Genomic DNA, 144,179 nt, shown 5'->3' on the forward strand with positions numbered 1-144,179 from the left:
GTCATTTCTAGATCTATAAAGCATAGATACAATTCCCTGTTCCACTCATAACACTTCTCCATTATTTGCCGTAAGCTAAAGATCTTGTCCTGACAACCTCTAAGAGGCCTAAACCCACACTGACTTTCATCCAATTGGTCCTCAACTAATACTCGCACTTTCTTTTCAACAATACCTCAGAAGTTTTTACCCACAACGCTGGTTAAAGAGATACCTCTCTAGTTGTTACAATCTTTTCTGTTTCCATGTTTAAAAATTGGTGTGATTACTGCTTTTGTCCAGTCTGATGGAACCTGTCCCGACTCCCAGGCCATTTCAATTATCCTGTGTAGCCATTTAAGACCTGACATTCCACTGTATTTGATGAGTTCCGACTTAATTTCATCCACCCCAGCAGCTTTATTGCACTGAAATCTATTGACCATTTTCTCCACTTCCTTAAATGTGATCCTATTTCAATCATCGTTCCTACCCCATTCTACCTCGAAATCTGAAACATTACTGATCGTATTTTCACCTACATTGAGCAACTCTTCAAAATATTCCCTCTACCTGCCCAAGGCATCCACAGGATTCACCAGCAGTTTTCCTGACCTGTCCAAAATACTTGTCATTTCCTTCTTACCTCCCTTTCGAAGACTGCTAATTACACTCCAGAATGGTTTTCCAGCAGCTTGACCCATAGTCTCCAACCTGTTTCCAAAGTCTTCCCAAGATTTCTTCTTGGATGCTGGAATTATCTGTTTGGCTTTGTTTCTTTCTTCAACATAACTTTCTCTGTCTACCTGAGTTCTAGTATGTAGCCATTTTTGATACGTCTTCTTTTTCCTTTTACAGGCTGCCTTGACTGTGTCATTCCACCAAGCTGTTTGCTTCAGCCTACTTTTACACACTGCTGTTCCAAGACATTCTTTAGCCACTTCCAGTACTGTGTCGCTGTACCTTGTCCATTCCTTTTCCAATGACTGTAATTGACTACATTCAACTAACTGGTACCTTTCTGAGATCGCTGTTATGTACTTGTGCCTCATTTCATTATCCTGAAGTTTCTCCACTTTTATCCTCCTACATATGGACCTGACCTCCTGCACTTTCGGTCTCACAATCTCAATTTCACTGCAGATTAAATAATGATCAGTGTCAGCAAAGAATCCCCTGAATACACGTGTGTCCCTCACAGCCTTCCTGAATTCCTGATCTGTTATTATATAGTCAATGACAGATCTGGTTCCCCTGCCTTCCCAAGCATACCGGTGAATGTTCTTATGTTTAAAAAAGGAGTTTGTGATTACTAAGCCCATAGTGGCACAGAAATCCAAGAGTTGTTTCCCGTTCCTGTTGGCCTCCATATCCTCTCCAAATTTATCCATAACCTTTTCATACCCTTCTATTCGATTTCCAATCTTGCTCTTCCTGCTTTGACTCCTGACAGGTAGTCTTTGAATTCTCCCGCTTCCTCTTCTTTCTCACCCCTTACCCGAATGTCACTAACAGCTAAAACGTCCAACCCCATCTTACTTGCAGCCTCTGCCAGCTCTACCTTCTTCCCAGAGTAGCCCCCATTTATATTAATAGCTCTCCATTTCATTACCATTTGTTTGCTAAGTCATATCTTAGGAGTTCCTGGTTTGTCAGTTAGAGGTGGGACTCCATCACCTCCAAAGGTCTGAGGCATTTTGCTCTGATTGTTGACAGCATCATATTTAAAGCACCATGGAAGCAGTTTGCTAGCCGTACTTGCCCCGAGTCCCATTGGGTTTTACCCCTAACGGTTGAGGAACTAACTGGTGGATTTGGTAGTCTTTGCCGTATGGGCACAAAGGTGACCACGATTCAGAATATGTCCGAGATGCCCAGCCTTCTTCCAAAGCAACTGGTATCCCGACTGTCAGGATCACTTACTTGGCCACTCATACGTTGCCCGTGGTTCATGAACTAGGACATGTCTACAGGAACCCACACCATGAACCACGCAAAGACTGTTACTGTGAAGAAATAAATTTCGGTTAAAAATTTCTTAATGTTCATGAGTTTTAAAAGTTAATTTTCTAGTAACTGAAACACAACTGTTTCTTGGAATTTATAAAGTGTTTCGTTTATAACATAGAATAAATAAATACAAACTTGGGAGTGATCTTGTAATAACGTTACATAGGTAATAGCAGTTAACATCTCTACCTAAAAACTATACTCTCTGTAATTTATATGAGTCATTTGTAAGACTGAGAGAATCCTTTCCTCTAGCAACTGAAGAATTCATAGCAGTAATATTCACTCTTTCAAAACCACTGTAACTGGGGACTGGTTTAATGGAAAAGGTATAGGGCACCTTCTTATCACTAAAGGCAGAATTCGCTCCTGGAAGAAGAAAAAAATCTGATGTGAGCAACAGCTTGGAAAATATCAGAGGCTTGATACCCCAGTATAACTTATACAAAATACACTGACTGTGATAAACATTTCTTAATCTTATAATCATTACAGACTTTTTTTTAAAAAAAAAAAAGAAGAAAGAAGGAGATGCACATTGATATAAAGAACCCCTGGAAAAGTTGCCCTTCCAGTGGGCAGGCCTGCTTGATATTTTGCAAAGGTATATCATCTCACTGTGCACACTCATTTCAGAGTTAATAGATTTTAGGATTAAAACATTGATTAAGAGAAGGAGGTGATTTGAGGATTAGAACAATGATTAAGAGAAGGGAGTAGATGGAAAACTAAGTAGATGGATGTGAATTTTTATTAAAGTGAGGTTGGTGAAAACCACATCATGAACTAAGCCTGGGATCACAAGATATTTGAATTTTGATTGAGCGTAATTGTCAAAATTGACGGTAGATGGCAGCAGCAATGCAAAGCCATTATAGCGCAGGAGGAAGAATGCGAGCACAAAAAGCGAATGTCCTCTTGGTAAGAGTTCGGAGTGTGGCGCTGAAGTCTGGAGGACTGTCCTAAGAATAGTAGTAGGGCTAAAAATAAAGATATGGCATAATTTGTAGGGGCTGACACACTCTCAGCTACGACATGGTGCAACAGTCCAAGGAGGAGCAGAATGGAAAAGAAACATAAGTAGTGGGACAAGGGGGGTGTCACCCCACTCCATTGTTGCCAAATTTATTCAAGATGACGGCGATGACGTCATCCAAGATGGCGGCATTTGGACTTGGCAACAGTGCATGACGTCGTCCAATATGGCGGATTTTGGTGGGAAAATAGGTCGATTGTACTACATCCACTAACCTAACCTCCAGGAATAATGGCGGGAAGTTTGAACTTTGGCGGGAAAATAGACCAATTGTGTGATGTCCACTAACCTAAGCCTCCAGATGAAAAAATGGCTGGAAGCTTGAATTCCAACAGGATAATGCATGCAAAGACCGTACTTATCTTTATTATTATTGATTATCGTTTATTAACATTCATTATCATTTATTATTATTTATTATCATTTATTATTATTTATTATTATTGACCTGGCTCCACTAGAAAATTCCCTCCAAATTCAAATTCCAACACAATTCTGGCTGCAAAATCTTACTTTTCTTTATGATTATTCATTATTATTCATTATCATTTATTAACATTCATTAGCCGGCCGCGGTGGTCTAGCGGTTCTAGGCGCGCAGTCCGGAACCGCGCGACTACTACGGTCGCAGGTTCGAATCCTGCCTCGGGCATGGATGTGTGTGATGTCCTTAGGTTAGTTAGGTTTAAGTAGTTCTAAGTTCTAGGGGACTGATGACCACAGTAGTTAAGTCCCATAGTGCTCAGAGCCATTTGAACCATTAACATTCATTATCATTCATTGTCATTTATTATCATTCATTATCATTTTTTATTATTATTATAGGCATACCTCCACTAGAAAATTGCACCAAATTCAAATTCCAACACGATAATGTCTCGAAAACTGAACTTCTATTTATTATTATCATTTATTATTTATTCAAGATGTCTGATTTTCTCGGTGAGAAAACCATTTTCCCTACATCCATAACAAAAATCTATCACAAATTCAAATCTCAACACCATAATTGATCAGACGTATGAACTTTGTCCATCATTTATCTTTTTTTACTGGTAGCCTATCATAATCACGTCAAATAATAAACTGCACTTATAGTAACGTAAGTCACGTCCTTTGATTTTGCAGGGGGGAAGGGACTGAAGACTTTATTTCAAGCAGTACGGTCATCACTTGTTCTCCAACACAGTCAGCACATACATCTTTGATATCGCAGTGCAGTCGCCACAACGTCCGCGCTCCAACTGAATTAGTTTCAATCCTCGCCACCCCCTGGACAACGCGCGGAGACACTGCCGACGCCTGTCACTTGAAGTGGCCTGCCACTCGCACTGGACTGCCGGTACGCTGGGTGCGAGCCCAGTGATCGCTCCCATGTCGTAAACATGTTGTCGCTGGACACGCTGGAACTTGCCGAGTTTGACGTCACAGCCGTCCCTTGTCTGCTCACCACTCGTATTCGTCGCCTCCGCACGTTTCCCGCCAAAATTGTTTGTGTCGGAGCTGAATCAAACAACGGTCGGCTGTTCCCTGCCACACTTCTGGCGCCAAAGTTGTTTTCCTGGGGACGTGAAAACCTGTCTATGCCGACCGCTCACTGTCCACCATGTGTCCTTGTGCGAGCGAGAACGCAGTGCTACACTTTTGGCGTCAACGTTGCTCAACAGTGGAATCTGCTACGACTATATAACAGCACGTTTGGTCCGCACTAGAACGCTCGCTAATTGACTCTCTCTCGCACGCGCATAACTATTATACAATCGCTGCGCCGCCGCCCCGCTTATGTCACACACCCTCCATACACGCGACGGACATAGTCTTCTGTAAATACCTAAGTACTTAATTGCATTTCGTTTTTAATCATATTAAATAATTCAATTTACAATTTCATATACGTATGCAAAGGTGTTCAACTACCTAATTTCAACTACTTTTCAAGGGCTAGACAGCCACCTCTCCCTAGGAACCAGCGCCGAGTTTGAATTCTGGAAGTAAAGAAAGGTCACTTTCGCTTTCTCTATCAACCTAACAAAATTGTTAGAAAGAAAGGGCACTTGTACTAACCTCAGCCACCCGACCGCCACTTCCTCCTAGGAACCAGTGCCAAGTTTGAAATCTGCCAATAAACAAAGCTCACTTGCGCTCCCACCACCAACCTAAGAAAATTGTTGCAAATGAAGCTCATCACCACTAAACTAAGCCACCAGCACTCAATCTCTTCCTACACGTTTTGAGTAAAAGGACTCACCCTGCACTAGGACCATGGATGGAGGAACCAATTTACTTTATTTAGGAATGGAGTGTATGTATCACACCCCCCATACAGACCTGCAAAACAGTGCTACATAACTCATTTATAATGCTCTAGACACACGCTTGCTAATTGTAAACAGTTAAAAATAACTCATAGCGCAGCCTACGGACATGCGAACCGCTCGTAAATAATGCAAAACATTTATGTCCAAATAGCCAAACAACTCATAATTTTCGGAAATAATTTCAGTCCATAGGCTGATGGAAGGTGGAAAGAGTGTACTTTATTTATTAGGGACATATCTTTCTGAAACTTTTGCATCTCATAGGTTTCGATATGTAAGCCTGACATAGGCAGTTTCTGAACTCAGTAGTGCACTTCACGTGGGAACACAACCACACCCACCAAGATATTCGTTCCAATCCAGACCTCTAACTCCTCTACAGATAAATTTGTCCAGTTATTTGTTGACTCACTCACAGTCTGACCAGATTGCAGTTTTTTCCGCAAAAACCACTCAGACTGCGCCGTGCTGCTCGGGGAAGTAAGGGAGGGCTGCACTCTATTTATTTGGAGCCCTTTTATTTAGTCGTGGAGTATATTTGTCACAAAACACCTGCACTGATTCAACTGTGGTCATCTGACACAGGCCACAAACACTTTAACAACTCCTAATTTCACCATAAAATAGCAAACATGTCTTAAATAATGCAGTACACAATATCAGCACACGAGCTCTGTACTCTTAAACTCTCCAAATAAAGCACCACACAGTGCACAAACATGCTCGCAAAATAGTGCAATAGATGGGCCCAAACACCCCCAGCTGCCAAACCGACCAAAAGTCTCTGCTCGGCCTCCCTCAAACATGACCTCAACATACTCGCATTCGCACCTAACACTGGAGAAACTGATATCACCTATGCGCCTCTCCAAGGCAGGCCGCGCACGCACGCTAGCGGTCGCCGGGGAAGGGGGTTCCAGAGTCTCCAGCCAAGTTCAGCTTCCAAGCGCTCGTGACAGCTGACCAGAAAGGGCGCTCTCCTCTGACACATGTGAAAGCTGCATTGTTCTTCTCATGTATACCGTCGGCGTCTCAGGTCTGGACCTGCCTTCACGTCTATTGTCAGAATAGCTCATAGCTCGTTGACACACACGATTAACACGGCCGGGAAAACATTTACTACTAGCATGCAACCGAGATGGTGACGGAAAACCAATCACTGATCTGCGCTGCAGGCGCGTATAATCATTGAGAACATTCTATTTATTTTTTCGAACAGCTTATTTAACTATACAGTATAACTATCACGATATCACAAAACACGCATCCCGATGGGACCGGGTCCTGGGAGCCTTCCGCGAGCCATGCACCTCAGTTAGGCTTCGGCTTGCCGGTACAGGCAATTTATCCCATAGTCCCGCGCCCGGGTTCGATTCCCGGCGGGGTCAGGGATTTTCTCTGCCTCGTGATGACTGGGTGTTTTGTGATGTCCTTAGGCTAGTTAGGTTTAAGTAGTTCTAAGTTCTAGGGGACTGATGACCATAGCTGTTAAGTCCCATAGTGCTCAGAGCCATTTTTTATCCCATAGTACGTTATACTTCAGGGGCTGCGCAGTTATTTTCTCTTGATGTAAACCGATTTACTTTTTGTGAGAAGCGCTAAAAATGCTAAATACGATTAATTTATGACGTAAGAGAAATCAACAATGTTTCATGCTGTAGAAAGATTTATTAGGTAAACTATGGGTCAGGCAACTCTTAGTACGCAATTTTAAATTATGAGGTCTATGTAGAAAAATCAACATCGGACGACACAGATGGATACTCTGAAATTAGATGGGTTATTCTGAGGACAAAGGCAAGTTTTCATTAACACCCAGCTATAATAACCTCTTTGGGTAAAGATATAATAGTAGATGAGTCGTTGCGAGTGTGAGTGGCATACTGAGTTACAGTCAACAATACAGTAATCTATTACAAAACAGTAAGTCGATTATTTTGGCCTTTTTTTTTCAAGAAATGAGGGGTCACAAATTTGTGTTTTGCTTCATAATTCTCGATTATATTTACAAGAAATATCACATTGTCTTGCTTCGTAAATAGCTACTTTAATTTCGTGATATTTTGACGTTTCGTGTGAAATTCGCAGCAAATGTCTTCTTTCAAGAGGTACCTTCTTGTTATCATTTCTGTCCGTATTCCTGCTCTAAGGATAAGAATATAAAATAAAATCTGTAAACTTTTTTTATACCACTCGTAAAAGTTTTTAAACTAGCAACACTCGTTTACAGTGTCTTTGTATTAATATCATACAAATAGTGACATTTTTTATCTTTCTTTTTGCAAGCACAAGTAGTTTATTCCACTTGCGAAATCTGAAGCTTCGTAGCCATGGCTAGCACAAGGAAAACAAGACTGGCAACTACCACTTACATGATTGATACTCATCGAGTAATGCTGCCGCCAGAGCTCCCAGCACCGTGTGATGTTCTTAGATGTGCTCATGAGAGAGCAGAGTGGAGACAACGTCAGAAATTACCCAGCAGCGACTCTTACAACGGGTATTTATCCAAAAGTGCTTGAAAAGTGCGGGCTACGAAGCAGTTGTTTGGTGGTGCCAATTTCAAATTCGAGGCCATACTCCTGAAGTAGGTAGAAGAAAACTGGAAAAAGGCCAAAAATGTGTCATTTGCAATAGGAAAACTGGAAGTGAAAGACGCTTTCATAGCAACGTTAAACAAGCTCTTTGACATACTCGGCTGCAAGTATGAGATTAAGTTATTTCCCGACTTTGATGGCCCATCTCCAGGTGGTGCTGACTGCAAACTTGTAGTCCATATCTCCTGTTCTTGTTCTAAGGATATGAAGATTCCTATCACAGAACTAGTGTTTATTGAAGGTCGAAGAGAGAAGGCTGGATCCTTTGGACAGCATCAGATTGGGTTACCAGACCCATATGAGCACATAAGTAAAATTAAAAAGTAGAAGAGGCAAGATGTTGAAATAAGAATTTCTGAATACAAGTAGAAAAGGAAGGAGGAGTTAACATTACAACCAAATGAAATTCTTTTCTTCAAAGAAAATAAAGGGACAACTGATTTAAAGATGAAGATTCTGAAGATCCTTTGGAGATACCATGTATACCTTCTACTTCAAATATAAGTCATTATAATAGATTTCGATTGCGCAGTGTTGCATTGCGAAATATTAGGTTGGTGTCGGTCTACGTGCTACAGCTGCCTTTACAACAGCTGCATATTTGATGCACGCCAAGATTCCACTAAAGATCTGTTAAAAGCTGCTAAAGAAAATGGAAATGAGCGTATGGCATTATGGGCCGGGAGTCCCCCATTCAGGGAGGTTCGGCCGCCGAGGGCAAGTACTTATTGCATTCAGCGCCGCGTTGGGCTACTTGCTCGTCGGAGATGGGGATGAAATGATGATGAGGATAACACCACAACACGTAGCCCCTGAGTGGAGAAAATCTCCTGCCCCAGCCGGGAATCGAACCAGGGCCTCTTGGCGTGGCATTCCGCCGCGCTGACCACTCAGCTAATGCGGACGGACATAAGTAGCTTATTCAAGTCATCAGTTTCCAAGCTTTGTGAAAGAGTACCATTACACTGTTTGCGGTGACCCAGGCAGAACGTACCTTTGCCATTTTAGTCCAGAGAAACACTGAAGTAATCTGCTTAAGTTATTGCTAACTATCTTATGTATTTTTAAAGAAAAACATCACCGATAAAAGTTTACCGGCTATTGATGGTGACTCAGCGAATTTTAACGCTGGTTGAGAAGGAAGAGTCATACACTGGGTTGAGACAAAGCTGAGCACTAGACTCATGTGGTTGGTGTGTGCTCTTCACATTAATGAGCTGCCTTTGAGCCACTTGGACAAACAGCTAGACGGAAAAACTATGTCTAATAAAAAGTGGAGAGGTAAGATTGGTAACATGCTTGACGGTGCAATACAACGTGAAATGAGTGCCTCATTTGTCAGAATATCCTTTCCCGATTCTTTAGTTCCATTGGGTGACGCTTTGTTCTTATGGTTACAGGATAACTCAGGCTATAAGGATAGGTGCACTTCCAACTGATCTGGCATTATCATAAATTAGTCCTGTAAGCCACTCTCGGTGATTAACAACTGCAAATAGTATTTGTCGCAAATGGTTTGAAAATATGACCTTAAGGGCAAAACTTGGAAACTTTTCAACAGCTTGTGGAACACATTATAGGCGTTTCAGAATGTTCAAATGTGTGTGAAACTTATGGGACTTAACTACTATGGTCATCAGTCCCTAAGCTTACACACTACTTAACCTAAATTATCCTAAGGACAAACACAAACACCCATGCCCGAGGGAGGACTCGAACCTCCGCCTGGACCAGCTGTACAGTCCATGACTGAAGCGTCTTAGACCGCTAGGCTAATCCCACGCGCCCATAGGCGTTTACTATCCCTACTGGTTTACAACCAAATCGAAATTCTCTAGGGTGGAAGCAACACGTCATAATTATTTATCAACTGAAGCTCCTAAAGTCGCAGAAGAAGGCAATGCCAGACATTGTTTTGCCAACAATCCAACGTTCGTCATGCTTGACACTTAATGAAATGGGCTTCTGGCAATTTTATGCTCGGCAGACCAAGAAGGAAGCAATGCAATGGTTCAGAAGATAACTAGACTGAGCAACGAAGATCATGATACACTAGGAGACCTGTATGCTCGGCCTAGGAAAATACTTGCAGTAAATAGAACTGTAACTATACTTTTGAAACTGATAGACTGGTCACAAAAAAGTATATGAACCTCCCCTTACTTGTGAACTCAAAATATCAGAAATACGAAAGACTGTTCAAGCGTCAGTGCTAGATTCAAAGTGACCATCTTAAGGAACTGTCCTTCGGGAGATTATGAAACAAATAACAGGGGCTTCTGGCAAAGTGTATACAGATGAGAGACGGGAAGGATATATTAGAGACAATCAAGCAATCAGAAGAATGGTGTCTATGAGTGAATTAAGAGAAATTTGATGAATTTTGTCGGTTGAAGCTTTTGACATTTTTTGCAACGTGTTTTAATGTCTGATGATATGGACAGAATAAAATGAAAACTGTTTGACTTTATATCAATTTATGCCCTTTTGTTGGAAACATCAATAAGCATTATAATCAAGCGCAAATTTATCAACCTAAATGTTTATCAATGAAGAAAATCAAAAGGCAGTTTTTGGGTCTCCTCATTCACAGAAATCACGAAATTTTATTGTTTCCCTCTAAAATGCCACGCGATAATACAATAACAGCATTCTTATCATTGAAATGAAGCTAAGCCAGCAGTAATAGCTGTGACATACGACTACATACTCACGTTCTGAGTTGGCAGTAACGAAACTGGGAAAATAAATGTGAAAATGGCATACGACAGGAAAATTTTAAGAAGGAACAGCTATCCCTTGCTTCTCTTTTCTAGAGATTTATATCATTGCACACATCCTGAGTTCCACGTGCCAACGAAATATGTGAATTCAGACTGGACTGCACATACCCATGAGATTGTTTGGTGTTCTAATATCAGCTAAAGTTATTCAGCATTGGTCCCAAAATTCTAACAATGGCGGACTAATAAATTCATCATTAATGTGGAGCGGATCAAGATAACCTAAATTCTGGGCCAAAGTGAGATGATTTCCAGACAAAAGTGATTAACTGAGAATGTTTTTAAAATGGGATTAAGATAGGTTAAAGTTCAATGAAGACAGCGAGAGTACCACAAGATCCGATGAGTACGACACTTATTAAATCGTAAAATGTTGTTAAATATGTGCTATATTGTCAATGTTACCATCGTTCTTATAAACTGTTACAAATAAAAGTTCAGGTGCACATGACAAAATTTGAAGCTAAGTCTGTTGGCGTGGGACTCTCGCAGTCAAAAGGCTACATTTTGACTACGACATGTACTCGTGTCCGATAGTATTATATTCTGACAGAATGTAACTTTTGCAGTGTTACTTGAAAATGGCCCTAAGGCCGAAATTGCAATCGTAATAATAAATATTTCATACAGTCAATGGCGACTATGATGTCCTTTAAGAAATTCAGAAGAACCTTCAGCTAGCCACTCATATTGCACAAGTAGAACACCAACGCTTTAAATCACGAAAACCTTGATAGCGCAGAGCAAATAATCTTGTTGGAGCCTCTTTCAGTAAGAACCATTCGTGTAAAATCTAGTTGCATCAGCCATCAGTAGTCAACAAACATCATAGCAATACAAGGATTTGATCTGTCTAGAAGTGAATGAAGGATCATGAACCGGATTCGAGTTGGACAAGACAGATGTAGTTACATAATGCCCAAGTGGGTATGAGCTAGTTCGCCAAATCTTGACTACGGTGGCACCTTTCAGTCGGTCTACCATTTCGTTATGGGCTGTCCTCTTTGGCACTGGAGATAGATTTGGCTCGAATGAGGGCTACTTGTAGCTAGCATTTACTACGCATCACTTGCCACATGGAGCTGTCTGTATAACATGATTCAACAGTCGCCATCCGCTATGTGATAATGAAAAGCATTAGCGCAAGCGACAAGAAGTCTGCCTGCCAAAGTTTTGATTTTCTCTCAGGCCAGTAAGTATTATAACACAAGAAACGCAACCCTGCCCTAATAACTAGAACATATTCTAACATTTATATATTATGTAAACCATGAACTCCAAAAACAAGCTAAATTTTACTATGGTTATCTGTTACAGAACGGCACAATCCATGATACTGCACGTTCACTGTTCTTTTCCGCACATGTGTTGATATGAAATTTCTTGTTACTTTTGCTGTCAGGAAACACTTCTGAAGTTTGTTCTCCTGCTTAAGCTCGAATTACTAAACCATCGTAAAATTTACGATTGTGGTAGGGCATTATATAGGACATTTTGTACTTCATTTGGTATGTAACATACCATTGGAGGTCTAAAATTGTACCAGTAATTAACCAATGCATAACTTATACATTAGGTCAACCTATGGGATATAGGTTCCGCCTTTTTGCAAACACACTGTTTTTTCTGTTTACCCAAACATGTTTTAGCACCTCTGTGCCATCATCAGTGAGTTTATGTTTATTGGAAACGATAAGAAGTGAGCATATTCTTGGTTGTAACTGTTCGAACAAAGTGAAGCCTAAAGAAACTTTTTGTTCGTTTTGCTTCTTACCGTGATTTTACATTACATGGTTTGTAGGACCAGCTGATGGTGCCCTGTATTCAAAGCTTGCCATCTGCAAACCAAACGATGTACATTTGAATTTCATCGGCGAGTGAGCACATTTCTTGATTTAAAAAAAAAAAGAAAAAAAAAGAAAAAAAAAAGTGATGTGACACTCCAACATCACTTTTCTTTAAATCAAGGAATGTGTTAACTCGCCGATGAAATTAACATTTACATCGTTTGGTTTGCAGATGACAAGCTATGAATACAGGGCACTATAGAGCTGGTCCTACAAAACCTCATAATTTAAAATCAAGGTAAGAACCAAAACTAACAAAAAGTTTCTTTACACCTCACTTTATTAGATAAGTTACAACCTCAAATATGTTGACTTTTTACAGTTTTCAACCAACAAAAACCCACTGATAATGGCACAAAGGCGCTGAAAAACGTATGGGTAAAAAGAAAAAAAACAGTGTGTTTACAAAAAGGATGAACCTGTTGTTGTTGTCTTCAGTCGTGAGACTGGTTTGATGCAGCTCTCCATGCTACTCTATCCTGTGCAAGCTTCTTCATCTCCCAGGACCTACTGCAAACTACATCCTTCTGAATCTGCTTAGTGTACTCATCTCTCGGTCTCCCTCTACGATTTTTACCCTCCACGCTGCCCTCCAATGCTAAATTTGTGATCCCTTGATGCCTCAAAACATGTCCTACCAACCGATCCCTTCTTCTAGTCAAGTTGTGCCACAAACTTCTCTTCTCCTCAATCCTATTCAATACCTCCTCATTAGTTACGTGATCTATCCACCTTATCTTCAGTATTCTTCTGTAGCACCACATTTCGAAAGCTTCTATTCTCTTCTTGTCCAAACTAGTTATCGTCCATGTTTCACTTCCATACATGGCTACACTCCAAACAAATACTTTCAGAAACGACTTCCTGATACATAAATCTACATACGATGTTAACAAATTTCTCTTCTTCAGAAACGCTTTCCTTGCCATTGCCAGTCTACATTTTATATCTTCTCTACTTCGACCATCATCAGTTATTTTACTTCCTAAATAGCAAAATTCCTTTACTACTTTAAGTGTCTCATTTCCTAATCTAATTCCCTCAGCATCACCCGATTTAATTTGACTATATTCCATTATCCTCGTTTTGCTTTTGTTAATGTTCATCTTATATCCTCCTTTCAAGACACTGTCCATTCCGTTCAACTGCTCTTCCAAGTCCTTTGCCGTCTCTGACAGAATTACAATGTCATCGGCGAACCTCAAAGTTTTTACTTCGTCTCCATGAATTTTAATACCTACTCCAAATTTTTCTTTTGTTTCCTTTACTGCTTGCTCAATATACAGATTGAATAACATCGGGGAGAGGCTACAACCCTGTCTCACTCCTTTCCCAAACACTGCTTCCCTTTCATGCCCCTCGACTCTTATGACTGCCATCTGGTTTCTGTACAAATTATAAATAGCCTTTCGCTCCCTGTATTTTACCCCTGCCACCTTTAGAATTCGAAAGAGAGTATTCCAGTCAACATTGTCAAAAGCTTTCTCTAAGTCTACAAATGCTAGAAACGTAGGTTTGCCTTTTCTTAGCTTTCTTCTAAGATAAGTCGTAAGGTCAGTATTGCCTCACGTGTTCCAACATTTCGACGGAATCCAAACTGATCCTCCCCGAGGTCTGCATCTACCAGTTTTTCCATTCGTCTGTAAAGAATTCGCGTTAGTATTTTGCAGCCGTGGCTTATTAAACTGATAGTTCGGTAATTTTCACATCTGTCAGCACCTGCTTTCTTTGGGATTGGAATTATTATATTCTTCTTGAAGTCTGCGGGTATTTCGCCTGTCTCATATATCTTGCTCACCAGCTGGTAGAGTTTTGTCAGGACTGGTTGTCCCAAGGCCGTCAGTAGTTCTAATGGAATGTTGTCTACTCCGGGGGCCTTGTTTCGACTCAGGTCTTTCAGTGCTCTGTCAAACTCTTCACGCAGTATCGTATCTCCTATTTAATCTTCATCTACATCCTCTTCCATTTCCATAATATTGTCCTCAAGTACATCGCCCTTGTATAAACCTTCTATATACTCCTTCCACCTTTCTGCCTTCCCTTCTTTGCTTAGAACTGGGCTGCCATCTGAGCTCTTGATATTCATGCACGTGGTTCTCTTCTCTCCAAAGGTCTCTTTAATTTTCCTGTAGGCAGTATCTATCTTACCCCTAGTGAGATAAGCTTCTACATCCTTACATTTGTCCTCTAGCCATCCCTGTTTAGCCACTTTGCACTTCCTGTCGATCTCATTTTTGAGACGTTTGTATTCCTTTTTGCCTGCTTCATTTACTGCATTTTTATATTTTCTCCTTTCATCAATTAAATTCAATATTTCTTCTGTTACCCAAGGATTTCTAGCAGCCCTCGTCTTTGTACCTACTTTATCCTCTGCTGCCTTCACTACTACATCCCTCAGAGCTACCCATTCTTCTTCTACTGTATTTCTTTTCCCTATTCCTGTCAATTGTTCCCTTATGCTCTCCCTGAAACTCTGTACAACCTCTGGTTCTTTCAGTTTATCCAGGTCCCATCTCCTTAATTTCCCACATTTTATATCCTATTAATTAACTGCAAACTTGGATAGGAAGGAAAAGAGGTGCAGATCCAAAGATGAATATTAGGACTTCCTCTGCATAAATTTGGAGTAGTACAATTTACGATGATTCAGTAGCAATGCAACACTTTGCCCCCTTCAGTGTACTAGGGTTAATATCCACCCATAGGACATTTGCATCTTCCGAGGTGATAAGAGCCGTGTTAAGGGTACTGCAACCACACGTTCCTGCTTTGATGGATACTCACGCACCCTTTCGTACCTCGATGGGCCCGCTGAATCACGCGAGCTCAGTCTCACGTAAAGCGACTGGGGCTATCTGGAACATAGGCTGACACGCAGCAGTCAACATCGCCGCAATTTTGTAGCTACACCGAATCTAATGAACCAATGAATGACATCAGCTGGATATGAGAGACTTGAAGAAGCTTGTGGACTTTCTTCCTCGCCGCATTGGAGTCATTATCTAGACTGGAGAAGACGTTGTACGGAAATAGCGAGATGTCTCCTTCGGGTGACTAATTGTTTGTCCGATATGCTTATTACAAACCTGAGGACACAGAATAAGGAAAAATGTCATTAAAGATTTAAATTGCCAGCTGTAAGACAATTCGTATAGATCTCAGTTCTAATTACACTGCCATATCAGGTGCTTACGAGGGGCCTAACTTTTGCACCTCAAATTGCTTTCGACCCGTTAAAGACACTTGCAAACAGCATTGCGTTCTATCAATTTAATTAATATCGAAGATACAGTCATCAAAAACTATGCTATTTTTTTGGCGGCAGAAAAGCAGATCTCGATAGAGAAATTCATGTCTAACTCTTTTCGCAATCTAATAACAAGTCACTGAGTAAAAACGAGTATAGCGGTTTTTGTGCTGCTGTTGCGGCCGTTGAATGGCCCGCCACCCGGATGGAAACGCACCGCCGAGGCAATAGGCTGGTGATGTTTACGTTACTCTTAGGGAAACCTGTGTCACCGAGACAGCAGATGCGTCGCCGAATGTGTGTTGCGCCTCGGAGTAGTTAACTGTAGTGCGGTGGAACCAGTGTCTATGTAGACCAGGTTTTCATTCATAATGTATAAAATTTTCTACCAAGTACCGACTGAACAGCCAAACAGTGTAATTAAATGTGCCAACACAGCACAAATCCGTCATTTACAAAATGTGTATAAACAAAAGGGGAAGCTGGTCAACCTATATGTTTCAACATTCAAGAAGAATGTCATTACACTGAAATAATCCCTCTTTTTTACTATAAAATTTAATATTAACATTTTTCATCTCTGGGAATGGATATACTCTATAGATGCACTAATTTAAAATCTTTGATCCATAAAAATTTCACAGTAACACATACTTTGCAGCAGATGATAGCGTAACTGGTTTTGTGAAATAAATAGTAAAAACCGTAGAAAATTACATCAGTGTTGTGTGTATTTATTCTTTCATAATAGGTTAGGTTTATTACGAAGAATGCTGCGATTCATTTACATTGTATCTCTTGCAAAATATCCACAGAGTCCAGTCGTAGGTAATACATAAACCATTTTCGGGAGTACATTGCTATTTATTAATCAAGAATTGCAGTACCACGACGTGTGGCAGCTCACAGTAAAACAATAAGAAACGCAAAGCTAATAGAAAAAGAAAGCTCGCAAACAACACTTTATAAGACTTTCACAAACTGTTGCGCCAAAATGACTCTGCAATTAAGAAAGTATTATCAGAATGCGTTGTAAGTTCACTTTAAACGTCTGGCTCCTATTGATTCCATCAGTTGACGGAACTGTACAGGGAGTTTCACAATGTTTTGACGATTTCAGATTTGAATAACGAGCACTAAAAAATAAGATACAGCGTCGGTGCCGCCGTCTGTCAGTCGTGTGAAGTGCTAAGGTTCCATACACATGTCAGTAATCATGTCGTACTCGCTATAGCGAATATGCTGTGCGCGTGCAAAGTGCCTTTCATAAACACTTCAAGATTCAGGGTGATCTCCAATTCCTGCTCGTGTAACAATAGTGAACTGAGTAATAAACTTCAGTGCAACTGCTACTGCATCGAATAGAAAGTCAACCGGCTCTCTGAAAACAGTCCAGACTCCCGAGAACATCGAACGTGTGGGTAAGGGTTTACAGGCAAGTAATCATCCTTCATTACGAAAACTTGGTTCCAACAAGACAGTGCGACATGCCACTTCAACAAGACCTTTAAAGTTCTCCGTCAAGCCTACACTAACCGGGTAATTTCCAAACACCCTTGTGTCGAGTTGTCGCCTCGCGCGCCTGTTTTAACCGTGCCAGGATTTTCCCTGTGAGATTATTTGAAGGCGAGAGTATACTCTCACCAACCGAGAAGCTTTCAACAGTTAAAAGATCGAATTCACAATGAAATTTCCAGAATTTGTTCAAATGGCTCTGATCACTATGGGACTTAAATTCTGAGGTCATCAGTCCCCTACAACTTAGAACTACTTAAACCTAACTAACCTAAGGACATCACACACATCCATGCCCGAGGCAGGATTCGGACCTGCGACCTTAGCAGTCGCGCGGTTCCAGACTGTAGCGGCTACAAACGCTCGGCCACTCCGGCCGGCTTTCCAGAATTCCTCAACCAGTTACGAAAGATGTGGTCAAAAATTGAATGAAACGCCTCGAGTATTGTGTAGCCGACAATGGTCGCCATTTGTCCGATGCAACATTTCGTAAGTAAACTTGAATAAATGTTGGACCTTGCGAAAATATTCGACTTTGTTTCGCGATAAGATTGTTTATTATGCAAATATGATATGTCCAAAACATTGTGAACCCTGTACTAGCCTTGCTCTTTACCTCATCAGGAAGAGAAGGGTAAACTGGGAAAAACGGAAATGATCGTATGGCGTCACCGGAGTTCCCAGTCGGGAAGTACGGCCGCCAAGAGAAAGTCTTATTGAGTGCGACGTCACATTGGGCGACTTGCGCGTCAACAATGGGGATGAAATGATGCTGAGAACAGAACACCCAGTCCCTGAGGGGAATCGAACCCGGGCACCCGTGCGTGGCTTTCCAACGCGCTGTCCATTCAGCTAATGGGGTAGACAGGGTAAACTGGCAGGGTTAGTAGAAGAGAAGCTAAGAGTGGAGAAACTCTCGTGGTTCCTGGTGTCAGAGGAGCGCCATTTCTAGGTTGAAAATTTTTGGCAGTCATCAGAAATTTTCTTTCCATCCAATTAATATATCTCTGTTTGTGTGAAATGTCAGCTACATTTATTGCAGCAGAATATTCGAAGACTGAAGATTAAAATTAACGAACTACTTATTTGCTTTGACAGAGTCGTCAAATGCAGTTAACATAATCTGCTTCTCTGAACATCCAGTGATCAGTGGTATAGATACGTTTAGTGTTACTTGATTTACGTTAACACCTCAGTTCTGGAGAGCAGAAATAATGAGTGGAGCAGACACCACCTTCATCAGGAATTATCATACATTTACGAAAATAGACATTCATACATTTTAGTTAGGACACGATGTGCAATAGAAACAGAATTTTATAGTAAATCCTTTATAGTAATAAGTGTATGCCCAACAACTATAGGTTATTTTACAGTGCTCATAAATCGCCTTCAATCTCTATTGGCCTATTTAACTGAAAAAAAAGAAATACTTGTTTCTGGTGATTTCAATATAGATTTTCTTGAAAGTCTTCCAGTTAATGATTTACTGCAGTAGGTAACATTATCTTTCAACTTAATTCCTTCTGTCTCCTTTCCAACTAGGGTAGCTAATTAGTCAAAACTAGCTGCTTTTCTTTGTGTTCTCTTTCTTTGGTCGAAATCATAATTGGTGAGTAACTATTTGTAGTTTCAAATACGTTGTATATTTAATAACATGTTCGATGACAAACATTAGATATCACAAGTGATAAATAGTTGCTTTTCTTAGTTTATCAATATAATAACCGATTTTAGTTTCAAGCCATTGTTGGAGTATTTACTTGTGATTTATATAACGGTGCGAAGCGCGGCATGTTGCAACACGGTTTTGAAACTTACTCCACTCTTGGTTAGGTCGAATTTTTATGACTGTTGTGTAATGTAATGATTGTCTTCTACTTGTTCTTGTATTTGACGTTTACTCAGCCTAAATTTGTACTTTCAGGTAAAGAAAATGCGTCATTACAAACGCAAAACAGAAAAACGTGTGACACCTTTAGACGTGATGCAGAGAGCAGCCACTTTCGTTCTGGAAAATGGAGGTAATGGCGATTATACTATTAGCAAAACTGAAAAACTCGATTCATCAAAAAGAAAAAGGAAACAGACGTAAACGTTACTTGTGGGTACTTTAAACTTATGAAAGTGTTTTCAGACAGTCAGAAAAAAATACTCACGGATTATAGCGTGAAGTCCAGCGAATATGTTCGGGTTGACCCAACAGGAAGTACGAAAACTGGGTTATCTTTGTGCAAAATGCTTTAACTTAAAAATGCCATCATCTTGGACACGAAAGGAAATAGCTGGGGCCGATTGGCTTTCAGTATTTTTGGAGAGGATCAATGATCTTTCCATTGGACAAGCTGAAAGAACAGGTCTGGCAAGAATGACAGCATTTAATAGAAAAAATGTTGGGGAGTTTTTTCAATAGTTAGGAGATGTTTATTCTAGGCACCCTCATCCCCCTTCCAGAAATTGGAGCATGGATGAAGCAGGCGGAGCTACAGTGTTGAATACAAACAGGATAGTTGTGCACGAAGGTGTGAAGCAAGTTGGAAACTTGAGCTCTGCTGAATGGGGAGAATTGGTGACAGTAGCAGATGCTGTATGTGCACAAGGGACTTTCATTCCACCCATGATTATTTTTCCAAGAAAAAATTTTAAAGATCATTTTATCCATGACAGGCCTACTGAATGCATCAGTGCTGCTACAGGTTCTGGATGGACGGTGGAGCAATCTTTTCTAACATTTCTAAACAATTTTGTTAGGCAAACCAGACCAACAAAAGAAGGTCCTGTTCTACTACTGCTGGACAACCATTCTTCCCATCTCAGTGTAGAATCTTAATAAATGTAAGAACAGTGGTGGAGTGCTTCTATCATTTCCTCCCCACTGTTCTCACAAATTACAACCCTTTGATGTAAACTTTTATGGTACTTTCAAGAGGATGTGCCCCAGGGGAATCGATGCCTGGTTTAAAGCAAATCCAGGAAAGACACTAACAATTTGTGATTTTCATTCCACTACAAACAAAGGATTTCTCACCACTTTCACTCCAGCTAACATCACTTCAGGATTCTCAGCAACAGGTATATTTCCATTTGACCCAAACAAATTCTAAGAAAGTGATACTTCTGCATCTTTTGGGACCGATAGGCCAGTTCCAGAAACAAAACTTTCAGATCATCTGGCTAACTCCGAGACAGTGATGAATGGTGTAAATTCTGTTCCAGGTATTCCAGCATAGAAACATTTTCCCCTTCGCCCTTTCCCTAAAGCTGGACGAAGAAAAGAAAGCAACCGTGAAAGAAAGTAGAGAAAGTGTGCTATCTTAACAGACACACCCGAAAAACAGGCTATAGGAATAAAGGGAGGAGAAAAATCACAAGATGTCATCGAAGAATGGAAAGAGAAACAACTAGCAGCAAAAGAAAATTGCAATTTCATCCATTTTCCGAAGAGGAAGAAGAAGAAAATTATTTTTCGAGCTGTGGTCATGTTCATAGAAATGGAGAGGAATGGCTACAGTGTACTAAATGCAAATTACGGTCTCACTGGTCATGTGCGAATAATGATCCATTCTACGTGTGTGCACACTGTGGGCACTTTTAAGACACTTCTGTCATGTAAGATATTTCAAACTGAGTAGGCTCTTTTCAGTAAAATTTTGGTATGTTGCAATGTGTACCATTGGTAGAGGAACTTGAAAGACATGTAAACCTTTTCTCCATACTTTATCATAACCATTCTAGTGGTCTAAGGACATTTTATATGTGGTCTCTATGGGTAAAAGTATGAAGTTTCCTACTACCGTTTTCAAATTTTAACAGATTATAATGGAACATAATAAAAATTGATAAGTGTTTTTTGTTGCAACGTGCCCCTATATCACCTATAGTCTGAATAGTGCGGATATCTGGAAAGAAATTAATAAACTTTAGTCATTTCATTCAAATCTACACCCATACTCTGCAAATGACAGTGAACTGAGACGGAGGGGTACTTCATATCGTACCACATATTCGTATTTCTTCAAATTCTATTTGAAAATGAAGTCAAGGAAGACTGACTGGCCTATGCGCACTGTAATTAGAATAGAGAACCGGCTTCGCAGTTCCTACAGGAGCAACTGGTAGTGGAATGAAGTATATTTCTAGACTATCCATTTAATGCTGGTTGCGAAACTTTTACACGTATGTTTTCGCGAAATATTTGACATCTATTTTCAAGAGTCTACCAGGCCGCAGATTTCAGTGTTTTCTTGAGGCTCTCCAGTGCGCCAAACAAACCTGTGACAATTCATTATCTCCTTCGTGTACACTGTATATCCCCTATCAGTCCCACTGGTTACGGGTCACAGGCATTTTAAAGTAATATACTACGAAACTTTGTGTCATAGTTTTCAAATTACATTTGGTATAAATCGATAATTGTTATCGAATACTGAAGTTATTGTATTATCTGATAGAACATGTTAACATCACAATATTCCGAAATTGTTTAACATATCTAAAATAATGTATTTTCAGGTGGATTTATTAATTTAAGAAACGGTCAATGTTGGAAATTGTGCTCACGAATCACCCAGCATTGTAAGGCCCATATTACCGCTATCAAAGACCTCTGGGAAATCTTTTACAAAAGCTAGGGCCACGGTGATCAAAACATTCCAATAACGCAGCAAAATTTTAGTAAAACGTCTTTATACAACATATTTGAGACAGTTCTTTCGGATCCGATAGAACAGATACCATATTCACATAGATAAGACTTACCGGTCAATGATCTTCTTCAGTGCGGATGCACTCACATTGCACTCTTATGGGAATCGGTAGATTGACTGCCGCGAGGAATGACTATAGTGGGCAGGGACACTACAAATGTAGTGTGTGGACAGTACGTTGGAATGTGGGTCTCACGGGGAGCGTGCCACAGATAAGTCCCTGCTGTCGCACTGTCCTCTGTGTCCTCGATGGCCCAGTTCTGCTTCGAGCTCAGAGAGGGAAGGTTTTTGTTCACTTCACTTGCCGCAGCGTCGCTTGTGTGTTTTCCTCTTTAGTACTGTTCTGTCTTCCGAGTGCCTCCGCTCCGCCTTTACTGTCTGTTTGTGTTCGTCTACTTGCTGCGGCGTCGGCCGCTCCGCTGTGACTACCATGGTTTCCACGAGTATTTCACGAACAGGTACTGTGAGCTTTACTTTCGATAAAACGATGCAGCACGTGCAACCCAGATCTCTAGAATGCACGATTGGCTTGTCGATAAAATTCATGTGAACTCTGATCAGGTCCACACCGCTTATTTTGATGCCGACGAGTACGTGTTTTACGTGAAATTTATGGATCCCCTTCACGTTGAAAGATTACTGTCGCGACATGGTTCTCAAATCTCGTTCAAGCATCGTGATAATTCCGTTACTGTGGTGTCATTCGGAGATGCTGAAACCAAATATACCAATGTTCGAGTGTTCAATCTCCCGCCGGAAGTTGGTGACAATTTTCTAAAGGAAATGTTGACTTCATATGGTAGCGTGAAAAACGTCCGTCATGAACGGTGGTCTACTCAACAGATTACAGTGTTATAGTGGAATTCGTTCCGTGGGAATGCATGTCAAACGCAATATTCCATCACATTTACAAGTGTGTGGTTACTGCGAACGTGTCATGTATAGTAGTCCAGAGGGAACCTGCTTCCTATGTAATTAAAGTTGACAAATGGTTCAAATGGCTCTGAGCACTATGGGACTTAACATTTGAGGTCATCAGTTCCATAGAACTTAGAACTACTTAAACCTAACTAACCTAAGGACATCACACACATCCATGCCCAAGGTAGGATTCGAACCTGCGACCGTAGTGGTCGCGCGGTTCCAGACTGAAGCGCCTAGAACAGCTCGGCCACAACGGCCGGCGAAAGTGTACACATTCGGTCTAATTGTCCGCGGCGGGTTTTTGTATTAAAGGCGTCATTAGTGCAGTGTCGCAAATTGACGGTTGCTGATCTTGTTCCTTCCACTCCCGTTGTCAGCCCTACTTCTGCTTCGGATTATAATGAACAAACAGTCAATTCTGATAATCGTGTCAATGAATTTTCGTCTTTACCTCCGCGACAGGTTCAGAATCCTATTGGCCCCAGGAGAGAACTTAGAAAGCCGACAAACAATCGACGTCGCACTCAGGATGGTGATGGTGAGGATCTGGTTGTGCCTTCTGCGTCAACGTCCTCCGCATCGATTGCGTCCCCTGCTCCTCTCGATGCTACGATACCTCCCACCTGTAGTACGGTAAGTGGCGAAGAAGTTGTCTTCAGCATCCCCCATGCTCGTTAAGTGGCTCCTTAGAGCTGCCTGTGTGTGAAGAGAGAGCGGAGTCCCCCCCCCCCCCCTCCCCCACCCCTTGTCTTTGTGTCCTCCGTTACATTCTGAGACGATGCAATGTCCTGTTCGTCTTCAGCCGACGACAGTTTCCCAGCATTTCCTGCCTTTCAGCCTGTCGAAGTTTACAAAATTATTGTGGGATCGCCTACTCAAAAGTCCCCGGGTCTAGATGGACTTCCAAAGGAATTTTATGTGCGCGTTTGGCCGTTGTTGGGCGCTACCTTTACCTCTCTTTTGAACGAAGTGTTACAGGGTAGAGTAGTGACGCCCTCGTTCAAAGTTGGAAAAATTGTTTTAATCCCAAAACGCACTAAACCGGCAGCCCCTGATCACTTTCGCCCACTTACTTTGTTAATCTTTGATTATAAGACTGAAGCGAGGGCAGTTAATAGTAGGTTGTCGGCTGTGATGGATACGATTGTTACAAAACATTAAAGCTGTGTACCTGGTCGTACCGTTATTACCCCTATAGTCGAGTGTCGTTACGTGATTTCGGTTGCTGCTGTAACATCCGTCCGTTGTGCCTTTGCTTTCCTAGGCTTCGATAAGGCATTGGAGGCAGTTGGTTTGACTGTTGAGACACTACGGGTGCTCTCTAATCTGTTTACGGATATTTCGGCTTCGGTCGTTGTTAATGGCCAACTGACGCCCCCAATAAATATCCGTAGGGGAGTGCCTCGAGGAAACCCGCTGTCAATGATTTTGTTTGTGTTGTCTCTGGAGCCCATATTTCGGATGCCAGCATCCCAGGTGACATGTTGGACGCCTTCCGGCGGGACTATATCTGTTTGAGCATATGCGGATGAGGTGATGCTTCTACTTCGCAATCCTGCTGAGATACCTCGACTGAAGGCTTTCATCGATGATTTTTGTCGGAGTTCAGGCGCAAAACTTAATGAAGGTAAATGTAAGCTTCTTCCCTTGGGAGGTTTTGACGACGCGGTTGTTCCAAGGGGTACTGCAGTGCATCGGCATACGTCTCTCGGTATCATCATTGATCGCTGTCCACTCAAAATGGCGAAGGTCAGTTGGAAGTCTGTTACGGAAAAAATTCAGCGAGTGATATTAGAGCATGAAAGGCGTTCTCTTACTCTGCTCCAGAAAGTCCAAATACTGGATACATATGTCTTATGCAACGCTTATTACGTGGCCCAAGTTTATCCGCTTCCCTCGATGAAGGCGAAGAAACTGCAACAATTATCTGGTCGTTTCTTATGCAAAAGTCATGTCTTTCTCTTACAGTATGAGGTGATCAGGAAATCTTGCTCCTTTTGGGGCGTGAACCTGACTGATATACGAAGTAAGTCGCAGATGCTGTATGTACGTCGTACTATTTTGACGACGATTCAAGAAACTCACACATTCACGTCTCATTGACGACGATTCAAGAAACTCACACATTCACGTCTCATTTATTTCTCTATGTCCGTCCAGCTAGTCCAGTATTGATGTCTGTAGCATAAATTATAAGTTAAAATACATTCGTGACTTCTATCTTGTGGTGAGCTATTTCGGGGCTGACATCTTATGGAGATCTGTCCTCACCATGAAATTGCTACAGACACGTGTGGAAGAAGTTCCTTGCCCGAGCCTCGTTGCAAAAGACTTGCCGCAAACAACCTGATCAAAAGTTTGGTTCAATATCAGTCTTCCGATTTTGACGATGTGGTATAAGGTAATAAATAACTTGATTTCAACGAACGAGCGACTTTTCCGTATTGGGCTCAGTCACACGGATTTATGTAGTCGTTGTACGTCTTCAGATACGATACGACATTGCTCTACTTGTGGAGGTCATATGGCAACTGGTCTTGGATCAGGTCACAACTGGCCTTCCTTACTCTATCTTCTGAGGCTGCATACACTACGCACGTCATATCGCCCCCAGATTCTTCTTTCTTTCCACGATCGAAAACCCACACCGTTATGTGGTTGCTGGGACACTTCGTTTTTTATGTTGTAGACGGCAAGGGGGACGATCACATGAACTTCATGCAGTGTGATCACGGCCTATTGGACATGCTTGCGAATGCCTCGATATTGAGATCTCTTCGCCAACATGTTGAATCTTGTTCTCCGTCGGCAAGGGGTTGGTTAATTTAATTTAATTTATTCTGATGATGTGTGTTTTTCTTTGTTACGTATGTTCCCATCTGATCTTCTTCGGTTTGTCTAGTCCTGGTTTCCCTGTTCGTTTTATTTTGTGTTTTGAATCCGCGTCGCTCCATTTCTATTGCCAAATGTGTATCGATGAAGTATAGATACACGTGAGCGTATACACTCCTTTCACTCAACTTGGAATTTTTCTTAGTTTGCATATTTCCAATGTAATATTGTTTAGTTATCCTTCTACTTTTAGATTCACTTACGAACTATAAAAATATATAAAAAACATAACATCAAAAAATTAATAAAAAATCATAGAAAAATAATTGTTGGTACATATCCTGTGAGCTTGGTGTGGTTTGTCGGCTACGTTCCCTTTTTTTCTTTTATTTATTATTCTGTTATCACAATTAATTTTTCTCCCTTTTGCAGCCTTAAAAAAAAGCAAAATATGGCTCACTGATATTGTCTGCCATGTAAGCACGAGATCCTGGGTTCGGGTACCGGTTGGGGCACACATTTTCAACTGCCCCCGAAGATATTTATCAAGGCCTGTCAGCAGCTAAAGGTCTGGTTTTCATTGTAATTTCGCAGTAGAATTTTGTTCAGTGATGACTTCCGTTTCGAACAGAACCTCGTTCACCAGCGAAAACGGGTGTGGATACGGCCCAGACAGCAGTGAGATTCCAGACTGACTGTAGCAACGTCTACCATGACGAGATGTATCCATCTTTTTCAGTGACTCGAGCCTGTTCCTGCATCTAGTCTAAGTCTTTATCCTGTGACGCCCGGCGAAGAGGAGTCGCATCTGTGGCGGTGACTTCATCTCATAGCAATAAGGTGGTTGCGGATGGTATGGCTGCTTACCAGTCGTGGAAGGCCATCATTCCATTCTATCCATTCGCGAGTGATTGCCTCCTCTATGGTCCTTCTGTCAGCTGCTGAAATCCACTATAATCGTCGCCAACAAGCAGCTAACTTTGACGACAGCATTTTCCAGTTCCTCCATGGTACGCGGAAAATCCAGATACGAAACGACATCGGGAATGTAGTGTTCCGTACGTTGGGTACCCACCATCTGGCTACAAACCAATGCAAAAGATGTCGCAAGTGTTCCCCTTAATTCACTTACATTGAAAGGTGTCAGACAAATCCAACACCTTCCATGAAAACCCTGGCATGATAAGCAAATCCAGTAGTCTGTCACATAGCTCCGAATAAATCGTGACATTAAATTAACCAAAGCAATACGAGTAACGAGTGAGCAAATTGTATACCACAGACTAACACAAGAATGTCTAAATGCATGTCATACCTTACCACCGTGAGACAGACGCAGTTCCGAGGGGAGAAACGAGAACAGAAGCTCAGAGCAGAACCGTGTTAAGCTAGAAAGCCCTACGATAAGGGACGTACTGGACACCCACGTCGCCAGCTAACCACTAGGACAACCCCAGCTGCAACTTTAGCGTGAGATTTTTTCGCGTCTTTGTTATGTCAAGGACCACCCCCCAGCCCATGTTAAATGATAGAGCCCTGCAGAAGAACAGTATGTTGTTGTTGTTGTTGTTGTTGTTGTGGTCTTCAGTCCTGAGACTGGTTTGATGCAGCTCTCCATGCTACTCTATCCTGTCCAAGCTTCTTCATCTCCCAGTACCTACCGCAACCTACATCCTTCTGAATCTGCTTAGTGTAGTCATCTCTTAGTCTCCCTCTACGATTTTTACCCTCCACGCTACCCTCCAATACTAAATTGGTACTCCCTTGATGCCTCAGAACATGTCCTACCAACCGATCCCTTCTCCTGGTCAAGATGTGCCACAAACTTCTCTTCTCCCCAATCCTATTCAATACTTCCTCATTAGTTATGTGATCTACCCATCTAATCTTCAGCATTCTTCTGTAGCACCACATTTCGAAAGCTTCTATTCTCTTCTTGTCCAAACTAGTTATCGTCCATGTTTCACTTCCATACATGGCTACACTCCATAGAAATACTTTCAGAAATGACTTCCTGACACTTAACCTATACTCAATGTTATCAAATTTCTCTTCTTGAGAAAGGCTTTCCTTGCCATTGCCAGTCTACATTTTATATCCTCTCTACTTTGACCATCATCAGTTATTTTGCTCCCCAAATAGGAAAACTCCTTTACCACTTTAAGTGTCTCATTTCCTAATCTAATTCCCTCAGGATCACTCGACTTAATTCGACTACATTCCATTAGCCTCGTTTTGCTTTTGTTGATGTTCATCATATATCCTCCTTTCAATACACTATCCATTCCATTCAAATGCTCTTCCAAGTCCATTGCTGTCTCTGACAGAATTACGATCTCATCGGCGAACCTCAGTTTTTATTTCTTCTCCACGGATTTTAATACCTAATCCGAATTTTTCTTTTGTTTCCTTCACTGTTTGCTCAATATACAGATTGAATAACATCGGGGAGAGACTACAACCCTGTCTCACTCCCTTCCCAACCACTGCTTCCCTTTCATGACCCTCGACTCTTATAACTGCCATCTGGTTTCTGTACAAATTGTAAATAGCCTTCCGCTCCCTGTATTTTACCCCTGCCACTTTCAGAATTTGAAAGAGAGTATTCATGTCAACATTGTCAAAAGCTTTTTCCAAGTCTACAAATGCTAGAAACGTAGATTTGTCCTTCCTTAATCTAGCTTCTAAGATAAGTCGTAGGGTCAGTATTGCCTCACGTGTTCCAACATTTCTACGGAATCCAAACAGATCTTCCCCGAGGCCGGCTTCTACTAGTTTTTCCATTCGTCTGTAAAGAATTCGCGTTTGTATTTTGCAGCTGTGGCTTATTAAACTGATAGTTCGGTAATTTTCACATCTGTCAACACCTGATTTCTTTGGGATTGGAATTATTACACTCCTGGAAATTGAAATAAGAACACCGTGAATTCATTGTCCCAGGAAGGGGAAACTTTATTGACACATTCCTGGGGTCAGATACATCACATGATCACACTGACAGAACCACAGGCACATAGACACAGGCAACAGAGCATGCACAATGTCGGCACTAGTACAGTGTATATCCACCTTTCGCAGCAATGCAGGCTGCTATTCTCCCATGAAGACGATCGTGGAGATGCTGGATGTAGTCCTGTGGAACGGCTTGCCATGCCATTTCCACCTGGCGCCTCAGTTGGACCAGCGTTCGTGCTGGACGTGCAGACCGCGTGAGACGACGCTTCATCCAGTCCCAAACATGCTCAATGGGGGACAGATCCGGAGATCTTGCTGGCCAGCGTAGTTGACTTACACCTTCTAGAGCACGTTGGGTGGCACGGGATACATGCGGACGTGCATTGTCCTGTTGTAACACCAAGTTCCCTTGCCGGTCTAGGAATGGTAGAACGATGGGTTCGATGACGGTTCGGATGTACCGTGCACTATTCAGTGTCCCCTCGACGATCACCAGAGGTGTACGGCCAGTGTAGGAGATCGCTCCCCACACCATGATGCCGGGTGTTGGCCCTGTGTGCCTCGGTCGTATGCAGTCCTGATTGTGACGCTCACCTGCACGGCGCCAAACACGCATACGACCATCAGTGGCACCAAGGCAGAAGCGACTCTCATCGCTGAAGACGACACGTCTCCATTCGTCCCTCCATTCACGCCTGTCGCGACACCACTGGAGGCGGGCTGCACGATGTTGGGGCGTGAGCGGAAGACGGCCTAACGGTGTGCGGGACCGTAGCCCAGCTTCATGGAGACGGTTGCGAATGGTCCTCGCCGATACCCCAGGAGCAACAGTGTCCCTAATTTTCTGGGAAGTGGCGGTGCGGTCCCCTACGGCACTGCGTAGGATCCTACGGTCTTGGCGTGCATCCGTGCGTCGCTGCGGTCCGGTCCCAGGTCGACGGGCACGTGCACCTTCCGCCGACCACTGGCGACAACATCGATGTACTGTGGAGACCTCAAGCCCCACGTGTTGAGCAATTCGGCGATACGTCCACCCGGCCTCCCGCATGCCCACTATACGCCCTCGCTCAAAGTCCGTCAACTGCACATACGGTTCACGTCCACGCTGTCGCGGCATGCTATCGGTGTTAAAGACTGCGATGGAGCTCCGTATGCCACGGCAAACTGGCTGACACTGACGGCGGCGGTGCACAAATGCTGCGCAGCTAGCGCCATTCGACGGCCAACACCGCGGTTCCTGGTGTGTCCGCTGTGCCGTGCGTGTGATCATTGCTTGTACAGCCCTCTCGCAGTGTCCCGAGCAAGTATGGTGGGTCTGACACACCGGTGTCAATGTGTTCTTTTTTCCATTTCCACGAGTGTATATTCTTCTTGAAGTCTAAGGGTATTTCGCCTGCCTCATACATCTTTCTCACCCCATGGTAGAGTTTTGTCAGGACTGGCTCTACCAAGGCCGTCAGTAGTTCCAATGGAATGTTGTCTACTCCGGGGGCCTTGTTTCGACTCAGGTCCTTCAGTGCTCTTTCAAACTCTTCACGCAGTATCGTATCTCCCATTTCATCTTCATCTACATCCTCTTCCATTTCCATAATATTGTCCTCAAGTACATCGCCCTTGAATAAACCTTCTATATACTCCTTCCACCTTTCTGCTTTCCCTTCTTTGCTTAGAACTGGGTTTCCATCTGAGCTCTTGATGTTCATACAAGTGGTTCTCTTATCTCCAAAGGTCTCTCTAATTTTCCTGTAGGCAGTATCTATCTTACCCCTAGTGAGATAAGCCTCTACATCCTCTAGCCATCCCTGCCATTTTGCACTTTTTGTCGATCCCATTTTTGTGACGTCTGTATTCCTTTTTGTCGGCTTCATTTAAAGCATTTTTATATTTTCTCCTTTCATCAATTAAATTCACTATTTCTTCTGTTACCCAAGGATTTCTACTAGCCCTCGTCTTTTTACCTACTTGGTCCTGTGCTGCCTTCACTACTTCATCCCTCAAAGCTACCCATTCTTCTTCTACTGTATTTCTTTCCCCCATTCCTGTCAATTGTTCCCTTATGCTCTCCCTGAAACTCTGTACAACCTCTGGTTCTTTCAGTTTATCCAGGTCCCATCTCCTTAAATTCCCACCTTTTTGCAGTTTCTTCAGTTTTAATCTACAGGTCATAACCAATAGATTGTGGTCAGAGCCCACATCTGCCCCTGGAAATGTCTTACAATTTAAAACCTGGTTCCTAAATCTCTGTCGTACCATTATATAATCCATCTGAAACCTGTCTATATCTCCAGGCTTCTTCCATGTATACAGCCTTCTTTTATGATTTTTGAACCAAGTGTTAGCTACGATTAAGTTGTGCTCTGTGGAAAATTCTACCAGGCGGCTTCCTCTTTCATTTCTTTGCACCAGTCCATATTTACCTACTATGTTTCCTTTTCTCCCTTTTCCTACTACGGAATTCCAGTCACCCATGACTATTAAATTTTCGTCACCCTTCACTATCTGAATAATTTATTTTATTTGATCATACATTTCTTCAATTTCTTCGTCATCTGCAGAGCTAGTTGGCATATGAACTTGTACTACTGTAGTAGGTGTGGGCTTCGTGTCTATCTTGGCCACAATAATGCGGTCACTATGCTGTTGGTAGTAGCTTACCCGCACTCCTATTTTTTTATTCATTATTAAACCTACTCCTGCATTACCCCTATTTGATTTTGTATTTATAACCCTATATTCACCTGACCAAAAGTCTTGTTCCTCCTGCCACTGAACTTCACTAATTCCCACTATATCTAATTTTAACCTATCCATTTCCATTCTTAAATTTTCTAACCTACCTGCCCTATTAAGGGACCTGACATTCTACGCCCTGATCCGTAGAACGCCAATTTTCTTTCTCCTGATAACGATATCCTCTTGAGTAGTCCCCGCCCGGAGATCTGAATAGCGGACCATTTTACCTCTGGAATATTTTACCCAGGAGGACGCCATCATCATTTAACCATACAGTAAAGCTGCATGCCCTCGGGAAAAAATACGGCCGTAGTTTCCCCTTGCATTCAGCCGTTCGCAGTACGAGCACAGCAAGGCCGTTTTGGTTAGTGTTACAAGGCCAGATCAGTCAATCATTCAGACTGTTGTCCCTGCAACTACTGAAAAGGCTGCTGCCCCTCTTCAGGAACCACACGTTTGTCTGGCCTCTCAACAGATATTCCTCCGTTGTGGTTGCACCTACGGTACTGCTATCTGTATCGCTGAGGCACGCAAGCCTCCCCACCAACGGCAATGTCCATGGTTCATGGGGGGAGGAAGAACAGTATAGATCTTACGATAACGCTAAAAGGACCACACCAGCTGCAAGTTTTAGCGTGAGACTTTTTCGAGTCTCTGTTACATTGCAAACTTTAAAAACATTGCCCCACCACGAAAAGTATAACGTTTCTCATTGGATAGACAGAATTTTTGTAAGCGGAGCTTAAGGTTAACATTGAGACCCTGATTGGTCAGATGAAAATACAGCCAGATAGTTTTTTTTTTTAAACCAACTTCGGTAAATTGTAGTAAGGAGAAGTTAGGAGGTAGTTGCTTCAGAGACAGCGAGGTGAGCGGAGCTGTGCTGCCCGCCGCCCCCTGACGAACACCGACAAGGTAATGAACGCACGCGATGCCGCATAACAGCGCATAAAGTTTTAGTCAGAACTGCAGAAGTCTCATCTGTTACATCCCCTTTTGGCGTAATACTAGTGTCGATCGTCAATTAAATCTCATAGTGTTCACATTTGCCACTTGAAGTAAAAATCTGAAACGCGATAATTTTTCTGTTATATAGTTATTGAGAAGCCACATCAGGCACTATAATTTACGACAAGTTAGATAAGTAATTAAAGATAATTGAGGGTCACTGTAGACCATTTTGATAGTTTTCTCTTTTGTGAAACTTAATTTAAACCTAGATTATAGATGTGATATGGCATAGGTCATCCTTCGATCCATTGTAGAACTTGGAAACCCATTCAGGGAATATTCGTTCACATTTTTGTTGAACGCAGTTGGTTTTTACCATCCTGTATTAAGACATTTCCTTTTATCAATAGTGCAATTTATAAACGATGTTTTGTGAGTAGAATAAAATTTCCAATGGTAAACTTAACTGCTGTTTCGACGTTATTTTACCAGCTAACTAAAAATAGGAAAGCCTTGAACCCTTTCCACTAAATTTAGTTAGTATAAAGATTCTTTTACATGGAGTGCAGTGGAGCTGACGCTGAGATCATTATGTATTTGGTTATATCATCGCTAGTCTCACTGAACTCTTCTGAATTCTACATGTCATGTGGGGTCTGGCGTCTCCTTACCAGCAACAGGTCCCAGGTTCAAACTAGGCAATTCCCTAAAAAACACGCTCAGAGCGTCGTTGCGCGAAAGTGGTAGAGAGACACGATATAGAACAAACAGACACCACGCAGAATGTTAGAGAATGTTATGCTGTGGGCCAGAATAATGTATGGCGGCATCCCAGTTTCGTGACAGGTAGATCCAAATATTTTGTTAGCTTGTATTTACTGCAAAGCAGCTGAAATGTAATGTCCCAGACACACGAAGGAGGACATTCTAATTTCTTCCTGGTCGAAACGAAAGGCTTGCGATAACATTTTTTGCGAAAAGTAGGGGACTGATCCACTACCCTTCCTGACATGGACCGTATGCTCTACACGTGAAGAGAATTGGTAAGAAGGCAACAACTACCTGTGACTCTAGAGAAATTAGCACTCTAGATCGTGTCCCATTGGAAGTTCCTAGTTGGAGGTACAGCAAGAACTGCTAGGCAAGCTTTAAGAGGTAAACTGTTTATAACATACCTGTGGTAAAAGAGGATTTTGATATCCTAATTCTTCTATCTGATGCTGTCTCAGAAAAATCAAGGAGTAACTGTAGCAACAGGCACCAGCACACAAACAGATTTGCATGACCCTAAGAAACGACAACAGAACCCGATAGCGCTACTTTCATTTTGTTCAGTAACGAAAGGGCGAAGAGAGGTAGCCACATTCGTACCTGACAAGAACGAGAAGAATCAGTGAGAATCATGTGATACAGTGTGATTCGTCGCCATGCCGTCTGGAAGCAGTAAGATATTACTGGATCTAACAGCATGTCAGATCTGTAGAGAGAAACTAGACACGTTCCGACAATAAACTGTGTGGGCGTGTGTTCCTCATGGACCATAGTAAGGATGGCTCTGAGCACTATGGGACTTAACATCTGAGGTCATCAGTCCCCTAGAACTTAGAACTACTTAAACCAAACTAACCTAAGGACATCACACACATCCATGCCCGAGGCAGGATTCGAACCTGCGACCGTAGCAGTCGCGCGGTTCCGGACTGAGCGCCTAGAACAGCTAGACCACCGCGGTCGGCATAGTAAGGAGAAACAGTAAAGCTACATAATACTAACGCTGCTTCAACTGTTCTTTGAGAGTCAGCGACTCTGACATTGGTATATGTAATCTTAGCAGTAGTTCTAGTATTTGTGTTAGTGTCAGTAACATTGAGTTACAACAATGCGATTGTGGCAGTAGTAACAGGAACTTTTTATGTTGTAATACAGTGGCGTGCAAAACTTACAGACGAAAGTAACTTTCGCATGATGTGTCACTACCAAGTAACACAGTTCGATGAACCTTGGACCATACATAGACAGAACTGATACAGTACAGTGAAACAGATAACTGAAAGAAATACGTACAGGGACGAACAGAAATGACACTTTTATTGAAAGGCAATAATTACACTGATATCACCGCGACTCATAACAGGCATCTGGACATTACGAAAGGCAGTACTTAGTTCTTAACAGCACATGCCATCACCATGAATGGCAATGCACACATTGCTAAGTGCTCCGATGCTGTCCACAAGGCTGAAAAAGGTAACTCACAGAGATATCTGCTAGTCTGGAGTTTGGAGCTCTGGTTCTCAGAATTTCTTATGCAAGGAGGCTCCTCACTGGGGAACTCAAAAAATTAATTACTAAGCGGGGTTTTGGACCACATTCTCTAAAATATTTCAATTTTTAATCACTGGCTGCTCATCATTCCACGAGTGAAGGATTGTTGCCACTCACAGAACGCAGCAGACGCAGGTCCTGTCATTCTGATTCCGTCGATTCTGATAGGCTATCACGAGAGGAGAATGATTCTGTTTCTGACCGTTTCCTTTAAATCTGATTAGACAAAGCTACCTGACTTTTCGTCTTGTAGTAGTGCGCTCATCCACTGTCAAGCGGGCTTAGGTAATTGCACGTCAACGCGTTTTCTCTAATCTCAACGTGGGTCCATTACATCAAAATATCGTCACGCGCTGTTATTACGATCTGCACACTCAATCTGCACTGCAGTCTATTGGGCGGCACGGTAGACTTCAACACGACTTATCGGCACTCCGTATTTTTATAACCACTTTTAATAAAAACAGGCAGTTTGTCACTAGTCAGTACAATTTTTACATTTTGCTTGGGGCCAGCCCATGGCGATGGGGACACCTTCAGCCAGTACAGTATGCCTCATCCCGTTATGCCACCACAACAGCCATTCTACGACTCAACCGACTGACAGCAATATCACGCACTGGGCACAATCGGTACATTACAATTGATTCTTTAACTACTCTTAACCCGTGCGAGTTAAATATGTTTATCTCTGAGTAAGGTTCAAAAATGGCTCTGAGCACTATGGGACTCAACTTCTGAGGTCATTAGTCCCCTAGAACGCAGAACTAGTTTAACCTAACTACACACACATCCATGCCCGAGGCAGGATTCGAACCTGCAACCGTAGCGGTCTCACGGTTCCAGACTGCAACGCCTAGAACCGCACGGCCACTTCGGCCAGCCTCTGAGTAAGGGACATTGGATCCATTACATTCCCATCATAAAAGAGTTCTTTGGAACTACAGCCGAAAAATAAAATAGAAGAGGCGAAGGACTGCAAAACAGCAAATAAAGAACCAGAAAATCAAGAACAAACAATGAAAATTACAATGTATCATGGATTCCCTCTGATTCTGACAGTGAACTGACTCTCCAAATATACAAAAATTCAATACATATTAATGAAAACTGGTCATTAGTTCCACAATTTTTTCTACATTTAATTACAATGAAGATTTCCTTTCAATACTTTGTGTGAGGCGTGAAATACATAACCGTTGCTGGTTACCTTTTTCATAGCACAGCAACAAAAACACTCAATTTTTCAGCTACCGTCAATAGTTTTACGATACTTCCCTTGCATTCAAACAATTTTTCAGTCCTTCAAAATCAATAAGCAAACACTACTCGCAAATTTTCTGTTGTCAGACAGCTCAGTCATTACCTCTGACCTGAAAAGAAATGGAAGGTCGAGAATAGAAACGAGAGCTGTTTTCGATTAATGATGTGCCGCACCGCGTGTAATTTTCGGTGAAATGCGTGGCACTGTGTAGTATCTGACCGTCTCGTACCTCGTTATGCAGATTAATTTTTTTTAAAAAAAAGTCTGTTTCATAATCCGACACTAATAGACATTAAAAATTACGTGTATACGTCCGAAAATCCGCTAAACTTTCCCCTATAGCTTAGCGAAACCTCACCTCTTTATATTTACACGTCCTATATAAATGTGGGATGGCCTGTCATAGCAACTTCTACCTGTATTTCAGTATCATGTAGCGTGTCACTCACCTATGGGACCTTTTTTTTGTAGATATTCAAAAAAAAGTGACCACTGTTCACATGGCACATTAAGGCGTGAATTTACCTTACAACTGTGCAGATGCTCATGCTCCAGCCGCTCAGGTTAAAGGAAGATAAGAGACACGGACTTTCCTTACCACCAGGCGTAGTGAAGCAATGGGGTCTTCAGTCCAATCCTTGAGTTGAGGACAGCACTCCTTTTCATCATGTAATACCAGGCGATTATTTTCTCTGGCTCTTTACGTACAAAACAGTTATAGCAAATTTTACCTTCATGCATCCAATGCATGCTGACTGCGAATAACAGGGAACGTGGAGCTTCATCCAGCAAAATATTCGGTAGCGAAACAAATACTCCTGCGGCTTTCTCTGATTAGCTGAGATAAGGCAACCTTCTCAGGCAGTGACACCTATTCATTACCAGACCATTCAGTTATCGTTTCTTGGAGGAAACAGTCTGCCTATGAGAAAAACACGTAAGTGATATGCTATATAATAACTTTAATTTGCGATAGTTGTTTCGTGTTGAGTCTGTTTCCTTGTCTATTGTTGACGAAGGGGTCCTGATTCTGCTGTAAAGTCACTTAAGAAGTTACGTGCAAAGGCTAAGAAAAAATCGGGAATCCTTTAAAAGGCCAAAGAAAATTAAAATCGTATCTTATTTGCTACTCGTGTAAGTTGTTTGCTTATGTAGATAAGCTGTTTGTTTAAATGGATGCAAAATTGTAAAGTCCCCTTAGGATTTGAGAAGTTTTGCTGTTCGTTGTTAATAATGTCTCTTCCAATTAACGAAGTACACAACCAGTCAGGTGCCGATTTTTATTTATTTTTAGATTCGTTCAGGTTTCGATACCACTAAGGACATCTTCTTCATAAGAACAAAGAGTTACTCGGATCGCAGTACGTGAAACATGTTATTTCCATCACGAGCAGAGGCGCTAAGTGGTATTAGTGTTTTCCTGAACCAGGAGGAACGGTGTTGGGCTTTGTTCTCGCGACCTGTAGATATGCGCCTCGGACCAGTTCACCGAAGCTGACATCATTGTACTCGATGCCAAACTCGGCGCACGTCTTCTGGAACGCAGGGTACAGCTTGTTCAGGATCGTGTGGTCAACTGTAGGGAACAGGTGATGTAAGCCGTGATGCCCGAAGAACGTAAGCCCTAGAATATCCGAGCTGGATATCACAGGCCGGTCTCTTACAGCATCCAGCTGCTGAATACCCCAATCCAGATCAGCCCTGAAGAAGAATAATATGGTGATGAGTAATACCAGAAACAAGACACACATCTATCGTTAAGTAATATCAAAATTTTTAATAGTTAGTTACATTTAATGTTACAAATTGCGCCAAAATATCATTACGCCTGTAAAGGCTGAAGTCGAAATTTTAATTGCCCTCATAAATATATTCCACCAAAGCAAATCACGATAGAACTACCAACTACACTTAGAAAATTTCGTTGATTACCGCTACTAAAACTAATTTGGAAAAGAGATCATTCGTATTCATGTGAAATGCCTTACCAGTTGTAGGAATGAATTTTCGGAGGCGTTGTCGCCATAAATACCGACAGCGTGTAATTGCATGAAATAATGAAGGTGTTAAAACAAAATCATCCTCTGACAGTATTTTGCTTTTGTGTACCGTGAATACAAGAGCGTTTCATAATGCAAATACGTTGATTATTCCTTACGTTACACCTGTTGCATGACGTCCTTCCTCGTATTCCGTTTTCCCAATGACGGTCTTTTCTGTTCAATGACTCCAGATTATCACGACGAGAAATTTGCAGAAAGTCATACCAAATTATTTCATTAATGAATTTCAGTTCCATCTCATTGTAAGTATCCTTTAGAAAATGTTAACATCCCAAAGCGGAATGTCGTTACGCTTATTCACAGTCATTACTCCTACATGACCCTTATCCACTTCTTTCGATATGTTCAAATGGCTCTGAGCACTATGGGACTTAACATCTGAGGTCATCAGTCCCCTAGAACTTAGAACTACTTAAACCAAACTAACCTAAGGACATCACACACATCCATGCCCGAGGCAGGATTCGAACCTGCGACCGTAGCAGTCGCGCGGTTCCGGACTGAGCGCCTAGAACAGCTAGACCACCGCGGTCGGCATAGTAAGGAGAAACAGTAAAGCTACATAATACTAACGCTGCTTCAACTGTTCTTTGAGAGTCAGCGACTCTGACATTGGTATATGTAATCTTAGCAGTAGTTCTAGTATTTGTGTTAGTGTCAGTAACATTGAGTTACAACAATGCGATTGTGGCAGTAGTAACAGGAACTTTTTATGTTGTAATACAGTGGCGTGCAAAACTTACAGACGAAAGTAACTTTCGCATGATGTGTCACTACCAAGTAACACAGTTCGATGAACCTTGGACCATACATAGACAGAACTGATACAGTACAGTGAAACAGATAACTGAAAGAAATACGTACAGGGACGAACAGAAATGACACTTTTATTGAAAGGCAATAATTACACTGATATCACCGCGACTCATAACAGGCATCTGGACATTACGAAAGGCAGTACTTAGTTCTTAACAGCACATGCCATCACCATGAATGGCAATGCACACATTGCTAAGTGCTCCGATGCTGTCCACAAGGCTGAAAAAGGTAACTCACAGAGATATCTGCTAGTCTGGAGTTTGGAGCTCTGGTTCTCAGAATTTCTTATGCAAGGAGGCTCCTCACTGGGGAACTCAAAAAATTAATTACTAAGCGGGGTTTTGGACCACATTCTCTAAAATATTTCAATTTTTAATCACTGGCTGCTCATCATTCCACGAGTGAAGGATTGTTGCCACTCACAGAACGCAGCAGACGCAGGTCCTGTCATTCTGATTCCGTCGATTCTGATAGGCTATCACGAGAGGAGAATGATTCTGTTTCTGACCGTTTCCTTTAAATCTGATTAGACAAAGCTACCTGACTTTTCGTCTTGTAGTAGTGCGCTCATCCACTGTCAAGCGGGCTTAGGTAATTGCACGTCAACGCGTTTTCTCTAATCTCAACGTGGGTCCATTACATCAAAATATCGTCACGCGCTGTTATTACGATCTGCACACTCAATCTGCACTGCAGTCTATTGGGCGGCACGGTAGACTTCAACACGACTTATCGGCACTCCGTATTTTTATAACCACTTTTAATAAAAACAGGCAGTTTGTCACTAGTCAGTACAATTTTTACATTTTGCTTGGGGCCAGCCCATGGCGATGGGGACACCTTCAGCCAGTACAGTATGCCTCATCCCGTTATGCCACCACAACAGCCATTCTACGACTCAACCGACTGACAGCAATATCACGCACTGGGCACAATCGGTACATTACAATTGATTCTTTAACTACTCTTAACCCGTGCGAGTTAAATATGTTTATCTCTGAGTAAGGTTCAAAAATGGCTCTGAGCACTATGGGACTCAACTTCTGAGGTCATTAGTCCCCTAGAACGCAGAACTAGTTTAACCTAACTACACGCACATCCATGCCCGAGGCAGGATTCGAACCTGCAACCGTAGCGGTCTCACGGTTCCAGACTGCAACGCCTAGAACCGCACGGCCACTTCGGCCAGCCTCTGAGTAAGGGACATTGGATCCATTACATTCCCATCATAAAAGAGTTCTTTGGAACTACAGCCGAAAAATAAAATAGAAGAGGCGAAGGACTGCAAAACAGCAAATAAAGAACCAGAAAATCAAGAACAAACAATGAAAATTACAATGTATCATGGATTCCCTCTGATTCTGACAGTGAACTGACTCTCCAAATATACAAAAATTCAATACATATTAATGAAAACTGGTCATTAGTTCCACAATTTTTTCTACATTTAATTACAATGAAGATTTCCTTTCAATACTTTGTGTGAGGCGTGAAATACATAACCGTTGCTGGTTACCTTTTTCATAGCACAGCAACAAAAACACTCAATTTTTCAGCTACCGTCAATAGTTTTACGATACTTCCCTTGCATTCAAACAATTTTTCAGTCCTTCAAAATCAATAAGCAAACACTACTCGCAAATTTTCTGTTGTCAGACAGCTCAGTCATTACCTCTGACCTGAAAAGAAATGGAAGGTCGAGAATAGAAACGAGAGCTGTTTTCGATTAATGATGTGCCGCACCGCGTGTAATTTTCGGTGAAATGCGTGGCACTGTGTAGTATCTGACCGTCTCGTACCTCGTTATGCAGATTAATTTTTTTTAAAAAAAAGTCTGTTTCATAATCCGACACTAATAGACATTAAAAATTACGTGTATACGTCCGAAAATCCGCTAAACTTTCCCCTATAGCTTAGCGAAACCTCACCTCTTTATATTTACACGTCCTATATAAATGTGGGATGGCCTGTCATAGCAACTTCTACCTGTATTTCAGTATCATGTAGCGTGTCACTCACCTATGGGACCTTTTTTTTGTAGATATTCAAAAAAAAGTGACCACTGTTCACATGGCACATTAAGGCGTGAATTTACCTTACAACTGTGCAGATGCTCATGCTCCAGCCGCTCAGGTTAAAGGAAGATAAGAGACACGGACTTTCCTTACCACCAGGCGTAGTGAAGCAATGGGGTCTTCAGTCCAATCCTTGAGTTGAGGACAGCACTCCTTTTCATCATGTAATACCAGGCGATTATTTTCTCTGGCTCTTTACGTACAAAACAGTTATAGCAAATTTTACCTTCATGCATCCAATGCATGCTGACTGCGAATAACAGGGAACGTGGAGCTTCATCCAGCAAAATATTCGGTAGCGAAACAAATACTCCTGCGGCTTTCTCTGATTAGCTGAGATAAGGCAACCTTCTCAGGCAGTGACACCTATTCATTACCAGACCATTCAGTTATCGTTTCTTGGAGGAAACAGTCTGCCTATGAGAAAAACACGTAAGTGATATGCTATATAATAACTTTAATTTGCGATAGTTGTTTCGTGTTGAGTCTGTTTCCTTGTCTATTGTTGACGAAGGGGTCCTGATTCTGCTGTAAAGTCACTTAAGAAGTTACGTGCAAAGGTTAAGAAAAAATCGGGAATCCTTTAAAAGGCCAAAGAAAATTAAAATCGTATCTTATTTGCTACTCGTGTAAGTTGTTTGCTTATGTAGATAAGCTGTTTGTTTAAATGGATGCAAAATTGTAAAGTCCCCTTAGGATTTGAGAAGTTTTGCTGTTCGTTGTTAATAATGTCTCTTCCAATTAACGAAGTACACAACCAGTCAGGTGCCGATTTTTATTTATTTTTAGATTCGTTCAGGTTTCAATACCACTAAGGACATCTTCTTCATAAGAACAAAGAGTTACTCGGATCGCAGTACGTGAAACATGTTATTTCCATCACGAGCAGAGGCGCTAAGTGGTATTAGTGTTTTCCTGAACCAGGAGGAACGGTGTTGGGCTTTGTTCTCGCGACCTGTAGATATGCGCCTCGGACCAGTTCACCGAAGCTGACATCATTGTACTCGATGCCAAACTCGGCGCACGTCTTCTGGAACGCAGGGTACAGCTTGTTCAGGATCGTGTGGTCAACTGTAGGGAACAGGTGATGTAAGCCGTGATGCCCGAAGAACGTAAGCCCTAGAATATCCGAGCTGGATATCACAGGCCGGTCTCTTACAGCATCCAGCTGCTGAATACCCCAATCCAGATCAGCCCTGAAGAAGAATAATATGGTGATGAGTAATACCAGAAACAAGACACACATCTATCGTTAAGTAATATCAAAATTTTTAATAGTTAGTTACATTTAATGTTACAAATTGCGCCAAAATATCATTACGCCTGTAAAGGCTGAAGTCGAAATTTTAATTGCCCTCATAAATATATTCCACCAAAGCAAATCACGATAGAACTACCAACTACACTTAGAAAATTTCGTTGATTACCGCTACTAAAACTAATTTGGAAAAGAGATCATTCGTATTCATGTGAAATGCCTTACCAGTTGTAGGAATGAATTTTCGGAGGCGTTGTCGCCATAAATACCGACAGCGTGTAATTGCATGAAATAATGAAGGTGTTAAAACAAAATCATCCTCTGACAGTATTTTGCTTTTGTGTACCGTGAATACAAGAGCGTTTCATAATGCAAATACGTTGATTATTCCTTACGTTACACCTGTTGCATGACGTCCTTCCTCGTATTCCGTTTTCCCAATGACGGTCTTTTCTGTTCAATGACTCCAGATTATCACGACGAGAAATTTGCAGAAAGTCATACCAAATTATTTCATTAATGAATTTCAGTTCCATCTCATTGTAAGTATCCTTTAGAAAATGTTAACATCCCAAAGCGGAATGTCGTTACGCTTATTCACAGTCATTACTCCTACATGACCCTTATCCACTTCTTTCGATATGTTCAAATGGCTCTGAGCACTATGGGACTTAACATCTGAGGTCATTGGTCCCCTAGAACTTAGAACTACTTAAACCTAACCTTAAACCTAAGGACATCACAAACATCCATGCCCGAGGCAGGATTCGAACCTGCGACCGTAGCGGTCGCGCGTCTCCAGACTGTAGCGCCTAGAACCGCTCGGCCACTCCGGCCGGCTTTCGATATGTATACGAATGTTGAAGCGAATAGTGTCATACAGCTTCAAAATGAAATTCTGCGTTTACGAACTATAATGACAGCACTAAATTATATAATATAGAAATACTAGCGGAGAAACCCGCCGTTGCCCAGGTATTTATATATAGCTGTACGACCACGCCGGTACCCGGCAGCGTGGGTAATGTTTATAACATCGTATCTTCTGAACTATGTTTCTTACAATGATATAATATTGTAGGTTCATTCATCAGCATACTTGGATACTGTGTGCGAAATTTATTGCGAATATAGTTAATAGCAAAGAAGTAATAAATTTAAAAGTTATGCATGATGCCGCAGTTTGTCACGCATATCACTGCTTATGACGTTATGTCTCCTGGACTATATGCCGTACAGTGATATAATGTTGTACAATATCCGGATATTGTCTGCTTCATTTATTGCCAACAGAGTTAGTATCAAAGAAGTAATAAATTTAAACGTCATACACAATGTGGTAGTTCATCATGCATTTCACTGTTTACGACGTCATATCTCTTGAACTATGTGCCGGACAGTGACATTATTTTGCATTTATATTCAGTGCTGTATCTGCATAATGTCTGTAAAATGTGTCGTGAGTAGAGTTAGTAGTAAAGAAGTAATAAATTATAACGTCATGCCTCATGCGGTACTTTTACTGCATGAACAACGGAAAAATAGAAAGGGATAAACAGTTTTCCTTTCATCATTTTCTAGGGGTTGTCATCGAGAAAAAATTTAGTAAATGTTTGAAATAATGTGTTAAGGTCTTTGCAAGGCTCTAAATGCTATCATTCTCAAATACTGGATGAATCAAGTCTGGTAATTCACGCGTCGCAGGCCACGCTTCTTTTACATCCCCACCCCATTGACAAGTAGTGGACCTTACCCCCTCACGGCGATTGTCGCCTGACAGTAATGTGTGTGTGTGTGTGTGTGTGTGTGTGTGTGTGTGTGTGTGTGTGTATTCGAAACACTTGTGCTACGTTTAGTTGGAATCGATCCAGCAGTTTAGGAGGAGATATGGAACACACACACACACACACACACACACACACACACACACACACACACACACATAAACACCATATCCATTTTTATAATATTTACGAATTCATTCAACAGTGCTTTAAGAGTACGCTCTCTTAGGTATATGGAGCTGTCCATTTGTAGGCTACACGGAGTGGTGACAACCAGTCTCAAGTCACACACAAGACGCGAACTAAACTACTCGGACAGCACAGAGGCAGAAATGATTAACTTTTTGTAGTTATCGCTTTCTGGAGACAGTGTACTTTATTTATACACTGACGAGAAAAGAAAAATACGGTCACCTGCTTATTAGCGCGTTGGTTCATCTTTGCAACGCAATAGCTCAGCGATTCTGCGTGGTATGGATTTGACAATAGGCACCGAATGTCTACGCACAGTTCATGAAATTCCCGTAAATTACGGGCCTGTGGTTTGTGAGTACAGAGATAGCGCCTGATTTGGTCCCAGATGTGTCCCATTGGGTTCAGATCAGGTGGTCAAATCATCAATGTAAGTTCTTCAAATCAATGAAGCGCATTGCCATTGCTGTTGGCGAGGACATCAGGCAAGAAGAATCGTCCGCAGTAATGTTCACCTAGTCCACAGCTGTCATGCTGCTTTAGAATACTACCACAAGTCCCACGGAATTCAATGTGATGGTCCTCCCCCACAGACTTGTGCCGGTGGCGCGGTGCATGCTTCGCTCAACCGTTCACCTAGATAATGGCATGTTCGGACACGGCCATTGACCTGTTGTAACAAGAAACTCTACCACTGATCCACGGTCCATTCTCTACGAACAAGCGCCCACTGCAGTCGTAACTAACTGTGTCGTTGGGTTAACATGGGAACACGTAGCGGTCGTCTGCTGCCGAGTCCCATACTAAACAATGTGCGCTGAACGTTGTGCCTCGAAACACTTGGGCCTGCACTAGAATTACACTTTCTCATCTAATCTGCAAAAGATCGCCGCCCATTATGCTTTACACAGCGGACAAGCCTTTGACCTCAATGCTCTGTGATGGCGCGTGGACGCCTAACACCTTGGCACCTGGTCGTGGCTTTAGCGTCCTCCAACCACTTTCCATAGACGCTCACGACAGTCGCAAGAAAACAGCCTACCAGCTTCGCCGTTTCCGAGACGTTCGTTTCAGGCGTCGGGCCGTAACAAACTGCCCTTAAATAGATTTTTCCATTTGTGGCCGGTATCGTCGTTGTAATGGTTCCTCATTCGCCTGTGCTCCGCTTATATATAGTCCGTTAATATTGGAAAATGCACATATTCACGGAATAATGTAGGTAGAGAAGTAAAAATTGACATACACGTATGAGATGACACAGTTGTATTGAAATAAAACACGAGTGCAAAAACCGGCCACCAGATGGCGCTGGACAGCAACACATCAGTGAATTCGCATGAGAATCGAGTATAAAATGAGCTGTAGTGAGAGAGGGAGACAGATATGCCAGCAATCGTGGTATGTTGACTTTACCAGAAGAGGCACTGTTAGTGAAGCTTTACTATCAGAATGAAGAATCTTCCACTGGAACTTTGAGACCCTGTCAACACCGTAAGAAGGCTATTCGAACAGGTAAAAGTTCTGTAACGAGTGTCACTGTGAGGAAAGTGATAGCGAAGTTCGCAGTTACGGTTTGTTTAGACAATCGACCTCGTAGTCTACTGAGGCTCGAACAGTTAAGGAATAAATCGAGACTTTAGCTGTTTCATCTCAGTATGGTGAAATCAGCGCTCATGAAGTTGCACGTCACTCCAGTAGCCCACGCACTAGTATTTGGAGAACACTAACGCGTACCCTCCAGTATTATACGTAAGAAAATCCAGCCTCATCACGATCTCTTAGCCAACGATTCAGCGAGGGGGAGAGCATTTGGGTGTGGGCACTTTAAAAATGGGTAAGATAACAACTGGTTGTCTAAAGTGTTGTGGATCGACCGAAGCCCATTTCACACTCCAAGGGTCTGTCATCATCCATAACAGCAGAATTTGGGCTACCTAAAATCCTGTAACGATCTTGGAACCCCATTGCATGACGATAAAGTCAGTGTTTGATGTGAATTTATCACATCAGTCGTGGTTGGACCGTTTCTCTTCGAGGAACTGTAGGTATCTGCTTCTCAAATTGTCAGCGTCACGGGTGCGAGGTACGCCGGTATGATACAGAATCGCATCACCCGTAGCCTGGCTGATAAACACCTGCTGGAAGGTACGACTTTTATGTCGGATGGCGCTCCACGCCGTACTGGTACACGTGTGAAAAATTTCTTCCCCGTATCTTTTGGTGAGGATCGCATGCTGAGCCCCCATTTCCGTCGTGCTTGGTCTCCCAGATTAGCAGACCTCAATCCGGGTAATTATTATTGGTTGCGGGGTTACCTGAAGTCGCAAGTCTACTGCGATCGTCCGATCTCATTAGGGATGCTAAAGGCCAAGTTCCGACAAAATTTCTCAACCATACTTAGTGATGTGATGTACAGTGCTTTTCACAACAATATCACTCGACTACAGGTGTCGTTGAGGAATGGCGGCCGGTATGTTGAGTATTTGTTATAAAGAACATTGCTTTGTTAATAATTAATCGTTGTGTTAATTATTGTTTTTGTATAATAAGAGGGGCCATCTGTCGACATTTTGTGCAGTTTTTTGTTTCAATAAATCCCTATGTCATTTCAAGCATCTGTGTCAATTTTTACCTCTCTAACTACGTTACTTCGTGAAGTCACCATAGTCGACATAATCGTCCTGAGGGATTCAGAAAATGTTTGGATAATTAAGGTAACTCTCATTTATTGTTCCATCTCAGTTACACACTATTTAGTTTGATTACATGTTTCGATCACTCTCGATAATCTTCGGATCTAAAACAAAGTAAAACTAAATATGTACTAACTAATATTTTCAATAAGTAGAACAGACAAGATAATCCTGCTTCCGTAATTTTACGATCTTCATTTCCCTCACTGTTTACACATCCATTGTTCTGGACCTATACTTCTAATAGTTTAGTTGAACAAATTGTTATACAATTTTATTTTTAGATTTTCAGACCAAGAACTTATGACTTCATATTTTCAAAGCTGCGCCCTTTGGATATCTTTAGATATATATTCAGTTTTCGCTACTTTATTTCCACATTTATAATCTATTGTTTTATCCCTTTTTACAGTTTTACACATCCATTCTGGTATCTTTTTTACATTACTGACCTTTTGCAGTTTTAGTTAAGACCCTGTCTTGTTAAACGCATAGCATCAGCCCTGCCACTATCCCTCCCTCCCCAAATCCCCCCGTCCCTCACCTTCTCAATCCCCCTTCCCTCCATTTCATAATTTCACTGTTTTATGGCATTTACATTTTACATACCCATTATTCTACACTATCAGTCTTTCGACGAGAATTTTCACATAATTATACGTTCTATAGTTATAGCACGATCTTTTTTGTTAAACTCTTGACACCCCCACCACCCACCTACCCCGCTTCCTTTCCGTGCCTCAACCAGTTTCACTCCATTTCACCTTCCCGCTAACTCTAACATATACATGTTCAAATAATTTAAATATTGTCTGCTCCCGTATGGCATTTCTGCTTTCTTAGATCCTCGAGACGAAACACAAAGCAGAGGCACAGTGGCTGCCTTGTGCGGAAGGAGAGTTTTTCCTGCAGATATTTGCGTACTATAAACTACGTATGTTGTGTCTTACTGTAGTTTATATCCTGTCTATTCCTATCACATTTGTTCCTTTGTACTATTTTTATATATTGTATCGCTTCATTTTAATGACGTATGTAGTGTATTATATACACCCCTCTTTTTTCTCATTATTTTTATCTTGTCTCTCTCACATTTATATCTAGACTGTCTTTTATTTTTACACACTATCTATTCTGCATCTCCCCTTGGATTTTAAAATTTTTTTTGTCCTAAGTCCTCTGGCTGGTCTGATGCGGCTCGCCACAAATTTCTCTCCTGTCCCAATCTCTTCATCTCGGAGTAGCGCTTGCAACTTACTTGCTTTTTAATGTATTTATTGGTGGCGTCTGCGATTCGTATTGGTTCATACGTTCGGCGCATACGCCGTCACGCCCTCCCAGACGCTCGGCAGGTAGAACTACACAGGCCATTATTGGCCTCAATGACGCTCCGTTGGCTGCTCGTAGCGTAAGTGGTGTTTGTATTTGTTCTTTATACGGCACTTTGCCTCCCGGCATCTGGCTAGTGGACGTGTGCGGCTTTTAGTCCCTAACACACGAAAGGTTACGAGCTTGATTTTCCGTACTAATTGGTTCGGCCACCATGCACGTATGATTGCTTTTAATTAAGTTACTATGACAGCTTTCTGCTGACTAACTGACTTTTCGTAACTCCTTTTATAGAATTTGTAACTAGCTTTCCCCTCCCGTCTTTACAGTTGTTAGCATTTGAGGATGGAGCTCTACTGCTCTGAAGCCCGCCATGTAGTTACACAAATAAATTCTCATTACAGCTGAAGCGGATTCTTTACTCCTGTGGACCGCTTCTCTGGTTGTGGCTGGTTATATCCTACAACAAGCTCTACTGGAACCTACAAAAAATTTTCCATCAGTATAAAGCGATGCTTGCTGCCAGAGGACTTACCGTGGAGTATCTCCATCGTGGAAGATCACTGGATGGTGATGAGCTGCAGTAAGTCCGATAAAAATGAAAAACAGACTGCCACAAACTGTAATATACGTCCACATGTAAAGAGCTTCCAGCAATGATGCCCCAGCAATGAAGACCATTGACGCAGGTATTATCAGTGGGATAAGGTCTGCTTTCCTCATTTCAGGTTTGCTGCCTCTAAATCTGTCAACCACCCTGAAAAACGATAGCATGTACCGGTGCCTATAGTAGTAGAGTACACTTCATATACAGTAAATATGTAGTTTGCTGCCATGTTCATTGTCATGACTCACCTGGACATACAGGAAAAATGGAAGGTTAAAGCCCCCACGATAGGAGAATAAATCCAACTGACATAACGAGTAAAAAAGTTCTTCTCTTCAAATGGTAAGAATTTGAACCAAGGTTCAAGCATGGATATCTCGAGATCGAGAAGAGTGTTGGTGTACAAATGATGGCTCAGTACGTGAGTGATACGCCAGTCTCTGAAAAACACAGAAGCAGAAGGTAAGATGTATCGATTAAGATATTGGGTTTATTCGACGCACTGGTGGCCCCAGTACCTGGATGACATCATCGAGAAGTCGAAGTAGTACATCCGCAGGTTGTCCTTGAGATGCGTGAAGTTGTGGGCGCAGTTGGTGGTGAAGGTGAGCAGCAGGCCCGCCAACATGGCAACCACGAAACTTTGGGTCCAGGCGGCAACGACGCTCAGCGCAAGCATTGACATCACCAGCGAGTCGGCCAATATCTGAGAAACATGCAGCCGTGTTAGCCTCTGAAAAAACTCGTATTTGCTGTCTAGCAAACAGAGGTGACGAGCCAGTTACTCGGCCACCATTGACCAGACGTTTTCAATTGGTGATAATGTGCTGGCCAGGGCAGCAGTTGAACAATTTCTGTATCCAGAAGGGCCCGTACAGGACCTGCAACATGCGGTTGTGCATTATCCTGCTGAAATGTAGGATTTCGCAGGGATCGAATGAAGGGTAGAGCCACGGGTCGTAACACATCTGAAATGTAACGTCCACAGTTCAAAGTGTCGTCAATGCAACAAGAGGTGACTGAGGCGTGTAACCAATGGCGCCCCATACCATCACGCCGGGTGATACGCCAGTATGGCAATGACGAATATACGCTTCCAATGTGCGTTCACCGCAATGTCGCGAAACACGGATGCGACCATCATGATGCTGTAAACAGAACCTGGATTCATCCGAAAAAATGACGTTTTGCCATTCGTGCACCCGGGTTCGTCGTTGAGTACACCATCGCAGGCGCTCCTGTCTCTGATGCAGCGTCAAGGGTAATCCCAGCCATGGTCTCCGAGCTGACAGTCCATGCTGCTGCATACGTCGTCGAAGTGTTCGTGTAAATGGTTGTTGTCTTTCAAACGTCCTCATCGGTTGACTCAGGGATCGAGAAGTGGCTGCACGACACGTTACAGCCATGCGGATAAGATACCGGTCATCTCGACAGCTAGTGATACGAGGCCGTCGGGATCCAGCACGGCGTTCCGTATTACCCTCTTGAACCCACCGATTCCATATTCTGCTAGCAGTCATTGGATCTCGACCAACGAGAGCAGCAATGTCACGATAAACCGTAATCACGCTAGGCTACAATCCGACCTGTATCAAGGTCGGAAATGTGATGGTGCGCGTTTCTCCTCCTTACACGAGGTATCACAACCACGTTTCACCAGGCAACGCCGGTCAACTGCTGTTTGTGTATGAGAAATCGGTTGGGAGCTTCCCTCGTGTCAGCACGTTGTAGGTGTCGCCACCGGCGCCAACATTGTGTGAATGCTCTGATAAGCTAATCATTTGCATATCACAGCATCGTCTTCCTGTCGGTTAAATTTCGCGCCTGAAGCACGTCATCTTCGTGGTGTAGCAATTTTAATGGCCAGTAGTGTACAAACATCAAAGGAAAAGCTGTAAAGTCATTTATTTCTCCAAAACAAAACGCTTAATTTGGGGCATCTTTACCACTAGCTGTTACATAAGCTTGGCATCGCATTAGCATGCTCTCTGAAGTGGTACTAGAGTGGTGGTTGAGGACTTGCTGCTCGTCGCACCAATATGAGCGAACCAATGATCAAAGCTTGTTACTAGTCAGTATCTATTACATGTTTTTCCTTTAGGTTTTTGCTGTTGCTTCCAGTTGCCTTGTTTCGCCGCAGCTCTGTTCGGCGAGCGGATGTTCCACCTTTTTTCAGATTACTACTGAACTGATACGTCTGTCTGTGTGGCGGGACAGGACGTGAGTTTGGTTTGTGAATAAAACTTTTAAAATTATTGTTGTTGTCCTGGTGGTGGAAGACTCTGCCGCAAGGAGAACTCCTAGCGTTGCCAGAGTACGCCTGACCGTCTGTGACGGCATATTATCAGCGGAGTGAACTTCGGGGAGGCACCTTCGTCCAGACAAAAGATTTTTCATATATTCCGACGACACAGGGATTGCAGCCCAGGGAAGAACGTTCGAGGAGGCAGATATGAAACTGACTGCAGCCCTCGAAGATCTGGCGTAATAGTATGAGAATAACCACCTAAAGCCTAATCCATCCAAAACACTGGTCTGTGCGTTTCGCTTGAGAAATAGACAAGCTAGGAAAACAACTGGAAACAACTTGGAGAGGAAATCAACTACAACACTGGGACACCCCAGCATACCTCGGAGAAAAGCTCGGCCGCACACTTACCTTCATAGGCCATTGCGGTAACATGAAGTTCAAAGTCTGCAGCACAAATAATAATAAGTGCAAGATCATTAACAGCGCTCGGGGGACTCAAGCGAATGTTTTACGTACTTCTGCTCTACCTCTATCTCTAGGCGCGCAGTCCGGAACCGTGCGACTGCTACGGTCGCAGGTTCGAATCCTGCCTCGGGCATGGATGTGTGTGATGTCCTTAGGTTAGTTAGGTTTAATTAGTTCTAAGTTCTAGGGGACTAATGACCACAGCAGTTGAGTCCCATAGTGCTCAGAACCATTTGAACCATCTACCTCTATCTTTCTCTGCGGCAGAATATGCTGCACCAGTTTGGCAGAACTCTATATACACCAGGCATGTTGACACAGCTCTTAATGAGACAGGCAACATTATAACTGGTTGTACGACCAACTTAAGATGGCAAAATCTTCCATCCTATACGGATAGCACACCCGAACAGCAGACACAGAACAGCGACAGAAACTGAGAAGAAGAAACAGAAAATGATTCTAGGCATCCCATGTTTGAAAGCCAAGCATCACATCCTAGGCTCAAGTCGAGAAAAACTTTCTTCCAACAGCTGAAGCCATTACAACGTCACCTTCCTCTCGCCGAACAGAACTGCGGCGAAAAAAGGCAACTGGAAGTAACAGCCAAAACCTAAAAAAGAATGCGCTGCTGGGTTCCAACTACCCTACCACACGTGGAGGGCTGAACAGACTGCGAGCTGGAGTGGTGCGGTGCAGGTAAATCTTGTAGCGGAGGGACTACATTACCGGAGAATTTCTAAAGAGTGAACACTTCTTGACCTGCCCGAAGTTGCCTGAAGCCTGCACTCTGGAGGGCCTGGTTTCAGCGAATGTCCCAGCAATTAAGATTACCGAAATTTAGGATTCAAAATCAATTTAACAAAACCTAATGTACGTAGGTCAGAACTGCTGTGTAGACACTATGCAATGGAATCTACTATTGTCGCTGATAGCACACATTGTTGAAATACCTGCCTTACCTGCAAGCAAATGGACTCGCCCGTCCCACGTCACCGGCGTGCTCACAATCGAGGGAAACACAGTCACTTGTGAGCGAGCGGTCTAACGTAACGGTGTCACTATGTTTTCGAAACAGAAACAACGGAGTTGGATCAATATTGAATGTGCCAGAGGTCGTACAGCACGGCAGTGTCGTAAAGGTGTTCAAAAGGCGTGCAGCGTATCGACATTGCCGTACAGAGCAGTGGCGCTTTGAGCACAAGCCTTCAACGAAGGTCGGCAAACTGTGGCAGACATGCATCAGGCAGGTCGCCCTAGCGTCTCTGAAGAAGAAATGCATGCTGTCGCCGCGTTAATGGACAGTGATCGACGCCACACGATTCGAGAGCTCGCCCACGAAATCGCACTAGCGCATACGACTGTGCTTCGCATCCCGAAGGAACGCCTGGGCATGCGAAAAATTGCATCACGATGGGTTCCGCTGAATTGACGGAAATGCAGAAATGGATGCGTTACGACGCTGCTCGGACGCTAAGAGTGCGAAGGAGAGGCTATCTTACGCCGTATCGTAACACTGGATGAGGCATGGGCCACATCGTAAGAGCCAAAACTGAAACGCGAGTCCAACGAATGGCGTCATTATGGAGTCGCCGCGAAAGTCGAAAGTGCGTAAGAGTTCCAGTATGGTGAAAGTTATGGTGATTCTCGTGACGACTGTGATGGTGTTATCCTAACTCATGACGTTCCTCCACGGCAGACCGTCAATGCACAGTATTACTGTTCGTTTTTGGAGCATCACCTGCGACCAGCTTTGCGTAAGAAGCTGCGACACTTTCTGCGCAACCCACTCCTCATTTTTCACGATAATGCGCGGGCGCATACAGCGCAACCTGTGGCTGCTCTGTTCGGTCGATGGGACTGGGAGGTTCTTTACCGCCCACCATACTCCCCGGACTTAAGTCCTTGTGACTTTGATTTGATTCCGAAGATGGAATTCGCTTCAGAACTGTTCCAGAGATTCGACAAGCAGTAGACCGCTCCATTCGCACCATCAACAGAACAGGCTCTGCTAAGGGTGTACTACGCCTTCCACATCGCTGGCAACGGGTTCTACACAAGGCTGGTGAAGGACGGTAACAGGTGCAAACATGTAACTCTTCTGTATCGGTTGTGAATAAATAGTTAAGTTCCAACCCTCGTATATATTGTGTTGTATTATTTTGAATTTGTAAGTGATACTATTGCACCGTCCTGGACACGAAAATAATAATAATATTTTTTTAATTGGGTGGGCGGGGGAAGGGAGGTAACCCTCGTACGTGACCTAGCGCTGGGTACGCCCAAGCTCTCCAGTACACCCAGAGATATTCTATAGGATTCAGTTCCTATGCCGTGCGGGGAATATCTTCTAGAACTCCGCGATGAGGGACAGAAGACTGCTCGATGCCGACTGCAGCTGTGTCATCCTTTGCCATTTGCCGTCCTTCGGATGCGATATGGAGAGTCAGTGATCAGCACGTTGCTCTCTCTGGCGTTGTCGGCTTGGAGAGGCTCTTTATGATTCAAGTAGCCCCTCAAATGTCATTACGAGGCCGGGTGGACCGCTTTCCAGTCCTAACACGTAGGAAATATCCCCGGCAGTACCAGGAACTGAGCCCGGGTCCACGGCATGGCAGCCAGATGCGCTGGTCACTCAGTTATGGTAGCAGATTGCTGGTTATTTTCATCCTGTGGGAAACTTCTCTACCAGAGTGGAGCGATGCTTGCGGACATTACGCACCGGAAGTGATACAATAAACCAATATCTTACGTAACTTCTTTAGAGTACATAAACTTATGATAACAAGCTCTTCTCAGTCGTGGTTGTACCTATTTACGGATATGTAGTAATGTATGTGATTAATGTTTTCGGATATGTACACAATGTTTTAGCTGTCTGGCGAAGATCAGGCTTGCTTAAGGGGGGACATTCATCAAAAGCACGTGCTTTTTAAAGGGTGCATCAAATCCACAACTTTGAAGATACAGAAGTGCAATTTTGTACCGCACTTCACATGAAATTAACAATTTTCTGTTAAATTCCTTGGATTATATATTTTTCACTTTTGTATGGAAATTAAAAATTTTATTTTCAAAAAATAATATATGTACCTTTTTTCTTTGGAGCTATTCCAGGAATTTCTACGAAATTTTTTCTCTTTACTCTCTCTTCATATAATAAGCTTCTCTCATGAGATTTTTTGAATATATCCAATAGGAGAATTTTAAAACTTTTAATTATAATTCTTTAAGTATAATATATCTCACCTCACACTCAGAATTTCAAAATTTACTCTTGAGACAACATTTATTGTGTTTACAGAGATAAGTGTAAAAAATTTCATAATTCTAGGCTTCACATATTACAGGGAAATGGCACATTAACTTTAAAGAATATAATTTTCAGGATATGCAATTTAAAGTTTTACTTAACGTTTTTCTTGTCTCAAGTCTTCAGAAGGACCCAGATTTTTGCACAGCGTCGTCTTTCCATTCAAGACTTCTCTTCCGGTTTCTTGTTCTTCCCATCTTTCCTTTACTTGGTCTTCAACTAACTTTTCAGCTTCAGCGAGGTGCTGTAAATCTATTTTCCTATCTGACAGCGCATTCTTTCTAATATCTTCATCCTCCCTATGTTCTCATCATTAAATACAAGTACTGCATCATAAGCTGCTATTCTGACAACCGTAGCAGATGAAATGTGATTTAAGGCATAGTTTCCAAATTTCTCTACTGTTGTTGTTGTTGTTGTTGTGGTCTTCAGTCCTGAGACTGGTTTGATGCAGCTCTCTATGCTACTCTATCCTGTGCAAGCTTCTTCATCTCCCAGTACCTACTGCAACCTACATCCTTCTGAATCTGCTTAGTGTATTCATCTCTTGCTCTCCCTCTACGATTTTTACCCTCCACGCTGCTCTCCAATACTAAATTGGTGATCCCTTGATGCCTCAGAACATGTCCTACCAACCGATTCCTTCTTCTGGTCAAGTTGTGCCACAAACTTCTCTTCTCCCCAATCTTATTCAATACTTCCTCATTAGTTATGTGATCTGCCCATCTCATGTTCTACTACGTTTCCTTCTCTCCCTTTTCCTACACTCGAATTCCAGTCACCCATGACTATTAAATTTTCGTCTCCCTTCATTATCTGAATAATTTCTTTTATTTCATCATACATTTCTTCAATTTCTTCGTCATCCGCAGAGCTAGTTTGCATATAAACTTCTACTACTGTAGTAGGTGTGGGCTTCGTATCTATCTTGGCCACAATAATGCGTTCACTATGCTGTTTGTAGTAGCTTACCCGCATTCCTATTTTCCTATTCGTTATTAAACCTACTCCTGCATTACCCCCGTTTGATTTTGTGTTTATAACCCTGTAGTCACCTGACCAGAAGTCTTGTTCCTCCTGCCACCGAACTTCACTAATTCCCACTATATCTAACTTTAACCTATCCATTTCCCTTTTTAAATTTTCTAACCTACCTGCCCGATTAAGTGATCTGACATTCCACGCTCCGATCCGTAGAACGCCAGTTCTCTTTCTCCTGATAATGACATCCTTGTGAGTAGTCCCCGCCCGGATATCCGAATGGGGGACTATTTTACCTCCGGAATATTTTACCCAAGAGGATGCCATCATCATTTAATCATACAGTAAAGCTGCATGCCCTCGGGAAAAATTACGGCTGTAGTTTCCCCTAGCTTTCAGCCGTTCGCACTACCAGCACAGCAAGACCGTTTTGGTTATTGTTACAAGGCCAGATCAGTCAATCATCCAGACTGTTGCCCTTGCAACTACTGAAAAGGCTGCTGCCACTCATCAGGAACCACACGTTTGTCTGGCCTCTCAGCAGATACCCCTCCGTTGTGGTTGTACCTACGGTACGACTATCTGTATCGCTGAGGCACGCAAGCCTTCGCACCAACGGCAAGGTCCATGGTTCATGGGGGGGATTTCTTTACTGGAGTTTATAATTCAAGGTCGATTAATCTAAACCCAGTGTACTGAAATTCTTCGCTGTAGTATTCACTGTTTACTTCACCTACTTTTCGCCCGGAGCTGCTAGAAGTCGAGTTCACATTTTCAGTAGAAGTTTTAATTTTTGACCTAATCTCATTGCTGGTTTGTTGCGGTTTGCCACGTCTTGCACTCACTGATTTCTGCAAACGCAGTTTATCCAGTTTTCTATACAGTCTTTGTGATCGTAGCATTATGGAATGAAAGAATGGAACACATCCGTAAATCTCTGTCAGTAGCACAAGGCAAAACAGGGATTACTTCTTTATAAACAAAGCAGCTGGTTTGTTATTGTTTCCAAGATACGGAACAGAGTGACAGATGATCAGTAAAACCAAAGAGAATAAACCATATCCTTCTAGATGTATCCGTACAAGTTTTCTTGTAAGTAATCCCAGGAAAGTAATTCACCGAGCTAGTATTGAAGTGTTGCTTACAAAAGTGGGCGTGGCAGGAAGATCACGTCACACATTTAATTATTTTTCAACCACTTCGGATGCGATTTCATAATTGAAACTTTGGGAACTTATTGTCCATGAGTTCTACTAATGAATAAAAGAATGAAAACTAACATTTTCGGTCAATTTCATGAACGTCCCCCCCTTAAAATTAGTCGAGTAGGTATCGATATTGTTACACGCTACCGGGTTCTGCTACGAAAATTAGCCTTTCTGTAAGTGTCACAACAAAATATAAAATATAGTCTTATTCTCTCTTTTATATTCATTAAATCAATATAACGTCACTTATGAGAGAAGCTACTTACATTTATTTAATTTACTAACCTGTATTATGTTGAATTTATGACTTGGAATAACATCGATATATTTGAAAAAAAAATTAAATTGTCGCACCTTCGGAAAGATCTTTTACGCCCATAATATTTTCAAAGTATTTTTTCGTGAAAAACATCGGCTAATTTTGATTTGTGTTAAATATTAAAAGCGGAAGTTTAGCCATTCCCAATCTGATTCATAGAAAGTTCTGGGTCCTTCTAGAACAATATGTATCTGATATACACTGTAATCCTGGCGTCAAAGAGGCGTATTTCGTCGTTCCTATTTAGACAGTGTTGAAGTTCAGTTCACGAAACTCTTTGCTAAGAAGCGCATGGAACAATGAAAAACTACGCATAATGTTTTTGTGTGAACTATATGATTTTACCTGGCGTGAAAGTGTTTGTGATTTTATGACTACTGAATTGCAGGAAGTGAAAATAATAAGCTGATATGTATGAATCGACAAACTTTGCTTCAGTCAAATCTGAAACAAAATCCAAGACCAATTTTTACTTTCGTTAAGGTTATCAAGTCAAGATGCCGCCCAGATGTTGATGCCAACCGCAAGATAACTAACCTATTCTTCATTATAAAGTTTTCCTTATGGATTTTCTCTCTCTCTCTCTCTCTCTCTATATATATATATATATATATATATATATATATATATATATATATATATATATATAAATGGTGTTGGTCACTAATATGCAATAAATTTAGACTTCTAATATACAACTATAAACACTAATTGGGAGCGTTATAAAGGAAGATCCTGGAAAGTCTCACCTGTGTACCTCTGGGCGTTAACATCATTATCACGATCAAAGGCGTAGATGTGACTATCTTCTGCTCAACATGAAACATTAAAGCAGCATATGAACATGTACAGACTATGCTGATGTTACATAAAGAAGACATGAAATCCTCACTATAGATGGATAAAACAAAAACTGAAACAAATCTACTCTCAGAGTTTTTGCTATTATGGTCTTCAGTGCAGAGACTGGTTTGAAGCAGCTCTCCATGTTACTCTAACCTGTGCAAGGCTTTTCATTTCTGAGTAACTACTGCAACCTACATCCTTCTGAATCTGCTTAGTGTATTCATCCCTTGGTCTCCCCCTACGATTTTTACCCTCCACGCTGCCCTCCAATACTAAATTGGTGCTCCATTGATGCCTCAGAACGTGTCCTACCAAGCGATCCCTCCTTCTTTTGAAGTTGTGCCACAAAATACCTCTTCTCCCCAATTCCATTCAGTACCTCCTCATTATTTACGTGATGTACCCACCTAATCTTCAGCATTCTTCTGTAGCACCACATTTCGAAAGCTTCTATTCTCTTCTTGTCTAAACTATTTATCGTCCACGTTTCACTTCCATACATGGTTACACTCCATACAAAAACTTTCCAGAAAGACTTCCTCACACTTAAATCTATACTCGATGTTAACAAATTTCTCTTCTTCGGAAACGCTTTCCCTGCCATTGCCAGTCTACATTTTATATCCTCTCTACTTCGACCATCATCAGTTATTTTGCTCCCCAAATAGCAAAACTCCTTTACTACTTTAGCTATCTCATTTCCTAATCTAATTCCGTCAGCATCACCTGATTTAATGCGACTACATTCCATTATCCTCGTTTTGTTTTTGTTGATGTTCATCTTATATCCTCCTTTCAAGACAATGTCCATTCCGTTCAACTGCTCTTCCAGGCCATCGGCAACCCTCAAAGTTTTTGTTTCTTCTCCATGTATTTTAATTCCTACTCGAAATTTTTCTTTTGTTTCCCTTACTGCTTGCCCAATATGTAGACTGAATAACATCGGAGATAGGCTATAACCCTGTCTCACTCCCTTCTCAACCACTGCCTCCCTTTCGTGCCTCTCGATTCTTACAACTGCCATCTGGTTTTTTGTACAACCTTCTTTCATGATTCATAAACCAAGTGTTAGCCATGATTAAGTTATGCTCTGGCAAAATCCGATCAGGCAGCTTCCTCTTTCATTCCTTATCCCATTCCATATTCACCTACTACGTTTCCTTCTCTTCCTTTTCCTACTATCGAATTCCAGTCACCCATGACTATTAAATTTTCGTCTCCCTTCACTATCTGAATAATTTCTTTAATCGCATCATAGATTTCTTCAGTCTCTTCATCATCTGCGGTAAAACTTGTACTACTGTGGTAAGTGTGGGCTTCGTATCTATCTTGAATACAATAATGCGTTCACTTTCTTGTTTGTAGTATCTTACCCGCGCTCCTATTTTTTTATTCATTATTAAACCTCCTCCTACATTTACCCCTATTCGATTTTGTATTTATAACCCAGTACTCACCTGACATTCCACGCTCCGATCCGTAGAACGCCAGTTTTCTTTCTCCTGATAACGACATCCTCTTGAGTAGTCCCCGTCCGGAGATCCGAATGGGGGACTATTTTACCTCCGGAATATTTTACTCCAGAGGATGCCATCATCATTTTAACCATACAGTACAGTTGCATGCCCTCGGGAAAAATTATGGCTGTGTTTTCCCCTTGATTTCAGGCATCCGCAGTACCAGCATAGTAAGGCCATTTTGGTTAATGTTAGAAGGCCAGATCAGTCAGTCATCCAGACTGTTGCCCCTGCAGCTACTGAAAAGGTTGCTGCCCCCCACCCCTTTGTCTGGCCTCTCAACAGATGCCCCTCCGTTGTGGTTGCACCTACGGTACGGCTGTCTGTATCGCTAAGGCACGCAAGCCTCCCCACCAACGGTGATGTCCTGGTTCATTAGGGGGGGGGGGGGGGGGAGACCCTCAAAGACATATGGTGAAACTATATGATCTTTTATTACCCCACCCACCCGTTAGAACAGTGAGGCTTCTGACAGTCACAGGCAACAAAGTACGATCTGAATTTGTCTAGGACAATGTTCAGATGTTGTGTATGCAGGACATCCAGTTTCTCCGTCAATACGGTTTGCTGGTCCGAAAGTGTCCGAGATAGAAGTATCCCCTGTCCAACAGGACTTGCAGGCGCTCCAATCGCGTAATGCCCCCCTTCTTCAGTCTCTCAGCACTGTGGCTAAGGACGTTGTCGCACATGTAAATGAAAGCTGCCACTCCACCGTGGAAGAGTCCAACATATCCCTCCTTAGTTTCGGAAGAATATCATTCTTCTGTGATCGAGCCCTCTTACAAGAAACGCGGTGATGTACTTACAATGATCATTATACCCTCATACAGCATGAATCTACAACCACAGTAATTGACACAAACTGGTACATCTAGGCAAGACCCGCTGGTAACTCCAAGCACGGATCAATCGGAGGACGGTATCGTTGCCCGTTCCCATTGATCCTAATCGCAATCAATTCTGCATTATGGCACATCGGTGGGTGATAAGCATTGGATTGGCGCACACTGCATGCGCTTTCTAGCTCGTAGAAAGGCATCGTGCAGTTTTCACTAGGTGCTTCTGAAAAAATGGGGGCGCCTGAAGAACTAGTTACGTCTGGAGCAGTTTGTACAAAAGTAGCGGATTTGTTCCTTTGCGCCAAATATGTAATTAACTATCCTCTGGTTCTTTCAAACCCTTCACAGCCTCCAGTATACACATGCACAGTTGTTCCTCCAGTAGCAACAACAGCAAACAGAGAAATTTCTCCCCACACATGTTTCTTATTATCAACTATCGAAAAGAAAAATGACTGGGAAACTCCACAGTGATTGATTAATCTACATACAGTATTGATCGCTTTGTGGTCCTGCTAAGTCACTGTGTATGTTGATCAATGTAGTTCGCAACGACTACAATGAAAATTTTCCTCAAATTTTAATTGCTATTTTATGCGTTCTTCCTGATCATTCGTTATCGTTAAAATTTAATTTGTCCAGTTATAGTCAGTGTTTATATTTTGCAGAGTATTTTAAAGTTCAAAAAACTGCGACTATCTCTTGCAAAGTATAGTTAAATGGAAAATAAGATAGAGATTTCACGAAATAATAAAAGAGATAGTAAAAGGCAATAGAGATGGGCTCTTATTTGAGAGCTGCACAACAAACAAAAAGTGATTTTCGTATCCTGATGCATCCAAGTTTTGCTAAACGATCCAATAGAACATGCCCTATCGTACATTTTGTGTCGTAGTTTATTCACACCTTCAAATGTGGTAAAGTTTCGAGTACTAATAACTTCTTCTTTCAAGCGTGTCTAAATAAATAACCCAGATATTCCGATGAGTTGAACATGGAGGCCATAACATTGCACCACATGGATCGTTCCATTTTATTGGAAATATTGTTACTTAAATACTACTTTCTGCATTTTCCAGAATGTCCTGGAAACGCAATCAACACCAAACATGGAGCTAAGAGACATATTGGCTGTTGGCTTCTGTCTCGGGTTCTTCGGCCGAAATTTGTTTGACGATTTTTCTGGTGTTACGCGCGTAGGAGTGACTGGCATCGTCAAAGCTTCACCCTCCATTACTAGTGCTTTTTCTGTGGTGGTTTCTTCGTTATCTAGTATCTGAATTAGAAATGAGAGATCAATTAAAGAAGAAAACTTGACGCAACACCGCAAAGCAATGCTCCAGAAGCGGAAAAATGTTGTTATGTGAATGGTGTGACCCAGCTCGTCACAGTAAGCTCACTAGCAATTGCTGTCACACGATCACATACATAGCTTTGCAACTAATCAAAGAAAAATTTGAAAATCAATGTTTGTACTGTTCTTCAGAGGCAGAATTTAAAATACTGAACACAAGACGGAGACTTCTGATGCAGCTCAGGGAAATATGTTTAGTTGGTTAGTTGGGGGAAGGGGATCAAAAACCGAGGTCATCGCTCCCATCGGGTTAGGGAAGGAAGTCGGCAGTGCCCTTTCAAAGGAACCATCCCAGTATTTGCTTGAACTGATTTGGAGAAATCACGGTAAACCTAAATCAGGATGGTCGAACACGGGTTTGAACCGTCGTCCTCCCGAATACGAGTCCAGTGTAAGTATGTGCCGGTCGGAGTGGCCGTGCGGTTCTAGGCGCTACAGTCTGGAGCCGAGCGACCGCTACAGTCGCAGGATCGAATCCTGCCTCGGGCATGGATGTGTGTGATGTCCTTAGGTTAGTTAGGTTTAATTAGTTCTAAGTTCTAGGCGACTGATGACCTCAGAAGTTAAGTCGCATAGTGCTCAGAGCCATTTGAACCATTTTTGTAAGTATGTTTGGACTGCTGCTGCCTACACTGATGAGCAAACCCACGTCTGATGTGCGCTGGGAACGACATTGTGCACCACAGTATACGCCATATCTCCCATCTTCTTGACAATATTTAAGTTCGTCAACGCTCTATACTCACGCACTATTCATAGATATCAGCATAACCATAAGAAAGAGCAGTATTTTAAAGAAAGAGAGGACGCAGAATATTACCTTGGACGAAGAGAGTTATCGACAGCCGCAGAAGTAACTTTAGGAATGTCCCTCGGGAATATATCGAGATCGTTTCTGTTCATCTTGTCAGATAATGTTAACAGTAACCTCAGTTTTTTTGCAGACGATACAGTTATCTGTATTGGATTACCATCTGAAAAAGCTGCAGAAATATTCAGTCAGATTTTGACAACATTTCCAATTGCCCTAATCCACCATCCCTGAAAGTTTGTAACATCATTACGGAATCGCTCCGTATATTTGTACTGTTCATCAAAAAATAAACAACAGTGTTTCCAAATATTAATCCTTCAATTAATTGGTTTCCACTGTGAGCTTGTTTCCATAATCATATTAATATATGTATCAAAGATTAATGTATACATTTTGGCGCCCACCTTGGGGCAGTTTGCATTTCATTAACTCAAACCTTACCCTGGCAAAATCTTGGGGCGTTTTCCAAGTATGGTCTTGGATTAAATAAGACACTGTGGTTTCGTTATAAATCAATATGGAAATCGCAAAAAACATAACACTGGATATAACAAAATATCTAAAAAAATACCCTGTGGAGAACAGAGTCGATAATACTGTATGGATTACTCCAAAGCAATGCAGCGCAATTTTCTCATGAAACGTTTTGACAAATTAAAACTGTGCGCGAGGCCGGGACACAAACACACAAACTGGGGCCCTTCCGTTTCATGGGCAATGCTTTTACAAGCTGATGTGTCCAGAAAGAAACAGAAAATGATAGTCACAATTTCATTTACGCCAGTACCTCCCTCCTAACGTAGCCACAGGTTTAAATTATTATTACTCATGTACATTTAATTTTTAAATGTTTTATGTGATTCAATTAGACTTTCAACAATCTGAGTTTAAGTTCAGCTTTCCCGAGGTCAAATAGCAAACGAAGACAGCTAACTAACTTTTCTGTTTACGTCAGACATAAAATATGAGTCCGTAAATGTAGAATAAGCAAAAAATAATTTGGCCACTGTGTTTTCTTAATTGGTTGGAGCATGTACCTTGTTACACCTAAATTTATCCACGTTATATGGATTAGGTGACGTTGGTGGCTTTGTTAAGAATTTTATAAACAACGCAATTTGCTACTTTAATTATGTTTAATACCAATATTTCCTTTAGTACGACTCGTTTCGGCAGCATGATGCCATTATCAGATACATCTCGGGTAATAATGCATTATTTTGTCTGATAACATACACCATAAATGTGACATTTCTGTTAGTGTGTGTACGAGTGGAATTAAATACCGAAGTTTTTCTATTTAACAGTTTTATTTGGATCGTATCCCCCTGTAAATTACTTGGCAGAATTTAGCAGCTAATCTCACCTGCACGCTCAGCAACAAAACTATCGTACCTCTGGCGTATGCAGTCATAAAAAAACATATAAATGGTGTCCTATAAAGAACACAACCACTGAGTGCATAATAACATACAAATTTATTGACGAAATTAAGTAATTCACATAATATTGCAGTATATGCCACCTGCGTGGTGTATGAAATATGTTGTAACTCAAAGGTTCTGCAGGCGCACTCTCGTTCTTGCGATGAAATATTCCATAATTTTTCAACATACTTACACCTCTAGTTCTGAAATCAAACTCTGAATTTGACCTTGAGCTCTGGAAGAAGTTGTGGTTTCTTCGCGTGCACAAAAGACTTCAAAAATAATCTACAGAAAGGAATCACAAGGTGTCAAATCATAAGATTTTGGTGGCCAGTTCACGTCATCATTGCGAGAAATCACCCGGCCAGGGAATCTCTCTTATCACAAATCCATTGTTACAATCTACAGGTGAAGCCATCTTGTTGAAGCCAAACTAATTCAGTATTCACTCAGTCCAGTTCAGACCACGAAATGTCTCTCTTGCGGTTGGTTCGCCGACCACTGTTAATGCGCTTCCACCATCATCTTCCCCGCCATGAACCACGGACCTTGCCATTGGTGGGGAGGCTTGCGTGCCTCAGCGATACAGATGGTCGTACCGTAGGTGCAACCACAATGGAGGGGTATCTGTTGAGAGGCCAGACAAACATATGGTTCCTGAAGAGGGGCAGCAGCCTTTTCAGTAGTTGCAGGGGCAACAGTCTGGATGATTGACTGATCTGGCCTTGCAACATTTACCAAAACGGCCTTGCTGTGCTGGTACTGCGAACGGCTGAAAGCAAGGGGAAACTACAGCCGTAATTTTTCCCGAGGATATGCAGCTTTACTGTATGATTAAATGATGATGGCGTCCTCTTGGGTAAAATATTCCGGAGGTAAAATAGTCCCCATTCGGATCTCCGGGCGGGGACTGCTCACAAGGATGTCATTATCAGGAGAAAGAGAACTGGCGTTCTACGGATCGGAGCGTGGAATGTCAGATTCCTTAATCGGGCAGGTAGGTTAGAAAATTTAAAAAGGGAAATGGATAGGTTAAAGTTAGATATAGTGGGAATTAGTGAAGTTCGGTGGCAGCAGGAACAAGACCTCTGGTCAGGTGACTACAGGGTTATAAACACAAAATCAAACGGGGGTAATGCAAGAGTAGGTTTAATAATGAATAGGAAAATAGGAATGCAGGTAAGCTACTACAAACAGCAAAGTGAACGCATTATTGTGGCCAAGATAGATACGAAGCCCACACCTACTACAGTAGTATATATGCCAACTAGCTCTGCAGATAACGAAGAAATTGAAGAAATAGAGATGATGAGATGATGATGAGATAGAAGAAATTATTCAAGTAGTGAAGGGAGACGAAAATTTAATAGTCATGAGTGACTGGAATTCGTCAGTAGGAAAAGGGAGAGAAGGAAACATAGCAGGTGATCATGGATTGGGGCTAAGAAATGAAAGAGGAAGCCGTCTGGTAGAATTTTGCACAGAGCATAACTTAATCATAGCTAACACTTGGTTCAAGAATCATAAAAGAAGGTTGTATACATGGAAGAATCCTGGAGATACTAAAAGGTATCAGATAGATTATATAATGGTAAGACAGATATTGAGGAATCAGGTTTTAAATTGTAGGACATTTCCAGGGGCAGATGTGGATTCTGACCACAGTCTATTGGTTATGACCTGTAGGTTAAAACTGAAGAAACTGCAAAAAGGTGGGAACTAAGGACATGGGATCTGAATAAGCTGAAAGAAACAGAGGTTGTACAGAGTTTCAGGGAGACCATAATGGAACAATTGACAGGAATGGGGGAAAGAAACACAGTCGAAGAAGAATGGGTAGCTCTGAGGGATGAAGTAGTGAAGGCAGCAGAGGATAAAGTAGGTAAAAAGACGAGGGCTGCTAGAAATCCTTGGGTAACAGAAGAAATATTGAATTTAATTGATGAAAAGAGAAAATATAAAAATGCAGTAAATGAAGCAGGCAAAAAGGAATTCAGACGTCTCAAAAATGAGATCGACAGGAAGTGCAAAATGGCTAAGCAGGGATGGGTAGAGGACAAATGTAAGGATTTAGAGGCTTATCTCACTAGGGGTAAGATAGATACTGCCTACAGGAAAATTAAAGAGACCTTTGGAGGGAAGAGAACTACGTGTATGAATATCAAGAGCTCAGATGGAAACCCAGTTCTAAGCAAAGAAGGGAAGGCAGAAAGGTGGAAGGAGTATATAGAAGGTTTATACAAGGGCGATGTACTTGAGGACAATATTATGGAAATGGAAGAGGATGTAGACGAAGACGAAATAGGAGATACGATACTGCATGAAGAGTTTGACAGAGCACTGAAAGACCTGAGTCGAAACAAGGCCCCCGGAGTAGACAACATTTCATTAGAACTACTGATGGCCTTGGGAGAGCCAGTCACGACAAAACTCTACCAGATGTATGAGACAGGCGAAATACCCTCAGACTTCAAGAAGAATATAATAATTCCAATCCCAAAGAAAGCAGGTGCTGACAGATGTGAAAATTACCGAACTATCAGTTTAATAAGTCATACCTGCAAAATGCTAACGCGAATTCTTTACAGACGAATTGAAAAACTGGTAGATGCGGACCTCGAGGAGGATCAGTTTGGATTCCGTCGAAATGTTGGAACACGTGAGGCAATACTGACCTTACGACTTATCTTAGAAGAAAGATTAAGAAAAGGCAAACCTACGTTTCTAGCATTTGTAGACTTAGAGAAAGCTTTTGACAATGTTGACTGGGATACTCTCTTTCAAATTCTAAAGTTGGCAGGGGTAAAATACAGGGAGCGAAAGGCTTTTTTCAATTTGTACAGAAACCAGATGGCAGTCATAAGAGTCGAGGGGCATGAAAGGGAAGCAGTGGTTGGGAAGGGAGTGAGACAGGGTTGTAGCCTCTCCCCGATGTTATTCAATCTGTATATTGAGCAAGAAGTAAAGGAAACAAAAGAAAAATTTGGAGTAGGTATTAAAATTCATGGAGAAGAAGTAAAAACTTTCAGGTTCGCCGATGACATTGTATTTCTGTCAGAGACGGCAAAGGACTTGGAAGAGCAGTTGAACGGAATGGATAGTGTCTTGAAAGGAGGATATAAGATGAACATCAACAAAAGCAAAACGAGGATAATGGAATGTAGTCAAATTAAATCGGGTGATGCTGAGGGAATTAGATTAGGAAATGAGACACTAAAGTAGTAAAGGAGTTTTGCTATTTAGGAAGTAAAATAACTGATGATGGTCGAAGTAGAGAGGATATAAAATGTAGACTGGCAATGGCAAGGAAAGCGTTTCTGAAGAAGAGAAATTTGTTAACATCGAATATAGATTTATGTATCAGGAAGTCCTTTCTGAAAGTATTTGTTTGGAGTGTAGCCATGTATGGAAGTGAAACATGGACGATAACTAGTTTGGACAAGAAGAGAATAGAAGCTTTCGAAATGTGGTGCTACAGAAGAATTCTGAAGATAAGGTGGATAGATCACTTAACTAATGAGGAGGTATTGAATAGGATTGGGGAGAAGAGAAGTTTGTGGCACAACTTGACTAGAAGAAGGGATCGGTTGGTAGGACATGTTTTGAGGCATCAAGGGATCACAAATTTAGCATTGGAGGGCAGCGTGGAGGGTAAAAATCGTAGAGGGAGACCAAGGGATGAATACACTAAGCAGATTCAGAAGGATGTAGTTTGCAGTAGGTACTGGGAGATGAAGAAGCTTGCACATGATAGAGTAGCATGGAGAGCTGCATCAAACCAGTCTCAGGACTGAAGACAACAACAACAACAACAACAACAACAACCATCATCTTTGTACAAGTGCTGCCCAGCTATTTCCTCGGCCCAAATGCCACACCACATAGTCATTTGTTGTGGATTTGATGGCTTCTCCACAATTACTCGGAAGTTTTCTGTGCCGCAAATCCTAAAATTTTGCTTGTTCCCGAGGTCATTCAGCACAGAGTGCGTCTCATCAGTGAACATTATTTTCAATATGACATTGTTGTCCCCTCTTGTTTCGCAAGCACCCAATGGGTAAATGCTCGGCGCTTGAGTTTGAAACTAGCTATCTGCATAAAATTAGTCACCTTCGTGATACGTTTTCACTACAACAGCACGCTGTCCCATCGTGAAGCACTCTATTGCTAACCACAAAGGAAACAGATGAATGCTCAGCGCTCCCAACTTGTGGAGCAAGAATGGCAGGCGTTTCAAAAGTTTCGTTCTTTATGGGACACCCTTTTTAATTAATAGATGCGCACTCGATGGAAGCAGCATGTTACCACAACGCTTCGTACAGAAGTAAATATTGATATTAAATGTGACTGGAATAGCAAATTGTGTTGATTATAAAATATACCTGTTACCTCGATGTACTTTGCGTCCAGTTCAGTGAGGACGGAGTTGTCCGCTAAGTTCATCGTGTCTTACCTTAGAGTACATGGTACCTGTTGATCCGACGAATTTTTCATTGGCTAATGCTTCACGTGCTCGAGCCTTGAGCGTGCGGTAAAACCCGTTCTCCTTAAAAGTGTAGGGTGAGTTTCGTCGTGTCCTCGCCTCCCTCACGCAGAACTGCTTCAACATGGCGTCCGCGACGTTGCGGATGTGGTGTACTTCGAAAGCCTCGGTGATGTCCGTTCCCTGCGAGTAACTGCGTTATAGCTGTGTGCTTTCATGTCCACATCATCTGCTACATAGAAGCTAGCAAAACAAGAAATCATCATAATGAGTATGTAAATACACTACACAAGAGGATATGTCTTTTAGTGGTCGGTTGGTGGGTTGGTTTGAGGGATTAAAGGGACCATACTTGTCTTTTAGTGGATATGCCCAGTAATGTTACAAGTTTACTTCTTTATCAACGTTATCAGTTCATTTTAAAGGATGTAAAAAATAGTTATTGTGGTGAGGAAATTAATTTTATTCAATACAGTCTACTTGGAGTACAGTTTTCGGAATATAACAGATTTAATAATCCGTAATTTTAAATGAATTGCCATCCACAACAAAATCCCTCGCATTTTTAAGCCATCGTAAATGTATATTCCGCAGGCGCATGGCCAGTACTTTCTAAACCTGACAATAATGTCCCCTCAATATTGATTCACTGGCAACTGGTAACATTGATATTTTCTTTATTTTAACAATACCAGCCTTATCCATTACGGCATGTTTTGTGAAGAGTGAAGAATTGTATTTAGGGTTCAGTTACTCGTGACTGACACAGGCTTGAAATTCCATCATTCTAATTCAGCAATATTCCCAACAAAAGCAAACTATAATCTGTGAGCTACACTATGTGGTCAGAAGTATGCGGACAACTGTTATTGGACATTAATATGGGTTGTGTCCACTCTTCGCCTTTATGACTGCTTGGACTTCGCTGAGAACATTTTCAGTGTTGTGTCTGAAACTCCGTGAAGGAATGGCAGCCTATTATTCCTCAAGAGCCGAAACCAGAGAAGTTAGTGATGGGCGCTGGGGCCTGGAACGAATTAGACGTTTTGATTCATCCCAAAGGTGTTCACGTAAGGACTTTCGCAGGCCAGTCCATTTCACAAATTCCAATGCACACAAACCATTGCCCCAAAGATGCTGCTTTATGACAGGGTGCACTCTCATGCCGATATATACTGTGACAAAAGAGAAAGTGGAAGGGCAGCGTTGAGTGGTGAGTGATCATAATTTTAAAACTTTTACACTGACGGAAAAAATCGCAACACCAAAAAGTAGCTAATTTAGAGTAATGAAATTTCTGGAATACATAAGTTTAAGCAACATATTTAAGTGATTAATACACTAAGATCACAGGTTAATGTAAAAACGAGATAACCAATTGCAAACGTGAAATATTGGTAAATTAATAATAGGTGTAACCGCCAGAATGTTGAATGCAAGCATGCAAACGTGCCTGAATTGTGTCGTACAAGTGCCGGATGTTAAATGTAAACGATGGCTTCCGCGGCCGTTGTCACAGTCGATAAAATTCTTCTGGGTTTGAGGCCGCGTTGTCATCTGTAAAATTCCGACGTTTCGGCGACTGTTGCAAGGCGCCTTCCTTAGGGTGTAATTGCTAACTGCTTAATGAGCAGTAGTTTGGATACTTACATATTATGGAGGAGTGCCGTCATTGGGTGTGAGGGCGAGGAGGAAGGGTATTAGGAGTTCATTTTTTTGGTCTGTGCATTGCTTGCTGTCATTGGCAGAAATGGGCGTTTTCCATTGGAATTTCCTTTACTGCTTGCCATTGCTGGAAATTGGCGAATGGGAAACTGAGCGGCGACCACAGCGTAGCGTTGTTTACTAACTGCCGAGTATCGACTAGGCCGCGTCAGCGCTATGTGTGCCCTCCACCGCTGTGGCCTCCGGTGCGCCTGTTCCTCTGCGAGAGCTGTCCTTCCGCAAAGCTGTCGCTGCTGGCAGCCAAGACGCTGGAAGTCGGTACCCGTCTTCTCTATTCATTTTGTCGGGTCGCTTGGCTATTTGTGTAGCCTTTCTAATCTTCCTCCTCAAACTAAACGGCTGTTTCGCCAGTACGCGGGCTTTTCGAAATTCGATCTTCATCCTGCACTTTTCTTGATGTTCTGCCACCCCTGATAGATACAATTGACAAGTTTCATGCTGCCGGAGTGTATGAAATAGGGTGCGAATGTGAACTTGTGTATTTAGGTGAGACTGGGCGTCCAATAAGCACAAGGTTAACTGAACGCGATAGATATATCCACCTCAAACAACCAGTGGTGGCAGTACATGCTGATGAAAAAAAGGACCGGTAGAACTATCTAATGTCAAACCACGGCTGCAGCATGGAAGGAGTCTGCCATGGAAACAGCAGTGTGATATTGTGCAGCGATAAGACTGTTGGACTGTTGCGGATTAACTGTTTAACGTGAATGATTTTCAACTGTAGAATAATGATAATAAGAAATTTATATGTCAAATCACAAACGCAAGAGTGAACAAAGTTATGAGTAACCATCTTATAGATTTTAAAAAGTGTCCAGACACCCAACTATAAGAATGTTTTACGTCTTCTTTGGCTACAAGGCGGAACATTGCCAGTCTGGAGGCTACAATATACAACTACAGAATGGATCGTGTGTTTGACCCTGTGCAGGACTGTTTAAGTGCATTAGACACCAACAAATTGTATTTACAATATTCTCCATTGTGCTCCATGCCAATTGCCTCCATTGGCGCAAATTAACCAATAACTGACACAACAGCTGCTATGTGGTATTTAAGAGCATTCTGGAATTTGTCTACGGTGGTAATAAGATTAACTGAAAACTGAATGGTATACTTGTAAGCCTTACAGGCACTCGAGACCGAGAAAAACTTATAAATTATGCTATCTCTGCATACAGTTTTAATTATCTACCTGTAAACTACGTGGAGATTCATAACACAGACTCCAGCAAAGACGATTTAAATGTTACATGGAAGTGCTATATTAGAGCAGGAGAAAAATTTTTTTTCAAGCCAGGACACTGAATTCCATAATACCATCGGATGTGGATATTTCCAAATTGCGACAGGTACCCACAATTTATGTCACTCGACGGGTGTTAAGGAAAAGAATCAATGTATCACACAGACTTAAACCTTTCCCCCTTAAAGAAAATACTCCCCTAATTATGGTTAAAGTGTTACGTGTATGAAAAAGGAATCTGGAAGTAGATAACATCGAAGTCAAGAAATGAAAACTAGAGTGTATGGTGAATACAGCTACATGACAGAAGAATGTAAACTCCAGTTGGAAAAAGCAGAAGCTACTGCATGTCTGCAAGCAAGGTTTGTTTACTGCTTTAAACACAGTGTAAGGAGAAATCTGGTTATGACGGGAATATAAAGTGTTTGCATTTACAGTAAATAGCAGTGGAAACTGATCACATGTCGGCCGAACATTATTGATTGGAGTATGTTTACTACATTAAAAGATACACGAAAAATCTGTTTATAGAGCTCCATTCCCATTCTGATCTGCTTAAAAAGAATGGTTGTATTATATCTAAGTATCAGACTGCACGCTGTGCACGTAGCAACAGAACAACCATTTGCAGAGTTTAAAATGATGGAATAACTAAATGTGAAAAAAACTAACTGTTAAAATCATAAAACAAATATTTTACAGACAGAAAATTAGATACGTATTAGAATTCGAGAATATACCTTCTTTGTATTTGTCAAATTACAGGCTGGGGAAAGAAATATATGAATCAAACTTAGATTTAAGGTATAAGTTAAAAATTAAGCCAGATGTTATTAAAACTACACCAAACGAAAGTAGAGAGTTGTATTCTGTGGGTAAATATATATGAAAAGTTAATAAAGTTTTGTACTATAATATTTGTTATCCGCTACCATGGCGTTAATCCACAAAAAGCCAGCTACGTATAGGTGATGTGGATTGTTGGGTCACCTTGAAAAGTAGTTGAAACTAGATAGTTGGACGTGGAGAGACATTCTTTTCCTGTCTATATGAAGTACAGACAGAAAATTGTGACACTCAATTGAATTTTAAAAAGCCAAATTTATCAAAGGGAGAGGGCCACGCTATTGGCCAAGACGTCATTGCCCCGTAGCCCCAAAGTGATTGGCAGACAGTTCGATGACATTGTCATGACGTTATTGGTCATCCTACCTCCTCTCCCCCTCCCCTAACCTCCTCTTCATTCCCCACCTCTATGCTCCACGCCCCCCTCCCCCTTAGGGATTACATCGACAAGTATTGACAGTGACCTTGAATATGGGATTCATAACTGCATCAGCTATAGAATTAAAGAATAGGTCATTTTAGGGTTATCTCGTTCTCTCCTTGGCACCGTACTCGTGCGAACATCCATGATGCAGGTTGTGAAGAAAGAGGCGTGTGTCAGCCGATGATCTTGTTCGGCGAGTGAATCAAGCGAGCCAAGGAAACCGTCTACGAGGGGAAATTCAGAACAAGCGAAGAGGAATGATATCATGAGGCGTCCTTCTTCGTAACAGTGCTAGGCCGCCCACTGGAGCTGTAACAAACACGCTCATACAGTGTTTTCGATGGAAAATGTTTGATCACCCACCATAGAGCCCGGACTTGCCTTCCTCTGATTTTCATCTCCTTGCTTGCATGGACGGCGGGCTATGAGGACAGCATTTTGTCACAGATAACGAGCTGCAGATCAGCTAGAGAATTGGCGGAAACCACAGCCGACTGATTCTATGACGAAGGTATTGAAACTTAGTACAAAGCTACGACAAAAATGTCTAAGTCGGAGCGGCGGCTACGTAGACAAGTATCTGGAAGTGTGGTTTCCATTTCGCGACCGATCGGACCTTGAAAGAAAAATATCCCTCGTAAAATGACGTATCGTACGTTAACTCGTCTTCTCCATTTAAAAGAGAAAAACATTACCACGATCCAAGCCGAGTTTGTAGAAGTATACAACAACAATGCGTCATCATTTTACATCGTGGTTAGATGGCGCAAACCCTTCCAGCGTTGTCGAATAAGTGAGAACGACGAGAAAGATGTGGTAGAGCATCTCTGTGGAGGACCAGTGATCGTAAACGAAGCCGAGACTATGATGCTCAAAACTGATGTGTCACAATCCAGGAAATAGTGAAAAAAACTTAAAATCAAATACGGATCAGTTTTCAGTCTCCTGCACGATATTTTAGATGCGACTTAGGTCGCCACCCTGTGGGTTAAGTGACTGCTCTCGCCCATTTTAAAAATTCGTCAAACCGAGTCAGCAACAAATGTGTTACATATGTGTCAGGACAGTGACTGAACATTCTCTGTTAATTCTGTAGCTAGGTGATCGATGCTACTATTAGTGATTTTGCAAGGCCGGCAGCCATTATGCATTTACGGGTGCCTTATTTCCTTTTAATGCGTTGCTCGAACCTTAAATTACGTATCTGAGTAAATGGATAGCGTTCTGATTGCCAGGTAGTCGATCCGGCATTGGACATTAAATCGACAAGTTCTGTTGATACTCACCCGTGGCACCTTGTAATAGTTGCAACTTAGTGACTGATTCTCATAGTTACTTGTGCCTGCAGCGCCCTATAGTAGAAGAGACTCCCCGATAGTTGCACTACTCTTGGCGCGGCCATCTCGCGCGTTCACGTCATGTAATTTTGCGCGTTTCTCTATGTGCTGCCGACTGCGAGGGATCAATTCTCACCGACTCTACTACAGTCACGCGGGAAATAAAAACGGACTCGTGCGGCGAGTCTATTGTGTCGACAAGCTACTGCTGACGACATTGCACTGTGTGGTCGTATTTCATATGAAAATGAGACCCTACTAAATGAGTCACGAGTTAAGGTGTGTGCGGTTAGTGGAGGCTGTCGGGTATACCTTGGTGAGTGTGATCCAGTCCGCGCCACCAGGGTGGGATTTTTCCCAGCCGGACAGGTCGTAGAGGCGGTCGTGGACGCGCCACAGGCCCTCCGCACCATCATCCTCCCGCCGGCCCTGAAGCCACGTCCATCCCGTGTGGAGAGGCCTATCGCGGTGCGACGGGTACTTCCATAGGCCCGGCAGCGACGACACGGACTTTTCCCTGCGGACACAGAAACAGTTTCACGTATTCGACATTCACGGCTGCGTCTTTTGTTTTGGAATATGTTAATCCTCAGACTACAGAACGCTATAAGAGTGAACCAGAAAAAACCTCACATTATCAGGAATGGCGAAAAGCAGTCTTATGTGGCATTTCAAAAAATTAAATTTCTTACATAATTTTGTTAAATTGTGTAGGTCGCAAATACTATGGGCGTTCAATAAGTAATGCAACACTTTTTTCCTTGGTAAATTTCAGGTGGAAAAATGCGGGGTTTGTTGTGTGATATAGTGGAATATTCCCGCTTCAGCGACTGCAGTTCACGAAGTTCTCATGGGTGGCGACGCTATACTCAGCCTTCAAAACTGCGTCTGTAACGGAGGAGAGTTCCAAGCAGACAGCTGTCATTGAGTTTCTTTTGGCGAAAAACCAGAGCATGACACGTATTAATAGGGGCTTGCAAAACGTTTACGGAGACCTGATGATGAACAAAAGCACAGTGAGTCGTTGTGCGAGGTGTCTGTCATAATCGCAACAAGGACGCGTAAACTGTCCGATCTCTCGTGTGCCAGCCGGCTGCACACGCCTACGAACCCTGCATTGTTGGAACATGCCGACACTTTCATTCGAGGCGATCAACGGATCACAAACACCACACTGCACAACTGGTCGTCTCTGTTGGTAATGGCCGGCGAGGGTGGCCGAGCGGTTCTAGACGCTACAGTCTGGAACCGCGCGACCGCTACGGTCGCAGGTTCGAATCCAGCTTCGGGCATGGATGTGTGTGATGTCCTTAGGTTAGTTAGTTTTAAGTAGTTCTAAATTCTAGGGGACTGATGACCTCAGAAGTTAAGTCCCATAGTGCTCAGAGTCATTTGAACCATTTTTTGGTAGTGCTGTCTGATGTCCCCCCTTGGGGTGCAACGATGAACTCCGAAGTGTATTTTGCTACCCTCAGGAAACTGAAGAAACAACTTGAGCGTGTTCGTCGCCACAAAAATGCAAACGAAATTTTCTTTCGCCATGACACCTGTAGCCTCACACAAGACTGTGCACCCGAGAAGAGCTCACAAAAGTTCATTAGACTGTTCTTCCTTAACCACTTTACAGCCCGGATCTCTTACCTTCCGACTTCCATCCATTTGGCCGAATGAAGTATGCACTTCACAGAAAGCAGTCCTTGGATGACGAGGAGGTTATTGATGCAACAAGACGTCGGTACAGTGGTACCTTGTGGGCATACTGAGCCTTCCAATAAGGTAGAGTAAGGCCGTCGCACTGAGCGGAGATTATGTTGAAAAACAGAGTATTGCAGCCACAAGAATGGGGAATAATATGGGGTATTGAAATCGTGAATAAAACCAACTTGCTTTTGGAAAAAAGCGCGTTTCATTACATATTGAAGGACCCTCTTAACATACGATGTTAAAATTTGATAACTGCAAGGTCGAAACACATTAATATGGCGACTGCCTATGTTCGACCGAAACGTGCAATAACCACTCACAGATTACTTGTGACAGCACTAGCAATGGATGGCGCATAAAGCATGTGGAGAGGGGGGGGGGGGGGTGGTGGTAGGGGACGTGGATAACAGTGCAGTCTTTGTCGTAATGCGGAAACAGAGCAGTTTATCTGATGGCTTGATCGTTGGCTCTCGAGCCAAGGGTGAAAGCATTTGCGAAATGACTAAGTTTGTAAACTGTTCGCATGCCGCCGTGGTTAAACTATACCGTCGCAGGCAAAATGTTGCTATGCAAAACAGGCGCGGAGACAACTGCAGTGCTCCACGGGGCATAGACAACAGTGGTGAACGATGGCTACAGAGATGTGGATGGGCGAATAGATGTGCAGCTGTTGAGGAACCGACCGCCCAGATGGAGCAAAGGGCCACCAACAGTGTCTCCTCAAAGACCAATCTGCGAAGTTCGGTGGGTGTGGCCCTCTGCAGCAGGCGCCTGGTTCACGTACCCATGCTGACTGTTGCTCATCGGTGACGAAGGTTGGGATTTGCACGTCAGTATCCAACTGGACATCCACTGTCTGGCGACAGGTGGCCTTTTCAGATGAATCACGTTTTATGCTCCATATAACATATGGCCATTGACGGGTACGGATTATAACGTGTGAAAGCAACGAGTCCAGGCTGGAGAAGGGAGCGTTATAGTCTGGGGAATGTTTTCTGTGACATTCCCTGGGTGATCTCGTCATTTATGAAGGCACAATGGATCGACACAAGCATGCATCTATCCTTGCGGAGCATGTCCACCCCCACACGCAGTTTTTTTTTTCTTCCTCAGCACGATGCCACCCACCAACAGGGCAATACAACGTGTCACACAGCTCGCAGTATGCGTCGTGGCTCGAAGAGCACCAGGTTGAGTTTATCGTACTGCCCTGGCCACCAAAATCGCCAGATTTACACCCAACTGTGGGACCACCATGATCGGGATGTCTGCGCCACGGTTCCTCAACAGAGGAACCTAGCGCAGCTGGCCACAACACTGCAATCGGAATAGCGCCACATTCCTATCGATATCTTCCAGAATCTCTTTAACTCTGTTGCTGCACGCCTCTCAGCCGTTCGCGCTGCAAAAGGTGATTGATTATTCATGCTTTTGACAGGTTGTCGCGTTAATATTGTAAGTAGGCTGTTTAAGTTTTTTTATTGGTAACGCCACCGCCACGTAGCGCTCTGTATGAAAATCACTGGCTGTACCGTGCGCAGTCGGTGGCTGGTTGGCATTGTTGTAATACTCGCCATTGTAGTGTTGGGCAGCGGCAGCTGGATGCTAACAGCGCGTAGCGTTGCACAGTTGGAGGTGAGCCGCCAGCAGTGGTGGACTTGGGGAGAGAGATGGCGGAGTTTTGAAATTTGTAAGAATTGGTGTCATGAACTGATATATATATATATATATATATATATATATATATATATATATATATATATATAAAGGTAAATACATTGTTTGTTCTATATTAAAATCTTTCATTTGCTAACTGTGCCTATCAGTAGTTAGTGACTTCCGTAGTTTGAATCTTTTATTTAGCTGGCAGTAGTGGCGCTCGCTGTATTGCAGTAGCTTGAGTAACGAAGATTTTTGTGAGGTAAGTGATTTGTGAAACGTATAGGTTAATGTTAGTCAGGGCCATTCTTTCGTAGGGATTTTTGGAAGTCAGATTGCGTTGCGCTAAAAATATTGTGTGTCAGTTTAAGCACAGTCGTGTATATAATTGTTCTTAGGGGACGTTTCAATATGACTGAACAGTAATTTCTGCTGTTCATACAACCATCTTCAGATCAGTCATGTTAAAGTATTATGTCAGCGTATAGAATAACTTGTGAAAACCAAAGAGATAAACTGCAAGTAAATCATGCTGCTCAAACTTGAATGTAACCTATACAAAACCATAACAAGTGTTGTTTTTGTTTTGTTCTGACTAGTTATATTTTGTAACGACTAAGTATAAATATTTTATAGTTGATTGCATTTTCATTAGGCATGATTTAGGATCAGCCTTTTATTACGTTGGTACATCCAGCATTTTATTGACGTTGTTTCTTATATGAGCATCTACCACTTAGAGAGACAGTTCGGTCAACCCGTATTCTATACACAGATACAATACTTTACCGTGATTGATCTGAAGATGATTATCTGAACAACCGAAACAAGTTATCAAATTTTAATAAATATATTATTTGCCATCCAAATAATTTTTAAAAATTTCTAGTTTGTTTTATTTTTTCTTTTAATTTCATAGACTGTTAAGGAGTTTTTTCTGAGTACCTTGGTATAAGGCAAACGTAGTCTTCTGTGTCTCGTTAAAGTCTAATTGCAGTTCGTTTGATTTCTTACCCCCGTATACATTTCTATTGCTCTGAAAATATATGCACAACAGAGCAAACATCGACGGTGTTTTTTGGAAACAAACTCGTTTCACGCAATAACGGTATTTGTCGCTGACAACAGTAATGCCCATATTACTCTTAGTCCTCAAGCTTGCACTCAGTACCAGTTAGTTCTCTATCTCTCTCTCTCTCTCTCTCTCTCTCTCTCTCTCTTTCTCTTTTCTTTCTTTCTTTCTTTTTTCTAACAAGGGAAACTCTCCATCGCGAACCCCTCAGGTTTAATGGTAAGGAGATCCAGTGCACAGCTCTTCAAAAGTTGAACACAGATCAAGCACGAAAACAGGAAGAAGGTGTACGGGACAATTAAAAAAAGCAAAATTGAAACAGGAGAAGAAGTGGAATTATAGGGTAGCTCGAAACAGTAAGGCGTCGTGCTAAAGTAGTCATGGTGTTGGAGTGACACTGTTCGAGCCTCCCTGGTACCAATTTTTCTTTTTTTCAAATTTGTGTCTGTGTCGTGGTGTAAAGTCCGTTTGCAAAAGCGGGGAGTAAAGAAGAAACCTATAATGACAGTTGATTTTGCACAACTACTCTATAAGCAAACGAAAGGAATTGGCATTCGAATGGGAACCCAAACGTTTGATGACAAGGACACAGGTCAACTGAATCCTCCATTGGAAAAACACGTCTGGTATGTCATACACGGCATTAATGTCAGTATGTGTGTCGTATGATAGGAATCTCTTATCAACGCACGTAATTTGTACGCCTGGTAAGTGGGTGAGATACGCCTCCTAGCCCAAATTAGGTGTTCGAATGAATGTGAGTGTGATCACTCCCAAGTAAATGAGGAAAACACAATAGTTTGTCACATTAGGTGCAAAAAATGAACGCAACGGTTTCAAAGTCACACGGTTTCTCTGTGCTGTGTCAAAACATATGTTTTTAACCTTTTTAACTTGCATTCCGTTTTAAGAGTTTTGACTCTTGAATTCCTTTGTTGTATTGTGGTTCACACCCGTTTATCTATTGTTTTCGTTTCTTTGAGACGTCTATGCGGTATCTCGCCTGATCTCACTATTCATCACGTTTGCTTATTCTTGCGTATTCTAGCCACGTGATTCACATTCTATAACCAATGTATAGTGTGGTAACTGCTAAGACTACAGATAGAGAACAAACATTTCAATGACCAGCCGGACAATTCATAATGTTGTGAAAAAAAGAAAATAAAATTTATGGCACGAGGCAGTTTTGAACAGGGCTCGTTCACTTGACAGTAAAACACTGTGACCTCTTAACCACAACGCCATGGCTGATCACTTTCACTCACATTTGCACTTCTTAGCTTGGACCGTTCGTTGCTTCTATTTTGCTTTTTTTCACAGTTCAGTACAATTTCTTCCTGTTTTTATGCTCGATCTGTGGTCAGGTTTTTACGGACTTTCCACTCGGCCATCTTACCAGTAAATCTGAGGGGTGTGCGATGGAGAGTTTCCCTTGCAAGCAATGTCAGTTGTATGTCAACTGTGCTATACAGGCCAGCACGAGCCTTGTATTACATTGAGGAGTTAAGAGTTAGCTGCAGCAGGTGCTGATCGATGAAATGAACTTATCTAGAGTCATGCAATGGAGTCACTTGGACTTTTCTAGGTTACCAGTAACATGGGTATCGAAATATACTGAAGTATTCATATCCTTCGTCACATTTTGATTTATTTAAACTGATAACTGGTTTCGGTTTTACATCCATCATCATGTCTTAGAAAGGACTGAGGCGCATAGTTGTAACAGCAAATGGAGCCTGGTAGAGCTATACAGGATTTAACGAAACGGTATGAACAAACTAACAAGAAACATTCCTCAAACATAGACAAAGAAAATTTGTTACGTGGATATGATCTGAAAACGCTTTATTTCCATGTTAGGTCTCATTTTCTACTTCTCTTGACAATCACATTAATCGTGGGAAACACACAGAAACATAAAGTACCAGCGTTGCATGAAACATTTTATTATATGAAATGTTCCAAAACAGGCCCTACCCTCTTGCTTATATTATAAAACACTTTCCCAAATCAAATGTTCAAAATGCTCTCCGTTATACACTAAGGTAACATAGTCACGGGATAGCTCCTAATATCGCCTGTCGTACCTACTTTTTCCCGGCTTAGTGCAGCAATTCGACGTGGCTTGGACTTAACAAGTCGTTGGACGTCCCTTGCACAAATATTGAGCAATGTTACCTCTACAACCGTCAATAATTACGGAAATGTTGCCGGTGCAGGATTTTGTGCACGAATTGAACTCTCTATTATGTCCCGTAAATGTTCAATGGGATTCATATCTGGCGATCCGGGTGGCCAAATCATTTGTTCTAGTCACGAGAATGTTCTTCGAACCAGTCGCGAATAATTTTGGCCCGGTGACGTGGCGTATTGTCATCCATAAAAATTCCTTCATTGTTTGGGAAAATAAAGTCCATGAATGGCTGCTATGGTCTCCAAGCAGCCAAACATAACCAGGATACAGTCCATTCCAGATAAACGCAGCTCCCACCATTATGGAGCCACCGCCAGTTGACAACTTGTTGCCTTGTTGACAACTTGGGTCCGTGGCTTCGTGGGGCCTGTGCCACAATCTTACCAACTGAAATGGGGACTCGTCCGACCAGGCCGCCGCTTTCCAGTCGTCTAGGCTCCAAATGATATGATCACAAGCGCAGGAGAGGGGCTGCAGGTGATGTGCTTTAGCAAAGGCACTCAGGTCGGTCGTCTACTGCCATAGCCCACTAACGCCACATTTCGCTGCACTGTCCCGAAGGATACGTTTATCATATGTCCCACATTGAACCCTGTAGTTATTTCACGTAGTGTTACTTGTCTGTTAGCACTTACAGCTCTACGCTGCTGCTCTACGTCGTCAGTTGTAAGCCAGCGGCCATTGCGCTCTCCGTGGTGAGAGTAATGCTTGAAATTTGGTTTTCCCGTCACACTCTTGACATTGAGGATCTCGGAATATTGAATTCCTAACGATTTCCGAAATGATCTCTCCTTTGCGTCTATCTCCAACTACCATTCCACATTCAAAGTCTGTTAATTCCCGTCGTGCGGCCATAATCACGAATGAAATGAATGAGTGGGGTACAAACGACTTCTCCGCCAATGCACTGCCCTTTTGTTCCTTGTGTATGCGATACTACCGCCCTCTGTATGTGTGCATATCGCTATCCCATGACTTCTGTCACCGCAGTGTGCATGCATCAATTCGTCCGCATGAATCCTCAGGGGCTGATGTATCCCTGGAGAGCCACACCATCAACAAAGATTTTCTGTCATCGTTTGGGCCGGCATTATCGGTGACAGTTAGAGCCTCGTGTTCTTCCACCCAGGCACGACATAGTAACTTACCAGATTTTTCTAAAGAATACTCTACCTGTTCTGCTACAACATGTGCGTTTACTAGTGCGAGAAAACATGTACTCCATGCATGATAGAGCCCCTCTTCATTTCAGTGTTAAGGTTGGTAGACTTCCAAATAGCGCCTTCCGTAACAGACGGGTAGGTAAAGGTGAACCAATTTTTGACCTCCACGCTGTCCGGACCTAAACCCACAGTACTTTTGTTTGTGGGAGCATTAGAAAGCTCTTGTGTACAGAACCACAGTGCAGATGTACGAGTCTTCGTGCCCGTCTTGCAGAAGGCTGTGTAACAATACGCAGTTCTCCAAGAATACGTCAATGAATTAGGCATTCACTGTGACGCCATGTTGATACATGTATCATTGCTAACGAAGAGAACAATTCATTTAGGACAGCGTTTCATACTGTAACCTAGAGGGTAGGGCCTATTTTGAACGTTTATGTGACGCTGCTAAGTTCTATTTCTCTTTGTTTTCCACTAGAAAATTGATTATGCAGAGAAGAAGAACGTGGGCCCTAACGAGGGAATCAAACTATATTTTATTTGCTATGTATGAGCAATGTTTCCTGAATGTTTGGGTATACCTATTTGTCACACCCTGTATGATGATGATCGTATGGCATTAATGGCGAGAGCAACCCCCCCCTCCCCCTCTCCCCCTGCCACCACGTTGGGAAGTTCGACTGCCGAGTTGCAGGTCTTTGCTGCTGACATCACATTGGGTAACTTGCATGTCGATTATGATGAGGGCAACACAACACCAAGTCCCCGAGCGGAAAAAATCTCCGACCCGGAAGTGAATTGAACGTGGACCTGCTGCATGGCAATGAGATGCGATGAGTACTTATCTGTGGGTGTGGACTACATCTTTTTGATTCCACCCAACTGATCGTATTCCGAGATCAGCGGCGTAACAGTTGTACTTTTTAACTTTATCCCGTAGGTTAAATCCTTATAAACATGACCGAGGTAGTAAGGCAAAGGACTGATCGCTATTAGCATTGCAGTTATTTCGGTATCACGGTTGTCTGGACCGCGTTGCAGGCATCTCAAACGTGGTATCGTGACATTGTGAGACTTACAAGGCAAGCAAGGGATTGTTGCATTTCGTGAAACTGTCACTATTGAAATTACAACATGGAACCTCCTCACCACAAACCGGCAACGTCAATCATTGGCTGCAGAGAAATGAAAACTCTGCAAGTTAAGCACGACGGTCTGAGATGGTTCACCACGTCTTTATGGGTGGTGAAAGTGCTTGGTTGCGTTTATGTGTAATCTGTTGGCCAAAAGTGCTGCGATCTCCTGAAATTTGTCCATGAACTTATAGGCCTACGGAGATAATGAGCCGTAGCGTAGCTGGGGCATCTGTTGTTTACTGTCGAGCGCTAAGTTTCATAGCCTCCTCTTTCCTATTAAAATTATTTATAAACTTCACGATAATTTTAATAGGAAAGAGGAGGCTATGAAACTTAGCGATATATGGACAGTGGCTCTACAAAATTGCTAACAATTTTTATCTTTGACAAGGTGGTAATCGATAGTCAACCTTATCTTTGCTATGGATTATCACTGCTCATCACATGTCACCTGAACCACGCCCCTCTTTCTCACAATATATAAGTCGCTCTCAGACACCCGACCAGTCAGTCGGCAAGACTCAGCGGAGCAGCACCTCTGAGAAAGTCCAGCGCAGTCCTGGACGAAACGTAAGGAGCAGAAAAGTTCTTGAACCACGACCTCACATCCCGGAAAGTATATCAACAGCCATGTCACCCGGTCGTGAAAGCCTTCATTCTAAAATCATGCATTTACCTCGCTGCTACTGTTTCTTCCCTTCGAGAGGCTCTATAACCAACTCTTCAGCTTTCTGAGTTCCAAGCAAGTCTCGAAAATTCGTTAAATACTGTATTTAAGGCCTTTTAACAAATCAGCGCTGTGGCTACAGAATGTCACTTACGGACGTTCTCGCTGACTGAGTCTGTTATCGACTATGATCAACCACCTATTTCGTTCTGCCACCCGACAGAACGGCAAAACAAATCGCAAGTAATTTTCCTAATTAATGAATAGAAACGATTGTGTGGTGTCATGGGAAAGGCTCAACATACTGATCGTATGAAGGAATTTATATCGGAGGCACCTAATGTCTGGATCCTGGACAGAAATTGGACTCGAATTATTCGAAATAATATAGTCGACACGTAAAATTACTATTCAACAGTTTTTATAGTGTTTGAGGTAAATCGATGTTTATGATAGAACAGTATTACTTTTACAATCAGTCTGCTTCTATGATATTTCAAGCCAGACTCCTTTATTCTACATTACTAACCTTCTGTTTCTTCGCTTCTTTCAACGATATAGACGACAGAAAAGGAGAGCCAACACAAGAAATTTCTCTGCTTCGTCACCTGCAAAGATAACTACCTGGACAAACTGAAACGCTCAGAATCCTTCAGCCGACCGGTGTGGCTGAGCGGTTCTAGGCGCTCCCGACCGGGACACAGCTGCTGCTACGGTCGCAGGTTCGAATCCTGCCTCGGACATGGATGTGTGTGATGTCCTTCGGTTCGTTAGGTTCAAGTAGTTCTACGTCTAGAGGACTGGTGACCACAGATGTTAAGTCCCATAGTGTTTAGAGCCATTTGAACCGTTTTTGAATCCTTCACTATGGCAAAAGGATTCCCGCCACTGATGGGAATGATATGATGATACAGAGTCCTTACAGAGGCAAACATGAGTCTACTAGATTTATTGTTGGCGCAATTTACGTCTCTGTTATAGATTAGCTCCCAATATCGTATCTGCATTTAATACAGACATCATTGAGTGAAGCATGCTTTAGCTACGCAATAATGACATATAAGCAAAAACTGCGCCTCTTGAGTGCACTGAGAGACAAGCCAATTGAGCAACATACGCAATAATAACCATCTCCAAGCTACTAAAAGTAATTCACAAAACTTCATTCATCACCAAAGTTTTGATCAACCCTAAAATGATAACATACATTAAACAATTGTATATAACACATTATTTTTTCAGATACGTGAAACGTAGTTGACAAATTTCGATCATGTGTCCTTGTTTTATATTTAAATATGTGTAAAATTAGAAAACTGTGTCTCGCCCTATCATAAGTGAAGTTAAATGATAACGTCTTAAGTAGCGAACACTGATATAAATATTGTCTTAGCTAACGGAAGTAACTTTTGTAATAGTGTGTCATATATGGGAATTTTACAAAGGTTACTAATAAAGCATCGCTTGTCAGTCTGTTATGTATATTAAGGGTGTAATACGCTACGCTATGAATATCAACAAAAGCAAAACGAGGATAACGGAATGTAGTCGAATTAAGTCGGGTGATGCTGAGGGAATTAGATTAGGAAATGAGACGCTTAAAATAGTGAATGAGTTTTGCTATTTGAGGAGCAAAATAACTCATGATGGTCGAAGTAGAGAGGATATAAAATGTAGACTGGCAATGGCAAGGAAAGCATTTCTGAAGAAGAGAAATTTGTTAATATCAAGTATAGATTTAAGTGTCAGGAAGTCGTTTCTGAAAGTATTTGTATGGAGTGTAGCCATGTACGGATGCGAAACATGGACGATAAATAGTTTAGACAAGAAGAGAATAGAAGCTTTCGAAATGTGGTGCTACAGAAGAATGCTGAAGATTAGATGGGTAGATCACATAACTAATGAGGAGGTATTGAATAGAATTGGGGAGGAAAGAAATTTGTGGCACAACTTGACTAGAAGAAAGGTTCGCTTGGTAGGACATATTCTGAGGCATCAAGGGATCGCCAATTTAGTGTTGGAGGGAAGCCTTGAGGGTAAAAATCGTAGAGGGACACCAAGAGATGAATAACTAAACAGATTCAGAAGGATGTAGGTTGCAGTAGGTACTAAGAGATAAAGATGCTTTCACAGGATAGTGTAGCATGGAGAGGAGCATCAAACCAGTCTCAGGACTGAAGACCACAACAACAACAACGCTACTCAGAACGTCCTCAAGGTCTCTGGCGTCACTGTTCGCTACATTTCAGTGTCCGCATACAGTCGGTTACGTCACACACTCCACAACCAAGTTCGTCGCTAGGTCATTGTCCTCAGCTACTTCAAGGTATGCCACTCATTCTTACTGTTTACACACAGTCTGAGATCATATCGCCGCGCGTAGGGACCGAGGTGGTTAGAGGTGCCCTATCACGGATTGCGCGGCCCCTCCCGCCGGAGGTTCGAGTCCTCCCTCAGGCATGTGTGTGTGTGTGTGTGTGTGTGTGTGTGTGTGTGTGTGTGTGTGTGTGTGTGTGTTCTTAGCATAAGTTAGTTTAAGTAATATGTAAGTCTAGAGGCCGATGACCTCAGCAGTTAGGTCCCTTAGGAATTTACACACATTTGAACATTTGGTATCATAGCCTTGGATGTCGGCTACAGCGTTGTCTCGATACATTGTCAGTTCCTAGACGTCCTTGCTGTGTCACTACTCACGCGTAGGTTGAAGGAAATCTATTGAGACTCAAGTTGACCACCGTGGCACTCAAGAGTGACTACTTTAGTTTACAGTACTTGTTACTAAATGTTGCGCGCTGTGCCGTTGGTTTGTGTTCACAACACACTCACAGTTCTGCACATACTAGCACGCTTCCGTCAAACGCTGACATAGTTTCGTTCGTGCTATATAAAACAATGCTGATTTGGGCAAGCTTCCCCGCTTCTGTCAGATTGTGCTGAAGGCATGACATAACGCCTACCCTCAGTTGTACAGTGGTAAGCTCCGTAGGTTCAAATAGTTCCCTGGAGCACTCTGTGGAAAGGACTATATTCAGCACTTCCTAATAATAACCTGCAATAATTTCGAACAGCAAAAATAAATGACACTAATATCTACCCACTTCGAAAATCCTAAACTCGTACCTCGGTCACCTTTATTACGCCCATTAAAGGACCCACTTTATCTTGTTAAACTAGTACACGTCCATACATTACACGCTCCTTACAATTCCCGATTGCAGATAACGAATAAGACTATCATCAGGTATATGTCTGATTAACGCATTCGTCTGTTTCCTGGAGAGATGAGAAACGATCGTAACTTCGAACCAAAATGTAGGTTAACAAGTTTCTTATCATTCTGCTAACTCCATTCCTACATACAGTCTAAACCTCAGTAAAGTTAATGCCTGAATAGCACGAAGCATCAATCCCACATCAGCCTATAGACATAAACTTATCTCTAACCAAACACTTGAATGCGGGTAAACCTAAAACAAAAGGTATACCTAAATCTAACACAAGTACACACAACATTTGAGACATGTGTGACATGGGATACACACACATTGTATATATATGACTGATGATACAAGAACTCCACCGACCCAAACTCTCAGGTGTTGTTTCGAGATACCTTCTGAGAATTTTGGTACAAGAGACCCACGGACTCCAGCGGCTCGTTACAGAGCAACAACGTAGTAGTGATTTATTCGGTTTGTGTGAAAATGCCTTTAGAACAGTGAAGAAGCCTGTAATATGCAATATCCAAAACGTACACCACACAACACCGAGTAACGCAACAACCCGCAGAAGAAACGCTGTACTTTGATGGTGTTGCAGCCATAACGGAGACAGCTTAGCGTACCGTCGTTGTATCGCCCGTCGATTGCGTTCAGTGAAGCCACTCATGAGGTGCAAAATGGTTCAACTGGCTCTGAGCACTATGCGACTTAACATCTATGGTCATCAGTCACCTAGAACTTAGAACTACTTAAACCTAACTAACCTAAGGACAGCACAGAACACCCAGCCATCACGAGGCAGAGAAAATCCCTGACCCCGCCGGGAATCGAACCCGGGCGTGGGAAGCGAGAGCCCTACCGCACGGCCACGAGATGCGGGCCATGAGGTGCATTTCGGACAACTCTTCAGCACTAAATATAGTCACACAGCTGTGTATCACGGTAAACATACAACTAACACTGCGGGAAGCACAAACCTCAGAGCAGGACAGCGCTAAATGCAAGCTTGAAGCTGAAGAGTACTGATGTCGATAGCAGCTACCGTGAGCGAATGGAAATAAGACACACAGTGCATGCCGTCGACATCTGCACTGTTGTGCACTGTTTTCTGTGCAGCACAGGCACGAAGCTGACTGGGGCAAGAAACCAAACTATTTGCAGAAACTCGGCAACGAGTCGCCGGAGACCACGAGTCCCTCATACCAAAATGCTAAGCTATCCCTGAACAACCTCTGAAGGTTTGTCGCTGAAGCTCTGATTCACTCTGTATATACAGTCTGTTTCAAATTTTTTGCGACAAGCGTCTAGGGGTGATAAACCACGTCATGAGTTTCTCTGAGAGGTGAAAGATATTCTAGAGACCGTCAGCCTAACCCCATTCACGGGGATCAGGTGACTGGCTTACGCAGATCTCACAGTGTCTACGTCCTGCCGCCTGGCAAGGGCATAATCAGTTATAGAAGACGCCTAGCGTCGCCGAGAAGCTTCAGCGAACATTTTTTTGCCAGCAAAAGCTGTTCCCTGTGCCGTGGTGTATAATCTCCTGGACGTTTGACGCAAAGATTTTGAAACACATAGTATATTTTTGCAGGTACATTAAGTGATATATGTAGATACTGCATGCACAATGTATAGTAAAGAAGTAATAAATTAAAACACGAATTACAGACATTGGCTGCGAGTGGGCATTGATTTAAATCAATAGGGAAAGTTGAAACTTTGTGTCGGACCAAGTTTCGAACCCAGATCTCCTCCTTACTAGGCAGATGTGCGAACCACAGGGCCATCTGGACACAATGGTCATCGCATCTCTACGGTCTATCCTGTCCCGTCAGACCCAAACACTCAACTTATCCACACACTACTAATGTAGTGCCCCTTGTCCATTATCGTCATTAGTCGCGGCATTTCGCCGATTGCCGTAAGAGTTAGAGCCTGATGTGCATCTGCACGGAATAGATCATTGGCTATCATCACCTTATATATATATATGATGAATGGACATGTCCGAAAGAGCAGACACCACATATATGTGAATTAAAGCGTCTTACCTTTGCTGAAGTTTTGCTGCATGAACAGCGAAAATGTGGTAAACAATAAACTTTTTTCATTTCAATACTTTGGGGGGCGTGTCAGCGAGAGCAAGTTTCGTAAAAGTTTGAAATTATGTGCAAACTTCTTTGGACGTCGTTAAGTACACACATTCTCATATATGAGTGAATATAATCTGTGTAATTTCCGCGCCATGAGTTTGACTGCCTCCAGATATATACAGCAAGTATTGCTGAGTTATACCTTTAACATAAGATTATACGTCGTAATAAGTAGATTGTGACAGCATTTTCAGTTTAAAAATTCGGTCAATAACTACGCTAAATGCTGAAAACCGAATTTTTAATGCTCCTACGTTGCAACTGGTAGCGGGCTCCGGGACAGCGCGTTAATAAGACAGATGACTCTAATTGACTGAAACCAAGTGTCAAGCAATTTTGAGGAGTTGTTCTAGAGTATTGATCGTCCGATGACTGACAGTCACAATGTGCGAAAGGCAGGCCTAATATCGTGTATTGTCCCCGCGAACACGCAGAAGTGTCGCAACACGGCGTGGCTTAGACTCGACTAATGTCTAAACTAGTGCTGGAGGGAACTGACACCATGAATCCTGCAGGGTTGTCCATAAACCCGTAAGAGTATGATGGGGTGGAGATCTCTTCTGAACAGCATGTTGCAAGGCATCCCAGATATGCTCAATAATGTTCATGTCTGGGAAGTTTGGTAACCAGCGGAAGCGTTTAAACTCAGAAGTGTGTTACTGGAGCCACTCTGCAGCAATTCCGGACGTATGGGGTGTCGCATTGTCCTGCTGGAACTACCCAAGTCGGTCGGAATGCACAATGGACATTAATGGGTGCAAGTGATCAGACAGGATGCTGACGTACGTGTCATATCACTCCAACTACAAACGCCCCACACCATTACAGAGTCTCCACCAAGCTTGAACATACCCCTGCTGACATGTAGGGTCCATGGATTCATGCGGTTGTCTCCACACCCGTACACGTCCATCCGCTCGATACAATTTGAAATGAGACTCGTCCGACCACGCAACATGTTACCAGTTATCAACAGTCCAATGTCAGTGTTGACGGGCCTAGGCGAGGCGTAAAGCTTTGTATCGTGTAGTCATCAACTGTACACGAGTGGTCCTTCGCCTCCGAAAGCCCATGTAGATGATGTTTCGTTGAATGGTTCGCACGCTGATATTTGTTGGTGGCCCAGCATTGAAATCTGCAGCAGTTTGTGGGAGGGTTGTACATCCGTCACGTTGAACGATTCTCTTCAGTCGGCGGTGTTCCTATTCTGACAGGGTCTTTCTCCTGCCGCGGCGATGTAAGAGATTTGATGTTTTACCGGATCACGGTACACTCGTGAAATGGTTGTACTGGAAAATCCCCACTTCATCGCTACGTCGGAGATGCTTTGTCCTATCGTTCGTGCGCCGACTATAACACCACGTTCAAACTCACTTAAATATTGATAACCTTCCATTGTAGCAGCAGTAACCGATCTAAAAGCTGCGCCAGACACTTACTGTCATATACAGGCGTTGCCGACCGCAGCGCCGTATTCTGCCTGTTTACATATCTCTGTATTTGTATACTCATGCCTATACTAATTTCTTTGGCACTTCAGTGTAGAATGTTGACGCGTGTATTTTTGAGCTGAGATTTTACTTTTATGATATTCTAGGTTCATTACAAGGAACTAGCTGCGAGATTAACTGAAAATTTGTGAAAAAGAGCTTCCTACAATCAGTCAGAGCGGGGGAAAAAAGAGCGACATAGCGGCAAATATGGCAGCATGTAATTCAAACGATGACCTAAATGGAATTATGGAAATTATGAATGTGCTCCAACTTGAGATCGGATCAAGCTTCTAAAACAATTGCTCAAAAGCGGACGAAAAGCGTATCGAACGAGCAGAGTAGGGGATGACAGAAGCTGCCAAAGAGGCCGACAGGACTACCATGGCCATGAAGAAAATGGAGGAGGACCTCCTTCTGGGCCTGGAAGGACTGCTGTATGGTCCAGGTATCGCTGACTAGAGCTATGTGTAAGTTAACTGCAAAAAATGTAACCCAAAACTTTCAACGCGTTCTCGAAACCGTATTTTTAAAATTAGCCGGCAGCATAACTCTAAAACGGTACATATGAGTTTGATCGAGATCTGATGCCAGCATTCTAAATTGAATTATCGATCAGTGTGCGTAGCCGTTCTGCTGTACCTTCCAAAGTCGATTTTCGTTTTACGCTTTTGTTTCGATGTTTTGGCGAAGAAAATGGCTCTTGTCTCAACACGTTACATATCACGACTTAGCATTTTACAATTATCCGATTTATGCTAATTGAAAGTGTATTAAAAGACTTATACTAAATTATTTTGTTACATGTTCAGTAGGACGATTTCGGGAATTCCAGCCGACAACCAATGTTCCATCTTCAAGAGGTCCTTCCATCTGGTGCAGCGGTTATAGAGAGCATCCGATATGAACACAAAAAAGATTTCTTACAGGCAAAAGCATAAGGAATAAAACCATATCATAAGATTTAGAACTAGTTCTTATTTAACTTGAAAAAATGCAAAAATAATCTTTTTCCATGCGTTCAAAGAAGACTACCCCTTTAAGGCATGAAGAATAACTTCTATGATACTAGAGGAAGTCGTAGAGGGAAAAAAACTGCAGAGCAAGCTGAAGACTGGAATGCATCCAATAAATAATTGAGGACGTTATTATTACACTCTGAGACGAAGAAGTTGGCGCAGTAAAGGAAGTCGCAACTGGCAGCATCAAGCCCGTCAGAAGACTGAAAAAAAATCTAAATTTGATTACCAGTGATTTCCTATGTACTTATGCCATCACTATGTGCTTATACCATCTAGATATGGCCCTTTGTACGCCCCCAAAGACAGATAGTAGGCTCCCATAATTGCTGACGACGTGGCTACGTTGAGACACAAGCAGCGTGGGGTAGCCGAGCGGTCTCAGGCGCCTTGTCACGGTCCGCGCGGCTCCCCCCGTCGAAGGCTCGAGTCCTCCCTCGGGCATGGGTGAGTGTGTTGTTCTTAGCATAAGTTAGTTTAAGTTGCATTAAGTAGTGTGTAAGCTTCGGGACCGATGACCTAAGGAGTTTGGTTCCATAAGACCTTACCACAAATTTCCCAATTTTTGAGACACAAAATCGGAATGGTAGGTACGGTGATACATGTCGACCGGCGGTCGTCGGCTTGGACGTGCTTACAATTATTTGCAGTACTTGTGAAGGATTGTATAACGCAGCATAAAATAAAACATATGTATCAAAAGGAAATAGGCCTGCGAATTAGAAGTGTTCAAAAAATGGTTCAAATGGCTCTGAGCACTATGGGACTTAACTTCTGAGGTCATCAGACCCCTAGAACTTAGAACTACTTAAACCTAACTAACCTAAGGACATCACACACATTCATGCCCAAGACATGATTCGAACCTGCGACCGTAGCGGTCGCGCGGTTCCAGACAGTAGCGCCTAGAAGTGTTCAACTGCTTAATAAGATGAAGATATTGGTTTAATAAAATCATGAATAAACAAAATTTGTCATCAAAAATGGTTCATAGGGCTCTGAGCACTATGGGACTTAACAGCTATGGTCATCAGTCCCCTAGAACTTAGAACTACTTCAACTTAACTAGCCTAAGGACATCACACAACACCCAGTCATCACGAGGGAGAGAAAATCCCTGATCCCGCCGGGAATCGAACCCGGGAACAATTTCTCATCGATAAGATATATCTATTTACAACAACGAGTGTAATACCTAAATACAAGCTGCAAGATGAATTTCCACGAGCAGCATAAACTGCAAATCGAGAAGGCACAGCCACCGACTGAACATCAGTAACATGTCAGTGGAAAGCGATGCAGCAAGTATGAGTGTCACGATGGTCGGATATTATCCTCAGAGATCAGAGCAGTCACTCAGAGGAACAAAACATAAATAATTACATTATAACGCGCCGGTATTTGAAAGGTGCATGCACGATACCTGATAACGTGGTCCGTATCTGACATCTCTACAGCTCACACTATCGTAACTCACTCCAGAAATCCGTAGCAGAGAAGTGATTGTTGAGCAGATTGTAAAGATAGCGGAGTCAATTCGATTAGATATCAGAACGATGACAAAGGAAAAATTGAGAGTATGCACACTCTCGGTGATGCACACAACTTACAGTATATTATGGCATAACGTAAAATCGCATGGGATTGCGAAACAGTCTTATACTTGTCACGTAAAACCGTGAGCAACTGATAGAAATACTTCAGCAACGACAACATTAAAACGTATTACCAAATTCGAATGGTGGCCATTATGCTGGCACGATCATCGTAAGGACTTAGAAGAGAACAGTAAACAACATAGATATGAGTGCTATAGTAACACACAGTTCTCGATTTCCTTAGAGTACAAAGTATCCATGCAAAAGATATAGAAGCAAGTAAGGACGAGAACTAGTATTACCTTACATGCACTGTAAGACCTGTAAATGTAGAGAAGAAAGGCAGAGGCCATATGATACCTGTGAAAGCAATGTAAACTGAAACGAGACTTTACCAGATGATGATTTCACTATAAGAATTTAAAAGCCGTTACCTTGAACTCGAGAGATTATTTAAGTCGCATCGGTAAATTCGGTGGTAAGCACGCGACAACAAGTTCAAGAGAACTCCACAAGGGCGGATAATCCGCGGTACTGTTCCTAAATCTACATCTACATCTGCACTCTGCGAATTACTGTGCAGTGCGTGACTGGGGGCACTTTTTCATTGTTCCATATCTGAAGGTTAGGAATTATAGTACTTACAGAAGAATGGACAATCTGTAGAGCGCAGACTCAGGAGAGATCAGATTGGATTCTGGTGAAATGTAGGAATACATGAGATAATACTGACCCTGCGATGGATATCAGAAGATAAACTGATGAAAATCAAAACTACGTTTATAGAATTTGTAGATTTAGAGAAAAATTCTGACAATGTTGACTGGAATACATTCTTGGAAATTGTGGAGGTAACGGGTATAAAATACAGGGAGAGAATGGCTATCTACAGCTTGTACAGAAACTAGATTCCAGTTACAAGAGTCTAAGGACATGAAAAGGACGTAAGAGTTCAGAAGGGAATGGGACAGGATTGTAGGCTATCACAGATGTTATTCAGTCTATATACAGAGCAAGCAGTAAAGCGAGCCAAGAGAAATGTTGAATAGGAAAGAAAGTTCAGGGGCAATAAATAAAAGCTTTGATATTTGCTGATTACATTGTAAAGATTTTGAAAAGAAGTTGAACGGAGCGGATAGCGTCTTGGGAAAGCATATACAGAAGTAAAACAAGGATAATGCAATGCAGTAAATTAAATGAAGTGAGGCTGAAGGAAATAGTCTGGGGGATGAAATATGGTATTAAGGTCGAAATGCAGAGCATATAAAAAGCAGATATGCAAATAGCAAGAAAAACATAACTGAAAGAGAGTTACCTGCTGACATCAAAAATAAATTTAAATGTGAGGAAGTCATTCTTGAACGTTGATGTGTGGAGTATAGCCTTGAATGGAACTGAAACGTGGGCGATAAACAGTTCAGACAAGAAGAGCATACAATTTTTTGTAATCTACATCTACGCCGGCCGATGTGTCCGAGCAGTTCTAGGCGCTTCAGTCTGGAACAGCGCGACCGCTACGGTCGCAGGTTCGAATCCTGCCTCGGGCATGGATGTGTGTGATGTCCCTAGGTTAGTTAGGTTTATGTAGTTCTAAGTTCTATGGGACTGATGACCTCAGATGTTAAGTCCCATAGTGCTCAGAGCCATTCTACATCCACGTGATTACTCTGCTATTCACAATAAAGTTCCTGGCAGAGGATTCAAGGAACCACCTTCAAGCTGTCTCTCTACCGTTCCACTCTCGAACGGCGCGCGGAAAAAACTAGCACTTAAATTTTTCTGTGCAAGCCCTGATTTCTCTTATTTTATCGTGATGATCATTTCTCCCTATGTAGGTGGGTGGCAACACAATATTGTGCTACAGGGGAATGTTGACGAGATACCTACAATAGAATGCCATCTCCCATGCCAACCAGTATGGTCATGTGACATTCAACTCGCACTTATTTTTTGTTTGATGTACTGAAAGCCATGGATCCAGGCAAGCAAGAGAATGCAGCACTTCTCGATTTCCGAAGAGCATAAATGTAGCACTTACATCATGAGGCCTTCAATGAATCGTCAGTTCGATACTCTACGGTAGCTTAGGTTGAGACTAGAATAAGCATATCAAATGGATGTAAATTGGAATAGTTTTGCAGAGATGGAGAGATCTGTACAGAATAGGCTAACATGGACAATTGCTGCAAAACATCATTGATCAGAAACGATGATGGTACCCACTTTTAATTTAATGATACGTCCAAATAAAAATTGCGGAAGCCAAATGTGACTTGTGAGTGTGTTTGTTTATGTGCACACAAAGTAAAATCAATGGCTAGTTCGACATGTGCCGTGCAGCTTGCAGCTGTGTCGCTGCCGATCGCAGGTGGGGAGACCGACGGCCAGTGTGTGCTGGTCGCTTTCATTCCCTATTAGCTACACGTGACTCTCGGAGTTCACAGTCAATCTACAACAAAACCAAGGTAAAAGGGAAAATATTATTACTGTCATCTATCACAAAAAATGTGTCTTTTCGCAGGTTGTTCGTCACGGATTTTTGGCTACTCAATTTTAATATGACTCTGGTTCCCAGTCGTTAGATGCACTGCTACCCTCACACATACACTACTGACCATTAAAATTGCTACACCAAGAAGAAATGCAGATGATAAACGGGTATTCACTGGACAAATATATTATACTAGTACTGACATGTGTTTACATTTTCATGCAGTTTGGGTGCATAGATCCTGAGAAATCAGTACCCAGAACAACCATCTCTGGCCGTAATAACGGCCTTGATACGCTGGCCATTGAGTCAAATAGAGCTTGGATGGCGGGTACAGGTACAGCTGCCCATGCAGCTTCAACACGATACCACAGTTCATCAAGAGTAGTGACTGGCGTATAGTGACGAGCCAGTTGCTCGGTCCCCATTGAGCAGATATTTTCAGTTGGTGAGAGACCTGGAGAATGTGCTGGCCAGGGCAGCAGTCGAACATTTTCTGTATCCAGAAAGGCTCGTACAGGACTTGCAACATGCGGTCGTGCATTATCCTGCTCAAATGTTAAGTATCGCAGGGATCGATTGAAGGGTAGAGCCACGGGTGGTAATACATCTGAAATGTAACGTCCACTGTTGAAAGTGCCGTCAATGCGAACAAGAGGTGACCGAGACGTGTGACCAATGGCACTCCATACCATCACTCCGGGTGATACGCCAGTATGGCGATTACGAATATACGCTTCCAATGTGCGTTCACCGCGATGTCACCAAACACGCATGTGACCATCATGATGCTGTAAACAGAACCTGGATTCATCCGAAAAAAATGACGTTTTGCCATTCGTGCACCCATATTCGTCGTTGAGTACACCGTCGCAGGCGCTCCTGTCGGTGCTGCAGCGTCAGGGGTAACCGCAACCATGGTCTCCGAGCTGATAGTCCATGCTGCTGCAAACGTCGTCGAACTGTTCGTGCAGATGGTTGTTGTCTTGCAAACGTCGCCATCTGTTGACTCAGGGATCGAGACGAGTACGCACGATGCGTTACAGCCATGCGGATAAGATGCCTGTCATCTAGACTGCTAGTGATACGAGGCCGTTGGGATCCAGCACGGCGTTTCGTATTACCCTCCTGAGCCCACCGATTCAATATTCTGCTAACAGTCATTTGATCTCGACCAATACGAGCAGCAATGTCGCGATACGATAAACCGCAATCGCGATAGGCTACAATCCGACCTTTATCAAAGTCGGAAACGTGATGGTACGCAATTCTCCTCCTTACACGAGGTATCACAACAACGTTTCAGCAGGCAACGCCGGTCAACTGCTGTTTGTGTATGAGAAATCGGTTGGAAACTTTCCTCATGTCAGTACGTTGTAGGTGTCGCCACCGGCGCCAACCTTGTGTGGATGCTCTGAAAAGCTAATCATTTGCATATCACAGCATCTTTTTTCTGTCGGTTAAATTTCGCGTCTGTAGCACGTCATCTTCGTGGTGTAGCCATTTTAATGGCCAGTAGTGTACTTAGAACAGAAGCCGTCTATATAGACTCCTGTTCCGGTACGACATAGCAATTCGGGGGAAACTTGACAGCTGATGCTGTGTGCAATTGCGTCCAAAAAGTTCCGAGACTGATTTTATTCCTGGCATATAAGTAACGGCAGCCCAGTGACTACGGTGGCAGCTTGACCTAACATCTGTAAACAACAGATGGGCATTCCACAAGATAGTTGTGAGTAGACAGCGTTAAGCAGTGGACGTGCGAACGTAGTGCGTCAACGTTGTGCCACAAATCACAATGGAGCAACATCTCTAAATCGAGTGGACAAGGCGCTCTCCAAAAAGTTTTGCACAAGAGAAAAGTGCGTGAGAAGTTCGTTCCGCACATCGTGATTCGCTAGCAAAAACAACGATACGTGCACACCTGCTGCGACTTGACTGAAATGCAAAACGTAGAGAATTCTTTTCTAGAAAAAATTCATCACAGGTGACGAGGCTTAGTGTTATCAGTACGAAACTACCACAAAATGACGACGTGCAGAAATTCACGAGAAACGTCAACGCTTTGACCACAGAATCTGCGTTCAAGCCAGTGTGACGCGCGAGTTGAACAACATCCCAAAGAGAGACTTTTCTGTGAGTTACACGTAGTTGTATGAACGTTCTGTGTGTTTGAAGTTCATAGGCTCCTGTGCGTTTTACTGAAGTGGAGAGAGCCTATGTAGAATACCTGAAGCATTAAAACAACCATCTTAACGTTTCTCTGTTTTTCCTCAATACAGTCTCGAAACTCTTTGCATTGACAGGATGCAAAGATATTTTAAAAAATTAGAATTATGTGACAATTTAAGAAAAATAAAATAAAGAGTGGATCAGCACTGCAGTGTTGCAGTAGCCGGTATAACGTCATTCTTCCAAGACCACAAATTAGGTGAAACACAAACTGCTCGAGCATTTTAGAAGTGAACATGTGCACTTGAGCCCCAATGAGGAAAGGCCACAGCAAAAATCATATATATTCACGTCACACAAACAGCGAATACAATGGCTGAGATTGTACGTCTAACTCTGCCGATATGAGCTATTAACTGCCAAAGGAAGTGCATACTATGGCAGAAAAGCCAGTAACGAGAACTGAGATAGTGAAATCCACAGGGTTATGTTTTGAATACATTGCCGTTGAAAATAGTGAAGCACTAGTCATTGCGTAGTGGTGTAAGACGAAGTGCACTCAGTTCGCGTGTTGTTATCGAAAATAAAGTATCTACAAGGGTCTAAGTAACTGATCTGCAGTCTTCATGCAAATAAGGGCGGATGACATGAGAAAAAAAAGATTTTAGCTTTTTTTGTGGGAGATCGCTAACAGCTGGTATATATTTTAGCAAGTGCATGACACACAGCTACGTATTTCCTTATTAGAACCGCTTTCGGATATCTACCATCTTCACCTAAAAAAGAAAAGATAGTTACAGAATGCGTGCAGTGCCTGTACTAAATAATCAGAATCTACCAAAGACAGTGGGAGTAATAAAATCAGAGTTCTTCCCATTGTCCTTTCGCAAAAATGACACAACAAGCAGTAACGAGATCCAGGTGCAGAAAGAAAAGCTACTGCACCACTGACGATTCAAGTATGGTTATGAACACGGTACAGCGAACGCTATAAACATTGAAAATTCTACAAAATATGATTAATCCTTCGTACCTTAATGTAGGCGAAAATTGCGCCTTTTATTTACGATTAGCCCAATAATGATTAAAACTTTTGTCACATAAATAAAATTTATATGGAAGGTAGAGCTATGAATCTTCTGTTGGTGTCTATGGGCGCCAAGTAACGGCTTACAAAACCATCCACAGGGAACGCCTACGTTGAATCAGCGATAGAATTCATTAATAATACGAAACAAAACAAAAAATTATCCTATAATACTTGCTTCTCACCTGTCAGGTCAGTGTTTTAAATTACAGGGCACACTTACCAGCATAATGCTTTCTCTCATTACAGTCACTAGCTTAATTCGACCTAAAATACACACCAGTGGTTACTAAACACAAACTGCTCCACTATCAAGTGATGTTACTACAGTGGACGTATTCCTGAAATGATACTGGTAGTACTTACTTCATCTGGTCGCAGTTTATGTTCGCCAATAGAAAACAAATATCCTGCTGCGGCGCAGCCAAAGTTCACACTAAAACAACGCACCGACTGACCAGCTGTATCAACAAGATAAGGCGCCCTATCTAAGAACAGCTCTGAGACAGGCGGCTGAAAATTATAGCAGTTCAGTGCAGACAGCAGGCATCTCGTCTCTGCTTAGACTAACTAAGCCTGAGTCACATTCTGGCGCAGCTCCTGTAGCAGTCTGAAATAAACTGTCATCGACACACAGGATGAATCCGTGATGATGTTACGAACCTTTAGGGATGATGAAGAAACGTCAGTGTATCAGTTTGAGGTAATGGCCCCTGGTCCGCAAACGAATGAGTCGAAAGCTACATGCGAAAATCGTTCTGATACCTCTGACAGAGGACGTCTTCTAGTGCAAGCTCTTTGCTTTCTATATTGTATTAGAACGTAGTACGGACCAAAACAAAAAAAAGTCCAGTAACCATGCCTCGAAAGTGCATAAATTAAGAGCTATGAGTACTTGATCATCTTCGCTACTATGAAACACATCTTTTCTACTGAACTAGTGCTGCTAGCTCTGAACAACTGCTTATAGCTCTTAGGGTATACATTGTAGAGCCCTGGTTTACAACAGTTTTTCTTGTTTTGATCCACACTACCTCCTGCCAAAATATGGAGAGCAACAAGCCTGCAGTAATAGAAGTCCACCGCCAAGGAGATAAAAACGATTTTCGCTTATAACTTTATATTCGGTCGTCGCCAGACCAGGGATCCTTACCTCAGATTGCTACATTTACCCTTCTCCCCATCACTGGAAGTTCGTAACATCATTACGGAATCACTTTGTACAAAAAGCGCCACCGCAGTTTTCCAAAAGAATGCAGTAGATGGTTATACATAACAGGCCTGCGCGGATAAGAAAACTGAGATCCACATCCACACAGCATCCGAAATTAGTTTATCGATATCAACATCCGCAGATATTAATTTTTTTCTAGATCCCTTTCACCTGTTCGGTACAGCGGATGTCTTACAGTGGAGTGCCCTAAGTTTTCGTCTGATGAGGAACCTGAAGGCCGAATATGACCGACTTTTAACACAGAACAGCCTATCATATGTTTGACACGTTCTCTAAGTTGCTACTAACTGTCGTGATCAATGAAAAGAATTTTGTGAAATTTTATGCTGAGAGATGTCATGCGACAGCCGCATAGAAACGCAGAAGAAAAACAAATAGAAGCAAAATACAAAAATAAAGTAGTAAAAGGTATGACTGGAAGCCGAAATGACACGGGATCGAATCCCGGTCGACCACGAATTTTTTCAGTCTCACTTCCACGTAACCGTCACCTCTCAGTGATGTCAAGATCACCAGAAACGACACATGAATGTGATTTTGCGTTAAATATTAGGCCGTCTTTCGCTGGTTGTATAACTGGGGTAGGTTAGGGGCTCGCAAGTCGCCGAAGTATCGTCCGATTGAAAGACATGAACCCGGCCACTGAGCCACTCTAAACTATTGTTATACTTTTCAATGTAATAAATGCTATGTTGTGTACTTTTAAATATATTTAAAAAGAACTCTGGCAGTTCAGTGATATTACTCGGAAGATAATTTATGACGTGTATGTGACACGAAGAAACAACATTCAGAGCATGAAGAGAAGATACAGATATTTGATGTTGATTCAAACATTGAGGCGAAGATTCTGATAGATTATGTATATTAACCTACTACACTGCACTGCCTATGTTTTTATAACGTACTCCGCAACGTCCTTCAGACATGCATGCATGTCTGAAGGATCAGGGACTGCTGCGATCGACAGTGTATGAAATACAAGAAATGTAATCGCAGTTGCGAATGTGATCAGACTCCAGCTGCACAGTGTATTGGTGACAATGAAAATTCTGCGTGTGCCGGACCGGGACTCAAACCGGATTTGCCGCCTTAAGCGAGCGGTCGCCTCAACCGCCATCCGTGGGCGCCTCCAAGAGTGACCTAGACTTCCACACTCGGATGTGACCGTGTGTCTACGTCCTGTACTCGCAAAAATTGCCGTGATTCCTGCATTCACGTCTGAAGTACATTACAGAGTACATAGTAAAAACACAGGCACTGCAGTATAATATTTCATGCCATGACAAGACAGCGACAATAATCGTAAGTCTCTCCATGTGCGGGAATCACAGTAGTTATAGGAGTACGGGACATAGACACACGGTGGCATACGGAAGTTTTGCACGGTGTTGGAGTGCTCGTGTGGTCGAGGTGGACCCACTCCAGCGGTACGTTTTCAAGAATTAGAACGATACAGAGAAGATTAACATGGCCCCTGCGCATGGGTTGCACTCATAATGATAAATAATATCTACAAGAAAGGCGATTAAGGCGACCGCTCGCTTAATGTGTGACAGTCTGGTTCGAATCCCAGTCCGGAAAAGATTTCCTTTGTCATCAATACATTGTGCAGCTGGAGTCTGATCACAATTCATAACTGCGAATACATTTCTTGTATATTAAAAGAGGCTTCAAGTAGCTCTGTGGCAGCTTTCGGTAATTGTGTAACTGACCTCTGTTACTGCAAGCAAAACACGAATGATTCAAGAGTGAAGCAGCTGCTGGTACGTTGGAAACTGGATGTACGTGCTGTTGTGCAGAAAATTAGGAACAAGGACCTTGTAGATGTCTACCCCATCTATGTCTCTGTACATTGAAACCAATACAGCTGTAAAAATATTGACTTAAAACAATAATAAAAGTTATTATCGTAATACTCGCACTTTCCTTTAGCCGCAAAGTAATTATTAATGTGGTTATCCGCAGATATACCTGCGGATGTCCGAATCGGCACAGGCTTTTATTCTCAACTCCTCATTACCGCCCGCGAATGTCTCCACAGTGTTAGGACCAATCGTGACGATACAGGTTGCAGCTTAGGGAGTGCCCAAGACGAGATGCTCTTGTTATTTATTAATTCTGATATTTTTCGCAAGGTGAAGTGCTTGTTGTGTCGCCTTGATTTAAAGTAGATTGTCTCAAATGTCGTTAACTTAGGTCAGGAACAATAGAGGGCCTATAACACTTCTTTGGGGAACGCCGGATATTACTTCTGTTTTACTCGATGACTTTCCGTCTGTTACTACGAACTGTGATCTTTGTGGCCGGAAATCATGAATCCAGTCGCACAACTGAGGCGATACTTCGTAGGCACGCAGTTTGCTTAGAAGACGCTTGTGAGGAACGGTGTCCAAAGCCTTCTGGAAATCTAAAAATATGGAATCAATTTGACGTCCCCAGTCGATAGCACTTATTACTTCATGAGTATAAAGAGCTAGTTGTGTTTCAAAAGAACGATATTTTCTGAATCCGTGCTGACTATATGTCATTAAATCTTTTTGGTTCAAATGGCTCTGAGCACTATGGGACTCAACTTCTGAGGTCATCATCCCCTAGAACTTAGAACTATTTAAACCTAACTAACCTAAGGACATCACACACATCCATGCCCGAGGCAGGATTCGAACCTGCAACCGTAGCAGTCGCGGGGTTCCGGACTGAAGCGCCTAGAACCGCACGTCCACCGCGGCCGGCTAAATCGTTTTCTTCGAGGTACTTCATAATGTTCGAATACAATATATATGTTCTAAAATCCTAATGCAAATCGACGTTAGTGATATAGGCCTGTAATTCAGCGGATTACTCCTACTTCCCTTTTTGGGTATTGGTGTGACTTGAGCAATTTTCCAGTCTTTAGGTACGGATCTTTCTGTGAGCGAGTGGTTGTATATAATTGCTAAATATGGAGCTATTTTATCAGCATACTCTGAGAGGAACCTGACTGGTATACATTCTGGACCGGAGGCCTTGCCTTTCTTAAGTGATTTAAGCTGCTTCGTTACTCCTAGGATATCTACGTCTATGTTTCTCTTACTAGGCACAACTGTGCAACTCATTTTTTCAGTGCAGCACGCGTGCTGGTATCCCCGCTAGGTCGTATTAAAGGAAGACATCGAAGTAATTTAGAGGCTTGTTGCTAGATTTGTTACCGGTAGGTTGTATCAACTCGCACACGCCCGGATAGCCGATTGCGTTAACTGCACCAGACGTAATGCCACAATCCGACTTGTGACAGTGCACTTGAGCGGCCGAGATGGCGAAGTTCTCGGACGACGGTCTCATGCTGTTTGCTGTGATTCTGGATGAATAAGAGGAAAAACAAAGGAAAAACGGAACTGGGTTCATAAGGCGTTGAAAAGAAAAAAGCAACAGAAGAGGAATTAGCGACTCTGTAACGCATGAGGCGAAGTATTATGAATATTTCAATACGTCAGAAAATTCGTTCGACAATAAACAAGTTGTATGTTCATCTGAAGAAGCGAGACACACAATGCAGAAAAGGCATTACACCAAGAGAACGACTCGCCCTGTTGCTTGAGGTTTGTTAGTGTATAATTAACACACACTTGGACAGTTTAGTGGTAATTACACTAGTCAACAGCCATTTTGCATCTGGGATGAGATACATCATCTAGTGTGTATTTTGGTGTGTAGAATCGAATATACCTTTCAAAATGTTCTAGCACGTATCATTTTTTAGTTTTTAAAGGTTTTTTATTTTTCGTGTTCAGTATTTCGCTCTTTGCTGTTCTTCTGTTTTGATGTTCAATTGTTTGTTTTTGATTTTGCAGAGGAGAGCTAGAAGATCTACAGATCGTTAGTAAATAGTTGGTGTGGTAATCCAGTAGTGTGAAAGAGATCCTCAGTGAGTGTTTCCGGTGAAAGATAGTGCAAACTTTTTGTGCTTAAATCTTAAACTATGAAAAATGCCAACTAGTAAATCTCGTTGCTGGCTAAACCATCCCGAAAACTTTTGTTATGTGTTTGGGAAATTCACTCCAAAAGCCCAAAGAAAATCAATCACTGATTTGGTTTAGAAGGCATATAAATTGTATTTTGATTGTCCTGTTGGTAATCAAGATAAAAAACTTCGCACCTCATATTGCCTGCATAACCTGTACTACAACCTTAACCAAGTGGTTGAAAGGAAAACGCCGAATCATGCCATTCGTTGTTCCGATGGTGTGGTGTGAGCCTAATGACCGTTATTCAGACTGTTACTTCTGTCTTGCAGGTATTTCTGGATATTCAAGCAAAACTAGACATAAAACAAAGTATTCAAATGTATCTCCAGTGCATTTGGCGGTGTCCGATGATGAGGGGCTGCCTGTCCCTGTCTGTAACTTGAAAGCCACGGAAACAGACACCATGTCAAGTGAATCAGAGAGCACTCAACATATAGAAGAGTACTGCCCTCAGTATCATGACACTTCGCCTCAGATCTTTAATCAAAAGGAATTTAACGATGTGGTTTGCGATCTAAAACTTTCGAAACAGCAAGCTGAACTCTTGGGGTCGTGACTGCAACAACAGAACCTTCTAGCTCCAGGGACAAAAATTTCCTGTTTAGGTTCAAGAGGTGCTTCCACCGCTCAATATTTCGATATACAGAATTTAATGTACGTATGCAGAGATGTCAATGGTCTGATGATACAGCTAGGTGTACTATTATTAACTCCAATAAAACCAGCTTGAAAGCGTACTACTGCTTAATGGCAATGCATTTCCATCGGTACCTTTGGCTTACGCAGTAGACTTGAAAGAAACTTATGAAGCCATGGCTTTGCTGCTAGAGGCAATCAAATATAAGGATCATGAATGGCAGCTCTGCCGTGATTTAAAAGTTTTGCACTCCTTACAGGTTTGTAGGTTTGATTCACGAAATACCTGGAAACGTAAATGTGATCAATGCCCTATTGGTTGAGCTTGATAAAATCATTTTGTCTCCCCTTCGTATCAAGCTGAGCCTTATCAAGAACTTTGTAAAAGCTCTGGATAAAGAAGGTGGGGTCTTCAATCACTTAAGTTTCCCTAATCAAGTGAGGCAAAGCTGAAAGAGGATATATTTGTTGGACCACAACAAGAAAATTGCTTAAAGGTCCAACCTTTGGTACCAAGCACAGATATACAATTAGCTGCTTCGTCTTCTTTTACAGCAATTGTGAAGGGCTATTTGGGTAACAGAAAAAACAAAAACTACGTTACCATTGTGTATGATCTGTTGGACGACTATAAGAACATGGGGTATAGAATTCGCTTAAAATTCACTTTTTTACATTCTCACCTTGATTTCTTCCCGGAATGTTTGGGAGCCGTAAGCGATGAGCATGGTGAACGCTTTCACCAAGACATTCTTACCATGGAAAACCTTTACCAAGGCCATTGGAACCCTTAGATGATGGGTGACTACTGCTGGGATCTTGTTATGGAGAGTGATGAAACGGCAAACAAAAGAAGAGCTTCGTCATCGCATTCTTCAAAAACCAAAGACGATTAAAGGTGAAACTATCTTGTGAACTAATTTGGACTTTTTATTGGCTTGATGCCCGTATATACATACAAAATATCATTGATTTCAAATGTTCTGAATGTGTATTTTTATTTGACTGAATTGTTTCAATTTTCGCTGTTACAATTTTTTATTCTGGTGTGTTTCTAGAAAATTAGTTACATTCTCCCATTTACAAACCAGATGCATAAAAAAGATTAAATTTGCTAACTAGTGTTATATGAAATCAACAGTCATTATGATTGACTTCCGCTGTATAGGTTCGAGTGTTTCCTTGTGTTTCACGCGATATTGTTTCATTAGCGCTAAGATCACCTGTAAAACCTTCGTTTGATATATACCTTCTGTCTACCTTTATTCAGATATTTGGCCTCTGGAGATGCGCTAAATGCGGTTACATTTAGCTATCGCATGGGGCACAGTGCAGTTCACAAGATCGTATGAGAAACCTGCACAAGGTAATTATACGCAATATGATGAATGAATTAATGCCTTCTTTGACAGAAGAAATGTGGAAGAAAATCGCTACAAATCGCTAAAGGTTTTTATGAAATGTGGCACTTTTTCCAACTTTTTGATGGGAAAGACTTTGGACGAGAAGGACTATTATATTGAAGCACCACCGAATATCGGATCACTATTCTTTAATCGCACAAAGACATTGTCCATAAGGTTGTTGCCTTTTATAAACGCTCAGTGTAATTATATTGCTCTTGACGTCGGGCCATATGGAAAGAAAATGTTAACGCTCTAGCCAATACTTTCAAACAAAACCTTTTACCTACCTGACTGTGTTCATTAATGTAAAACCAGAAATATATACGTATGTACTTACCAGTTTTTTTTTATTTCTGCTGCTGTTTTATTCCAGACTATATTCTTCAGCTCTGTGTCCATGTATTTGGGATTGGAGAGATCATACGACACAGGATAGTTCGGCACTAATTCAATTAGTTTTTCGCCATTCATGTTTACGGTGATACGCTACTGCATGACAACGCAACAACACATCATGTCCCGGCAGTGAAGTGAGAAAATATCGGCCCCAAGAAATAAGGCATCACGATACGGTGTCGGCGCGAGCACCGTTTGGTCTGTCACGGCCACGCCACGGGCAAGTGTGAGCACTGCCCCGTAATTTCGCAGAACAATACCTTCAAACACGTTGACGGTATAACGGGTCACACCGGGCACTGTCGCGTAATTGATGCGTGTGAAGCGGCTTTAATATGGGTCTGGCAATGCCTTCTGTTTCCCAGTTACTGCAGGTAGGGAACTAGCGTGCGACATACTAGTGATGGATGACGTTGATCGAATCATAAAACATTATATGAGAAATCAGGCTTACAGGCGATGAAATAAATCGGTGGTGAAGGTTGAATATTGTGCCAGGCCTTTTTTTTAAGTTCGAAAATGGCTTTGAGCACTATACAACTTAACTTCTGAGGTCATCAGTCGCCTAGAACTTAGAACTACTTAAACCTAAGTAACCTAAGGACATCACACATATCCAAGCCCGAGGCAGAATTCGAACCTGCGACGGTAGCGGTCGCTCGGTTCCAGACTGTAGCGCCTAGAACCGCACGGCCATTCCGACCGGCCCTTTTTTTAACTGATTGATCTTTTTTTTTCAGATGAGTTTATTTGTGACTCGAAATATCTATTGTTTTACATGCTTCAGTTTTTTATACATTCTTGTCTTTCGATATTGATGTAAATATGAGTGTCATGTTTTTTGGATGTATTTTTTTAACACAGTGACATGCATGGTAACAAAAACATACATTTACACACAAAAATACAAGCACATTACAATATACACACGATATATTGATCAAGGGGCAAAAGCAGAATGTGATACCTAAGAAATTAGAGACACGCATACGAATAATAATGAAGAGGAGCAAATTACGTTTAAGTGTATTATAGATGTTTGAAAAGGCAAAGAACAGATGGAAAAGACAGCGCACTTTAACAAAGTATACCTTGGTTTAAGAAAGAAAGAAGAAGGAGAGTGCGAGGAAGAGGAAAGGGAGGGAGAGATAGGGAAGAGGGAGGGTTGAGGCAGAGATGTACAAAATTTCTTTATAAACACCTTATTTAAAATATATGGCACAAAATACCGCAAAACTGATGTATATTGCTTCTCTGAAAAGAGAGCATTTTGCTTTTGCATATTTTACGTGCATACTATAAACTTACACACATGAAACACAAATAAACTGAAAACACATAAATATTAAACACTGTTTCACAATAAATTTATACACGAAAAAATAAAACACATAATGTTTAAACTGATAAGAAATGCTGTAGAATGATCTTAGGCGACACGTAGCACTTACGTATCGGGACTCGAACCCAGATGCCCCGCTGTTTCCTTAACGGTGTCAGCCAGCTGCAAACGCTTCCCGTCCATTCCAAATTCTCAACCTGTCACACGCTACTCTCCCGTCCATTAGCCCTCTCCACCCCCCCCCCCCCCCCCCCCCCTCCGCGCTGCTCGTACCATTTGCCAAGTTCAACCGCGGGCCGGAAGATATGGTGCATCCGCACTGAAAGTAGCTGGAGCCGTCATCTCTAATACAAAGGATGTCTCTCCTACCAGTCGTCAGTCGCATTTTTTCTGTTGTTTCGGCAGATATTGGCAATTTCGATTTGCGACGTGTAGCTAGAGTCTGTCCCGACAAATGCTGCACGTCACGTCCTTCGTGCGTCGATTTGTTTCCCGTTACATACAAAATAATTTTTAAAGTGTAATTTTACGCGCCCATTCGACAGAGCGGCCCCAGATTAGCCTAGTGCGATATTCGTGTGTACTAACAGGGTGGAACAACCAGTTCTGCAGCAGCGGCGGCACCGACCTTGACCGCTCTCACTCTACTGCACTGACGAGTGGCTGCTGGGGTACCGGTTATTCCTCGTGGTTTACTGTCCCTGTTAATACACATCGGTGAAACGAATATCGCACTAGGCTAATATGGGGCCGCTCTGTCGAATGTAAATCCGATTCAAAAATCATTTCGTTTGAAACGGAAAACAAACCGACACATGCCGTTGTCGCTAGCGTCGCATGAAGTATATGATGAGCAGTATTTGTCTGGACTGACACCAGCTACACGTTGCATATCGGTAATTACAGATATTTCCGAAACACCATACAAACTGCGTCTAACGACTCTTCAGAGAGATACCTGGCATCTATTGACATGTGGTGTCTGAGCTGTCGGACGTGTCCGTCAGAACAGACACCACATATCAGCATCATAAACCATCACTCAAAAAGCGATAATAAGTTTCCGGAAATCTAGAAATACGGAATCAACTTGAGATCCCCTGTCGATAGCGGCCATTACTTCGTGCGAATAAAGAGCTAGCTGCGGTGCACAAGAGCGATGTTTTCTGAAGCCATGCTGATTACGTATCAGTAGACCGAGGTGATTCATAATGTTTGAATACAGTATATGCTCCAAAACCCTACTGAAAACAGACGTCAATAATATAGGTCTGTAATTAGATGGATTACTCCTACTACCCTTCTTAAACACTGGTGCAACCTGCGCAATTTTCCAATCTGTAGGTACAGATCTATCGGTGAGCGGGCGGTTGTATATGAGTGCTAAGTAGGGAGCTATTGTATCAGCGTAATCTGAAAGGAACCTAATCGGTATACAATCTGGACCTGAAGACTTGCCCGTATCAAGCGATTTGAGTTGCTTCGCAATCCCTAAGGTATCTACTTCTAAAAAACTCATGCTAGCAGATGTTCGTGTTTCAAATTCTGGAATATTCCATTCGTCTTCCCTGGTGAAGGAATTTCGGAAAACTGCGTTAATAACTCCGCTTTAGCGGCACAGTCGTCGGTAACAGTATCATCGGCACTGCGCAGCGAAGGTATTGACTGCGTCTTGCCGCTTGCGTACTTTACATACGACCAGAATTTCTTCGGATTTTCTACCAAATTTCGAGACAATGTTTCGTTGTGGAACCTATTAAAGGCATGTCGCATCGAAGTCCGTGCCAAATTTCGAGCGTCTGTAAATTTTAGCCAATCTTCGGGATTTCGCGTTCTTCTGAACTTCGCATGCTTTTTCCGTTGCCTCTGCAACAGCGTTCGGACCTGTTTTGGGTACCACGGGGGATCCGTTCCATCTCTTACCAATTTATGAGGTATGAATCTCTCAATTTCTGTTGCTACTATATCTTTGAATTTGAGCCACATCTCGTCTACATTTGCATAGTCAGTTCGGAAGGAATGGAGATTGTCTTTTAGGAAGGCTTCTAGTGACACTTTATCCGCTTTTTTAAATAAAATTATTTTGAGTTTGTTTCTGATGGATTTGGAAGAAACGCTATTGAGCCTAGCTACAACGACCTTGTGATCACTAATCCCTGTATCAGTCATGATGCTCTCTATCAGCTCTGGATTGTTTGTGGCTAAGAGGTCAAGTGTGTTTTCGCAACCATTTACAATTCGCGTGGGTTCGTGGACTAACTGCTCGAAATAATTTTCGGAGAAAGCATTTAGGACAATCTCGGAAGATGTTTTCTGCCTACCACCGGTTTTGAACAAGTATTTTTGCCAACATATGGAGGGAAGGTTGAAGTCCCACCAACTATAACCGTATGAATGGGGCATTTATTTGCTACGAGACTCAAACTATCTCTGAACTGTTTCGCAACTGTATCATCGGAGTCTGTGGGTCGGTAGAAGGAGTCAATTATTAACTTAGTTCGGCTGTTAAGTATAACCTCCACCCATACCAATTCGCACAGAGTATTTACTTCGACTTCACTACAAGATAAACCACTACTGACAGACACAAACACTCCACCACCAATTCTGCCTAATCTATCTTTCCTGAACACCGTCTGAGACTTCGTAAAAATTTCTGCAGAACTTATTTCAGGCTTTAGCCAGCTTTCTGTACCTATAACGATATCAGCTTCTGTGCTTCCTATTAGCGTTTGAAGCTCAAGGACTTTTCCAGCACAACTACAACAATTTACAACTATAATTCCGACTGTTCCTTGATCCAAGCACCTCCTGTATTTGCCATGCACTCTTTGAGATTGCAGCCCACCCCATACTTTCTCGAGGCCTTCTAACCTAAAAACCCGCCCAGTCCACGCCACACAGCCTCCGCTACCCGTGTAGCCGCCAGCTGAGTGTAGTGAACTCCTGACCTATTCAGCGGAACCCGAAACCCCACCACCCTATGGCGCAAGTCAAGGAATCTGCAGCCAACACGGTCGCAAAACCGTCTGAGCCTCTGATTCAGACCCTCCACCCGGCTCTGCACCAAAGGTCCGCAGTCGGTTCTGTCGACGATGCTGCAGATGGTGAGCTCTGCCTTCATCTTGTAAGCAAGACCGGCAGCCTTCACCAAATCAGATAGCCGCTGGAATCCAGAGAGAATTTCCTCAGATCCAAAGCGACACACGTCATTAGTGCCGTCATGTGCCACCATCTGCAGCTGGCTGCACCCTGCGCTCTTCATGGCATCCGGAAGGACCCTTTCCACATCAGGAATGACTCCTCCCGGAATGCACACAAAGTGCATACTGGATTTCTTCCCCTCCTTAGCCGCCATATTCCTACGGGGCCCCATTACGCGCCTAACATTGGAGCTCCCAACTATCAATAAGCCCACCCTCTGCGATTGCCCGGACCTTGAAGGCTGAGAATGATCCTCTGAAACAGGGCAGGCAGCTGCATCTGGCTCAGCCAAAGACAGTGCCTGAAACCTGTTTGTCAGACGCACGGGGGAGACTTTCTGGTCAGCCTCCGGGGACGCCTTTCGCTACCTGTCACGCCTTGGAACAACCTCCCAATCAACCACAGGCGAGGGCTCAGCCCCACTGCGGGCAGCAACCGGGGCAACCACAGCGGCAGACCGATCTGGGGACAGACGGGACAAGGTTGACATCCCCGTTATACCCAATTCCGGCTCCCCACAGTGGTGCCCATTGGCAACAGCCTCCAGCTGCGCGACCGAAGTCAGCGCCACTTGCAGCTGTGAGCGAAGGGATGCCAACTCAGCCCTCATCCGAACACAGCAATCGCATTCCCTCTCAATTCTAATCGATGTTGAACAAGAGTTACTGAAACACGAGTAAGTGCCTAGATAACGCAATCGAAACACGCAAAGAATGTATCAACTAACCTGTACAAATGCCTAACGGCTGCGCTACAATTTGCCTGAATTTACGATTACAGTAACTAAAACTCGAAATTACACCTCCTATACGAAACTCACACGCAATTTAAGTAAAAATCTACCAAGTAAACACTATAGCGCGAGGCTACAACTCTCAAATACTATAATACGCCCGAAATATATGAATTAAACAATGCAAGTACCCAAAAACGCGCAAAGAAATTAAGAATTAAACTATGTAACAAATAAGTAAGCTAGGGGTATACGACTTGCTGCTGGCAGCTGCTTATGCAACGGCGGCAGGGAACACACTGGCTGTGACCAACCGACACTGGCCGTTCAAAACAAAAACAGAAGACTGACGACTACGCGAATTTACACTATTCAGGTACTAAGGCGCGATGCTATAACTCTCAAATACTATAATCCGCCCGAAATAAAGGGTATATTTGAAACGGCAATAAAAACTAAACGAGCAGCGATAGAAATACACCGTTTGTTGCAATATGCTTGGGACAACAGTACATTTTCAGGCGGACAAACTTTCGAAATTACAGTAGTTACAATTTTCAACAACAGATGGCGCTGCAAGTGATGTGAAAGATATAGAAGACAACGCAGTCTGTGGGTGCGCCATTCTGTACGTCATCTTTCTGCTGTAATCGTGTGCTGTTCACAATGTGCAAGTGTGCTGTGGACAACATGGCTTATTCCTTAGAACAGAGGATTTTTCTGGTGTTGGAATTCCACCGCCTAGAACACAGTGTTGTTGCAACAAGACGAAGTTTTCAACGGAGGTTTAATGTAACCTAAGGACCGAAAAGCGATACAATAAAGGATCTGTTTGAAAAACATCAACGGACTGGGAATGTGACGGATGAACGTGCTGGAAAGGTAGGGCGACCGCGTACGGCAACCACAGAGGGCAACGCGCAGCTAGTGCAGCAGGTGATCCAACAGCGGCCTCGGGTTTCCGTTCGCCGTGTTGCAGCTGCGGTCCAAATGACGCCAACGTCCAGGTATCGTCTCATGCGCCAGAGCTTTGGAGCGTGTAGAGATATTTCAACGAAACCTACTACCAGGACGGCTCACTATGTCGAAAATAAAAATGCTGTGGAAGTAAGACTAGCACACCTAGGAGTGGTGCGGGGTGGAAGCGGGTAGCATGTAAACGTAACCTAAAACCATCGATATGTGTCGAATATATAGCTTCGTTTTTCGCGACCTGACTAATGACAGTGGCGGAAACATTTCCCCCTTGGTGGTGGGTTACTGTTTAAAAGAGAGTGAGGTGTAAAAATCATAAGAACATCCTTCAAAAATAGTCATGTAAAAATTATTGATTCTTGAGCTTGGAGGGGGAAATAAATGACCCTTTTTTATGTCATCAGTCCTTTTACTGATTGGACGCGGGCCTCTAAGAATTAGGCGGTTTCCCACATCCCACGAGGTAAATACCGGGACTGTACCCAAATCCTGCCCAGTTACACGATTCACGAACATTCAGAACACTTTCCAGTACTTTCATATCAATCGCACTACCCGCGGACAGCTGGGGTGAACACATTTCGTCCCTGCACGTAACGGGGTGACGACAGGAAGAGCATCAGGCCACCCCTTAAACTAACTACGCCATATCCGTTCATAACCATGCTGATCCAGCACCAATGTGGGACAAAGGCACAAGAAAAAGGAATAATATAATGAAATGTCGTATTAAACAAATATTACAATGACTTTATAAAAGATTTTGCTTTATAATTTGCCTTTTATATGTACACTTTTAAAAACGCGTAAATAAACTAAGTTTGTCAATATGTTTCTTTGCATGGCCATCTTCCGCACCAGCTGTTAAAATTGGTTTCTCCGTCTTTATACATATCAGCAAGAACATTATGACCACCTACCCAATAGCCGGTGTGTCCATCTTTGGCACGGATAACAGCAGCTACGTGTCTTGGCATGGAAGCAATGAAGCCTTGGTAGGGGGCTGGAAAGCATTGGCACCACATCTGCACACACAAGTCACGCAATTCCCGTAAATTAGAGGAGGGGGGCAGGGGGCGACGAGCTTCGCCGCCACGTTCAATGACATCCCGGATGTGTTCCATTGGGTCCAGATCTGGCTTGTTGTGGAGGGAGGGAGGGGCAGCATATCAATTGGAGCTCGCCACTGTGTTCCTCGACACACTCCATGACACTCTGGGCCTTGTGACGTGGCGCATTATCTTGTTGAAAAATGCCCCTGCCGTTGTGAAACATGATCGCTGTGAAGGGACGTACGTGGTCTTCAACCAGTGTACGATATTCTTTGGCCGTCACGGTGTCATGCACAAACTGCACTGCACCCGTGAATGCCCGCGTGAAACGTTTCCCAGAGCATAATTGAGCCGTCGCCAGCTTGTCTCCGTCCGGAAGTACAGGTGTCAAGGAGCTGTTCTCTTGGAAGATGACGGCTCCGCGCCCTCCCATCGGCATGATGAAGAAGGAGTCGAGATTCATGACACCGTGCAACGCTCTGTCCGTGCGCCAACATCCAGTACCGATGGCCACGTTCCCATTTCAGTTGTAATTGCCGATGTCATGGTCGTAACATTGGCACATGCATTGGTCGTCGGCTGCAGAGGCCTATCGTTAGGAGTGTTCGGTACACTGCGTGTTCAGACAAACTTTTACTCTGCCCAGCATTAAAGTTTGATGTTAGTTTCGCCACAGTTCGACCCCCTGTCCTGATTTACCAGTCTGCCCAGCCTACGACATCCGACATCTGTAATGAAGGGGGTCGCCCAACCCCGCGAAGCCTGGACGTGATTTAACCTTGGTTTCGTCACGTGTTGAAGACATACACCACAGCACTTCTCGAACACACAAATTATACAGTTTCCGAAACCCTCGTGCCAGGCCTCCAGACCATCACTCAAACAGATCGCGCGACTTACCCATTCTACACATGGACAGCGCGCTCACTTATACTGCGTGCAGTGTGCGTGTGTCTGACTAGCTGTTATTCCTCGCCAGGTGACGCTGCTGTCGCCTCGACGGGCTCATATCGATAGTGGGTCGCTGGTCATAATGTTCTGGCTGATCATTACATAAAAGAGACATAACACAGTAAGTAAAGAGCACATCAGTTTTATAAACAAAAATGCTAATTTTAATCTAAAACAACCAAAATGTACAAACATATGTATCGAATTTTCTGAATAACCATAGAAGACGCTTCATAAATAAAAGCGAATCGCATCTGGTGTAAAACTCTCTTTAATTAAATTACGATAAACTCAAGTCGGAGACACCAACAATAACTGAAACTGAGTTCGTTTTGACACTACAGACAGATCTATTTTTCTATCTAATAAGAGATTGGGATAAACATGTTGCCGGCATCGCCGAGTAATCAGACCCTACTTTATCGAAGGACTAAACCGGTTGATATTTCATGGTGCAGTCTTGCAGTTGCAGGATGCCAGTCTAACGGCTACCACGAGAAAAAAAGTATTTTCAGTATTTCTTATAATTACCAACCGAATATAAAAATTTAAAATCCTGCCATAATGGCAGATGAGTAAGACGGACAACCAGTTGTAATATTTGTATTGCAACTGCTTGACTGTCTTCTTTATCTGCTATTCCGTAACCGTTACTGAAATACAGCCATGCTCAAAATATCCCGTTATAATCTACTTATTATGAGGTACAATTTTATGTTAAAGGTTTAACACATCAGGGGAAGTATTGTACCTGAAATTTTGTGTATTTCTGGAGGCAGCCTAATTCAATTACCCAGATTATTTTCACCCAGATTTCAGAATGAGAGCACTTAGCGCTTTCCAACAAACTTTACACAGTTCCAAACCTTTCTCTCGCTGACACCCCTCTCGCAACGACGAAAGGAGAAAGGTTTATTGATTATTATATTTTCACTGTTCATGTAATAAATTTTTCAGCATCAAGCATGACGTTCAAATATATATAACTTCTTTACTACTAATTCTATTCGTAACACATTTTGCAGACAGTATCAATATATACAACTTAATGTACCACTCAATTGTATTATTCTGCGACTCATAGTTCAGGATTTATGACGTCATAAACAGTGAGATACGTAAAAAAACTAGCTTTTACTTCAAACGGAGCGCGTATTACCCGAACTATACTCATCCAGTCCTTGATAAAGAGAGCACTAAGCGACTTTCAGCAAACTTTACACATGATTTCAAACTTATTTCTAATTATCGCTTACATGCTTAATGTCAAATATTTAACACATTATCTCATTTGTTAAGTAATCAGACATGGGACAACGATTCTTTTAAGGAATCGGTGTTGTGGTTTACTGCTTCATACTAAAAGACTGTCACGCTCATCGCAGAACTACACGAATATTTCCTACAATATACAAACTTGAAATATTTGCCTTGACTGTGTTCCTATGAGCTTACTCACTGAGCGTTTATACACTGACCCTTTCCTCGACTCGCACCAGCAACTTCGCTACACAATTACAAATAACAATAACATCTAGTGCTACTCACAGTGTGAAGAATAAACTACGCACCAAAGTGAATTCGACGTTTTACTCGGTAAGCTGTATGGAAAGAACTGCTTCAATGCCTTGTATTATCTGGAGGCAACTTTGTTTCAGGCGCCTACGAAACCAGACTTTAAATTCATGTTGACGATATCAAATATTCTAAAAGTCCATAGACACTTACCTAATCTCCACGATCGGGCCCATAGAACTCGCGTGCCAAACTCTTGGGTTCACCTCTAAACTACTTCTTCTAGGACATTACGTAAGCGTTACGTATTGTCATGGCTCGCAAAGGCAAGGCAAGCAAAGCCCACAGTCTGCTGCGTCATGCTACCTTCGTTAAGCGCCAGCGTTAGTTTTTTGTCAATGAAAATCACCGAAATTGACGATGATAATGCTACCTGTAAAGAGAAATATTAGTCGAGTCTCTTGCACATTTGCAGAAATATGATAGGATGAAGTATAAAATTTTGTTGTTTATTCATTTCACTTTATGTAGTTGGCAACGTGAGTTAGTTAATGTCAAAGACATCGTCATCTCAAAATCTGGTTCTCGGTCTCTCGTAGCTGGCTCACCTAAGTCATATACAGTCTTCACACAATTCTTGCAGTTTGTAATTGTAAAGTACGTCCTGACCGCGTATGTCTATATTTCGTTCTTATCATAAAGTTATCGCTTCATTTTCAAAAAAAATTTAGCAGAAAATTTGTTATTCAATGTGCAGACCCAGTGCTTCTCACACAGCCAAAAGAAAGACGTATTACCCGCATTGATATTTTAGCGAATGGTTTCGTTTTCGCGTTGTAATGAGTAGAGAATACGTAACGACATAGAACCAAAGGAACATCTCACGTTCATGAAGTTGTGTATTGCAACCAGTGTTAGGAAAAGAAAACAAGTGAGAAAATATTTCACTTATCAAAATTTCGATATATATTGAGCGAGCATTGATTTAGAATTTAGAACAAATTACAGTCTGAAAACCTGTTCCAGTTGTCGAAGTACAGTCTATATTCCTTTTCTTTTTGTCGGCATTCCACTAGAGCCTGAAACGATCTAGATCAGTTAGAGAACAAAGTAATTTATACTCAGAAGTGGCCAACACGAAAGCATCACGTCCTACGTTTAAAAAAAAAAAACACGGGTAAGGAATGGAAACTAAAATGTGAAATCAAAGTGTTCTACTCAATATTTGAATCAATTTGTTTCATCCATTTGCAGATGAACCATGAACCATGGACCTTGCCGTTGGTGGGGAGGCTTGCGTGCCTCAGCGATACAGATGGCCGTACCGTAGGTGCAACCACAACGGAGGGGTATCTGTTGAGAGGCCAGACAAACGTGTGGTTCCTGAAGAGGGGCAGCAGCCTTTTCAGTAGTTGCAGGGGCAACAGTCTGGATGATTGACTGATCTGGCCTTGCAACATTAACCAAAACGGCGTTGCTGTGCTGGTACTGCGAACGGCTGAAAGCAAGGGGAAACTACAGCCGTAATTTTTCCCGAGGACATGCAGCTTTACTGTATGATTAAATGATGATGGCATCCTCTTGGGTAAAATATTCCGGAGGTAAAATAGTCCCCCATTCGGATCTCCGGGCGGGGACTACTCAGGAGGATGTCGTTATCAGGAGAAAGAAAACTGGCATTCTACGGATCGGAGCGTGGAATGTCAGATCCCTTAATCGGGCAGGTAGGTTAGAAAATTTAAAAATGGAAATGGATAGGTTAAAGTTAGATATAGTGGGAATTAGTGAGGTTCGGTGGCAGGAGGAACAAGACTTCTGGTCAGGTGACTACAGGGTTATAAACACAAAATCAAATAGGGGTAATGCAGGAGTAGGTTTAATAATGAATAGGAAAATAGGAATGCGGGTAAGCTACTACAAACAGCATAGTGAACGCATTATTGTGGCCAAGATAGATACGAAGCCCACACCTACTACAGTAGTACAAGTTTATATGCCAACTAGCTCTGCAGATGATGAAGAAATTGAAGAAATGTATGATGAAATAAAAGAAATTATTCAGATAGTGAAGGGAGACGAAAATTTAATAGTAATGGGTGACTGGAATTCGAGTGTAGGAAAAGGGAGAGAAGGAAACATAGTAGGTGAATATGGATTGGGGATAAGAAATGAAAGAGGAAGCCGCCTAGTAGAATTTTGCACAGAGCACAACTTAATCATAGCTAACACTTGGTTTAAGAATCATGAAAGAAGGTTGTATACGTGGAAGAACCCTGGAGATACTAAAAGGTATCAGATAGATTATATAATGGTAAGACAGAGATTTAGGAACCAGGTTTTAAGTTGTAAGACATTTCCAGGGGCAGATGTGGACTCTGACCACAATCTATTGGTTATGACCTGTAGATTAAAACTGAAGAAACTGCAAAAATGTGAGAAATTAAGGAGATGGGACCTGGATAAACTGAAAGAACCAGAGGTTGTACAGAGTTTCAGAGAGAGCATAAGGGAACAATTGACAGGAATAGGGGAAAGAAATACAGTAGAAGAAGAATGGGTAGCTCTGAGGGATGTAGTAGTGAAGGCAGCAGAGGATAAAGTAGGTACAAAGACGAGGGCTGCTAGAAATCCTTGGGTAACAGAAGAAATATTGAATTTAATTGATGAAAGGAGAAAATATAAAAATGCAGTAAATGAAGCAGGCAAAAAGGAATACAAACGTCTCAAAAATGAGATCGACAGGAAGTGCAAAATGGCTAAACAGGGAGGGCTAGAGGACAAATGTAAGGATGTAGAAGCTTATCTCACTAGGGGTAAGATAGATACTGCCTACAGGAAAATTAAAGAGACCTTTGGAGAGAAGAGAACCACGTGTATGAATATCAAGAGCTCAGATGGCAGCCCAGTTCTAAGCAAAGAAAGGAAGGCAGAAAGGTGGAAGGAGTATATAGAAGGCTTATACAAGGGCGATGTACTTGAGGACAATATTATGGAAATAGAAGAGGATGTAGATGAAGACGAAATGGGAGATACGATACTGCGTGAAGAGTTTGACAGAGCACTGAAAGACCTGAGTCGAAACAAGGCCCCCGGAGTAGACAACATTCCATTAGAACTACTGACGGCCTTGGGAGAGCCAGTCATGACAAAACTCTACCAGCTGGTGAGCAAGATGTATGAGACAGGCGAAATACCCTCAGACTTCAAGAAGAATATAATAATTCCAATCCCAAAGAAAGCAGGTGCTGACAGATGTGAAAATTACCGAACTATCAGTTTAATAAGCCACGGCTGCAAAATACTAACGCGAATTCTTTACAGACGAATGGAAAAACTGGTAGATGCAGACCTCGGGGAGGATCAGTTTGGATTCCGTCGAAATGTTGGAACACGTGAGGCAATACTGACCTTACGACTTATCTTAGAAGAAAGATTAAGAAAAGGCAAACCTACGTTTCTAGCATTTGTAGACTTAGAGAAAGCTTTTGACAATGTTGACTGGAATACTCTTTTTCAAATTCTAAAGGTGGCAGGGGTAAAATACAGGGAGCGAAAGGCTATTTATAATTTGTACAGAAACCAGATGGCAGTAATAAGAGTCGAGGGGCATGAAAGGGAAGCAGTGGTTGGGAAAGGAGTGAGACAGGGGTGTAGCCTCTCCCCGATGTTATTCAATCTGTATATTGAGCAAGCAGTAAAGGAAACAAAAGAAAAATTTGGAGTAGGTATTAAAATTCATGGAGACGAAGTAAAAACTTTGAGGTTCGCCGATGACATTGTAATTCTGTCAGAGACGGCAAAGGACTTGGAAGAGCAGTTGAACGGAATGGACAGTGTCTTGAAAGGAGGATATAAGATGAACATCAACAAAAGCAAAACGAGGATAATGGAATGTAGTCAAATTAAATCGGGTGATGCTGAGGGAATTAGATTAGGAAATGAGACACTTAAAGTAGTAAAGGAGTTTTGCTATTTAGGAAGTAAAATAACTGATGATGGTCGAAGTAGAGAGAATATAAAATGTAGACTGGCAATGGCAAGGAAAGCGTTTCTGAAGAAGAGAAATTTGTTAACATCGAATATAGATTTATGTGTCAGGAAGTCGTTTCTGAAAGTATTTGTTTGGAGTGTAGCCATGTATGGAAGTGAAACATGGACGATAACTAGTTTGGACAAGAAGAGAATAGAAGCTTTCGAAATGTGGTGCTACAGAAGAATACTGAAGATAAGGTGGATAGATCACGTAACTAATGAGGAGGTATTGAATAGGATTGGGGAGAAGAGAAGTTTGTGGCACAACTTGACTAGAAGAAGGGATCGGTTGGTAGGACATGTTTTGAGGCATCAAGGGATGACAAATTTAGCATTGGAGGGCAGCGTGGAGGGTGAAAATCGTAGAGGGAGACCGAGAGATGAGTACACTAAGCAGATTCAGAAGGATGTAGGTTGCAGTAGGTACTGGGAGATGAAGCAGCTTGCACAGGATAGAGTAGCATGGAGAGCTGCATCAAACCAGTCTCAGGACTGAAGACAACAACAACAACATTTGCAGATTTTCATCCTTTTGCAGATACGAATGCATTACCTTAAATCGCAAGAATGCTACCCTTTCTTTGCTTCTTCTCAGATTTATTTCTATTTATTTTTAACGAACTAGACCTCTACCACATAATCTATGTTTGTCCATTATGGACAGGGAAGTAATTGCCAATGTCAATGAAATTCTCCAACAGCCACGTAAGTTAAGATGTTAAAATGTGTGAAATCGTATGGGACTTAACTGCTAAGGTCATCAGTCCCTAAGCTTACACATTACTTAACCTAAGGTATCCTAAGGACAAACACACACACACACCCATGCCCAAGGGAGGACTCGAACCTCCGCCGGCATCAACCGCACAGTCCGCGACTGCAGCGTCTTAGACCGCTCGGATAATCCAGCGCGGCTAAGATGTTATTTTATTTCATTTCACTACCATAAATCCCTGGATGTTGTGAATTCAATCGTTTCGCTAATGCTTCATTCGAAGTTATATGACATTTTCGTTTATTTGGAGAGATGCATAAGGGCGTGAAGATGGCATAGTGAAATGCTGAAACTGGTAGCCTCCAAAATAAAATAAAATAACATCTAAAGTTACTCGCCTGTTGGAGAATTTCATTGACATTGATGTCTGCCACATCAAGTCTGTTGCTGTAACTTTCCGCTCATTTTGTGTGATGGCCAACACAAACACACTTCACTGACTCTCGGAAACTGAATGGAGAGGTACGGAAGCATCTGCCAATACCTGCAGACAAACAATTTGAGTACCGGCATTACTATTCCCTCCCCGTTTGTGTGACAAGTACCCATCTATACTTCAGCTGTGTTACTATACAAATCGACACTTCCTTGAAAATCTAACTTATACTAGACAGTTGAACAATAAAAGTCCGCTGAGATCGAATGTGTTGGGGAGGCAGGGTGAATACAGAAAGTACATAGAGTACCACCACCTTGCATAAAACGACAATTCAGTTCATACTGTGCATGCATACACATACTGTGCTTGAAGAAATCTTTGGCACCCTGTCTGTAGCTCACCACAAATTTAAACCATACTTCTGCAAGGAATTGCGTTGCAGTGCACGGTGCAAAGTACCAAGGTATTGAACGAAATTTCCTGGCAAACTAAATCTTTGTTTCGGACCGGAACTCGAACCTTGGATCTTTGCCTTGCGAGTTCAAATGTTGTACGGACTGAGCTGCTCAAGCCACAGTCAGGACCCCCCCCCCCCCCCCCCTTTACTTCCGCCAGTACCCCTCGTCACGTACCTTCCGGGCTTTACAAATACAAATGTTCTGCATATCTTGTGGAACTAGCACTCCTGGAAGAAAGGACTCTGTGGAGACATACATATCTTAGCCACAGCCTAGGAGATTGCGTACGGAATGGATTTTCACTCTGCAGCGAAGTGTGCGCTGGTTTGGAATTTCTTAACACAAGAGCTTTGTGCTGAACCGTTTGAATGGAGGTCGCGGGTGCGTGCGTGTGTGTATGTGTGTGTGTGTGTAGGCGGGGGCGGGAGGGGGGAGAGGGGGAAAGCCATGAGTCGTGCTTGGGTAGCTCTGTCAGCTGAACACTTGCCCGTGAAAGGTGAAGGTTCCAGTTTTGCATATCAGTCCGCCACACAATTTCAGTCTGCATGGAAATTTCAAAACAACGCACAATTCGCTGTAGAGCGGAAATTCATTCTGGAAACGGTATTGTACGACCGCTACCCAGCAGCAGGTTCTTATTTGACAGATGTGCAAAGATCTGCACTTTCCAAACGATGCACTTTATTTAGTTATCGTTTTCTCTGTATTTTACTATTAATTTTTAATTTCCTAAGACTTATTCTTTCATTCTCTACTTCCCTTGAGTATAAGACCACAAAAGTTCACAGATATGCACGTGAGAAATCTAACGAAATTTCCAGTTCCTTTTTTTGCTAGTTTTTAGCAAGGAATTTTCATTAAGAGTGCCTGCAAAGAATATCTTCACACATTTAAGACTGGAAGGATTCTAAAGATCCTCCGGTTCTCATTGGGACTCCTCTGAACTTGGTTTGTTCTTCAAGACTTACGGGAAGATTACTTACCAAGCTAACTTCGATTAACAACTTCTGGTGAACAGAAGGCAAGTCCCAGATACGGGTAACTGTTGTTGTTGTCTTCAGTCCTGAGACTGGTTTGATACAACTCTCCATGCTACTCTATCTTGTGCAAGCTTCTTCATCTCCCAGTATCTACTGCAACCTACATCCTTCTGAATCTGCTTAGTGTATTCATCTCTTAGTCTCCCTCTACGATTTTCACCCTCCACGCTACCCTCCAATACTAAATTAGTGATCCCCTGATGCCTCAGAACATGTCCTACCAATTGATCCCTTCTTCTGGTCAAGTTGTGCCACAAACTTCTCTTCTCCCCAATCCTAGTCAGTACTTCCTCATTAGTTATGTGATCTGCCCATCTAATCTTTAGCATTCTTCTGTAGCACCACATTTCGACAGCTTCTATTCTCTTCTTGTCTAAACTATTTATCGTCCACGTTTCACTTCCATACATAGCTACACTGCATACAAATACTTTCAGAAATGACTTCCTGACACTTAAATCTATAATCGATGTTAACAAATTTCTCTTCTCCAGAAATGCTTTCCTTGCCATTGCCAGTCTGCATTTTTTATCGACTACATTCCATTATCCTCGTTTTGCTTTTGTTAATGTTCATCTTATATCCTCCTTTCATGACACTGTCCTTTCCGTTCAACTGCTCTTCCAAGACCTTTGCTGTCTCTGACAGAATTACAATGTCATCGGCGAACCTCAAAGTTTTTATTTCTTCTCCATGGATTTTAATACCTACTCCGAATTTTTCTTTTGTTTCCTTTACTGCTTGCTCGGTATACAGATTGAATAACATCGGGGAGAAGCTACAACCCTGTCTTACCCCCTTCCCAACCACTGCTTCTCTTTCAAGTCGCTCGACTCTTATAACTGCCATCTGGTTTCTGTACAAATTGTAAATAGCCTTTCGCTCACTGCCACATTTAGAATTTGAAAGAGAGTATTCCAGTCAACGTTGACAAAAGCTTTCTCTAATTCTACAAATGCTAGAAATGTAGGTTTGCCTTTCCTTAATCTTTATTCTAAGATAAGTCGTAAGGTCAGTATTGCCTCACGTGTTCCAAACTGATCTTCCCCGAGGTCGCCTTCTACTAGTTTTTCAATTCGTCTGTAAAGAATTCGTGTTAGTATTTTGCAGCTATGGCTTATTAAACTGATTGTTCGGTAATTTTCACATCTGTCAACATCTGCTTTCTTTTGGATTGGAATTATTATATTCTTCTTGAAGTCTGAGGGTATTTCGCCTTTTTCATACATCTTGCTCACCAGATGGTGGAGTTTTCTCAGGTCTGGCTCTCCCAAGGCCGTAAGTAGTTGTAATGGAATGTTGTCTACTCCAGGGGCCTTGTTTCGACTCAGGTCTTTCAGTGCTCTGTCAAACTCTTCACGCAGTATCGTATCTCCTATTTCATCTTCATCTACATTGTCTTCTGTTTCCATAATATTGTCATCAAGTACATCGCCCTTGTATAGACCCTCTATATACTCCTTCCACCTTTCTGCTTTCCCTTCTTACCTTAGAACTGGGTTTCCATCTGAGCTCTTGATGTTCATACAAGTGGTTCTCTTATCTCCAAAGGTCTCTTTAATTTTCCTGTAAGCGGTATCTATCTTACCCCTAGTGAGATAAGCCTCTACATCCTTACATTTGTCCTCTAGCCATCCCTGCTTAGCCATTTTGCACTTCCTGTCGATCTCATTTTTGAGACGTTTGTATTTCTTTTTGCCTGCTTCCATTACTGCGTTTTTGTATTTTCTCCTTTCATCGATTACATTCAATATTTCTTCTGTTACCCAAGGATTTCTACTAGCCCTCGTATTTTTACCTACTTGATCCTCTGCTGCCTTCACTACTTCATCCCTCAGAGCTACCCATTTTTCTTATACTGTATTTATTTCCCCCATTCCTGTCAATTGTTCTCTTATGCTCTCCCTGAAACTCTGTACAACCTCTGGTTCTTTCAGTTTATCCAGGTCCCATCTCCTTAAATTCCCACCTTTTTGCAGTTTCTTCAGTTTTAATTTACAGGTCATAACCAATAGATTGTGGTCAGAATCCACATCTGCCCCTGGAAATGTCTTACAATTTAAATCCTGGTTCCTAAATCTCTGTCTTACCATTATATAATCTATGTCATACCTTTTAGTACCTCCAAGGTTCTTCCACGTATACAACCATCTTTCATGATTCTTAAACTAACTGTTAGCTATGATGAAGTTGTGCTCTGTGCAAAATTCTACCAGGCGGCTTCCTCTTTCATTTCTTATCCCCAATCCATATCCACCTACGACGTTTCGTTCTCTCCCTTTTCCTACACTCGAATTCCAGTTACCCATGACTATTAAATTTTCATCTCCCTTCACTATCTGAATAATTTCTTTTCTTTCATCATACATTTCTTCAATTTCTTCGTCATCTGCAGAGCTAGTTGGCATATAAACTTGTACTACTGAAGTAGTACTTCGTATCTATCTTAGCCACAATAATGCGTTCACTATGATGTTTGTAGTAGCTTACCCGCATTCCTATTTTCCTATTCATTATTAAACCTACTCCTGCATTACCCCTATTTGATTTTGTGTTTATAACCCTGTAGTCACCTGACCAGAAGTCTTGTTCCTCCTGCCACCGAACTTCACTAATTCCCACTATATCTAACTTTAACCTATCCATCTCCCTTTTTAAATTTTCTAACGTACCTGCCCGATTAAGGGATCTGACATTCCACTCTCCGACCAGTAGAACGCCAGTTTTCTTTCTCCATATAACGACATCCTCTTGAGTAGTCCCCGCCCGGAGATCCGAATGGGGGACTATTTTACCTCCGGAATATTTTACCCAAGAGGACGCCATCATCATTTAATCATACAGTAAAGCTGCATGCCCTCGGGAAAAATTACGGCCATAGTTTCCCCTTGCTTTCAGCCGTTCGCAGTACCAGCACAGCAAGGCCGTTTTGGTTATTGTTACAAGGCCAGATCAGTCAATCATCCAGACTGTTGCCCTTGCAACTACTGAAAAGGCTGCTGCCCCTCTTCAGGAACCACACGTTTGTCTGGCCTCTCAACAGATACCCCTCTGTTGTGGTTGTACCTACGGTACGGCTACCTGTATCGCTGAGACACGGGTAACTGAGTGGTAAAATTTTCTTTTACTGCGACAACTGTTCTAACTACTAGAAAACTGACTACGGACGTGAAGGGTTACAACATACATCGAAGACTGATATTTGTTATTTGTTGTTGTTGTTAGGCACTGAAAATAACGAGATTGTAAACCCGAGTCAACTATGTTCTGCTGTTATTGCAGCCACCAGAAGACAGAGACATAGTTTACTCGGCACAGCAGGAATCTTTAAGATGATACAGTGTGCATGACAGGCGACGAGCAACACGTCTGCCGCTCAATGATAGCCACGGAAGCTTTGCTAGTGGAAACGCGTTAAACCAAAGGAGGTGCGTGGCTTCCTTGGCAGTCCTGCTTACCGCTGCTAATGGAGGGAGAGTTTGCAGTGCGTCCTCCAACATGTAACATCGATTTACAGATAATCAGAGGGCATTATTCTTCCAGGACGAGTTCCTCAGTAGCTTGCAAGGTAACAGTGCATTAATTTTTATTAAGAGTTAGAACACGATATAACTCCTCATCATCAAGTTCTGCCGCTGCAACCATTTTCCACTATTTTGTGCTGTTCTATTCGCTTCTTTATAATTTTTGGAAATTTGTTACACACCATACATCTTCCACAGTTTTCCTTCTTCACCTCCCGTGTATTTCTTTCCCAATCTTTTCATTATCTTATCCTTCAAAAACTCGGGAGGACGACGGTTCAATCCCGCGTCCGGCCATCCTGATTTAGGTTTTCCGTGTTTTCCCTAAATCGCTCCAGGCAAATGTCGGGATGGTTCCTTTCAAAGGGCACGGCCGACTTCCTTCCCCGTCCTTCTCTAATCCGATGAGACCGATGACCTCGCTGTCTGGTATCCTTCCCCAAAACAACCCTACCCCCCCCCCTTCAAAAACTTATTGAGTCTTAATAAATGCCCGAAGAGTTTTGTTTTCCTCTTTGGGCTATTGCTATGAGATTTCTCTTCTCAATGACGTGTTTCAGAACAACTTAATCGGGTTTTATTACTGTACAGCTGTTGGTTTTCATTACCCTTGTACAAAGTCATGCTCCATCGCTTCCAAGCGCTTTCTGTTTGTCTTCAACAGTGTCCAGATTTCACAGGCATACAGTGGAACACTCCAGATGAATATCTTCAGAAATTGTTTCTCTTTTTATGTACTGAACGACTTATTCACCAGTAGTTGACTTTGTTTATTGAAAGTACGTTTAGATATTGTAGTTTATAGTATCCGAATTGTGTTTGTATCTGATCATTCGGCATAACTTAAAACTACAGCGATAACATTTTGTGGAAAAGTTAACGACGTTCGTTAATTGAGATTTATCTAATCTGAGGCAACACTATCTATGAAGCTCTACTGTATCTTACTCTTTGTAATCAAATCATTTAAATAGTCATGATGCCGACTTCACATTGTTTCTTCTCATCGACTGGTAACAGGGTAATCACGTGAGTTTAGTTTGCGCATGTTGGTGCCATTTGTTATTTTCACTGTCCCATCATTCGTAATTTTAATGATAATTCAGGGTTCATAAATTTGTTTTCCTTGTTTGTAGTAGCTCCTTCCTTTCACCATCTGGCTTGATTTGAAAATGCAGTTCACTGAGGCGTTAATAACGATTCGTTTATTGATTTATCTGATAACGCAGCGATCGAGCGATAATTGCTCTACAGAAAATCAGTTTAATATTAAAATCTAGCCTGCATCTTTTGGTAAAGTTGTCCGCTTTTCATATTAATGTGAAGGCTGCGTGTGGCTTGGACAGTTAATTTTCATATTTTTACTCGTCATCAGAAAGGTCATCTAAATGAGATCGCAATCAGGGACAGTGGTTTCACACTCTGATTTTAACAAACAATTTAAATGCTGATGGCAAAATGCAATAAGCTCAGAGTTTTTTATGTTTTTTTTTTGTTATAATGGCCATCTCTCTCAATAAATTACAAAGAAATATTAACTAAAATGAATCATACAACTTCCACGAGAGGATGGTACAAATTCTTTTCCTGATCTCCATCTTATATTAGTCTTCTGTAATAAACCTGACTAAACAATGTGATTTGTCAAATTTTTCTATGTTATTTATTTCAGTTTTGATGATGAGTTTCTTCCTCATTACTGAGTTGCTACCACAAATTTGGATTTCTGCAGATTTAAAGTTCAAAGTTTTTTCATTATTGCTTAAAATTTAGCAAGTATAATCTGAACTTTTCCAGTACCAGCTATCAAGGTAACATCATTAGTAAATCTAGCGCGTCACATGGGAATTCCGATCGCTTTAACCCCAGATGTTTGTTTTTCCTTTAAAAATCCTCATAGCGTTTTCGATGAAAAGACTAAACAAATGAGGGGATAACAAGCATCCTTCACTTCCAGCTTTTCTAATTATGACTTCAGAGTGTTCTCTGTTATTCTCTGTACTTACATCTGTATTTGTTTAATACTTTTTTTCTACCTTTCCAGTCTAAGAGTGTATCATCTATCAAGCGCCGATTACTCGGTAGGATCGAGGTTCAAATATCTCGTTGATTCAGGTTTTCTGCACATTCTTTCTAAAAGGTCACGCCCAGTTTCCTGTCTAATACTTGACCAGTCTGTGGTAAGGCTCTGTGTCCAACAACAGTGTTATCGAAGGAATATTGATTTCTAACAGTTTTCTTCCTTTCTTCGAATTAACAGGTAAGGCAGAAATTCTAGTTACGCAAAGTCTGCACTTGCTGCAGCATATCTTTCTGTGGGCATGCAGAGTTCCGCATTATTACTGCAAGACCACAGATCTACAGATACGACAACCTCGACGGTTGTGGACATCACTGAGCTCGTGCAGTAAGTTATTATTTCAGCCTACAAATTATGCTCTGACTTGAAAACGATATCTTCTACGTCAAACTATTCTGTGCATGGACTGACCAACTCATTCTTCCAACTCGGATCCCACAATGTTCTTCGGATTACACGTGACACGTAGTACTATGTTATACTGTACTATTGTTCAGAGTGGAACCACTGCGTAATGACATTATCAACGTACACACAATGACACGAATTTCAACATAAATTCTTTCTCTATAACTATATTTCGTTCTTCATTACCGAGCGAGATGGCGCTGTAGTTGGCACACTGGACTCGCATTCGGGAGGATGATGGTGCAAACACGCGCCCGACCGTCCATATTTAAGTTTTCCGTGATTTCACTAAATCTCTCCATGCAGATGATTCCATCGAAAGGGCTCGGCCAATTTCCTTCCCCAACCTTGAAACATTTTAAGTTTGTGCTCTTTCTCTCATGCCCTCGATGTGGACAGCGCTTTAAATCCTAATTTTCCTTCCTTCCTTCGTACTTTATTCACACTATTACACATCCTAAAGTGCAATAAACATACATTGTTACACAGTAAAGATGGGCGCACAGCTGTCGCTTGGTGGTTCACTAAACTAGTCCGTGTAGGGTCGTCGTAAAGATGTTACATACATCAACAAAAGATAGTCCATGATCACGCAACTCCGTCAGCATCCGTTTATTCGCAATCCAGAGAGTTATCCAAGCGAGATCAAATAAGCAGCCCGATGTCGCATGTGCACTGTCAGCAAGGAAGATGCTAGAACACAACTTGATACGAAGAGAAGTTCATGCTGGCACGGCGGCTGGCTTTATTTCCTGCATGACGCCCTGAGACCAGGTTCACTTGATTGCTCACGGGCGTATTTTATCGGTCCAGATGAAGCCTTTGCCAGTGTGTATTACATCTGTGTCTAGGAACACAGATATAGCACATACTTTGTCATGCGCCGTTACCAGTTTGTTTTTCGTCCTGTTTATATGCTGGACATCGATGTCTTGCTATCTTCGGACTTCGATCGTAACTCATTTAGAATGTATTGTATACTGGCTGATTACGAGGGCAAGCTGAAAACTAATGCCTCCTTATTTTTTATGCGAAAACTGGTAAAGCTGTTCACAGAAAACAGACTTTATTGACATTCTAACTCTTTCTTTTTCAGGTCTACGGATTTATTTCCCAACACTGGTGTCACATTGGCGACGAACACATTTCTCTCAAGGAGACAGGAGTTTGTTGATACCGTCTCTGTAGAATGTTTGACTTCGTTGGCGGGTTTAGGCCAAGTCAACACTGTATGATCGATGACAATGAATTCAAGATGTCGGATTGTTGCAGATGTTGCAGCACTCGAATACATCTACATCTACATCTACATGACTACTCTGCAATTCACATTTAAGTGCTTGGCAGAGGGTTCATCGAACCACAATCATACTATCTCTCTACTATTCCACTCCCGAACAGCGAGCGGGAAAAACGAACACCTAAACCTTTCTGTTCGAGCTCTGATTTCTCTTATTTTATTTTGATGATCATTCCTACCTATGTAGGTTGGGCTCAACAAAATATTTTCGCATTCGGAAGAGAAAGTTGGTGACTGAAATTTCGTAAAAAGGTCTCGCCGCGACGAAAAACGTCTATGCTGTAATGACTTCCATCCCAACTCGTGTATCATATCTGCCACACTCTCTCCCCTATAACGCGATAATACAAAACGAGCTGCCCTTTTTTGCACCCTTTCGATGTCCTCCGTTAATCCCACCTGGTAAGGATCCCACACCGCGCAGCAATATTCTAACAGAGGACGAACGAGTGTAGTGTAAGCTGTCTCTTTAGTGGACTTGTTGCATCTTCTAAGTGTCCTGCCAATGAAACGCAACCTTTGGCTCGCCTTCCCGACAATATTATCTATGTGGTCCTTCCAACTGAAGTTGTTCGTAATTTTAACACCCAGGTACTTAGTTGAATTGACAGCCTTGAGAATTGTACTATTTCACGCGTCCTAGCATCTTCCTTGCTGACAGCGCACATGCGTCATCGGGCTGCTTATTTGATCTCGCTTGGATAACGCATCGTGTAATCGAATTCCAACGGATTTCTTTTGGAACTCATGTGGATCATCTCACACTTTTCGTTATTTAGCGTCAACTGCCACCTGACACACCATACAGCAATCTTTTCTAAATCGCTTCGCAGCTGATACTGGTCTTCGGATGACCTTACTAGACGGTAAATTACAGCATCATCTGCGAACAGTCTAAGAGAACTGCTCAGATTGTCACCCAGGTCATTTATATAGATCAGGAACAGTAGAGGTCCCAGGACGCTTCCCTGGGGAACACCTGATATCACTTCAGTTTTACTCGATGATTTGCCGTCTATTACTACGAACTGCGACCTTCCTGACAGGAAATCACGAATCCAGTCGCACAACTGAGACGATACCCCATAGCTCCGCAGCTTGATTAGAAGTCGCTTGTGAGGAACGGTGTCAAAAGCTTTCCGGAAATCTAGAAATACGGAATCAACTTGAAATCCCCTGTCGATAGCGGCCATTACTTCGTGCGAATAAAGAGCTAGCTGCGTTGCACAAGAGCGATGTTTTCTGAAGCCATGCTGATTACGTGTCAATAGATCGTTCCCTTCAAGGTGATTCATAATGTTTGAATACAGTATATGCTCCAAAACCCTACTGCAAACCGACGTCAATGATATAGGTCTGTAGTTAAATGGATTACTCCTACTACCCTTCTTGAACACTGGTGCGACCTGCGCAATTTTCCAATCTGTAGGTACAGATCTATCGGTGAGCGGGCGGTTGTATATGAGTGCTAAGTAGGGAGCTATAGTATCAGCGTAATCTGAAAGGAACCTAATCGGTATACAATCTGGGCCTGAAGACTTGCCGGTATCAAGCGATTTGAGTTGCTTCGCAACCCCTAAGGTATCTACTTCTAAGAAACTCATGCTAGCAGATGTTCGTGTTTCAAATTCTGGAATATTCCATTCGTCTTCCCTGGTGAAGGAATTTCGGAAAACTGCGTTCAATAACTCCGCTTTAGCGGCACAGTCGTCGGTAACAGTACCATCGGCACTGCGCAGCGAAGGTATTGACTGCGTCTTGCCGCTTGTGTACTTTACATATGTTGTTATATTGTCAGAGGGTGCTCCGCGTGTGGACGAACACTTCGAATTCAAAAGCTGATTACAGCACGCTGTTTCTCACGTACCGACATAGTACGTTACACACCGCCACGCTACACACTACGATTCGGAGCCGTCTAGCGGCAGAGGGTTCCAACTTGCACCAAGGAAACGAAAAATTCAACAGAATAATATGTAAGATATGTAATTCAGAGGTATTACTTTTCAGCACGCCCTCGCACTTGCCTCAACTCGGGTAATACACATTATTGGGCACCTATCTGGCTAGATTCGCTATTGGCACACAACAGCTGATTAAGCGTTGATTGTTGTGACCATCCTGTAATTTTTTGTACATTCCAAGATTTAACAAACATTGGCTTGATTTCAACAGACAAGTGGTTGAGGATATCGGCACCCGCAAAGGGAAAATTCGTTTACAACATGAATCCTACATTCATCAGGTTGTGGCAGCAACAGTTGCTTAAACAATTGTAGACCAAGCACTAAGAACTACAAGAATACCGCATGACAAGATGTCGCAGTTACTTCCGCGACAGCTACAAGAACTGTCGGTCCTCAACTGTAGCGGTCCATTCACTAGAGCCCACAGCACTGCGTCCGCCATTCCTAGGCTTCCCAGAATTTCGACTATCGAAACAGGACTAGCGCTCATCCATTAGACAGTTCATTCAGTATTTACGAGCGCGTAAACGTACTCAGTAAGTGTGCAGTCTCTCTCGTGGTCTGATTGAAAAGTGTGTCAACTGTTTAGAAATCTTGAACCATTGGCTGATCTAATAGCACCAAAACTTAAACATATGTGTTACTTGTCACGGTCGTATCTCTGAAGCAGCCTTCCATACCTGTATCCTGTAAGTTTTCAGCAGTCTCATAAGAGGTCTGATGCATTTTATAAGGCATCTACGCATCATCAGCCGCAAATATGCTTTTAAATTTTAGTAACATCATTTTTTTCTATGCAGATTCATCGATTCGTGATGTTGTCCATCTCCCATTCATAAATTCCGACATTAACAGTAGTAATTAAGAGAATCAGTATTAGAAGACGTGCTTAAAATAACTCAACCGTCTGAATAATATAGGCATCCGATAATTAATAACGAAGAAAAATAGAAATATCTGTATTGCATTCAGAACGAACAACCCAAGCGTAATTGCCCTCAGAATCATCCGCCGACAAGCCTGTATCAGATATCATTCAACGTCGTATCCCCAGCGCTTACATTCGTTTCAGAGTCAGCCATGCCCAAAGCAGCGCCGCAGTGTTTTAAGAAGTCGGAAACAAGGACGAGCTCCGAGGTGCCAACAGTTCTGCTATAGCACGCAGACTGTTTCTGAAGTCACAACAGAGAGCATTGTTCGTGTCAGTCTGTGACTTGTTGCAAAGCTGGCCACATTCCCAGTGGCAGTAATACACTTGTGACCAAAAATACTGTAACGTCATTTAGGTGGCATGCGCCAAATTGGCATGAAGTGTACTATATGGTTGGTTTTGCAAATAATTAGCTTATCAATGCTTTGATCTGATATTAAAATCCTATCGTTATAATTCTTTGTCTTCCCAAACATTAAAGATTTATTTGCCCCCGAGACACAAGAGATGGGACTGACTTTTTGAAACCACCCATACCGTGGTGTAGGATTAATTTCCACGTGGTAGACCATCGTTCATGAATATGTGACGAAAATAATTTCTCTTGGGGAACTAAGCTATTAAAAGTAATATGAATTTACCCAGTATCTCCTTAGTATACTGGCTAACGGTCTAGGCTCTTAAGCTGATGGTCGCTTGCTCAATACCGAACAGTAATTTTTTGAAATCCTTATCAAAATGATTATTCGCCTTTATATTTATTCGTTTAATTCGGTTTTAAATATAATTCTCTTCTTAAATTTAATTTATAATCCTTGAATGCCTCGTTTCAACCACTGTGTTAACTTTATCATTTTGCATAATCTATGAAGTGGATTTGTGATTGTAGTAAAGTACTGTTTATATTCCTCGTAATGAGAAAACAACTGTACGACAATAACCATCCAAGAAGATATACATAGCGGTTTGGGACCAAAGTAAAGTTGTTTTATTTCATATCCTAAACTTTGAGACGTAAAACAAACCGAGGGCCTCTTCTTAGCATTTGCTGCAGGCCTCATGCTGGCTCAGTCCGTAGCAATGTCGAGGAACAATAAATCGCAGTCGCAGTAATCCACGATGCTTCAGCTGTCGAATTCCGACACTTGCTGGTAGGTATTTCTCCTTCTTACACGAGGCATACGTGAAAACAGGTTCGATTAACGAAATTCGAGAAATTTTCGAAGTCAGTATCCGTATAGAGGACTATCAGTAAAGAAATCAATGCAGAGCCGGTATAAAAACTGGCGCACCTACGGATCTGTGCAAAATGTAAAACGACCAAGAATTCTTTCAGTTCACTCACCAGAAGTTATTGCAGACATTTGCCGAAGAATTAGTTATTGCTCAAAGAAGTCTACACGTAAATTGGCCCAACAGGCGTATGTAAGTAGATGGAGTTGCAAGTGGATATTGAAAAGTCTTAATTTGAAACTATATCGTTTGATGTTGAGCAGCCATTGCGGGAGGATACAAGTCAGAAACATATAGATTACTGAACGTGGCGTTTGAATAACCTCAACGATAGCTTGTTAGACCCTTGCCATTACGTCATGAGTCATGAAGTATGGTTTCATCCTTTCGGTCACCTGGATTCACAGAAGACGAGAACGCTAACATTGTGCATTAGGTGTATTTGCAATTGTGAGTATGGACAACCATCAGCTGTAGAATGAAATGACGACAGTGAAGATTTGTGCCGGATCGGGACTCGAACCGTCATTTCACACTTATCGCGAGCGGTCGCCTTACCATTCGGCTATCCGTGCACGACTTCCGGCCAGAACCAAACCTCCATATGTCATCGACCATGTGTCTAGAACCTGTACTCGTACATCCATTACGTATATTCCTGCACAGTTGCGATATTTTACTTGAAGTCGTTTGCCCGGTGTCGGCGGATAAATACGATATTGCAGCGCATTGCAACATCGTACCTAGTGTTGTGTTAGCAACCACTCCACGGTGAAAAAGTCGGCGTTCAGTGCGGTGAACAGGAATGCACGTCATCGGACTGATACTTTTTGGCACTACCCTCAACACAGTTGCATATATGGAAATTTTTGATACATTTTGTGATCAGCTCACTGAATATGAAAGACAATACTGCTTCTTCCAGCAAGATGGGGCAATGTGTCACCTGTCTAAGATAACGAGTCCATTAAGCCTTCACTGAGGATCGAATTGTCAGCACACATTTATGGTCACCACGTTCGACAGATCTAACAAAGTGCGATTTTTTCTGCTGGGAGATTTGGAGAGCAAGGCCAATGAAACAAATCCATACACAATACAGGAACTGAAAGACACCATCAGCCGTAAAGTTGCTTGTCATAGATATCCGAACTTTTCGCCGGGTGTATCTGAATATGCTTAGACGTGTACAGCAGTGTACTTATGTTGCAGGAGACCACTTTCAGCATCTGATCTAAATGTATTTTTCACTGAAAATAAATGGTAAATCCATTTCAGCCCTTCATTTCTGTAATTTCACTGCATTTCCAATATACTTAAACGGGCTACTTTTATCTGCTATACTCTGTAGGTAGTATTACTCCTATTTAATCTGTGTGGTTGCACTGCAAACACCTATAATTGATACCGATATTGTTACATACGTCGCACATGCCAACCTGTTTTTTTAAGTTGGTAGCGTATATAAACAAAACAAATAAACTGATCTTTTTCTTCAGTGCTTCGCTTTTCCCAGTCGACAAATTTCGCTACCACTAGATAAAATCATATTTTACTCTCTCAATATTTTCTACTGTTGTTAAACACTACTGTTGTACCCTATCAGTCCACAGCGATCGGCAAAGTAACAACGCCATAAAACGTTATACAACAATAGTCCACCAATAAGAAAGTGACCTTCACTCTATATGTGCCCGAGCCGTTCTAGGCGCTACAGTTTGGAGCCGCGCGACCGCTACGGTTGCACGTTCGAATCCTGCCAAGGGCATGGATGTGTGTCATGTCCTTCGGTTAGTTAGGTTTAAGTAGTTCTACGTTCTAGGGGACTGATGACCTCAGAAGTTAAGTCCCATTGTGCTCAGAGCCATTTGAACATTTTTTTCACTCTGGATGACTGTAAAAAAAAGTAAATGTACAGAGGTGACAAAAATGATGGGGTACCTCCAAATACCGTGTCGGACCTCCTTTTCCCCGGCGTAGTGCAGCAGCTCTACGTGGCGTGTACTCAGGTCGTTGGAAGCCCCCTGCAGAAATACTGAGCCATGTTGCCTCTATAGCCGTCCATAATTGCGAAAGCGTTTCGTTGCAGGATTTTTTGCACGAAATGACCTCCCGATTATGTCTCGTTAATATTAGATTGGATTGATATCGGCCGATTTGGATGGCCAAATGATCAACCCGAATTGTCCAGATGGTTCTTCAAACCAATCGTGAACAATTGTGGCCTGATGACATGGTGCATTGACATCCATGAAAATTCCATCGTTGTTTGGGAACATGAAGTCCACGAATGGCTGCAAATAGTCTCCAGGCAGTGGAAGATAACCATTCCCACTCAGTGATCGGTACAGCTGGACCTGAGGACCCAGTCCGTTCCATGTAAACACAGCCCACACCCCACACCATGACGAAGCCACCACCAGTTTGCACAGTGCTTTGTTGACACTTTGGGAACATGGCTTCGTGGCGGTGTGCGCCGCACTCGAACCCTACCATCAGCCGTTACCAACTGATACAGGGAATCATCCGAACAGGCCATGGTTTTCCTGTAGTCTACCGAGTGAAGCGGCGCAGTGCTTAGCATGCTGACTTTCACTTGCGATGACGATACTTCAAACCCGCGTCCCGCCATCCTGATTTAGATATTCCGTGATATCCCTAAATCACTTCAGGCAAATGACGGGATGGTTCCTTTTAAAAGTCACGGCCGACTTCCTGTCCCATCCTTCTCTAATCCGATAGGATTGATGACCTCGCTGTTCGGTCCCCTCCCCCAAATCAACCAACGAAACAGTTCAGTAGTCTATGGTCCAACCGGTATGGTCACAAGCCCCGTAGCTGTTAGCAAAGACACTCGCGTCGGTCGTCTGCTTTCGTAGCTAGTTAAAGCCAAATTTCTTCGCACTGTCGTAACGTATACGTACGTCGTACCTCCTGCACTGATTTCTGCCGTTATTTCACGCGGTGTTGGTTGTCTGTTAGGACTGATAAGTCTTGGTAGTTAAGTGAAAGCCGTCGGTCACTGCGTTGTCCGTGTTGAGAGGTAATGCCTGAAATTTGGTATTCTCGACACATGTTTTACACTATGGTTCTCGGAATGTTGAATTCCGTAACAAATTCCGAAATGTAATGTCCCATGCGCCTAGCTCCGACTACTGCTCCGAGTCTGGTAATCCTCATCGTGCGTCCATAATCACGTCGTAAGCGTTTTCACGTAAATCACCTGAGTACAAATAACAGCTCCACGAATGCACTATCCTTTTACACCTAGTACACACGATACTACTGCCATCTGTAGGTCGCTATCCCATAACCTTTGTCGCCTCAGTGTACACTGTAGAACGAATGAACGACTCTACTAGTAGGCTTATAAAAATAAATACGATATCGTTATTTACTTCCCTATTGTAATTGATTGGGTTGTAACGACTATTCCTGACAACAGTAGGGAATTCCTCTGTAAGTATTGCGCTGTTCCAACCTTCAACACACAATGCATGATGTGGCCAGCGTTCACTTTTAGAAATGAGGTAAAATTGTTACTGCTCATTCTAGATTTGGACACCACCATGTTTCCATTTTACGACACCTAAAATACCATTCACATCTAGCTTGATAGTTTTTCCTTTTTTTAACCCGGGCATGGGTCCTTTCAACGGGCGGGGCCTGTAGCGTTTGCTAACGCTTCCAACGTTGCTAATCTGGCACTGATTCCCACAACTCCTATTCTAATATAGAATCGATAGCTTCATATGGAGGAGGTATTGAATAGGATTGGGGAGAAGAGAAGTTTGTGGCACAACTTGACTAAAAGAAGGGATCGGTTGGTAGGACATGTTTTGAGGCATCAAGGGATCACAAATTTAGCATTAGAGGGCAGCGTGGAGGGTAAAAAATCGTAGAGGGAGACCAAGAGATGAATACACTAAGCAGATTCAGAAGGATGTAGGTTGCAGTAGGTACTGGGAGATGAAGCAGCTTGCACAGGATAGAGTAGCATGGAGAGCTGCATCAAACCAGTCTCAGGACTGAAGACAACAACAACAACAACAGCTTCATATGCTATACTCCGCTTTTAGTGTCCACGGCTTATTGATCGCTCGGTCGTGCAGCAAGCTACGAACACGTCAGTTTGCTTGTGTCAGGGAAGGGGCTTGTTTGCAGAAAGACAGCACGACGGCACCTGTTTGACTCCGCTTGACGCTTCAGCAGAATCACGCCAACAATGCTGCACCCAGCGGCGACAATGGGCACAGGAGTCGCACCACGGCGTCTTTCAGACGACTCTCGGTTCTGCCTACATCACTATCGACGTATCCTCGTATAGAGGCTCCAAGAAGAACAAACGTTGCTGGATTTCATTCCTCATCGCCATTTGGACGCAACATAGGGTGCCAATGGGGGCACATGACAAGCACCTCCGGTACAAACAGCTAATGATTTTAATACCGCTCGTTACGTTTCCGTTGTGTTAAATACGTTGGGATGTATCTGTGACGTTATGCGAGGGCTGTTCGGAAAGTAAGGAACGATTGGTCGTGAAAGCGAAACCACAGTGAAAATCCAATGAAACTTTGCACAGAAGTGTTTTCCAGTGTCTCTAGTATGCGCATAGATAGCGTCACCACGCTCTTCTCAGTTTTGGGCACAAAGTGAGCGCTTAGAGGTGCTTATAAAATACTGTCTCCCGCTATGCACGGGTGCCTGTGGAGAGATTTCGCCTGATTTTACGCCATTCCACGCATCGTAACTGTCATGCTTTCCTTCTTCCTGACGTTCTCGATGGGAAGTGTTCGATCACACACCATACAGCCTGAATTTGGCTTCTTCTGATTTTTCACCTCTCCTCAAATGAACTGCCGGCTCTGAAGACAACGTTTTGGCACAAACAACAAGCCGCAGTCCAGCGTAGAAAATTGTAGAAAAGCACAGGAGGCTGCCTTCTGTGAGGAGGGCATTGGAAAGTTGTAACAACGCTATGACAGGTGTCAGAGTGGCAACTGTGTAGAGAAGTAGCTGGAAGGGGTAGCTAACTGTTTCAAATTAAACAGTTTTGATTTTCACTGTGGTTTCCATTTCGCGATCGATCATTCCTTACTTTCCGAATAGCCCTCATATTTCAATAAGATAGCGTGTAGCCTGTATGCTGTGACCTACCTCGATACATAGGGTGTTAGGCCGTTGCCTCGGCAAACATATTCTCCAGATTATGGGGCCCACTTAAAATATCTGGTCACAGGCTGCCGATAAATTGGCCGCAACCACTTGTCAGAGTCGAAGCATAGAGGTGAAGCCGTGTGGAATGACGTGACCCCACCTGACAACTATGCCCAGTCCTACTCGACGCCCAACCGGGTTAGAGTCACTGTTGCAACCATAAATGACAACAGTCAAATATCATTTGTGCTATACTCTACAAGCACAACGAATAAAGTTTCGTCAGTTGCTATTCTGCCTCAAGTTTGATTTTTAATGTCCTGTAATGTAATAATCTATTCAACGGGCGATCGGCTGAGTTCCCTTCATATATATCAAGATAACTTTATGAAAATGTATTATTATCCTTGTAACGGTAGTTGTCGCAGGCAGTCTATAAAATTCACCATTACACAATTCCCAGTAGACATATAAGAGCAATTTCACGCACTTTCAATCGGCGATCCTCTATGACCATTTTTTGCACTTTTGCAATGATTTCTGAAGTAGTAACACATCTTGGCCGACCACTGCGCGGATCGTCATCTAAGCTCTCCAGACCAAATTTAAATTCGTTTGTCCACTTGGCAACTGTTGAATATGAAGGAGCAGAGTCCCCCAGTGTATTCTGGAATGTCCTTTGTTTTCATATCTTTCTTTGCGAAGTACTGAATCACTGCTCGAATGTCGATTTTTCCATCTTCACAAATCACTACTCAGGAACAACTACAGAGCCATGTCACCGCCACAGTTCTCTTCCAAGAGCACTGACGTGGCACGTGTTTACAGGCAACAGTCCAATGAATGTCACGTGAACAACTCGTTGCGATAGCGCTGACCTCTCTTGGTGATGCCGAGAACTTTTCAAACCACCGTCATATAACATTCTTGCTTACATTTCGTGGTAAATTTCGTTTAATTCAGTCACAGTAAATCAAGTCTCACAATTACAATATTATAAACAGTTAACTTCACCCAGGACAGAGTTCTGAGAACAGAAAACTCATATGAGCACTAAAAAGCAGAAAACACTAAAGATAGTTTAGTATTCACCTTTGACATTTTTTCTCACACCAGTTCACTGCTATACGACTTTAAGCGATAATCCCTCTATGACATTTATATTATTTCTGTAAATAGCGCAGGTATACATTCTGCCAATTTTCTATTACAAACGAAAACAAATAATTGACTGTGTTTCTTGTGGAAATTTATTTTCCACGTATCCGTGAAAACACTTTCGAAATTATGAAACAGTCGTACAAAGAAATATATGCAATATGTACAAACGCATAAGCATAGTATCCTAATTAAGAAACATGCTAAATACAATTTCCCTGAAATGTTTATTTAACTCCGAACTTGATTATAAACAACATTTCCAGTCACATGTCCAGGAGCTACAGTTAATAAATTCTTGAGCAAGTCCACCCTTGAGCAAACAACATAAAGTTGTCCGTGAGAAGAACCTGGAGATGTCAAATTCATTCCGCAGTATTTGGGCAATACCGCACAAGTGCGGCCACGGCCCCGACCACACTTGTGGCTGGTCAGATGCAGCCAGGTTTCTGTTGGCACAGTAGCTCAGTCGCCGGCACGGTAGCTCAGCGTGTTCGGTCAGAGGGTTTAGCTACCCTCTGTAATAAAAAGACTGAGTGAACGGATCAACCAACAACCTGAACGAGTGTCATCGGACGTCCGCCACGAACGAAGTCAACGAACAATATAGAAGAAAATGAAGAAGAAAAAAGAAAGAAAAAAGCGTGTACGGCCAGAGGGTCACCTGCCCTATGCAATAAAAACATTGAATTAATCGATCAGCGACGGACTTAAACGGATGTCTAACGACGACCGCCGCCAACCAGATGCAGCGAGCAAAATGTAAAAGAAGGTGCGGGCAGCTAAATGGGGTAGCGCGCACGTTGCACTGCCAGTATGCGGGTAGCTGTCAATGCGGCTCCAGCTGTGGAGATATTTTACATTTTATTATTTGTTTGCTGCTGCGTGTCTGCAGAAGGATCTTTTTTGATACGGAGAAATTTATTATAAACATAAGGGAGAGACCTGCTTTATGGGACTTGGCATCTGAAGAATATGCTGACAAAAATGTGAAAAAGAGAATGTGGGAGGAAGTGATGAAGTTCTGGGACAGAGAATGTGCAACACCGCAGGAACAAAACACGCTGTGTAAGTTCAATTACTTTTCTTTATCTTCATTAACATGTACGTATAATTCAGACTTCAGTGAATGTAATTCAACTGCTATGGCAGAGTGCCTTCATGTACAAAGTTATCAGCAAAAACGTTTCTGTAGTGTGAGCTGGATGCACCTCTACGTACTCGTTGTGGAATATCCTCATGAACTGAAGGATATCCATATAGTGTATCTGAATATTGAACAGCATCACTCTTTCGTACATAGTTATGTAAAACACAACATGCCTAACAATGTCTATGGCGAAATCGACGTCCGCATTCAGGGGTCTATAAAAGATCCTCCACTTATTTGCCATTATCCCGAAACGTCTTGCTCGAAAATGACTATAGTTGAATATTTTTTTTTTTTTAAATCAAGTCGCAGACCTACGTATGGACATATAACAGTGTGTGACAGCGAAAATGCATCGTCAGCAAGAAATACATAAGACACAGGTGTTTTGTTTATGTCTGAAATGTGTTTCTCTTCCAGAATGTCCAAGTTATTAAACAGTATTCGCTTGTAGAACACTGATTGTTGGAATACCGCTGAGTCAGCACATTTACCATACGACCCGACACCTACAGCGACAAATTTATAGTTTCACCAGTCGCACATACTTTCCATCAACGGCGCCGAGACAGTTTGGGAACTTGGCCTTGGTTTCAAATTCTTTTGTTATTTGCACCCAGTCATTTTCGATCGGCTCTGACAAACATTCTTCTTTTAAGATAATCCAGATGGATGAACATACTATTCTTACAGTTTTTCTGATTGTTGTACTCGAAGTCGGAAAGCATGATGCAAATCAACGAACGAATTTCCAGTTGCTAGATATCTGAAAGGGAGAAATTTCTAAATTATTTCACACCTTTTTGAGATAGATGAGTTTCAAGGCAACCGTTTTCTGAACAAAATGCCTTGAAATATTTTTCTAAGATAGTCTAATAAACAGAATTGTTCTAATCATTTTCTTAACCGGTAAAAGCTGCGAGAAAGACACCATATCTTTATTTTAATCTCCTATCATTTCTGAATATTACCAATCCACCGTGGCATACACATAGCAGCGTGTCACCTGAGAATGCTGAGAATAAGGCCACAGCAGAAAGTGAAGTTCAGAGTGGACCATACCAGGCTAAGGTGCTCGCTAAGAAAAGGAAGGCAGAAGACGAAATTGAAAGACAACTAATCTGCAAAAACCTGTAGAAGCCACACAACAATTGGACACACAAATGATGACAGATGAGGACAGACTTTTTTTCTTGTCAATGGCCAGCGACTTCAAACAAATACCTCAGCATCAGAAGCTATCTGTAAAACGACGAATCTTAAGTATTATTGAAGAAGCTCAACTGCATCCTAACTGTCCAACCACATCTTCCTACGAACATTATCCAGCGTGCATTTTTCACGGTCCACAATCATCAGCCGGATATTCGCCACAGCACCAGCCCCTATCTACATTGTTATCTTGTGATGGAACAGGATATTATCAGGATACTTATCCCACGCAGTCTTCTTCTACTTCTTCTTCACAAAATAGCAATTCACCACAGTCTCCACCAGAAACCACCGATGACGCAGTATTGATAATCGTGTTACTTAACCACTACTTACATGTTTCAGTGAATCATCAAGTTAATTTTACTTACTACATAATGTAACAATTGGTAAAAAGTTTCTTTAGTAAAACTTACCTTAATGTGATTAGCAGTTTCTCTTCAATGCCTATGCACTGTCGCATTGCAGTGTCTGTGCCTCTTATGCTGTCTCCTATTTTATTTAATATTTCATAAAAAGTGAAATTGAAGAATTTATCCCCGTCTTCACGAAGTTCACAAAGAAGTAAGAAACATTCAGTTTGCACAGCGTGATAGCAACATAGGATGTACCCAGTATCTTTTCTTCTTTCGTCTCTCCTGACGACGCCAGAGGTACAGAGCCGTTGCTACCTTCGTAATCTCCATCGTGCGACTCAGCTGCGGCCAACCGACTGCCAGCTGCAGTTCTGGTCGCAGTCCGGCCAGCCGCTGGTCGTGGCTGTTTCCCCTTTAATTGACTGTCCCTGTGACTTGTTAATTATAACTGACAAATGCAAGTCTCACTGGAAACTGTAGTCTTTTGAAGTGGAAGGGG

At 42.3% G+C, this 144,179-nt stretch overlaps 1 protein-coding gene and 1 non-coding gene across 7 annotated transcripts; one reads left to right on the top strand and one right to left on the bottom strand.

Moving 5' to 3' along the window:
• Positions 1 to 35,764: 35,764 nt before the first annotated feature.
• On the bottom strand, positions 35,765 to 116,853 carry LOC126330748 (cytochrome b5-related protein-like). 6 transcript variants are annotated; one of them, XM_049996396.1, is made up of 7 exons: positions 116,734 to 116,853; positions 74,553 to 74,757; positions 68,630 to 68,842; positions 49,361 to 49,548; positions 49,091 to 49,282; positions 48,771 to 48,992; positions 35,765 to 37,723 (listed from the first exon to the last, which is right to left on the bottom strand). In XM_049996396.1, the coding sequence occupies exons 1-7, from the start codon at positions 116,754 to 116,756 to the stop codon at positions 37,432 to 37,434; spliced, it is 1,335 nt and encodes a 444-aa protein (XP_049852353.1). In that variant the 5' UTR covers positions 116,757 to 116,853; the 3' UTR covers positions 35,765 to 37,431. The 6 variants fall into 6 exon arrangements, with proteins under 6 accessions (XP_049852353.1, XP_049852351.1, XP_049852362.1 ...); XM_049996394.1 differs by lacking the exon at positions 116,734 to 116,853 and adding an exon at positions 106,690 to 106,925; XM_049996405.1 differs by lacking the exon at positions 116,734 to 116,853 and adding an exon at positions 99,436 to 99,528.
• On the top strand, positions 101,719 to 101,826 carry LOC126337518 (U6 spliceosomal RNA). Its single transcript, XR_007565090.1, has one exon. It is a non-coding gene; the product is annotated as a U6 spliceosomal RNA (small nuclear RNA).
• Positions 116,854 to 144,179: the final 27,326 nt, after the last annotated feature.

Source organism: Schistocerca gregaria, chromosome 2 (assembly GCF_023897955.1).
Source record: "Schistocerca gregaria isolate iqSchGreg1 chromosome 2, iqSchGreg1.2, whole genome shotgun sequence".
Lineage (NCBI taxonomy): Eukaryota > Metazoa > Arthropoda > Insecta > Orthoptera > Acrididae > Schistocerca > Schistocerca gregaria.

Coding starts and splice junctions, on each gene's coding strand:
- LOC126330748 (XM_049996394.1), bottom strand. CDS start 106,823: ATGAATGGCGAAAAACTAATTGAATTAGTGCCGAACTATCCTGTGTCG. Junction 49,549..68,629: donor CAGGTACCATGTACTCTAAG/GTAAGACACGAT, acceptor CATGTTTCTCAG/ATATTGGCCGACTCGCTGGT. Junction 48,993..49,090: donor CATTTTTCCTGTATGTCCAG/GTGAGTCATGAC, acceptor ATCGTTTTTCAG/GGTGGTTGACAGATTTAGAG.